This window comes from Toxotes jaculatrix, chromosome 9, assembly GCF_017976425.1.
Source record: "Toxotes jaculatrix isolate fToxJac2 chromosome 9, fToxJac2.pri, whole genome shotgun sequence".
In the NCBI taxonomy this organism is placed as follows: Eukaryota; Metazoa; Chordata; class Actinopteri; family Toxotidae; genus Toxotes; species Toxotes jaculatrix.
The window spans coordinates 28958978-29086136 of NC_054402.1; the positions used below are offsets into that span (position 1 = coordinate 28958978).

Here is a 127159-nt window from a genome sequence, read left to right on the forward strand (position 1 = left end):
GGTTATTAAACAAGTAACTAACCAAATCGCAAACAGTGTGCAGGCCCTGTTTTGAGGGGCTGAATCACTGTAACAGTGTTAGTGCTGGATTTTCATTTAATGTTTGCAGCCACAGTTTAATGATGCGGTTTCTTTGTCTTCTGTCTTCACCATGTGGGAGATACTGGGACTAGCCAAAACTATAATGACCAGTTTCTGACGTGTCTCTAGTTCTCAAGTCATCATGGACTGTGTGAGGCAAAAAAAAAATTAACATTATCAAGCAAACACAAAAAAAGAATCATGTCTAGCAGAATTTTTTTTTTCTTGTTTTCTTTTCTCACCCCATCGATCATCGCATGACCCCTCAGATTTATCTTCTGGCTCTAAGGAGGGCTCCCCCAACCCTGAGGTGGGAAACCCTTCACTAAACTAGCTAATCGTATGCAAACAGTCTTTTGTGTACAGTAATCTGTGGTGTTCGCTGCAGACAGGAGGTTTCTGTTCTCTCACTTCAGTGTTTGGGGCAGGATCTCTCACAGGAAACGTAAGTAGCCTTTTAAATCTGCGCTGAGCCTGGGGAGAGGTGCTGCCTGAAGGAGCAGCTCAGGAGACAAATGACCAGCGGACGTTTTGTAAGCTCCACAACAGCAACAACACAAAGCTAGCAAGAAGAAAGAACCTTCTGACATGGAGCTCCAGAAAAAAGTCAAGACAGAAAATGTTGGTTTTAAAATTTAGACAAGTGCCCCCTGTGTCTATTATATTATTATATACTATATTATTGAATTATTATAACTAATACATTTATGTGAAAGTAGCATTTCACTGTTGTAGTTGGTGGAGTTGGAGCTGCTTTGAGGTATTTCAGATGTAATCTGTAGCACTGGATCAGATTGGATCTTTTGTACATCCCATCAGTGAAGAAAAGAGGAACTAAAGTTGTCACATTAATACAGTGGAGTAAAAATGACATATTGCCCTCTGAAGTGTTGTGAAGCAGATGTGGATAAAGTTCGCCATATATGAAAAAAAAAATGAATTACTTCAGTGTAAATGAAAGTACTTTTCATTTATACTGAAGCATAGGACTGAAGTAAATGTCCATAGTTCCAGTCCATATTACATTACCTTCAAATTGCCTGTTTTTCAGCAGAGAAACTGGAACTGATTGGATGTGATTTTAGTGCAGCTGGAGGTTTTTTTTTGGAACCAGCGTCTAGTGGCAGTTAGAGGAAGTGCATGAACTTCACCGCTCAGTCTTAAACCCTTCTTTTGTTCTGGCCTAAACACTTTATCAGATATCCCTCCTCCCCCCTCCTCCTCCTCCTCATCTTCCTCCTCGTGTTTCACCTCCCCATCCTCCCTTTCTTGTATTCTGTCTCTGCTGCCTGAGACCTCTGGGGACTCCTGGAGGGACACGGTGGAGATAGTGTTACACTGTGAGCCCAAAACTAAAGAATAAACCACACACACACACACATACACACACACACGTAAGCCTTAAATGGATCATAGCTTTCAGAGCAGAACAAATGGGCCCGGTAGGAACAGAAGCAGAGGCGAGGGGTGGTCTGGACCGAGCTGGAGCTCTCACGCTTATAGTGTATACAGCTCTGTGGGGACACACTGTCTCTCTCACTAACACACACTCACTCACACACACACACTCACACACTCTCTCTCTCTCTCTCTCTCTCTCTCTCTCTCTCTCTCTCTCTCTCTCTCTCTTTGAGAAAAAGGCCAGGTTGATTGGATTTAGTTTCCTATCATGTGAGGTGGAGCAGGGAAACACACTGTTTTAGTGCTTGAGGATTTTCACACACACACACACACACACACATGCACGGCCACACACACCCTCAAGCTGTCCCCCTGCTTTTCTTCAGAGCCACTGAAGTAAATGGGGTGTCGGAGTCAGTCTTATGCAATTATTTCTGCTTCTCTGCAATGCGCCCACTCTGAAGTGTGTGTGTGTGTGTGAGTGTGTGAGATAAAGGGTATCTCCTTGCATCGTAGCAGCACCCACGCCTCTCTGGTGAAAAATGAATGCTTTCTGCACCACTGAAACGTGGCGAGTGTGGACCATCCTCTGCACACACACACACACACACACACACACACACACACACACACACACACATATACAGCAGCAGAGCCAGTGTTAGTTAGAGGGATCTGCACAGTGTGAATATGTATGAGTCTGAAGCAGATTCTCTCTGATTCCACACGTGTACGGATCAGAAAATTGCCTGAGTGAAGAAGGAACGCTGCTTATCCAGCTGCTAGATGACCATGAGCACATTTAGCTCTTCCTCAGGCAGCTTCAAGGTCAAAGCTGCTTTTTCTGTGTGTGTGTGTATTAATATCACACACTTAAAGTGTGTATGTGTGAGAGAGAGCGAGAGAGACACTCATCTTTCTGAAGTACTGAAAAGATAGTAGCAGGCGTCCTTGGTGCTCAAGTATCTTCTCTCATAGAGCAAAGGCTTGGAGACACAGATATGGCTGCTCATTTGGTTTTATTATCTGTGTGTGTGTGTGTGTGTGTGTGTGTGTGTGTGTGTACTTGTACTTCTGCACAGATACAGCTGCTCATTTGGTTTCATTATTTGAGTATGTGTGTGTTAATTATATGTTCTTATTTTCTAATTTAAAAGTTAGAACTCAGACATCACTGAAACACATCAGTGTTCACGATCCAACGTGATCATGTAGATTTCGATTCCTCCTGCATCTTCTTCAGATGCTCTGAGCATCACTCATTCATCTAGCATCATCTCTCTTCTGCAGCGTCTTCAGTTACGGTGCTTTTTAGAAACAGCTCTTAAGCTGAAGAAGCTCCATGAGATGGATTTTACCATCGTCTCAAGAAGCATCGTAAGAAGCTTTTTGAAACAAGGCCCAAGTCAACAGCTGACTTTTAAACTCCAGCTGCAGACTAAACTATCCAGCCCAGTGTTTTTCTAGCAGTGCTGTGCCCTCAGACATTATTATTATTATTTATGATTATTATCATTATTATTATTATGCTTTGTCTACATGCCACCTACTGAGAACAGGAAGTGATGTGTGTTATACTGTGATATATTCCTCCAGGCAGGTTGACCAGATCCTTTTCACTTTAGGTCAGAACAGCCTTAAGAGCGTGATGATGCTGTACTGTGAAGCTTGTTAAGTCTGAGGGTAAAATGACAGGGGCTCATGTCCCTTTTAGGGTCTGTCTGTGCACGTGCCTTCATTCATTCACAATATAAATATGCAACTGGTGGACACAGTAAGGCCCAGTTCAGACCTGGCATTAATCTGTGTCCCAGGTGATCCAGTCACAGGTTGGATGTACCGGAGATGTATTGTGGACACACTTGAGACCTGATCACTCAGACCATATTCAGAGGCGACCCGGGCAATCACATTCTTTAAGGAGTGTGAACACAAATGTGTCCTGCACCATTCTCCACATGTACATACTAAACAAATACAAGTCATTCAAATCCTGTGAGCTGGCTTTGTCCACCACGTCTGAAAAGCATAGCAAGCAGCTTGGGTGGTTTGCTTTGACTGGGGCACGCCAAGGAATAGACTCAGTCTGTTATCATGATTTCTTCTTCTTTTACTTTCCTGCAGACTAGGCACAGGAAGTCCATTCTTGTCTCTGGTTAAAAAGAACAAACGTAATCGATGTACATGTTTATTTGCATATAGAGCGAGAAGTGAGATCACAAGTTTCACTGGAGACGCGTGTGGAGACGCATGTCAATGCCAGGTCTGAACAACTCATTGGTTCTGTATCCAGCAGTCATGCAGAGACAGAGCCGTGTCATACGACCTGTGTTAACACCGTGGCTGCCACTCCACCCACGGGCAGAGCTGGCAGCTTTAATTCTTTTCTGTTCTGACAACAAAAGCATACACACAATGATGTTTCAGTCGTCAGAACACAGGGTGAAGGTTAGGGAAAGATGGTGGTTGAGGTTAAATCATGATAAAGTCAGTAATTACTTGAAGCACCGCATGGATTCTTTTTGATGTTTAACTGAACGTGAAGTCCCTGCTTGTGTTTAATTACCCGGCCTGACCTCCTTTCTGGATTTTAGAAAGTGTTGCCATTGAGCATAATCCAGACTGCAGTTTTATTACCTTATGTCTGCCTCTGCATCATCGACAGCTCTTTCTCCAGCTTTCTGGAAGTGTAATATTTATGTTTTGGGTCTCTTCATATCATAATTTTGCCAGTTTTGGATGCAGTTTCATTAAGGCAGGACATCACCAAGTTCATTTTTTGGGTCTAAAATTTGCTGATTATTTCCTTGGGTTTTTCTCGAAAAGAGCGATGCAGTTTGTGTGCAACTGTTCAATCCGTTCTCTAGATATGGAGAAATAAGTTTCCCATAATATTAATTAAAGAATTGATATTTTTATTATATGATTATATAAATGGAGCTTTTCTTTTCCAAAGATAAGGTGTGTATAATAATGAGAGCATGTTTATGGTACAGTGTGTTAGAACTGAGCTGGTAACCAGAGGAGGCCCCACCCATTCTCTTCCCTCCCCCCTCTGTCCTGTCCTAGTGTCGATCTGCAGGGCAGGTAAGTGATTTAGCAGACCTGCATTTGGTCTTTCCATCTCCTCCTCCCAACGCATTTGTTCTCTAATCCTCCACTGCCCAATGTCTCTCTCCTCTCACTCTTTCAGAGTTATGTACTGGGTAAACATGGGGGTTCTCATGTTCCACAGCAGCTGGATGGGGGAGGAGGGGGAGGGGTGACAGTGTGTGTGAAACACTGCTTCATTCTCTGCAGCCATTTTGTCCTTGTGGCAGCACTATTTGATTAACATTGGTTTTGTGTGTGTGTGTGTGTGTGTGTGTGTGTGTGTGTGTTTGTGGGATTCCCCACATAATGCAGTTGTGTGGTTTGTGACTCCAGGCCTCACACACACACACACACACACACACACACACACACACACACACACACACACACACACACACACACACATGCACACACACACACACACACACACACACCTCCTGTAAAGCTCCTCTCTCTGGTTGGCTTCCTGATTTGTGGTTAAACTAAACACAGCTTAAAGCAGAGACTCTCACCACATTAGCCTCAGGTATTTTTAAAAATAGAAGATGATTTTCACTTTCTTCTCGGGTTTTTTTCTGTTAGATGTTGTTGTTGTTGTTGTTGTATGTGCATGATAAATCCCTCTGTTCAACACATACATGGAAAGTAATAAGCAGGGCAGAGAAAGGTTGTCCTCTGTTTTATGTCCTAGAACATATTAGAACAGCTTGTCCTGTGGAACTTAAAGCACTTTTTCTTATTTATTAGATTCTCCATTGCACAAACACTGTGATGCATGATTATGTTGTTGCAGGAACTTGTGTTTTCCATTCCAATATTTTATTGTACTGGACAACATATCCCCCAGCACCCCCACCACTAAACATCATGTTAGGGATGCAGCTAATGATCATTTTTCTCACTGATTTATCTGACAGTGTTTTTCCAGTTCATTGAATTAGTATTTAGCCTCTAAAATATCCACAGATAGACGTCCAATACAGTTTGTTTGACTAATAGTCCAAAACCCGAAGATATAAACAGTAATTTTCTAAATTGTAGGTCATTACTCTTCATTTTTGTCCCTGTCGTCCCTCAGAGGCTGCGTTCACACCGGTGTGGATACATCTGAAAACACGTGACGAGAAGCTGCTTCTTTATTTCATTTTGTTGTGCGCTTGCAGTTTGAGCTTTTTCTATTTGACAATAAGGAGAGCGGGTTTTCTCTGTAGCTGCTCGATCGCAGATAGGACCTGTGTGGCTGTGAAGTCAAAAATACAACTTTCTGTCGTCTCTTTCTGCGTTATCACACATTTTAAACGTCAGTACAGCTGTTGTCACTAACCTGTATTTATATTTTGCATAATGACGTTGCAGTTTTAAATGAATGGTTTAATGATTAATTTAATGGCGGGGTGTCTGTCTGAGTCCTCACCAGATGGTGGCCCTGCTGCTGTACAGGTTTGTTGTTTCTTTAGCGTTTTCATTTCTGTTATTCAGGTGTTTCACTCCAGACACGTCTCCACAAAAACACTGTGGACACAAATAGTTTTTACACGAAAATGGAATTGAGGCTTACATCAAAGGAAGAACAGGTGTGTCCAGGTCATAGCTCGGTGCTAGAATCACAGCTCTCCTGTGCAGCAGCCGACAGCTGAAGTAGAACTTGCACTTGATGACAGTAGAGGAAGCAGAACCATCCTCTGGTTCGTGGGTAGTTTAGCCAGCTTTGCTAACATTCAGGACCAGAGCTGAGAGCATCAGTGTGACGAGCAGAAATAAGGATGAGGAAACAGGGCACACATCTCACTGCCCTGCCCTACTTTCCATCACCCTTCTCTGTTTCTGTTACAGCAGGTTTGCAGTTACGTCATTTTGAGATGAGACTCTAGCAGAGCTGCTTCCTAAATGTTGATCACTAGATCCTCAAACTCAAAGGTTTTACTGATTAGTCTCTGTCAACCTAACTACAATGGAAACAGAAAGCAGTGTGACACAGAGCTCTGCACTTTTTTCCTCTGCCTTTTTGATATTCACAGCATCAGGCCAAACCTGGAAAATCAGATTTGATATGGAAACATCTCAGAGGGGCATAGCTTAGAGCAAACAATGTCATCATTACTGATTGCAATGAATGCAGCACTACATTTATTAACATTTATTAATGGCTGCTGAGTCAACACAAGGTGGCTGAGGTGGATGGGCATCCATGCAAAGAGCCCGTCTGTCACACCAGAGACCAGAGTCATGTCCACAGTCCTGTCTGTGGCTTAGGAAGCTAAAGCTCTTTGGTTCAGGTTCTTGCTATAGGGGTGGGCGATATGGCAAAAATATCACATCACGATTTTTTAATGGTAAAATCACGATCACGATTTTATCACAGTTCATTTTTACAGTGAAGTTAATTTAGAACCAAACTATTCTCTATGTAAAAACTTGGCCCTAAAGATAAAAAAGTCAGCTCTTTCCACCGTTTGCTACTTCTCTCATATGCTTGCATATCAAAGGCTTGTGTTATAGTTGGTTGTTTCTGTGTAATGTCTTTAGCCGTTACCACTGGCTGATGTGTGGTTGGCCTCGCTGCTTGGCTCTCAGCTAATTGTTTCGGATGCTGCCTCTTCAGGTGGTTAAAGAGGTTCGTTGTGTTTGCGCTTTGTCGTTTGGAGAAAACCCAAACCAGTTCCATACGCAGTGTTGGGGAGTAACGGAATACATGTAACGGCGTTATGTATTCACAATACAAATCATCACGAGATTATATTTATTCTCTAAATGAAAGAAGGCAACCTGATGCATTTCCCAGAAGCCCCAGCTCCACGAAAACAAACGTAAATAAATGAGCTATTCGCCTGATCAGTCGGTCAGAATGGAGTCGGACGAGGAGCAGCAGGAGCGAGAGCTTGAGCCGCAGCCAGCAAAACAGAGCCGGGACAGGAATGTGTTGGCCAAGACAGAAACGCTGTTACGTATTCTGAATACGTAACGGCGTTACATGTATTCCGTTACTCCCCAACACTGTCCATGCGACTGAAGTGGAGTTCTTTTTGGGGACCAACTCCAAGCTTTCACTTTTGTTGTCGGCCATGGCTACCCGCTACACCTTGACTAAAATAGCAAGGTTATCGTCAACACTTTCTAATCCTTCACGATCTAATATCGTCATATCGCACACCCCTAGTTTGCTATTAGTTTGCATTAGTTCCATATGAATCTCATTCCTTCAGTTCATGTAATGTGCAGTGTGGCTGCTGTGCAGATGAACTTTGCTGCTGCAGTGAACTGGACCAGAGTTTGTCAGCTGCAGTTTCAGTTCACACAGTTGTTCTTAGAGCAGCTGGGTGGAAATGTGACCCTCCTGCTATTCAACCCTCCCATTGATTCTGTGAAGCCTCCAGCCCTCCTCAGTGGGAGTGGAGGTGAGCTGCCCCATGGTAATCAAGAACACACACACACACACACACACATACACACACACACACACACACACACACATATTCAGCAGTTCCTTAACAAGTGTTGTTGTAGTGTGTAGATGAGGAGATGAGAGAAACCTGGATGCCACACAGAGAGGAGCCAATTAAAATCATTAGTGCTCAGTATTGACTCCACAGGATGTAGAGAGGGGGAGAGAGGGAGGAAAAACAAAAGAGTGAGGGAAATGGAAAGACGACCCCTCCACTAGTTTAAATCCAGATTTGTCTGTAGAGGTGGAGAATGGGTTAATATCACCTGCTTTCAAGTTTATTACCACCCACACACACTCTCTCTCTCTCTCTCTGAGGTGGGGGGGGGGGGGGGGGGGGGGGGGGGGGGGGGGGGCTGAGGTGAGGAAAGAAAGGAGGGAGAGAGGAGAAGGACTGAGCAGAGAGGGTGAGAAAAATGCAAATAAGGGTGACAGGAGAAAGGAGGTGAAGTTAAAGTAGAGGAGAGGAATGAGACATGGTAGAAAAGAGGAGAGAAGGTGGGCAAGAGAAAAGGAGCAGAGGAATGAATAAAGGAGAGAATGGGGAGCAGGAAAGGGGAAAGAGAAAAATAGTAAGGGAGGGATAGAGAAAAAGAAAGAATAAGGACAAAAAGCAACAAAAAGATGAGATTGCTGGTGGGAAGGAAACTAATGGAATCAAACGGAGAGGACAGAAGGAAGGATGGATGCCAAGAAGGTCAGAGGGAAGGAAGGAAGAGGAAATAATTGAAGGGGGAGGGAGGGGGAAGTGGAGCGCTGTGGGAGAAGAGGAAGGAGGGAGGATAGAGGGAAGAAAAAACAGGAGAAGCAGAGAGGAGTGATGTGACACACTGAATGAAAGGAGTAGAACAAAGCTGACAATAAAAGAGAATAACACCACAGCAGTGTGTGTGTGTGTGTGTGTGTGTGTGAATGCTGAGAGAAGGAATTCTTCTTTTGTGCCTCTCACTGTACCAACACTGAGGAGCTGGCTGTCACCTTCCTATTGGCCAAGAGGACACTGAGAAAAAAGCTTTCTTGAGCGTGATTGGTCGGTGGGGTCCAGCCCTCTTCATCTCCCCAGGAGACTCCAGATCTTCTCACATCTCAAAATGGTCCACGCTGCGGTTGGATCTGTCTAACCCTCACTCGTCCGGGCTGCATGGAGCAGAATTGTTCAGTTTGGTGTCTGGTTGATATTTATCTTTCGATGCCTTTGAAAACTGGAGCAACAGCAAAAATTACACTATTCCTAGCTATTTCCCCTTATTGGCTGCACATGATTTTTCTTGTAGACCAGCTGCAGTGATTGTGGAAATCTGTGTGAATGGAGTGTTAAACAAACAAAAACAGTTTGCTGTGAGAAATGAAAGCACAGATTATTTGCTGTCAGAAAAAAACAAAAACCGAACAAAACTATTGCCACGCTTGTCTTCTCCTGTTTGCTGCAGCGTGAGCGTCAGTCAATGAGAGCAGAACATGAATTAGACTGTGGAAGTCCTGTTTTAACTTTGGTGCTGTACAGTAGCTAACATCCTGCTGCTCACTTGTGTAGTAAACAGTATTTTCACTATGTTTCGTGACACCAGTTAGTCTGAGGTGATGTGATAGTTTTCAAAGTAATTCTCTAGTTTAATGCCACATAGATATTCTGAAAGTTCAGAGTTTCCCCCTGATCTGTTCGCTTGGTTTATTGATCTCTGCCCACAAATTTCCATGTCAGTGTTTGACCTCGAGGAGCTCTGTGTGATCCATAGATAATAGAGCTGGGCAATAAGTGGGGGTCCAAGCAGCAAAGCTGGTGCAGCCCTGTTGTATTTGTTCTCATTATGGTGCCAGGTCTGGAACAGTTCCTTTTACTATCACTAAGGCTCGAGCCCTGAAGTTGGCTGCTCAATGTTGGTGTGAAACTTTTTAATTAACTAACTAAACCAGTCATATGATTACTATTAATACTCCTCTCCTTAATTGCATTTTTGAGGGGCTTAGGAGGCTTGAAAGTTCACGACAATCAGTACACATGTCAGAACTGGCAGAAATTGCCCCGCATTAACACCATGGCTTCCATTCCTACGACGAGCTGAAAGTGTTCGTGCAGCAAAAACTGAGAGAGCAAAATTCACTTAAATTGGCAGAGGGGTTGCAAATACCATTCACTTGTCTTCTGTTCTAAAAATGACAAATTAAGTGCAAGTCAAATGAACTAGAGTCCGTTTGTCCAATTCTCTTGGAATTTGGTGTACACCAGCATGCAATGCTGACAGAAAGCTATCAATAGAATTTTGATACATCAGTCTGTTTTGATTTTTGAAATTCAAAACACATATAACATATTTTTTGAAGGACATGGAGAGGGTGTCTGCCTCCCAGGTAAATGGTTCCCCAGTAGAGGAGCCTGAGAGCTGAAGGATCTGACTCCCATTCTACTTTTGGAGACTCTAGGAACCAGAAGTAAGTCTGTATTCTGGGAGGACAGTGTTCTAGTGGGGTGTTCTTTGGTGGTGAGGAGCAGGATTTTAAATTCTATTCTGGATTTTACAAGGAGCCAATGCACAGAAGCTAACACAGGAGAAATATGATCTCTGTTCCTGGTTCCTGTCAGGACTCGTCCTGCAGCATTTTGGATCAACTAGACAGTCTGTAGAGACTTGTTTGGGCAGCCTGATAATAAGGAATTACAATAATCCAACATAGAAGTCACAAAAGCATGGACGAGATTTTCTCCATCTTTTTGCGACAGGCTGTGTCTGATGTTTGTAATGTTACGTAGGTGAAATAAGGCAGTCCTTCAAGTTTGTTTTATGTGGGAATTAAAGGACAAATCCTGATCAAAGATAACTCTGAGATTCCTTACAGTGGTACCGGAGGCCAGGGTAATGCCCGTGCAGCGCTGTTCCTTTGATGCCAATTAAATGTTCCAGTCTCTGTAACAGGATGTGATGGTCAATGGTGTCAAATGCAGCACTAGCATCTAACTAACAAGTACAGAGATGAGTCCTTTATCCAATGCAGTTAGAAGGTCATGTGTAACTTTCAGCAGTGCTGTCTCTGTGCTGTGATTCACCCTGAATCCAGACTGAAAATCCCCAGATAAATTATTGTTCTGTAGAAAGTCACACAGCTGATTGGAGGCTGCTTTCTCAAGGATCTTAGAGAGAAAGGGAAGGTTCGATACAGGTCTTTAGTTGGCTAAAACACCTAGATCAAGAATCTAGTAGAGAAATGCTGACTAAAGGTAAAGTTTCCTTAAGCAGTCTGGTTGGAATCAGGTCTGAGAGACAGGTTGATGATTTAGATGAAGAAATCATTAAAGTTAGTTGGTGAATGCCAATGGGAGAAAAAACAAATCAAGTTTTACAGCTGAAATCATCAAACCACGCAAATAAAACAACTAAAAGCCATGTCCAGATCAATAACACACAAAGAAACAAACAACATGTTAACAAGAATTTTAATAGTGACCCCCCTCGGATATTCAAAGCATTAGTCCACCTTGGTGAATCAGATTTGACATTAAAAACCTCTGATTCAGGTGCTGCTCCGGAGAATCCTCATACTTACTGGTACATGTCCCAGCTACAGTAAACTCTAAATTCAGCACTGCAGCATGCAGGGTACCTGAGACCAGTAGGTGTTCTCTCCCTGTGCCTGTTTGTCTCTCAATGTCTCAGTGATTCTGCATTTTCATGTCTCTGTGTCTCCAACTGCTTTCTGTGTTTCTCCTTTCTCTGTGTCGTTCTATCCGGTACACAGCTGATGGAACTCACCATGTCCTACTGCAAACTGACACTTGGCTGACTATGAATTGATCTGTAAAACCAAACCTATTCAGTTTGTGCTCTGTAACACCAAAACATGGCTGTAGTAGTCACACTCTGAGGTGCCTGATGCATTTTTAAGCAACATCTTTTGAAATGGGAACAGAAAGACAATTGATGGATCGTGGGTAATTGAGTTTTTCTGGCCTGGTGGCTGCCTTTCTGCGGATTGATGTGTTAACCAGAGTTGACAGTCGTGATTGTAGGCGCCATTGTGCTATAGTTCTCTGTATGGATGAGATAATACACACTCCCCCTCTCTCTTCTTCGGTCTTGTCCTTCTGTCTTGTTGTGCTGTTTATTTTCTCCTCCACCTCTCACGCTCTCTATTCCCTATCATCTGCCAGTCTGTCTTTCTGCGTGTCTTCCTACACTGCATCCAGATAGAGGAGGCTGTAATTATCACAGCGGGACAGAAAACAGTCCCAGTTTTCTTGCAAAGCAGGATTTGGCAGTGAGGCCTCTTAACTAACAAAACAGCATTTTCAGATGGCGTGTGTTTTGCGTCTGGTTATGGTGGTGATGCCTAAATCACATCATGCATTGAACTCAAAAACAGCCCAGATGCAGACCTGTTCCAGCTCTGCACTGAGTGGAAATTTGCATCAGGTTTGGTGTTTGGTGGCTGTAATGACAGTGTGGGTCAGCTCTTTACGTGTGGTAATTCAGAGCGTGTTGCAGCTCATTCCTGCTGTTTAAAGCTCAAAAAGGACACACTGATTGGTCCTATGACACAATAAAAAAAGCCACCAGTCAAAATGGCATTTGCATGTTTCAGACTTGCCATGAATTGGTGATAAATCCAGTTTTCTATGTTAACAAGATCCAGGTCCCAGTCTGTGGTGCTACGCTATTGCAGTGCCAGCTTTTGTGTTTTTTTCCCAGGGAAAATACGGTATATGCAGTACTGCTGTCATGTAGACCTAAAAACAGTCTTGGTTTGAAGGTATTTTTAAACCTGTGAAGGAGGCATTTCCAAGCTCAAACAGAGTGTTCAGTTTCTCTTTAAATTTTAGCAAAGAAACCCAGTCGGTCATCTGAAACCACACAGGTGCTTCCACCACGAATTTAATCAGGGCTTGACACTATAGTAATGGACGTGTAAATATCTGATGTGGTCCATTTAAACAGTTTCACCAAAGTCGAGTATCGAAGGTCAGCATTTACAGCAGAGAGCTCGCCCTTGAGCATCACTAAGGAGGCCATCTTTACTGTTGTCTTGTTGTCCTCGCTCCTGCTCTTCTGTGTGCTGTGAGTCATGGTTTGTGTGGGTATAGAACTATTTTCGGCCCACTGCTATACATTATTTTGTTGCCTCTGTCAGCTTCTCACAAAGTGCATATGTGCGTTGCTTTGTCAGCATGTGAGCTGGTAACTAAGACAGGATGAAAGTGGCAGCCTCACCAGCTGGCCTGCCTCTCGCTGTTAGTTTATAACATATAGCTGTGTGTTAGCAGGGTCAGAGCCCGGTTGTGGCAGTGGTGCGTCTGGGGCGTGGAGGCTGCTGGCTGCTGTTTGCCACACAATTCAAGGCCAATTAGTCTGTAATGAAAAGCTAATGAGAGGCTGTTTAGAGCTGACAGTAAGTGGGGCTTCTCTGTGGAGAATGATAGTGTTTTTCTGTGTCGCTATCCCTTGTGTGTGTGTGTGTGTGTGGTGAACGTTTAGCAGACACAGGCTTGTGGGGTTTCCTTGTATAGAAACAACATAGCAATTATGTGCTTAAAAGCAGAGAAGCGGCTGAATTTAAATGTCTGTAATTTCTTCACAGGAATATCAAGTTTTAAAAAATTATTTACCTCTTTAACTCTGCCACAACCACGAGCCTGTCCATCATTCCACGCTCCTGCAGCACAGCCAAACATTGCTCGAACTGACAGAATTTTCTTTGGGATTCTTGTACACATTTTAAAAGTTTCCAACATTTCTGTCAATGTAAGTTTGACAGTATAATCCAAATTCATGCTCCAGTCAGCTGAGTTTGTGTACATCGGGCTGAATGATACATGTACTGTGGTTTTTCAGAAACTTGCAATTGACATGTACTTTAAAGGTACTTAAGCAGAATAATAAGGGAAAAACCAGGAGTCCAAGGGATAAATTCAAGGCCCTATGTGTTTGTCTTTTCTCTGCTGTACTCAGGTCTCTCTTGACCCCTAAGTAGTTTCAGTGCTCTCTGTCTTTGTTTCTTGGTGCCTCACTGATTCCACTGCACTGTCTCTCTGGTCTGGTAAACAGGACACCATGATGGACTACAGCTGTGTGGGTCAAATTTGCATTCAAAAGGTCTAATGTCCTAGAAATGATTAGTGTTTTTACATGTTTTAGCTCACGTGTTTACTGGTTTGAGTTTCTTAAAGTATAAAGAGTCAGACACAGGAATCACAGAGTGAATAAACAGTAAACAAACTCTGAATAAACAGCAGCGGGTTGAATGACGTACAGTGAGAGCAGAATCTTTACTGTGAAATATAAACCACACATACTGAACATTCCTGTTGTCTGAATGTGCTTTTTATTCCTCCAACGCAGCCACTGGTTTCTTTTCGTTTCTGTCCAGTTTACAGTCAGTGTGCAGGATAACATGCTTTTGACAAATGTAGGTAACTCACACAGTAAAGATCATGTCCTGTTTTTATTGCTGCCACAGCTGTGTTAGTGTTGCATAGTAATATAGAGCAGACTCTTCTATATGATTGTAAAAATGTATTATGGCACAAAAGTAATATTCCACTGACTTAATACAAAGCCTAACCTGAGCAGATGCGATGTTCACTTTGATGGATGTTTGTTGCTCTGTGTTTTAAGTCTCTTCTGAATAATGTGTGCAGTGAACACAATAACAAAATACGGTAAATATGATTTAAATGTGCAGATACTGGTATGGTCTGGCATCAGGGCACAAATACTATACAACAACAAAGCTACATGTATTCCCCTGTTTAGGTTCTCACCTCTGTCTGCATGCATTTGCACACACACACACGTTCACATGAACACACACATTTCAAAAACCTTGAACAGGAGAAATGTGTTTGCAGCTACAAGTCTGAGAAAACACAAGCCTAAGCACAAAAAATCTGCCGTAGGGTGTGACATGGCACCCGACACCAGCCTGCTGATGGCTTCTATCTCTGGTAGATAGTCTTGGTGAACACTGTTGTCACTGATCTCCACAGTATTATCTAAACGGGAGAAAGCAGAGCAGTGTATCAGATACATGTGCTCGACGTCAACATGCTGAACACTGCCCTGCAACCAGCCCTCAGGGCAAAACTCTACATATGGGGGACAGGAATGAGCTCTGATGGCCACAAAAGTGTGTGTGTGTGAGTGTTTGTGTGATGTCTTACATAGCAGTGAACACTTTGCCCAGATGTGTGTTTATAGTACTTCCAGATCTGGCTGCCTCTCGGGGGTTGTGGGATTATAACAACTGAGAATAGCAGCAGGCTAAATTCAAGCTCTGCAGTAGTAACAGCAGTGGTGCCGCGGGCTGCTACCGTCTAATGAGCATTTTCCACACATATGCCATGTCTCCCAGCATACACATAATAATAAACACCATTAGGAAATAAATGAACTTTGACTGACATGTCGGTTGTATTCTAAGCAGTCTGGAAGAGTCCAGTGCCTTCTTATAAGTTATGCTGAAAGTGTTGTGGTACCAAACCTCTGATGATACAAAGTCACAGTTTGGTGAAACCTCTGAGTCGAATTCCTTATGCTTACCCAAAAGACAGAGGGTGACCCAGCCTAAGAACCCAACAGACATAACTTGTGTCCTTCTTCTGGGAGTCATAAGCAAGTCAAATTAAAATACACACACATGTAGTGCTCAAATCAGCTGGATTTTCCATTGTTAAAACGCCACAGTGCAAACAGGGATTGTTAGTAGCTAGCCTTTCATAGTGCAGATCTCCATGTTTACCCTGCCTGCAACAGTAGCGCTGCTCACAGCCCTTTATTTCTTATGTATATTACTGACCTGAATCATGATGGGTAAGAATTAAAAAGGAAACTAAAAAGGATAATGGGAACTCTTTTTTCACACTGACACACATTTTTGGACAGAGGTCATCCTTTGAACACTGACACTCTCCTCTGTCCAATCACATACAGTGTTGATTTGCAGTGTGAACATTCAGGCAAATTACCCAAATAACAACTCTGGATCAAAACCATGTAAACTACAACTCACGTCAAATAATGAGTAGCCAATATGTACATACGTACATGTAGTGACTGTGCCAGATGTCAGTCAATAAAGAGAGAAAACTGAACAAAAACATCCATCCTTAATGAAGCTGACACTCAGAAGACAGTTTAAGGTCAGACAAAAACTGAAGTTGTTTTTGGCATTTCACTCGGCTACATTCTAGACTGTCTTCCCTGGATGACTGCTGAATTGTATTTAAATGCAGGCTTAGGCGTCGGTTTGCATTGTTTCAGCTGAGGTGGTTTTTGGTCACGCTCACAGAGCCAAATGTTTTTTTTTTCAGTTAGAAGTTAAGACTCCAGTTTGAAACAAAAAAGCTTGTGCTCATGTAGGAACTGTGTGCATGTGTGTAACTGTGTGTGTTTCTAGATTTGTAGATTTAGCCATGCGCTTCAGCAGTGTGTTATTATCAGTGCGCCTGGACGCAGTCTGTCGTTTCCCGCCCCATCTCTCCATCCCTTGTGGTGGAAAGTGCTGAGTCATCAAAATGCAGACCACTATGGCACTCCTATTGCCACAACATGGCTTTTACCGGATCAGGCTTTACTCCCAAAGCCCAGATTGGCACATATTTGTGGCTTCTTACTTTCAGAACACATTTTGTTTCTGAAAACGAGAGCAAAATGTGCACACAGCAGCTACTTGACTCAGTTTCACAACCATATCTTTTGCCTCTGGAGATATTACATGATTGTGAGACACAGGGCTGCAGTTGTGATGTATTTCAGGAATAAAGGGTTATGATAGGGTCATGGTGTAGCAGCCCATCATTTTCTTTAGTGTTTGTTTTGGTGTTGCTACACTCCTCTTCCTTGCTGTACAATTATTTTGTTCCTTCTCAAACCACCTTTGGTTTTTCAGAAACTTGCAATTGACTGTCAGTGTCCAGAGACCACACAAGGATGATGTCAGCCTTCATTTTGGCTGCCGGGTAACTGTGGACACCCCCTCCCCTCCCTACTTCAATCAATCTCTTTAGTCCAATGGATAATTAGTAGCCCTTCAGGCCTGGGAGTTGAAAGGTCAAGTCGAAGATATGTGGCATGCACTTTTGTTGCTGTCAATCCCTCCCGGTGGCTAACCTTTCTCTCTGTTTCTCTGACCGCCTCTCTCTGTTTCAGGATCAAGTGATGATGGGATGGATGTGAACATGGGCCAATGGGCAGGCATGCGAGCCCCTCTCCTCGGCCTGGCCCTGCTGCTGCCATTGCTGCTCTTCAAGCTACCACCCTGCTGCAGCCAGAACACCCAGGGGGCCCCTCAGGATGGACTTCGCTTCAGCTTCACTCAGGCTGTCTACCACGCCACAGTTTATGAAAACTCAGCAGCACGCACCTATGCCAACAGTAAAGTTAAAATGGGCATTCACCTGGCCCAGCGCTCCTGGGAGATCCGCTACAGAATCACCTCAGGTGATGACGAAGGGCTTTTCAAGGCAGAGGAGTATGTGCTGGGTGATTTCTGCTTCTTGCGCATAAGGACTAAGGGAGGCAATGCAGCTATCTTGAACCGAGAGATTCAGGATAATTATGTATTGACAGTGAAAGCCTCTGTCAAGGGAGAGGCCCTCCTTGAGACCTGGACTAAAGTCAGCATCCAGGTCTTGGATATGAATGACCTACGACCCTTGTTCTCACCCACCACTTACTCCGTCACCATAGCGGAGAGCACACCTCTCAGGACTAGCATAGCACAAGTTACTGCCACAGATGCAGATATTGGCTCCAATGGGGAGTTTTACTATTTTTTCAAGGACAAAATGGAGCTGTTTGCCGTACACCCCACCAGTGGAGTGGTCTCTCTCAGTGGAAAGCTTAATGTTGATGAGCAAAACCGGTACGATTTAGAAATCCTGGCAGTGGACCGTGGCATGAAGCTGTATGGAAATAATGGGGTCAGCAGCACAGCCAAGCTTTTTGTCCATGTAGAGCGCGTGAATGAGCATGCCCCAGTGATGAATGTGGTCACCCACAGCCCCTCGTGGCTTGATAAAAACCCTGTGTATGCCATGGTCACTGTAGAGGACCTAGATGAAGGCTTAAATGGAGAAATTGACTCAGTGGTGATTGTTGGTGGAGACCCCTCAGAGCAGTTTTTCATAGAGAGATCTGAGGAAGGCGAGTTTGCCATAAAGGCCTCTGAGGTAGTAAACTGGGAGACTTACCCCTATGGCTGTAACCTTACTCTGCAGGCTAAAGACAGGGGAACCCCACAGAAATTCTCTGCTGTCAAGGTTGTCCACATTATGGTCAAGAAACGGCAGACAGGGGAAGCCAAGTTTGAGCGGGAATTGTATGAAGTTAGTCTGAATGAAATTTCACCACCAGGCACAATAGTAGAGGCTGTTAAAATCAAACCAGAGCCTGATGATGCAGAATACATCCTGGCACCTTCTGCGGATTCAGCTTTTTTTCAGATGAACACCCTAACAGGCGTCATCTCCACCACCCGTTGGTTCACTACGGTGAACCAGGATGTCTTTAATCTTGAGGTATTGGAAATAGATAGTGAGCTCAGAGTTAAAGTGCGGGTGACCATTGAGGATGCCAATGACAACACACCAACATTCGCTCAGTCCTCATATGAGTTTTTTGTGAATGAAAGTGTACCAGTTGGGACCAGTGTATTAACTGTGTCTGCAGTGGATGAGGATAAAGGAGAAAATGGATACATTACTTACAGCATTTCCAGCCTTCATCCATTACCTTTCAAAATCAATCAGTTTTCTGGCATCATCAGCACCACTGAAGAGCTGGACTTTGAATCCTCACCAGAGAGCTTTGTGTTTGTTGTCAGAGCATCTGACTGGGGATCACCTTACAGACGAGAGAGTGAGGTCAATGTAACAATCCACTTGGAAAATTTAAATGATAACCAGCCATTGTTTGAGAAGGTAGCGTGCCAGGGGGTGATCTCAAGGGATTTTCCAGTGGACGAAGCGATAACCACAATGTCAGCGATTGATATAGATGAGTTAGAGCTAGTGAAATATAAGATAATTTCAGGGAACGAATGGGGGTACTTTGACCTCAACCCAGATTCAGGGGTCCTTTCACTACAACGTTCCCTTTCCACAGCCAATCCAAAGAACGGTGTTTTTAGTCTCAAAATAACTGCCACAGATGGTGAGAACTTTTCAGATCCCATATTTGTTAATATCTCAGTTGTCAATGGGAAATCTCCCCCCAGAGGTTTCAACTGCAAAGAGACAAAGGTAGCCCAAAAGTTAGCTGAAAAGTTACTCAAAAAGACCAAAGCTAGCACCAAGCCCAGAATTGAGGAGGGTTTCATTGACCTTTTCTCTGTCAATCGGCAAACGCCCCAGTTTGACAAAGCTTTTCCCACAGATATTGCTGTACGGGAAGACCTAAAGGTTGGCTCAAGTGTTTTCAAGGTGAATGCCTACGATGGTGACACAGGTTTCAATGGTCAGATTCTATACGCTATTTCTGATGGAAATACTGACAGCTGTTTTACCATTGACATGGTGACTGGCCTCATCAGTGTCTTCCTGCCCATGGACAGAGAAAAGAGGGATCGCTATCTCCTCAACTTAACTATCTATGACCTTGGCCTGCCGCAGAAATCTTCCTGGCGTTTGCTTACTATCTACATAGAAGATTCTAACGATAATGCACCCCAGTTTTTGCAAGAAGGAGGCTACAGAATTGTCATACCTGAAAACACTGCCATAGGTACAGATGTTATCCAGGTTGAGGCCACTGACAAAGATCTTGGACCCAATGGGGAGATTGTATATTCTGTTTTGACCAGCACCACCCAGTTTAGTATCAACTCTAGTAATGGAATAGTGTATGTTGCTGGCCAACTTGACAGGGAGTTTGTTTCTACTTTTAACCTGAAGATTGAGGCCAGGGACAAGTCAGAGAAAGGGAGCCAGAGGTTTTCTGTCACCACTTTGAAAATAATTTTGGAGGATGTGAATGACTGCCCCCCACTATTTATCCCCAGTGTGTACAAAGCCAGGGCTCTGGAGGATCTTCCAGTAGGGACAGTTGTGGCCTGGTTAGAAACCCAGGATCCAGATTTGGGGTTGGGTGGCCAGGTCAGGTACTCCCTTGCCAGTGATTACAACGGATGGTTTGAGGTAGACAGAACCAGTGGGGCTATTCGGCTGACAAAGGAGCTTGACTACGAGACCCAGCAGTTCTACAATCTCACTGTGAAGGCCAAAGACAAGGGAAGGCCTGTTTCTCTTCTCTCTGTTACATTTGTGGAGGTGGAGGTGGTGGATGTGAACGAAAACCTCTACGCCCCATACTTTTCCCACTTTGCCCTGACAGGATTAGTTAAAGAGAATGCCCGCATTGGAACCACCCTACTCCAAGTCACCGCAAACGATGATGATGCTGGCAGAGATGGAGAGGTCCAGTACTCTATTCGTGACGGCAGTGGGCTTGGACGGTTTGCCATAGATGAAGAGACAGGTGAGTTTTCTTTGAAAATTGTTCTGTGTGTATTGTGATATTAATCAGTGTTGCCTTATTCCTGGGATTAAAGTATATAGTGTCATATTGACCTTTTATGTCCCAAACCTTGTTCTTGTTGTCTCTTTGGCTCTGGCTTGTTGGGGGCATGGAGAGTTTTGGCCAGGACTTTCTGACATTCCACTTTTATATTTATAGTATTCTTAGATTTTCCTAATTTTGTTTCTATAGAGGTTTCTTAGTCTGAGGTCCAGTCACCACAAGAGCAGAGGTGGAATTTAAGAGGTGGAAGACATACAACAGAATAGATGTAGACAGATATAATCACTAGGACCTGGCATTTTGTGTGATATGCGGTACTTTATGCTACCCCGTGGGTTATGGGTGATTTTCCGCTCATGTTTGAAACAGGGCATTTTAAGGGAAAATTGGTGCACAGTTGAAAACACGATTTAAGGGCAGTGTACAGGGGACAGTATCTCCTATTGTCTGATGGAGACTGTGAATCATTTCAAAGCTTGTAATTGCCTTTAGATCCTTTCACCCAGAAAGCATTATTTCTTATCACTGTGGGAAACTGTTGTAGAATGAGAATAATGGTATGATAGTGTGAATCAAAGGACCTGTTTTATGGCTGGATACAGAAGCATTCAGGACATCAGCAATTTCATTGTTGTCGAGTATTCCATGTGAATATGAGCATTACATGCTATTGTTTTCTATGCACAAAGTAGATTACCAAAGTAAAAACTTAATGAAATGTTTTTCATTTTTCATCCTCAGATCATTTTTGCTCTTTCTAAGCTGCTGGTGTTACCAGATCACTTTAAGCAACACTGTGATATCAGTACTGCTCATACAGTACATAACGATTAAAAAGGCCACATCCACATGTAGTGACTGGTTATTGTCACTAGCCGGTCTCCCAGGTGAAGTTGATTAAGCTATTTTTTGCATTTGCATTTGTTTGTATTTGTCCACCGCTATTTACATACAGCACATGGGAGAGCAAAATGTTTTAAACATCTTTAAATATAATATAATCCAATACACTGCTGGTAACTACAGCTGTGCTATGAACACTTGGACCCAATGTTCACACAATCTGAGCATCAGATGCTGCACAGATTTATTTATTGCAGGCCTATTGTACTGCACTGAATTGGATTGAGCTGTGTGGAGGTAGTTCTGTGTGTGGGGGGGTTGGTTCTGCTGGCTGAGTGTACGATGCCTTTGTATGAAATCGTTCCAGAAAAGGTCAGAGGCCTAGAAGGGTCAGTTTTCATTCAGGTAGACAGGGGAATGTTTTATTATTATACTTTGACCCACTTACATCTTCTTTTCTGATTGCACACCTGTGGCTGTCATCATTATGTGAATTGTTTTGTTCTCTGTGTTTTCTGGATGATCCCACAGTTATTTGTGAATTAGAGTTCCACGGCTGTTTGTTTTGTCAGTTTGTCTATTGTGGTGGTCAGGGCCTATTTCGAATGCTCATTTGAAAGTGCTGTACAATAAAAGCATTCCACAGAGAGCTTTTTTATTTATTCAGAGGGCATGGATTTTTTTTTTTTTCTGGAAACAACCCAACCACAGTCACAATTCCACACATGGAAGCTTCCAGATATAACCATAGCCTGATCTGTGGGCCACTGAGCAGCTTAATGCTTAATAATTTCAACAGTAAGTCAGTCTGTGGTCTGTACTTACTGCAGCTATAAAAGTTAAATAAACTGGAGACCATCTTGCAGTGGAATCGCTATGTGATGATGTGATCCCATTGTCTTGGGTATGATTGGGAATGATTGAAACTGGCATACAGTGATCCACAACTTAAAACCTATGTGGGCCAGATGTGTAAATTTTTAGAGTAAATAGGTCTTAACTTACTGCCAACCCCACTGCTTACAGAAACTGTGTTTTCACTCCTTTTAACTAAATGCCTTCAGTTGCTGTAGTCTTTATTACTTACTAACTTTGTAAAGGGTTGTAAAGTGTGCATGAGAACCAAATCACCATGGTTGGAAAATATGGGTGCATGATATTGCAATGTTTTTCAGTTTGGATAAGCTAAATCATATTTCCCAAATTATACAGTTGTCCATGAATGCACCATTCCGTCAAACAGTTAATCAGTTTTCCTGATTTACTTTTTCGAGAAGGGCTGACAGAGATTCATTCATCAATCTATCTGTGTGACATAAATATATGTCAATCTAGCAAACACACTTCACACTCAAAAGGCGTTTAGCTTGACTTATTTAAGCTCTCACTTATTCAAACCAGATGAATTCAAGGCCTGATATCCAAAGCAAACACAGCACTAAGCAGATCATCACCTGGTACAAACAACAGCTGCTCACCCTCCTGCTCCATAGTCCTTAGGACTGATGGATACAGAGGTCAGGTTTTACTGGCTTTATACAGAGTCTTGGATTAGTAAATTGTGCTTGTGTTTATTGGCCAAAGAGATGCTACATACAGATTTATGTGTGATCTGTCTGTATTGCATATATCATCATGCCAAGAGCCTAGATTTTACATCCCATCACTGACATATATTTATTTATCACAATCTCACCCTAACCTTAAGTTGACTAATCCTAACCACACCTTAACTACACTGTAGTTGCCATGTGAATAAATGGCAAACATTTCAGTTTCAGACTTCACTGTTCTGATCTTTTATCTGTGGATCGACCTGGTTTGGCTGCTGGCCTGAAAAGGCTCTTTAGTTGGTGTTAAAGTGTGTATTTATTGTGTGTGTTTTTATTCTCCAAGTGTGAAATGCCTTAGTGTAGGAGTTCTTTCCTCTGATGTTTCCCAACCTAAAATAATGAGGTGTTGGGCGGTGTAACGCTGGAGAGAGGAAATCGTAGCCTGTTGTTGTGTGTTGATATAGATGTGTTGTAGTATGCCAGTGGCTGCTGTAACTGCATAGGCTTAACATTAGACACCCGCCTTTTTGCTTCCCACATGCACACCCTCATACTTACCTTGGACGCCTAACCTCTCCATGTCTTTCTCCCGCCCACTCTGTTCTGCAGAAAGCTCTTCACATGAAGACTACTCTTAATCACAGCGTCACTTCTCCCTGGGAACCGTTGTGTTCTGGGAGAGAAAGAAAGAAAGGAGGAGAGGAAGGAGAATTTGTGGCTCCCGGTTTTACAGTGATTCATTTCTAACAGTCGGGGCGGGGGTGCAGCTTTGTTTCCCAACAAAACCAGCACTGTGGGGGGGAGATCTGAATGTGCAGCCAGGAGTTAACGCAGAGGCAGGGATCTGAGGAAACACACATCCACATGCACACACTTAATAACTGCCATTAGGGGTTGACATTTACGGTAAGCTCATTAGGTAAATCCAAACATGACTAACACTGACCTGGTGATCTTCTTGCAGAATTCACTTAAACCTGTGGATTTTTTCCCTCTGCACGGTCATTATGGAGATACAATACCTGACAGAGATGTCTTAGTGTTGCTGAAAAAAATATAAATGGTTGAAGATGTCGTCTGCTGAGTCATGTTATAGGGTATAGTACATTACAGAATGTATGGCTGTAGATTGAATTGCTAACACTGGACTTTCTCAGTCCATGAATCCATGTCAGGGTTAGATGAGGGTGAAGGGTTAGATTGAAAATGGTTGTGGCTGTGCAGGCTGCACACTGGCTGGAGTCGACAAACTGAATGATGGGCTAGGTGACACTAAGCATGCTGTAGATCAGTTGGATGGTTTATCTTGGGTAGATTTGGGTGAACTGACCCTTCAAAGGTGTTTCTTCTCTAATGGATGTGTATATAGGGCACTGGTGTTTTGTCGGCCTCAGGGCATCACGTGACTTGCCTGGGACTGTGGTCTTTACAGCCTGATCCTCACTCCGTGGAGCAGCCCTCTGCTGCCTGTTTCTTTAATTAGCACACAGCAACATGTTTGACCATCGGCATCCACTAATCACACTGTCAGCACATTACACAGAGCTGCACTTCTCCTATCAGTATAATTAGTGAATTAATCACTGCATTTATCATAAATGAAGGCTGAGAAGGAGCATGAGTGTCTTGTTGAGTACTTTGCTGTGTTGAGGTGTCAGCTGGGATATAAATGGAGTGTGTGTGTGTATGTGTGTGTGTCTAGAGGTAGCGGCGGGTACTGATCATGAATTAATTATGTTTTGGGTGCTTTGTAGCTTATTGAGTAAACCCATATTTGGACAATCTTAATATTTTATGCCAGTGTTCATTCTCGTGTGAAGACAAAAAAAACCCCAAAACATAGCTATGATTGGTTTAAAAACATCTTCAGCCGAATGTTAAAGTTGTGTTGTGTTAAAACACAAACACAATTTTGTACTAAAGACTCTTTAGTGTTGCTGCAACTGAAGACGCTTGAGACACCTAAGCTTTTGGCCGTGGTGGCGGCTGCTCTATGTTAATGGGTGTAATGGGCTCGACACACAGTGGATACCAAACATCAGAAACCAATGAAGCAGTCCTGTGTGAGAGGCTTGTCTGTCTGTGAAACCATCCAGGACAGCACAGGTACAGCAGTGTGTGTGGGTTCAGTTATGATTGGTGAGCCACGGTTACTGTAGAGTCACACAACAAACACAAGCCCCCAGACAAAGGGGGGGCTATGACCAGTGGTATGGTTAGGACTATAGAAAGATAGTGGTGGTTAGATGGGATGTAAACATCCTGCAGGTCCACCCACCACCCCAAGGAATCCACCCACCACCAGAGGAAGTGATCCAGCAGTGATCCATCGAGTGTTTGAAAAAAGGTCACTGGTTTCAGATTTGACTTGATTTTACTGAAATAGCCAATATGGGCTGAAGTTGGCCTGTTTGTGGTTTGGCCCTGTGGAGAACATTAGTGGGCCCCTGGCTGCTCCCAACACACACACACACACACACACACACACACAGTGCAGAATATAGGCTAGATTTCCTGCACTGAGGAAAAAAAAACATTGTTAATGGTAGCCTGTGGTTGCCCTCACTGCAGGGGCAGCCAACACACACACACACACACACACGTACTGTGTTCTGGTAGTGTAGAATTTCAGTGGCAGAGCAGTGCAGCTTCGAAAGCAGTTAGGATTAAACCTATGTGAATAACCTACACACCTTGTGCTCATCACAAAACAAACATACAGTATAGTGCGCGCGCACACACACACACACTTGAAATACATTCAGACTGTAGCTGTCCTGCCCTACAGCACTGTGTCCTCACTTCACCTACAGGATAAATAGTCCTGTTCAGTCACAGCAGCTTAGCTTATCCAACAGACACACACGTACTGTTGTGTTCCTGCCATCAGTAACAAGCCTTCAGGTGCAGTGTTATGAATTAGTGAACTTGAGACACTGTTTTTGTCCTGGTTAGGGTATTGAGTTATTGTGTGTGTGTGTGTGTGTAGCTGGAGACAAAACAGCAGAGCAGAGATGCACGGAACTGATGGATGTCAGGAAAAAAAAAAGTCTGTCCACTTCTCCTGTTTTTATTTTCTATCACAAAATCAGTGTTAATTCAGTTAAGGTCATCTTGTAGTGATAAGTGGAAACAATGGCTGGGTAGCCCTATAGGTCTGTATCATGCAGGGGGTCCAGTATCCCTTCAGTGTCCCCTGAAGCTTCAAGACAAAAACCTTTTATTTCAAGTTTTAATCTTTTGGTTGCATGACCATTAGGGGTGCGCCCGATTCATTGATTCATTGATTAATCGTGACGCGACACTTCATGATTAAGAATTGATTGATAAATGTTAAAAAATCGATTCTTTTAATAACGTAAGGAAAGTGCAGCGGTCAGAACAAAAAAAAAGTTGCGCGTGCCCCCCGGACATATTATAGGGCCTTATGATTTCGACGATCACTGAATCGCGGAATTGGCCAACTAAAACGGAATCTATTTTTTAACATGAAATATCGCAATTTGAGTGCAGTGCTGTTTTCGTGTGGAAGAGGAACGTGTGTCAGGGGAAAACTGCACGAAGGGAAGCAAATCTGGGTGGCACAACAAGCCCCTTCCATAGACTAAGGCCCTCTCCTTCAAAGCAATGTAAACATGACGAAGCGGCTGCGTACGGCTCTGTCTTCGTCAGCAGAAAAACTGCAAAACTTGATACGAACTGCTCGGCTCTGTACTGAGGGGTTAGCGCCGAGTGTTGTATATTCTGTCAACACTCCGTTGACTGGAAACATAAGAATACGCGCAGTGACCATATAGTGTCCAAAATCCATATGAGAAACAATCTGGCTGACATGCACATACAATAAGATTTAAAAGGATTACTTTCTGGACATGTAAATCAAGATATCAGATTGTAATAGAAGTGGAAATATTGTCCATTTCCTTTCCCTATTTTTTCTTTTCTTTTTTAACAGATATATTTTTTAATTTACATGTTCATAATAAAATAATCAAATCAGAATCATGTCAGTACAGCTACACAATATATATTTTTAGTGTTATTATTGTTTTTAATCTACATCAATAAATGAAACAGACATTTAGAACTACATGTGCGAGCTAATGTTTTTTTCTTCTTTTATCAGAGGAGTTGAAAACTAATACTTTCTTGTGGATGTTGTCTTCATTGATAGATGCAACTACTCAACAGTTAATTTCTATTTAATTTGTGTACATTTTAGTCATTTGCATTAAAAACACAGTTTTTGCGTAGATTCCCAAAAACTTTAATGGAAAAAACATAATTCCCAAAAATTAAAATGGAAAAAACAGAATTTGGGAAAAAATAAAACGGAATTTATAGGGCCCTAATTTTAGGAGACGGACCTCAGTCCAAGAGATGGCGGCGTGTAATGTGTCACAGCGTGCAGTTCACATGTCAAGTTTAAAAGCGACAGTGTGGAAACATTTTGTTTAAAAGAAGTTTTATATTTTCTAAATGCTGGGAAATTGCTAAAGTTAATAATAAAGAAAATATAGAGATAAACGTGTTTTACTTCAATGAATGGATATTTAAAAATATACATTATTTTACAAGTAACTACAGAGTGAGAAAAAAAGCATTCTATGTGGAAAAAAAAAGATTAATCAAGATGCATTGATAATCTGTGAATCGTCGAATCGTAGCACTGTGAATCGTAATCGAATCGTGAGGTGAGTTAGATGGCACACCCCTAATGACCATACAAATCTATAGTGTTAGTGTATCATTAGACCACCACACTGACAAAACCAGAAAGGCATATCATACATCTGCATCAGTTTTTATACAAAATGATGTAGACACTCCATCACCATTAGTCAATAAAGGTGTCATCAAAGGTGATATTTTCACAGTGATGTTAGCATGCAAGTACAATGAATGCTGATGAGAATTTTGAGCTGCTGAAGTCAGAGGAGGTTCATCCCCTCGGGACCATGAGTATCTATATCAGATATCACACTTCATGGTAATCCATAAACGTTCATTCCAAACCAAAAAGATCAGCTTCATGGTGGCTGTAGAGGAAAAGCCTGGGGATCACCAACATGATTCAGAGAGTTTGTTTGGGGAGAATGACCGTCTGTATGAACTTTCATGGCAATCCAGTAGCTGAGGAGATATTTCAGTGTGGACCAAAGTGGTGGACACACAGATCAGAGCCACAGCTCCAGCAGTGAGTTGGCGTGGTGGTTCAGTGGTTAGTTGGCATGTCTCCCATGCCATGAAAACTGTATGTTCAAAATATAGGCATTTCCTCTGCGAGGTTTTGTTCTCGAAAGAAGAAAAGCTCTGAGTCCACGGCAGAGCCAGTCTGTTTGTGTGGAGGTGTGCAAAGTTCTTTAAGTTATTTACTTTGACATTACCATTAAAAATAAAAGAAAAGGGCCTCAGAATCAGAGAAAATTAAACCAGTCCTCGCCTTCTGTTCCCAGGTGACATCATTTCACTGATGGGGGGGGGGTCAAATGAAGGACAAAGGTTCACTGTGCTCGTACATCCCAGTTAGATGCTGTCTGTGTAGCTCTCCCTTTGTGTCACTGTTAACACTCTGCAGCCTCGTTCCTCCTTCATCTAATCCATTATCCTTCCCTACTCTTGTCTTATAACCTTTTCTTTTCCACAAATCTGTGAATTTGACTTTGTCCCAGTCACCTTGGTCTCCCTCCTGTTAGTGCCTGTGTGTCCGTGATCCTGCAGCTTTATTCAGTGTTGTGGGAAAACGCCAATTAGGAATAACAACCTGGCAACAGGGAACACTGGAGTTCATGAGCAGATGAGCAAGGTTTCTGTGTTAAAATGTAGAAAATGAGAGCAGCAGAGTGAAAATAGATAGATCTTTATTGTCACCTGCACAGAAAATGGCATGACTGTTGTACTGATGGAATTAGAGCTGCTGATATGTTTATTATGATGTTATCAAAATATCAGGTAAACATGGGGCAAGTGTTGACTTTGCATAACAGCAAATTCAAATTCCAAATGGCAGCAGATCAGAAAACAGAGAAGCTTCTCATTAAAACATGAGAAAGTGTGAGTCCCTTTAAAGGCACCAGTAACCAGGCTGTGATAGAAGCCATTCAGACAGAGTGTTTACCTTCTCTTCATGTCATGGCACACAGATCCATCAGTTAATCCGCCCCGAGGCTTCAGCTCCTCTCTAAATTTAGCACGAGGCTCATTCTACAAGGGACAAACCCAGACTGAAGCTCTACACTCTTCACAAACACACACCTGTCAGCAGGCGTGATACCCCAAATTTGTATCGTCTCCTAGCACTTCAATTACAGCACATCCTTCTTCTGGACTAACTCTGCAGGAGAAACAGAAATGTATTACACACTCTGCTCTGTTGTGTGTTTCTGCAAATCATATGTTGTATTGTTTAATGTCTGAATGAAAAACGCTGACATTTTCATTTTATTGCTCAGTCTTTTAATCACCCTTTCCTACAAATCACTGTGGCAACAGGTAATTAACATGGCAGCCATCGATCAGGCCAGTTACCCTCACAAAGTAGAAACTGAGGTCAGGTGAAGGAGAATTAAAAGTGTGTATGTGGGCATATTCCGCCTCAGGGTGGGTGTGGGTGTGTGTGTGTATGTGTGTGTGTGTGTGTGTGTGTGTGTGTGTGTATGTGTGTGTGTGTGTGTGTGTGTGTGTGTGTGTGTGTGTGTGTGTGTGTGTAAGCTTAAGAGAGACAGAGATGAAAGAAAGGGAATAACTAAAAATAAGGGCAGGATTGTGTTTCCCATTTTACTCCCTCTTCTCTTTCTTTGTCTTCCTCTTGAAAGGTTTTTCTTTCTTTTTCCTTCTTGGTTGTTCGTGGATTAAGTTAACAGCCTGAAACACAGCCCCCCCCCCATCAAAAAAAAGAAAAATGAAAACAAAATTCATAGATTGTTCAGAAATAAAGGGAAATGCTTGTTCTCAGATTGAGAGCAGTCCTGGAGATGAAGTCTGAAAAACAGCTGAGTTGGGTTAAGACATTTCTGGATCATTTAAATTTTGAACTAGCAGTCACAGGAATGCATGCACCTGATGGACCCAGTACTAAAGCAGGTAAATCCCCCCACATATGCACCACTACCCCTGTGCTTCCATTGTATTGGGGTGGAAGCAGGAAATCTTAGACACAGACATCTGAACAACCAAACAAATAAAACCAGGACTCGGCTAATCATCAGGCAAACATTATTGCAGATTAAGCCTTTTCATTACCCAGCATGCCCTTCTCCTCAGTTCCTTTTCTGAATCGATTGTGTTTTATGTATTTTTGCAGCACATCACGAGAGGTGGAAGTCCTCTGTTATTCATGTGCTAACCTTTCCTTTCACTCACCTGCTGTGTTCCTCTCCCTCATGCTGATAGAGACTGCTCCTCTTCCCACATTGTGGCACAGCACTTTATCGCCCTAATGCTAGTTGGCTAATGAGGGTTTTACCTGTGGGGTCTCAGGTGCTAATCTCTGCTCATAGCTGAAGGACTAGCTGAGGCCTCATTATAACCCTCAGAGAGGCCGGCTTAACAGGAGTCTGATAAAGGCTTCCTGCTGCTCATTTCACACTAATAGCCTCCTCACAATCTGATATGACTGACCTCCTGACCTCTCACACCTGCAGCCCCCCCCCCCCACACACACACACATATACACACTTTCCTAAATCGCCTTGGCAAACTCAGGAGAAAGATGTGGCCACTCTGCTATGCTTTAAAGCTGCTTATTGCTGGAGCAGCAGCTCTCACTTTTTCTGTTGTTCTCCTTTTTTTTCTCTCTATCTCCTCAGCTTCCTTTTCTCCTCTGGTCTTTCCTGAATGAAGAATGAGGTAGCAGACATAAAAAGCTGACTGTGGTGCAGAGAGCCGATCCCTCTACACGCAGAGTGTTTGTCCTGAATGATTTTTCTGTACCTCAGCACTACTTGTGGTCGGAGCATCCACAACACAATGCAAAGAAATATAGCATTACAGCTGAGACAGGCTGAGCTATGAACACAATGGAAGCAAAGACTATACTCTAGTCTGGTCTGTAGTCTGATGACAGCATTAGGTGCAGACAGAAATAGTGAGCTATCTACACAACCTTAAGGCTCAAAGGGAAATATCCTGGTTGTGAGTGTGCTTGTTTGATTGACAGGTGTCGCAGACTCGCACTGTCACTATGGTGGTTGGGGATTACTCTTTCAACAGATCACACTGGCAGATGGTGAAGAGCAGTAAATCCAAACTCTTTGTTTCTTTGTAATGTTGGTGTGTTGGTCAGTTGGTCAGTTCCACCACTTTGAGTCCAGACTAAATATCTCAACAACTACTGGATATGTCATGAAATTTTGTTCAGACATTCATGTTCCCAGAGAATGAATCCTACTGACTGTGGTGATCCGGTCACATCTCCTCTTATGCCACCATAAAATTGAAGTTTCTTGGCAACTTTGCGATGGATTGCCATGTTATAACAATTCACCCCCCTTTGTCTTTAGTCCTAATTTGCAATTGTTACCATGCTGACATGCAAAGCTATGATAACGAACATGGCAAATCCTGTATGTACTTGCACTCAATACATACGACACTCACATACTAACTGTCGTGAACCTCAACTGTGCAACAACACGACTGGCTTGATATGTTTCCTGGTGCAGCTGTTAGAAAGCAGACGATTGGCTTTTTGGGGGAGGGGTGGGATAGATGTCATTCATCCGCCATCTTTGGAATTGCAGACTTTTCTCTTAGGGATTCTGGTTTGTCTCCTCCTTTATATAAGATCTCTGGAACAATATGCTGTCTGTATTGCCTCAGAGAGCCACTAGCATGGCTGTAGCATGTTCCACAGCCTTTTTCGATCACCCTTAGTCTCTCACGACTTCTGCTAGCCAAGCTGAAAGCAGTTCTGTGGGTGAAACCTGTTTCTTTCATGACCACACCTTCTGTCTGAAGCTGACTGTGTGTGTCTGCGGTCGTAGGATTTTCAATGTGTACGTTCATCCTCCATTGTCATTTCCAGGTGTGTACATATGTAGGTGTGTTTGCGGTGTGATCGGTCTTGTCTCTGACTTTGTGGTGTGTTGCCCAGCTCAGTGTTTGTATGTATTTCTCATCCTCCCAGTTGCTCTGCCTGTCCATTGTAGCTTTTATCTCATGGAGTTGAAAGTTTAGACTTGAGTGAAGCCCACACAGATCACTTGCTGCACTCTTCCATACGCCACTCTCACTCCACTCTTTCATTCACTCTGTTTATTTTCTCCACTGTGGCCTTTTTGCTGACAGAATAATGTGGTGAGGTTTTTTTTTTTTTTGCAGAAGGAAAGGTGAAGTCTGACCTGGTCAGCAGAGTATAGTGAGGAAAAAAAACTCCTGTGGTGAAGGGCAGTCATCTTACAACTCAGCTGAATCTCTTAGGTTATTGAAAGGTGAAACCAAGGATGGATGACCAGCTAGACCAATAGAACCAATAACACTCAACAATGTTGAGTCAGCTAGGGCCTAACACCTGGGCACAGAGGTGGATTGTCAAATGTGAACTGTGTAGTTTAATATAACACTTGAATGTGAATGAATAAATGCTGGAATGAGCCTCTTCATTGGGCCACCAGATGCCCAGATGAAGAGGCTCATTTTTAGGCTCAGAATTCGGACGTTTATTCACGTCAGGTAACATTTAGAAAAATGATGTTTGAAGCTTTCTCGAGAGCTACTCATCCAAAAACTGTCACATTCAACACAGCACAAGTTTGAGGACCATTGGATGGAAATAGACAGAGACAGACAGACAGAGGGAGGTTCCTCCATTTATAGCTAGATATGTGTTTCTACACTTAAAAGCACAACTGATGCTTCCTTGCTTGTGGATGCAAACTTTTTTTTCAGTAGTATTGCAACACCATTGTCAGGGGATGTACTTTTTTAAAAATGTGTTACAAATGTACATTCAAAGGGAGCCAATGTGAAACTGCTAAAACATAAAACCTGCTCTGTTGCTGTGGTTGGTGTGTTTTTGTATATGTGGTGAATCAAGTCAGGCATTCATGTGACCCTCTAAGCAAAGGTCCCTTCAAGGTTAGTCCAGTCAGTGCTGTTCTCTGTTTGGACTGACTTTCAATGTACTTAAGTACTTGTAAAAAACTGTACACCCCTGTGCAATATCACTAGAACGGGAAATGATTCAAAATCTTATCATCTCACAACAGTTTAGAAGTCGAAGTGCAGGGCATTGATGCAGGGCACTCATGTATATTTGAAAATAAAGGGGTTAGATAGACTGCACTGGAAAATACAGGACCCAAAGTCCACCCTGAGTGCTGTGAGTGAGTACATCTGGGGCTTCCAGTTAAATCTAATTCAGTGAACAAGGTTGTAAAATATCCTGTGAGCACCACAGCTTCTGTTTGTATGTTTGATGTTCACCTGACACCTCATGGAGGTAATCTGTCACACTGAGGAAAGTCTGAGAAGCTCAGACAGGACACAATAAGAGAAGAGTAAAAGTCAATTTGAGACTTATGCTGCATTACTGTAGAGGATGACTGAGTTTAGACTAGACGTTAATCAGTAGAGTAGTGTTAGTCGGAGAAAAAAACCCACTGCTGCTTTTATCTGAATAATAGATGCAGACATTTTAATGTCTCAACAGACGCACATATAGTGATGTGTTGTGAATGTGTAGGCTTCATCACTACACAGTGATGTACTTTCAAGCATGCACAGCTGTGAACTTATAGTGAAGCTGTTGAGACACTTACAGTCGATATGGTCGGGTGTTATGCTCTGCATGGAGTTACTTATTTAGACTTTATTAACTTCTGCTCACCGAGATGAGTCTGGTTGAGATGGTATATACGTTCTTAAATCACACACATGCACTCACCCACACCCACACACACACACACACACACACACACACACACACACACTAGTCTGTATCTACATGAAGCGACACTGCAAATTGGATGCCTTTTCTTCTAGCTTTAGAAGGAGTGCAGACTTTGGAGTAGGCAGCAATAAAAGAGAGTGAGTGCCCGCCTAGTGAATTACAAAGGGCCTGCACTCCCTTGGATTAATGCAAATGCTAATCACTGCCTTAATTAATCTTCTCCAAATTCCCAATTAAGCCTGAGACTCACTTCGTCTGGCTCGTTGAAATGCACTTCCCCAGATACCCAGCAGCCCTCAGGCCCGTCAGGCTCAAGAGCCTCGCACCTGACTGCAGCTACAGTAGCACCAGAGACGGAGACGGCTGAGCTCTGTCAGTCAGTATTTTTACCAGTAGTGTCAGTTTGACTGGACTCCACACTGTGGATGAAGTGATGTTTCCTAATCTGTTTGTCTGTAATGTAATGTTTTGGTCAGGAACAGGCCATGATACCAGAAGATTTGCTTTGAGATGATTTCTTATTTCTGAATACACCCTGTCTTGGCATGTTTATAGTTAAACTTTTAGGCTGTACCAGAGATGGGCTTTAGAGAACACTGTTACAGTATTTACCTGAGCATGTATGAGGACTAACTTCAGGAAGTTCTTTGCACTAAATTCTTTAATTTACCAGAGAAGAGGTGTTCCATTGCTAAAAATGTTGGTTAAATGTTGCTTTCCATTCTTATCCACTCTACTGTGCATCCATGTAGATGTTAGATAAAGACACACGTGTTCGTCACTGCTGGATGAAACTGAGGCTGCTGGTGTCTGCTGGCAGCAGCACGCCATTAATAATTTGATGGCGACTGGAAATAGGCCAATAAATGATTTCTCTGATAGTGTTTATGGTGAATAGATGAGGAACGTGAAGAAGCATTAGAAGCCACTGTGTGGTGTTACGACAGAAATAGAAAACGTCAGATATGAACGTGAAGGCAGAGCTTTGTCTGCAGACACAGCCTGGTCAGACAGTGCGTGTGCGTGGATTTTGGATATGAATCACATGGTTCATAATGTACAAACTGTAATGCACTCACCACATTCCCACTCTCTGTCATTCAGCTTTCAGTCATTTTGCTGCAGCAGTGCAGCAGAGTCTGCCTTTGCTCTGTGCTGTGAGGAATCTGATTGGACGGCGATGCAGACTCTGTCTCTCCAATGTGTTTTATGTTAGTACTCCTGTGACATTTGTAGTTAATTCCACTCTCTTAATTGGAAAGCAGGCGTATAAGCAGGAGCTTAGGCTATTAAAAGCAATGTTGTAGCATGGTGCATAGCTATTAATTGTAGTGCAGCCATGGGGCCAGAAGGAGGCAGAGATGAATGAAGAGTGAGGCAGAAAGAACACAGCACAGGGCAACTCTGAATTAATTACTGCTAACCTTGAACCTTCAGTTGTCCCACAGGACAAAAACAATGACACGCTGTGTGTGTGTGTGTATGTGTCAGGAGAGAGAGAGCTTCAGTGTGTGTACTGTATTTGTATTACAGTCATTCAGCAGAAGCACCAAAACCAGTGAGACACAGCATCAAACCTGAAGAATACTGGACATCAGTATGTTATAAACTCACAGACACAGTGTTTTTTATTAAGGAGTGCATTAATAAATCCATATATGTAAAATATGAGTAGGGATGTGTGCAGATTTTTTGTCTTAATATAACCCTCACATGTGTACATTACAAAGGTTCAGCTCTGTGTTTAATCCAGAGTCCGCCAGATGGGATTATTATCAGGATCCACACCAGACTGTACAAACTCACAGATCTCAACACCATAAATATATCAGGCTCGCAATGTTAAGCAAAGTGAAAAAAATTCCTAGATTTGTCCCTTTAACTGAATCCACTCCAAAACTGAACAGGTTCTTCTGTGGCCCGTGCCTCATCCCTCCAGCTAGTTCGGTGCAGATCAGTTCAGTATTTTTTTGCATAATCCTACTTATCCTAAGTGAAAACCTCCTTGGCGTACGTAACAAACTGAAGCAAAGTTAACCTTATAGCTGGGGCTGCAACAGCAGATAATATTTCATCAGCTGATTATTCTCTCACTTAATTGTTTTGTCTATAAAATGTATTTTTCACGTAAAAAAAAAAAAATGTGAAAAACACCCATCACAGTTTTCTGAGATGTTCAGTTTACAATCTCATAAGACAAAGAAAAGAGGCCAAAATGAAGCAATGAGATATATCTTTGCATGAGCAACGAGTTTTGAATGATTGTCAGAATTGCAGATTCATTTTCATGATTCAACAATCAACAGTTGCATCTTTACATATAACTGTTAAATAGAGGGAAGAGCCCGACAACAAACTGCCTATATACAGGTTGGACTGTTACTATGCGTTACTATGTAGTGTTTGAGATATATGGCTGAAAACCTCAGGAATAGCTAAGCAGATGAACCTTAAGTCTAGAATTTTTTTCACAGTTTATAGTTTACGAGGTCAAGTCTGAATCTCTATGTTCAATATACTGTATATTAATCAAATTAATTATGTACCAAAGTCCTCCATGTCCCTCTTTTTAACACAAGCCCAGAGTAAGTGATGGAGGACAAAATCCAAAGTTCTTGTTCTTTCTAACGTCCACAATTATTCAGTTCTTTTTCTGGAAAAGGGCAAAGATCTTCCATTGTATCAAACAGTATGTAAGTGAGTGTGTATAAAATTTAAAAATGTATGAGAACTTACTCTTCAAGTGCTCTTTAAGTGCTTGGTGTTACTCTCACCACTGCTGAACACAGTGGAAATCCCTCAGTAACATTTCCACTTGGAAAAGCAAATAGAAAGTGGTTGCCACTTCACCTCTTTTAACACACACACACACACACACACACACACACACACACACACACAGAGGTGGGTTTACTCAAGACAGGAGGCAGTAAAAGTTCCTGTAATGCTCGGGTGTGTCTTCCTCCTCAGGAGTCATCCTGGAAGCTGCAGCAGCAACACTCAGTCTAAATATCTTATGAGCTTCTCTACTAAAGCATGTGATCAAATTGAGTGGCTAAGAGCTTTACACTACCATGCCAAAGATACCTCAGTCTGTGTGTGTGTGTGTGTGTGTGTGTGTGTGTGTGTGTGTGTGTGTGTGTGTGTGTGTGTGTGTGTGTGTGTGTGTGTTAGCATTAGCCAGCAGCACTCATGTGGAAGCCACGTCCACATTGGATTGAAGTGCTTTTTAAGAGAGTAATCAGCCTCTTTGACAATATGCCAAGTAAATATTACTATCGAAGTTGGCTAATAAAAACCCCTCAGCAGAGTCTCTCTCTCACACACACACCTACAGACACACACAGTAGATAAAGGGTAATGTTTCCTGCCACACACAGTGAGTTGAATCACACAATCCACAGGAGAGCAGACAAACACACACACACTGAGGTCAGAGGTCACAGGAGTTTTGACTAGACTTTCCACTGGTGAGACAGAGTTTTTACACAACTTCACAGGCCTGTCTGAACGTTGTGGTTGGGCCGACTGTGTTTGGATTAAAGAAATAAAGTGTTTCATTAGAGCATGGGGTGGGCTGTTAGGACCTGAGGTAGCTCATTGAAGCATGAGTGTGGTGTTGAGTCAGAGCAGACACAGTATATAACATTGAACCAAACTGCTGTGTTGTTTCTGATAAAAAAAAAAAAAGTGATATCCATAACCAAAATAAGTAGAGTCTTTTACAGTTTTATGGCTGCAGCAGCAAGAGGTAAAGCAACTGGTAGTCATCATTAATCATGACAAAGTGCAGGGAAACGATCGGCGAGACAAGGTGAGCAGATGTGTGACAGCAGGTATCCACTCACAGCCCAGGGAAGCTTTAGTTAAAATTACAGTGCAGCCTTCACAACAGACACATTAAGTGGACTGAATATACTGAAGCAGTTACTAGATATACTGTCAACAAGTTTCTGAGGGAAACAGATTTTTTCCCCCAAAATGTTATCCTCAGCCATCACTGCCCTGTCCAGACACATGTCCAACTGTTGGACCAAGCTTGTCTTTCTGTGGGTGGTGTCAGTAGTTATCAGCAAAGGCAAAACCAGTTTCTTAAACTTAATTTATACTTCTGAATTAAGAATCACAGTGTGTACACTGTACGTGCTGTGGCTTTGTGGGTCCCTTGCTTCTCTGTAAGCTGGATTTATATTTGATGCAAAAAGTTAAGAAGATTGCGGCTGTAGATACATACGGTGTAGGTTCTGATTTATAGTTCAGTGTCAGATTTCTCTAACTGGTGTCCTTGTGGTGGAAGCAGTTTACGCAGTTAACAATCAGATCTGCCCAGAAAGACTCTTTGAATGAGATTGCGTGGTTTTTGAGTTTACTGAGAAAAAAACCCTTAAAGAATCCTGAATAGAGATGTCCGTAACGCCAAAGTTGGCAGTTGGCATGATCTACTTTGTAACAGCCAAACGGGAAATATATCAAGGCAATCATATTTTTGCAAAAAAAAAAAAAAAAAAAAGCCGTATTTTAGGCCGTAATCACTGAACTTTTAAGTGTTTTTTTTTTATGAGATTAGACTGGTGATTGTATACATGCATATGCAGATATGGTGCTCTCCCCCATTCATTTAGATGGGGGCCTGGTGTTATTGGCCCTGAAGTAACTGCCAGGATGCACTGCCAACACATGGAAGGCTATTTCCCGGGATGTTTTTACACCTTTCAGAAAAAGCTGGGCAACAGCCAAAGCAAAAATCTTTGTGGAACAACAATCCCAATATCTAAAAAACAAACAAAAAAACAAAGTCTCTGTTCATTCCTGTGGTATTTATCTATACTGATAATTCTGGTTTTACATGTCCAGGTTTCTTTATATAATGGTCAGATGATGGTTGTAAGAAGTGAGATACTGGCAACTAGCCTGGAAACTACTTCCTGTCAATAAATAGTCCGTATGGAAGCTGTTGACTGGATGTCTGTGGGTTTTCAGAGTAACGAGGACCTACCTTCACACAAAAGCAGGCAGCTCTTGAGCATGTTAAAGTCAGTGAAAGCTGTGGATATGCTGCAGGTCATATGATGTGTTGGTGCATTGCGGTGGCAGGGTGTTTACATTGGAACATCCTCAGGCTATTTCTCTCTCCCTGATCCCTCACTATTTCACTTTGTGTTGTGTTGAGAACGTCTGACATTAGAAGGCACAATGAAATCTTTCTTTACTTTGGCTGTAAGTGGAAGTAATTTGCTGAGCCGATGCAGTAAAAAAAAAAAACTGTCCTGATGTTATTTTGTATGATTATTTTCTTGCACTAGGTGTATACAGAACAGTGCAGCCAGTTCTAGACTCACTCCAAGCCATGTCTGTATAATGAGATAAAACAGAAGCACAGATATATAAGGGATGATTGATGAGTTTGTGGCCTAAGGTAGAAGGAGCTGAGTTTTCCAGCTCTCATTACATGGATGTTCAGTTCAACTCTGAGTGATTCTGCAGAAAGTTTTGTGAAATTTCTTCTTCAGGTAACTGAAAAGTGCCAGTCAGCTCTGTCTGAGAAAATGGATGCATCGGCCTTCATGCAGTCATTAGCTACCTCTGCTCAGGGTTAGGTTGGCACCCTCAGACTACTACCTCCTCCCCAAGATGATGAGGGAGCTCAGTGGTCGCCATTTTGACAGTGATGACGATGTCATCGCTGCTGTGGACCACTTTCAGGAGGTCCAAGATGCCGACTTCTACAAAGAAGGAATCCATATGATCCATGACCACTGGACTAAGTGTATAAATTGAAGGGGAGACAATGCTGAAAATAAATGTACTAGGTTTTCTAAAACTGACTCCTCCTCTTCCGTAGGCCATGAACTTATGAACTTATCGTAGTATAAACAGAAATAATTAAGCAGAAAGCTTCCCTTTCTCTTTCTCTCTTCCTCCATCAGGGGTGATCTACACCACCGATATGTTGGACCGTGAGACCAAGGACTCATATTGGCTAACAGTGTATGCCAGCGACCATGGCGTGGTTCCCCAGTTTGCCACTATTGAGGTGTTCGTCCAGGTGGAGGATGTTAACGACAATGCCCCACTGACCTCAGAGCCGATGTATCGGCCCTCAGTGCCCGAGAACTCTCCTCGTGATGTTTCTGTGATCCAGATTCGGGCCCAGGACCCTGATGCCACGCCCCCTGTCACGGCTGATAGGCTCAGCTACCGCATCATCAGTGGGAACCCGCAGAACTTCTTCACCATCAACACTCGTACTGGTGAGTAGTGGTGTGTGTGTGTCTGTGTGAGTGAAAAAGGCACAGTTGTGCAGAATGTGTACTGGAAACAGCGATTCTTCGGGTGTGGGTTTGAATGATTCCCAGGCTCTGAATTGTTCCTTCTTTTAGTCTGAGTGTCTCCATCGTAGGAGCAGAGCGGCTAACATGACAGAGGATGGTTTTGAATGAGAATCAGGTCTCAGGGTTCTTCAGTGACTGGGACTGAGACTAGAACTTTGATTGGTGTTTTGTTCTGATCTCATGCAGGACAGTGTGACTCCAGAACAGTTTCAGTGCTTCGCATCAGAGATGATCACAGTGATTAGATCAGGGACCTGCACCACAAAATGAATACCAGCTTAGTCCATCTTTACTGAGTCTAACAATGGTGATACTAAATAACACGAAGCTTGTTACCAATTGATCTGCTGTGAGCGCGGTCATCTGACGGAGTGTTTAATGACAAACATCATCAGATCTTTGTCAAGGCTGGGTAAGTAGTGGAGTGGACACAAGCGCAGAGTCAGAGTTATGGATAGCCAGAAAACGGTTTAATCAGTCCGGGTTCGATACACGTGAAGACAGTCCAATAAAGCAGAGGTACAACAGGGGAAAGGCAAACTCGAAGTCCAAAATCCAGGCAAAGGTCAAAACGATCGATATAATAAGTACAACAAGGAACGCTGGAAAGCTTGGTAGAAACGCTAGGAACACACAAGACAATCTGGCAAGGAGTGCAGGGAGGACGGAGACTAAATACATCAGGAGGCGGGGAGACAATTACACACAGGTGAAACACATTGAGGGAGGAAGGGTAATCAGGAGGTGGGGAGCACACACGAGGAGAGGGAAGTCAAGACACCTGAAACGAGAGGAAGAACCGTGAACAATAGGAAACTCAAGCATTACCAAAATAAAACAGGAAACACTGAACAATAAGACCGCCCTGGCTCCCAGGGCGAAACCTGACAATCTTTGAATGAAACATAACTGTTATGCTATGACTGTTCTCTAAAAACAGGAGAAACATAATTAATTCCTGATGAGTTCCATCTGACTGAAATATGTGGATTATTTTTTAAATAAAAGACATCATAGGGTTTAGCTTACACCATTAAAAGCTGCTGTTATAGTCATGATGTAGTGATTTAGAGTTTGTTCGAGGGTCTATTGTAAAACCAGTGAGTGACACATTTAAAACCTGGAATAGAAAGAATATTCAACTTATCTATAAAAATATCTACTGATCTCTTGTAAACTGTTTTGTCCCTGCCAGGCACCTATAGTAATGATTACTCTGTTTTTCCAGTTTTATGATTGGTCAGGAGTCATGCTGTTGACAGGTTTTAATCTGATCCAATGAGCTAAACCTGCTCCAGGTCAGGGTAGCTCTGCAGCATAGGTTGCCATGGTGATCTACACCAGTTACCATGGTGATCTACCCTGGTTACCATGGTGACCGACCCCGGTTAAAAGTGAGCCAGTTTCGTGATATCAGAAAACCTGAGTTAAACCCAAGCATATCTGGTTAACACACCACACTAATCTGGCTTTGTGGTTCAGGCTTCAGATGTCAAACAAACTGAATCAACACCACACACTGAATGATTCAATCTGCCGAACCCGTGTCCTGTGTGGAGGGCTCTACATTCAGTTCAGTCTTTCTTTTATTTGGGTTCATTTATTCAAACAATAGCATGGATCCCAAGACAAACATTTGTTATACAGAAGTGGGAAAGTGAGGCTTTTATTTTGATGTAGTTAGATTGTGTGACATATCTCCTCCTGTCATCATTAACAGTTTCAGATGTCTGGGGTTCATAACGTTTCATCATTACTGCCATTCAGCTGGATGATGATAACACCACGGCACATAATTGGATGTAGTTGGTGCAGCCCTTGCATTGAGGGAAATGTTAGAATAATAGCATCTGTATAGTGTGGGTGTGTGTGTGTGTGTGTGTGTGCGGGCGTGCGTGCGTGTGGGATGAAACAGAGGGAATGAGGAGAAGCAGGAGAAACAACAGCAGCAGCTGCAGCATCGTCTGGGAACATGAACACACATCCCTGCATGCTACCTCACACAGTTTGTTCTGCAGATAAAGCTCGTGGTGGAGAGAGGGGGAGATATAATTGGCTGCTGCTATATTTATCTTTTCTTCAGTCTTTGCTTTGAATTTGATGATATTCCACCCATTCATCTCAAGCAACTACTCCTCCCTCACACTTTCTCGCTTTATAAAAGAAATTCTCCCACTTTGCTTTTTTTTTTGTCTTGTCATCTTTTATCTCCTCATCTTCTCATCCACGTTTATATAACATACATGTTTTCCCTCTGACTTTCTCCTTTCTTCTTTTGATCGCTGATCACCACTTGTCTGTTGAATATTTGATTTTGTTGTTCTGAAACATTGATGAGGGACTGCAGATCATCCATAAGCCCGTAGCCCTCTTCCTCTCTGATTTACACACTTTTGTTGTGTTTATTTTTTTCTGTCCGTCAGCCTGAGTGAACCTCAGAGTTAGAGTTAACCTGTGGTTGATGCCATACAAGTTCTTCCCAGTGGTTTCACACTATTCCACTGATCAACAGGAGGCAGGGATGTGCCAAGATATGCAGCGATGCTCTAACACAGAGAGGCTGAGAGACTCCGGGTTTCACATCTTTAATCCACACAATTCATTTGGTGATTAACACTGAAAATAACAAGGCTCCTTTAACAGGCTGTTGACTGCTCCTTCTTTGTGTTCTGCTGCGGGGCCAGGTCTCGTTAGCTTCAGGATTAACCTGCTTTTCTTTAATCAGCAGTTAGTGAGCAAGAAACAAGAACTTGACTTGAGTTTGGAGGAACAGTCAGTACTGATGTACTCAGGATCTGCAGCTGGAACAGTACATTCACAGATTGTCAGCCACCTGCCAGCTGTGTTCACACAGACTGTACACTGAGCTGCTCCTTTAAAGGATCTATAGCATATAACTGCATAGAACTCTACAGTGTGTTAACAGGTCTTCAGACTGTTAACACCCTTTTTTCCATGTAAGTAGCAGAATCATCTTACTCCACAACCAGACTGTGAGAGATATTGTGTATGACCTTGTTCAGCTCTGTGAATGTAAGTAAAAGGCTTACACTCTGCTATTTTATCAAATGGAACCTTTCATCAGATGTTCTGCATCACCTCAGAAACATTTTCCCACAAACTCAGCATGACGGATTTTTTGAAACTTTGAAGAGTGCTTGGTGCATGGCTTCGATTTCCAGGGACTGAAGTGCTGCCTTGGTGCTCACATGTTGCTACAGGTACTGGTGCTCCTATGAGAGGAACTTTAACTCTGGACAGTCAAATGACTTATTCATGTTAAACCAACCTGGAATGTGAATAGAGAACGAAAAGTTTTAACACAGAGGCTTTCTCTGAGGGGAACAACAGTCAAATATCAATCAGAGCTATCTTGAGCTTCATTTCACTCTGTGGAGGTTTTGCTTGCTTCTTCCCATTGATTTTATCCATTTGAGCTGTGAGCTGGTCATAAATTCCTTTGACAATTTAAGAGCTGATCTGTTTTTAGGAGAAAGATCCTTGGGCTCTGTTTCATGTCCGTGTGATCTTTTAATTGTGGGAGGTCAGGAAAGGCGACCCCCTCTGGTCCCTAAACTCTCAGAGTCCTCATTGTGTCTTCCTTAATGGTTGTCTCTGGTGCAGTGCATGGGTGTACAGGTGTCACTGCTAAAGTGCAGCACACAGTGTAACACAGTGTAGACTGTGATGTGTGTCAGGTGTACCATCACTCAGCTGTCAGCTTGCCTCTTCTTTCTATGCAGGGTTAGACTGTTAGTAAATTTGTGGGAGTCTTAAAGCTTCCATTCATTACACAGGCTTCAGTAAATGTATCTAAATGCTCATCAGGTGTTCCACTGTGTGAGACCTGAGTCTTTATAAATTCTACCAGTTAAATACCTTTAGTTATTCCTCTCATTCCCCTTCTGTTCTTCCTTCCTGTCTTCATCCTCCTCCTCTTTTCTCTTTCCTCTCTTGCTCTTGTAATGAATAATATCTCTACTTTCACTGCCAAGATTCCAGCTAAGTTTTATCCATCACATCACACAACAGCTTTTTACTCTCCCAAAAAATCAGTTTTTATAGTCATCTGATCTTACATTATAAACTGAATAATTTTGCCCACGTTACCTGCATGCACCACGTCAGCTGGTGCAGAGTCTGTGTGGATCCACTCAGACATTAGACATGTTAACACACTGAAGTATACCACATAGCCATACTGATCAAACCACACATTTTGCTGATTTTTGAAGTGAACAGTAGTAAATCCAAGCACTGCAGCAGACATTAAAATTAGGCTTTAATGAGACATTAAAGTGAGACTTTCTTTAAATGTTAATGCACTGTTACTTTTATTTTAAAAAAAAAAAGCAGCTAAACCATAATAGCGATATGTACAAACATTTGGACACCTTTCTACACTGACTTGGTTTGGACTTTTGAGGCATGATGAATTTTTATTTACTGTTGGTGTAATGAATACCAGCAGGTCTTCACTTGAACATCAAAGTGTAAAGTTTTACATTGATTAATGAAAACAATTTTATGATATACCTATCAGGCCATCTCTCTCTCTCTCTCTCTCTCTCTCTCTCTCTCTCTCTCTCTCTCTCTCACTCCCCCCCTATTTCCCTCTGTCTTCCCCCTGGCCAGTTGCAAATTAAATCCTCCTAATCCTCTAGATGACTGGCATAATTAGCTTGGGAAAAATAGCTAAGCAACATATTCTGTATTCAGGCTCTTTATTCACTTCTTATGGAGCTTTCGACCGCATCTAATGACCTTCATTAGGAAATGGAATTTGCTCAGTTGGCATCACGTGACCTAAGTATGAAGCTTTAGTCAGATGATAACAGGTGCTTGTATGTGGGAGCAGACAGTCTCTGGGAGCAGCTTTGGTCTGGTCTGGTTTTGATATTCTCGCAGGTGTCTTCCAAATACGTGTTATCATGTGACCAAAATTCCAGTCTTGAATCACATGATGGCAAATGTTGCAACTTTATGACAATATAAGTTATGATGTAGTCAAATGAAATACTTTCTTTCAAGTGTTTGTCGTCTGGACGTGTGGATTAGACACCGACACACACACATTTTCATGCACATTACTAACGAGATTTGAAAACTTTTAAGAGCATTTACTTTCACACAGAAGTGTGACTCATAACAAAGTACTTCACAATATTCTTGTGTGCTAAATACTGTGCCGCAGAGGTTGGTCTTTACTTCATCCGACTCTGTTGACATGTTCCACCATGGTGAAATAATTTGCAGCTTTAACAGACACAGTACATCTTAAGGAGTTTAACTCATAGAGAGAGGGTCAACAGTCTTTCAGCTGACGTGTACTGTCTGTCCCATGCATCCTGAATATGTCTCATCTTCACCCTGCCTGCCTGATCATTCTACTGCATTAAAAGGGAAACTCTGTAACCAGTTATAGCCAACCACATGGTTTTTTGTAGTGACTTTGCAACAGCCTGGTGCTTGTTGTGTAAGAATAAATCATCGTAACCACAGGTGAAAGCGCAGATGGAACAAATAGCTACAGCTTTCAGGTGGCTTTAAAGGTAGTTACTCAGCTGAAACCGAAGGCCTTCATGCAGCGTGCAAACTGCTGTGATGACAGATGTTTGGACCAATTATACATTGGTTTGTTCATTCAGATATTTCTGCTGGTTGAAGAATTTAAAATAAAAGTGAGACAAACTAACAAATCATGAATTAAAGGAGTTTGTGTGATTTTTTTATTTAGGTTTGTTTTCACCAATTAAACTGATCTAAATAGCACATGCAGCCTGCATCATAGGAATTCTGTCCATATTGGATGATTCCACACCCCAGGATTTACATCCAGTGCCTCTGTTCAGTGTCGTTGGTGGAAGTAGTTTCTATGTAGCAAGGTGGAGAGTATAAGGGGAGTGGAGGTGGGAGTGTTGGACATGTAGACTGTCTGACTCTTATGCAAGAGATCCTATTTTTTTGCTGTGTCACTGAACTGCTCTCCCCAGCAGCCCGGGTCTCTGGTGCTGTTTGTCATTCTGTATCATTCCCAGTCTCACAGCAGTAATTAAGCTTTTGGCTGCCAGTTAACACACAGTCAGACTCTGAGCCTAAGACATTTTCTTTGCTCTATTTGATTCATTCTTGATTCTTCTGTCTGTTCCATGAGCATTTTATTTCTTACAATTAAGTACTTTACTGGCTACAGTACAGTTACAGTATTACTTTGAGGTGATCTTGTGTCAGATTACACTGTGGAGTTAATCATATAGGAATGGTAGAGGGTAGCATATATAATGAGAGTGGATGTGGAGGAACACAGTTACTATGACTGACTTAAATTCTTTTCACAGTGATTAAAGCGCTTGGTGTCATGTATCCTCAAGCCTTCTTCCCCCATCTTGTCCTCAGTTTTTTTGGCATATGTGTCAAATCTATTACCCCGACCTACCCCCTGATTTCTTCCCTGGGCCTCTTATCCTGTTTGTCATTCCCAATCTTACAACAGCAATTAAACTCTTGGCTGACAGGGCGTTTGAGCTAATGTTGCATAATCACATTGCTAATGGGCTCCTGCTTCATTCATAAGGCTGGTACACACCAGGAGAAAAGGAGAGACCCAGTACAGAGCAGGTGTGTGTGTGTGTGTGTGTGTGTGTGTGTGTGTGTGTGTGTGTGTGTGTGTGTGTGTGTGTGTGTGTGTGTGTGTGTGTGTGTGTGTGTGTGAGAGAGAGAGAGAGAGAGAGAGAGGACAGGCTCTCTTGGTGTTAAGCAGGGTTACTTCTCCTGAAGGAAATGATCAGCATAAGCCTTGATTTCTTCATAAAAAGGTTGTTCTTCTTCAGCAACGTCCTGCTTCATAGTGATACACACTTCTTCTCTCCCCACTGAGAGCAGCCACAGACAGAGGTGGCGACAGCCATCTACAACGGGCAGGGATTTATTTTATGAATTCAATTAATCCCATTTCTTGGTTCCTGGTCCATTAGTGAATTTCATTTACAGCACGGTACGACGCACACACCTGTTAGGGTGGCCTAAGGGAAACATTTGCTGCTGTGCCCCTGTCCAACACCTGCCCCTCCACCCTCCAACACTTATTGCTCATTATTCCTCATGTGATCAGTGTTGCTAATGCACACAACACTGCGGCTGAGACTCAACTTCACTACAGCTGTTTGAAACTTGTGCACTCAGACAATGGTGCATCATGTAATAGTGTGATTTTGTTTGTATTTGTGTAAAAGGCACATCGTTGGCTCTTGTTAATTAGGTTTCCGTCAGGGTGGCATTTCACAACAGATGGTGTGATGTGTGGTGTGTGTGTGTGTGTGGTGAGAGGAAGGAGCTTGTGTCTGAATGTGGTCACATTCTGTGAGATTTTATTATATTCATTACAGAAGAACATGAATTTCTGTGTGTCTTTATGTGTATTTTTGGATTGTGGGAGTTTGTGTGCAACTGCAATAATATTCATTTGTGTCCAGTGGTCCTGTGTGTTTTAGTGTGTTAGTTTCTGGGTGTTAATCTGGGTTTTTTTGTATGTGTGTTCTCATCCGTCACTTTGACGCTATCACGCAACAGCTGGATATGCACAGAGAGACAATAGTTTCTAGACATGTGTGAATACATCCCTGACGTGTGTACAATTGTGTGTGTGTGTGTGTGTGCAGTGTAGTTGTTGAGTGCTGTCACATTCTGTTCTTTGTCAGAGCTAATCATATGGTACTAACATACCAGGAGCTGGAGTCAGCCGCTCAGGGCCTGTTAGCGTGTCAGTCAGTCTTTGCTAATAAAGCAAAATAATAAAACAGCAGTTTTGTTCTCATTAATCAATGGTAATTTTCTCTGATTGTTCAGGTTGTATTTCTAACTGGAACAATCCACAGCTAAGTGGTGAGTAGAGAGGTTGTCAGTACTGATCAGCATTAATAACACTTTGTATTCATCTGAAGTAAAAGCAGCATCAGTCCACTTTAAACTGTTTAATGTTCTGACAGAAGACAGAAAACTGACAATCGAATCGAAAAGGTTTTCTTCCTTTGGGATCAATGTGCTCACCAAATATTTACAGCAAAATAGATTTGATCCAAAATTCCCACCAGCAGTATCACATCAGTGGTGCATAATTGCTCTGGAGGTTTCCATTAGGGCTGGGTATCAAGTCAAATTTCAGGAATCGATTCGATTCCGATTCTCAAGAATCAGAATCGATTATCACAATTCGATTCGATTCGATTCTATCCGATCTAATCTTGATTCAGGTAAATGTTATTAAAACCATTTTTTGAGCTGTTACCTGAATTACATGAGTAATGTAACATGTGTAGTTATGCTAAAAACAATGATGTGGGGCAGAATTACCAGATCCAACAGATCCAGGGCAGCAAACAGAATGCCAGAGGTGTCTATAGCTGCACCAATGGACTGCTAATGGGACACTAACCTGGTGCATTATTAAAAATATGACATTAAGAATTCATGCAAAAGCTGTTACTGTTGAATACAAGTCTACTTTTATTACATGTATCAACATGAAAAACAAAGACATTCTCAGCCAGTGTAAATGTAAACAGTGCTGGTTACTTGCTCCAAAGTAACAGTCATACTGCATGTAAATAAGACTCAAGCGTACAGTACCTTAGGAAGCGTAAGTGCTCTAAGTATATGACATTCAATTGCCTTTAAAGCGCGAACATGTAAACTGGACATTTTCAACTTAACCTGTAAATAGAAAATAGAAAGGCGTCGCCTATTAAAGTGCAAACAAAAAATAAAAAGTTTTCAGTGCTCCCTCCTCTCTTGGTCTGTAGGCTTCCCCAAGGAGAGACTCCAAGGCACTGGATTGTTTGGGGTTAGGTGCAGGGGTTGGGGTTCCATCTCTTCCTCCACTCCATCAGCTTCATCATCATCATCTTGCTGTGTGAGAGAGTTGCGAGAGAATGTGTATGGTATACAGAGGTGTGTGTGTGTGACAGAGAGAGAGAGATATTTGCTTGGATTTTTTTCCTCAAGGCCTTTTATTATCACTTACATTAGATGCTTTTTCCTCCACCGCAACCACTGCTTCAGTCTGGAGTATGGAAAAGATGCTGCCTTGCTCCTCCATACATACATACATACATACATAGTGTGGCTGTTACCTCCATTAGCTGCCTGAGGCCCTCATATTCGACAACAGAATACGGGCGCATATCTTTGCAAATGAAGCCTGCAATCGCCTCTGTTATTTTGACAGAACGTGCAGAATTGGCAGGTAGTTGTAGGGTTTGCCGGAGTTTCATCTGTTGCGGCCCAGTGGACGGCTTGGTCATGAGATGTTGGTAATGTCGCAACATGTGGTTCCTGAGATTGGCCGTATTTCCACAATACTAACGTTATGCTTACTGTCCGACGACATGTTCATTGTTTGGATAGCTTCACACCACACATGCATGCGTTAATTCGATGACGCGACTAGTGGGGTTAAAGTTCACCGGGGGAAATGTATTTAAAAAAATAGATGTTTGCACGTACGAATCGATCTTTAGAAAAAAAAATGAGAACCGATTTAGAATCGGAGAATCCATTTTTTTCAACACAGGCCTAGTTCCCATCTATGCAGTCCACATTCCGTACAGATGACGGATGATGTCTACAATGCTCCAGAAAGGTATCACAAAACACTGCTAATGTGGCCACAATGCTGGGAGATCAACCTGTGTGCAAAGTTGACAGTTTTTGGTCTGAAGGTGATGCTACAGGAAGAGTGTGAGCAGTGACTGAACTGATGAGGCTGATCCTCTGGGAAATGCCGCTGTCTGTGGGCCGCAGCCTGTTTAGCTCAGTATGCATCATTCATTAGTCCTTCAATATTTAAATACAAACCCTGTTGTTACATTCTGTAGAATATGTATTCAAGAAAAAGAACCATAAAAACAGCCAGTATTATGTTGTGATTTAATGTAATCCTCCAGGTCTTTTCCACTCACACATCTGTGCATCCTCGTCATTCTATTCTTTTTGTCTCTCTGTGTCGTCTCCATCTGTCCTGTCAGGTTCTTCATGAAAGTTTTTTTTATTTTTGGCAACGTTTCAGGTTCTGACCAAATGACAAAGGAGAACTAGCAAATCTCAAAAAGGCTGTTGCAGGGCTCTTAGAAGAATGTGGAAATCCTCAAATTTACATCCCCATCTCAGAATCAGTCACCCTCTAACCACTGCCAGGATCAACTTGTCTTGTTGTGGAGTTCAGAGCCCCCTGGTGCTGCTGCTGCCCTCGCATGAACATGCACTGAGCCCACTGTTCTACGTAACCAACTATAATAAGTGTGTTCGGGAAATCAATTAAATATTAAAGGTACAGTGTGCGGCAGAAAACTTGTTCTGATGCAGAGACCAAAAGTGCTTTACAGCAAAGAAATTAGAGTGCTTCACATAAAAACACACATTAAATTAACATAAAATGAACAGTTGTGTACACCGCCGTCACCTTGTGGCAAGAAATGATATAGCAGGGATTGCTGGCTTAATTCACAATGTGAATATTAATCAGCTGGTAAAACCGTATACTGAGGAAAAATGCGGGGAAGGTTTAACAATATCAGAAATCAGAAGCAGTCCAAACTTAATCTCACTGATTTTAATTTGAGAAGTGATGTGTCCTCTTCAATGGCTCCATAACTCAAAATCAGCCATTTTAAATCATTTAGTGTAAGCTAGGGCTGGGCGATATATCGATATAAAAGATATATCGATATATATTTTTAAATGGGATATGAAATTAGACCATATCGTATATATCGATATAGTTAAAACTTGCACTGTGATCCTTGATCCAAGCAAGCTGCTAACCCGGAGCTCTCAGCACCGCTTCCAGAGCTGAATGGGTGGCTGAGGATGCAGTGCTTCGGTCACATATTACACTTGGCTATTGGTGAGTGCAGTGTTGTAAGCAGTATTCAGATATTTTACTTTAAACAAAAACTTATTAAAATGTTAGTTTTTCTTTATTTTCTTTTGTCTGTCTCCAACTTTATGCTGCTATTTCGGCCTCGTCTCTGTTGAAAAACTGATTGTTAAATAGAGGTTAAATAAATTAATCGTGACATGTGACATGTCATATTTGGCTTTGACTTTGACTGAACATTTGCTCTCACTTTGTGATAAAAATATCGGGATATATATCGTAAATCGATATTCAGCCTGAAGATATCGGGATATGACTTTTGGTCCATATCGCCCAGCCCTAGTGTAAGCATGTGTGCACTTAACAAAGATGATATATACCATTTATTTCATCTGCAGGATTCTACGACTGATGTTTTATATAATTTGTGGGAGTGAAACAGGCTGGATGGGTAGAGTTTTATTGTTTTTATTTTTTATTTTTTCAACAGTTCGGTTATTAGATATCATGATGACTGCTCCAATAACTGAAAACAACGCGCAGTTAAATGCAGAGCATAACATTACTTAAAACTACTTCTTCATTGTTTGTTCGTCTTTATTTCTGCTGTTTGGTTGTAGAGGCAAACTCACCAACTGAACTCTGAACGGCCTGCAGCTCACTGTCAGCCAATCAGAAGGCTGTGAGATTGTCTCCATGCAGAGTGTAATCTCTATGTCACTCTCTGTCTCAGTGGATAACCTTCAGCATCATTCTAGAAAAGAACCAGCTTCCACCACAAGTAACTCCACAACGTACAGTTTACCAACTGAGACCAGTGGCTTTCCAACTACAACTTCCTTTAGAAATGTGAAGAGGACGTGAGGCTATATCAGCACATCTGAATATGTTTTATGGCTCTGCTGTATGTATGTTTTGTCTTAGGTCTTAATGCCTATTTCCTTTTTTTAAACTTCTCTCCATCTGTAAAACCATGAGAAAGCATGTTTCCAAGGCCAGATATCATGACCAACCAACCTTGCTGACTGAGTACTTGTGATTCATGAGCATGTGAACCCCCCCCCCCCAACCCCCTCACCACCGTGCCCTGCCCCTCTGATTCAAGCAGGAGCGTAGGGCTATCTACCACCCTCCCATCCAACAGCCACTGAGGGCAGTAAAGAAGATAACAGGGTGTAGTGACATCAGAAGTACTAACTAAGCTCTATGAATTAATAAACAAAGAGCTGCATCTGTTTCTCTGTCTCTTTCTCTTTTCATGTAAATTAGAACAAGTCAGTCATCGTGTCTGACATCCACAACTAATTACCATGTCACTTTGCTCATTTGGCTTAGTGGCACCGCAGTCTGTGTGTGTGTGTGTGTGTATTTAGTCTCTTTTCTAATTGTTTTCTCTGCTGTTTTCTGTCTCAGGTCTGATCACTACAACCTCCAGGAAACTGGACCGTGAACAACAAACAGAGCATGTTTTAGAGGTGAGGACACCGTGTGTGACCGTGTGTGTGTGTGTGTGTGTGCAAACTAATGGGCTTGACACACAGTAGGTGATAGAGGACAACTAAAAACCTCAGAGTGCTGGGGGCAGCAGGGGGTAGAACATGGACCCAGCTCTGAAGGCTGTTACCTCCACGGTCATATACTGCTGAAGCTGGACATGGAAACTGCACATGCTTTGGATTCTGCTTGATTCTCAGAGACTGTTAAAATGAACTCGTCTTCCATATTTTTGTCTTTCAGCAATGACTCAACAGTAAGTTCATATCCCTCTAGCCTGTGGATGGTTCAGTTCAGTATATATAGAACTACTGTCACATCATAACAATTGGTTGTATACAGGGCTACAAAGGGTAGATGATGAGAATCCCACACAGACTTAAGACCATGATCAACACTGCAAAATCAGCTGGGATCACACGCAGAAACACCCCAGTGATTAGTGATTAGGCCAGTGTTGATTCTGTTCATAGAAACTATGACCAAAAATATTTGACAACAAGCTGTTTTTTTTTCATGACGAAAACAAGATTACAACTAAATAAAAAATTTCCCTTTGAAACCGAGAACAAGGACGAAATGTGTGACAAGACGGAGAAATGGTTTAATGTGAAATCTTAATTAAACAACCTGTGTCTGTGGAATCACACACTGGAGCTCCTCATTAGTAAAACAGGATGATTTAGCTGCTTGACCTGTTGCACTGCTTTTAATTAGAAACAGCTTACAAAGTTATGTGTCTGTCTGTAAAACTATCTGATGTTAGCTGTTTTCAGACGAAACTCATCTCCAATGCACTGAGAATTAACTGCAAATAATGAGGACAGTAAGAAAAGATGGTACATGAACCTTGAGGAAAGATTATTTTCCCAAACATTTGAGCATCTTGCCTTATTTTGTTAAATATAATGGAGAGATATGTTTATGTTTCTTAAAGCAAGGATTAGAAGTGTTCACAGCGACATAAGTATTGGGACGGTGCACTGATGTTCTTTCCTTTGACACAATACCCGATGTGTGTGCTACCCCTGAGTTTGTTCTCCAATCCAGAGAATAAATCACCACTCACGTCTTCTCCACTCCTCCACACAGACACACACAGACACACACACTCACACACACAGTGACGTTTGCATTAGCTCAGTAATAGAGCTAGTCTGACGAGTGTGTGTGTGCATTGGTCTCTATTAGACAATAATGGGAACCTGTCTCTCCTCTGCTCTACCCTGATTAGAGGTAAATTGTGCCACTGGTTCTCTCATGACTCACGCGGTGTTGTGTGTGAAGACTGCTTGTTTTGTGCACATTGTGTGTCTATACTGTTTCACATTGTTTGTTTGGTTCTGGACCTAAATGCAGACACAAAAGACAGGTTGGTGCTGTGAAGAAAACAGTTTCAGTCAAATACACAGAGTGAGACCACCAAGTGAGACCAGTCTGAGGACATCTCATAGATAGCAAGAGGAGGAACATGGCCTAGGAACAGTGAACTGAGGCAGGAGACAGGGCCTGAGGGGAACAGAGGGACAGATCATGGGACACAAACAAAACTTGTCTCAGTTTGAGCTCTAGAGGACAGAGGGTGAGTAGCCGTGTAAAGAAACTAACACAGGACGACATTTAAGAATAAATTTAATGGCTTTTTGTCTGTCTTCAGTTAGAGGATAGTCCACAGATATTGGCTCTGGGCTTTCACGGCCTCTGTTTTAACATTTATACAGCACCACAGCAGCGCAGACACACACAGACTTACACACAGACATGTAGACAAATACATGTTTCTTTCTTATTTTCTATGATTATGTTCTCTCCTCCTCGTGTTTGCCACAGTCACCTTGTTAGCCTGCCAGTTTACGGATGGCTCTTTCTACACAAACACTGCAGCTCCTCATGTCAGACGTTTTCTAAAATGACAGATGGTTTTCTTAAATGAAGCCAACCATGAGTAAAGGGGAGATGGACGACTGCTGCAGCTTAACTTCGTGACAAGGTGGAGAGTGATTGCACTTCCAGCAAAATAAATAGAAATTTAGGACAATACAGAAGAGTGTGCTTTGTCGCTCTCACTGGCTGGCTCCACCTCTCAGTCATCACCATATGTATGACTGCAGATGTACAGAGGCTTAATGAATTAACTGTCAGACAGAGGAAAGGCATTCTTTTACTTTTCATCACATTAGTCAGAGACTGACAGGATAGAATCAACACAGACAGCTGTTGCATCTGTTTTACATAGTAACAGCTTACTCATTTATTTAGTCAGTGATTTATTTGTCCAGTAATTTATAAAATCTCAGAGTGATGCATATTTTTAGTCCTGAAAGTAACAGCTTTTTTCATTGTAGATTATATATGCTCAAATAACAGCTTTAAGGTGATGTTCTCAGATGTCTTATCCAACACCCAAAGATATTCAGTTTACAGTGATATAAAACTGAGAAAGGTAGCAGAGCATCACATTTGAGAAGCTGCAGCCAAAGAATGGTTGACATCCAGCTTAAAAGACACTTTAGTAATTGTTGCCATTGTCCTTTCTGTCAGTCCACGATTTGATTAATTTACTACTTGTTTTAGGTCTCCATGGCTTGTCCTATTTTGAGGTGTATGAGTAAAAGCATTTTATGAGCTTTCAATTGTCTGTGTGAAATGTCTTAAAGTAAAAGATGTTTCTGCTGGCTCTGAAAGGCCACAGTGGAAGGCAGGGTGAAAAGCCTACCATCATAGCATCCTCCGGGCTACATCCAACTTCAGCCACTAGACTGCCCACTGTTAATTAGATACCAGTGTTTCTTCAGGTGATCCTCATCAACTTGCATCAGCAAATATCATGTTACCATGTCAGACTTATGGTCATCAGTCAAACGTAATTTGTTACCCTACAAGTTAAAGAGGAGCCACAGGTTCAGCCCAGCCCTCAGGTCCTCCAGGGACACACCTTCAGAATGTTCCACTCCTTGAACTGGACCCTTGTTTTTGTGTATGTGTTTGTACTGAATCTCTCACGTTCTGCACGTGCAGGTGTTGGTGTCAGATGGTGGCCCTAGTCCCAGACAGAGTACGGTGTGGGTGATGGTTCAGGTACTGGATGAAAACGACAACAAGCCCACATTTCCCGAGAAGGTCTACCAGGTCAAACTTCCAGAGAGAGAGCGGAAGAAGAAGGGCGAGCCCATCTATCGGGTGTTTGCCTACGACCACGACGAGGGGCCCAACAGCGACCTCTCCTACAGCATCGTGGATGGCAATGAGGACGGGAAGTTCTTCATAGACCCCAAGACAGCAGTGGTGTCATCACGCAAGGCCTTCACTGCAGGGAGCTACGACATCCTGACTGTGGGCAAATTTTCATCAATTATGTAGCATGTCTGCTAGCATGCTCCAGGCCATTTTTAGCCGAATCTATTAGTTTAGTTGATTGCAAACATTTGAAAAATCAGTGGCATTGGATGTACTCCACGGTTTTACTTAATCCCCTGATACTGTAGTACTTTGGGTTGTGGCTGCTAAGTTTCACTTCACATTACGTGTAAACAAGAATTTCAGTTCTCAGAAATATCCATGCATGTTTGTTCTTTGCTTTACGTTATTTCTGTGTGACTGGTTCTTTTGTGAGTCTTTTCCTTACTTTACAATCTTACGTGTGTGCTTTACTCGTCAGATCAAAGCAACAGACAATGGGCGTCCTCAGAAGTCCTCCACGGCTCGCCTGCACATCGAGTGGATCCGTCGACCACCTCCCTCGTCTCTCCCACTGGTCTTCGATGAGCCGTTCTACAATTTCACAGTCATGGAAAATGACAAGGTGGCTGAGATCGTGGGTGTGGTATCCCTGCAGCAGAGCTCTGCCCCTTTGTGGTTTGACGTCACAGGTAAAATCCCCCTGTGGGTGAGGACAATCGTCTGTCCCTCAACCAGTGAAGGGCTTTGTGTAGTGTGAGCGAGCGTGTGCCCAGGCTCGGTGCATGGTGTGCGTTATGGTGTGAGTTGGTGTATATGAGGTGCAGCTCAGGTACTGTGGCCTTGCTGCATGGTCTGTTATGCTCTGCCCATCCCTGTCACCATGACGACAGCTTCTCCAGCTGCCAGGTCGACAAAGCTATCGAGAACGTGGACTATGGCATGAATTCAAGATAAAACTTAAACAAAAATATCTCTGTGCTTGTTATCCTTAGACTCCTTTTTAAAGGGACTATCCCTTTAAGAGATTTAGTATTATACATGTCTTATTAATTTCCTTTTAAAAAGTTTGTGCTTAGAGGAGGTGCTAGCTCGCTCTCCATAAAGAACATTCTGACAGATTTTAAAGCCAGTGTGACATTCCCCTATAAGTGGGAAATGCCCAACATGGCACACTTAAATCCCTCTGATCTGTCAAAGTTCACTTTCACCCACTTGAAAGGCTTAACCAGATTATGTCATGCCCAGCACACTAAGCTCAATTTATACGCATTATGTATGGTGACGATTCTAGTGTGGTAAAAGTGATTTCTTAATTCTTATAATCAGTACTTCTGATTCTAAATTCTATTAGTTTTTTTAAGGCCATTCAGTTGTACATGTACACTGACAGTTCTCCAGCCGTGATGCATGCACTGTGGACTCCAAGCCATCCAAACTAGATGGACAACGACGACCAGGAAGGAACGCGGTTCCCACAATGCACCATCCATCTTTCCTTTTGTTGTCACTGAGCAGTGACAGTCAGTGTGTATCCAGCTGGAGATACCTTCTGGCCCGTGCTTCTGGCTCTCCATAGCACTGTCCATTTCTTTCTTTCTCTCTTTCTTTCTTTCTCTTTATGTCTGTGTCCATCTCTCACTCTTTCTGTGGATGATCTTCATTTACTTTACTCTTCATACTCTTCATTTAGGATTTTTTTAAAATAGTAAACAACAACAGCAACAACAACAGCAATAACAACAACAATAATAATAATAAACTTAATTGATCCTGGGAGGATAATTTTGCACTACATTAGTACAAGAAACAGCAGAGAGGTCAGTATGCACAGGACAGACTATGCACTGTGTGCAATGTGCACACATACCATGGGATTATGAGAAACATTTCTATTTTCAAATGTTAGAGTCACCAAGCAGCTTATGAAATCAAGATATCACATTTAATTTTATACCAATGTTATCTGATGGTTTAAACACTGAACACTGTCCTGAAATGGTTAAACGTCCTCAAAATTTGTGTCAGCAGCTTTAATCCACAAATATCAGCATCAGTGTGGCATCAGTGTGGTAAAACCCAGGTGTTTTAGGCGACTAAAAAGTTTTCTCTCACAGAATACCTGATATAACAAAATTCCTACTACTACAGTTATTTTTCAGCTGACTTCATCAGGTTTACGAATAATTTAATCGAGGTTCAACTCACTGGAAGCAGCCACTGTCTCTGTGCCTGCCCTGTCTCCTCAGTCTGTCTCCTTATCTCCTTTGCTCATCGCGTCATCCTCCTGTCGTCCTCCTTGAGCCTGTCTGTCCCTCTTGTCTCACCTTCTCTCTCCTCTCTCTCCTTAATGCTTCATGCCTGGAAGGTCCCAGGTCTTTCCGTGAGATGTTCTATATTCTGCAGAGCGCTTGTGGCAGGAACTGTTCCTCAGAAGGTATCTCGCTTCAAACTTTCACTACCCCTCTTTTGCTGTCTTCTCTCCACTTCCTTTCCTTTATTTTCCTTTTTCTTTCCTTTTCCTTGTTCTCTTTTGTTGGCGCTCATCATACACCACTGTGCTTCTCATCGGTGCTGCTGATGTATTCCTGTGATTAGTTGTTTGAATTAAACTAGACACAAGCTCAGCCTGAGCAGATGTGTGTGTGTTTGTATCAGTGTTTATCCTGCGTGCGTGTGTGTGTGTGTGTTTGTATCAGTGTTTATCCTGCGTGCGTGTGTGTGTGTGTGTGTTTGTATCAGTGTTTATCCTGCGTGCGTGTGTGTGTGTGTGTGTGTGTGTGTGCGTGTTTGTATCAGTGTTTATCCTGCGTGCGTGTGTGTGTGTGTGCGCGTGTGTGTGTGTTTCACATTAATGGACTACATTGCAGCCAAGGTTAATTGAAGTGATGCAGGCTTGGTAAAAAGGTATCACAACCTTTTTACTCTGCTCCCATGGTAACAACCCCCAGGTTACCTGGGTGACGGCTCTGTCTAATGACCTGCTGTTAGCAGCACCTGTACACACATTCCTTATGGAATTAATGCATGCCTTCAAGCAGCACTTTTCAAAGGCAGGTTCACACACGCACAGGAGTCTTCCACTATCTGCTGACCCATTAGTTAAACTAATGAAAGCACTTGACTGTTGGGCAGCAGGTTTGGGAGTGAAGAAGCACAACATAGCTTCTACCACCCCACATCCAGCAGTATCACCAAACACAGAGCACCCAGCAACCGTTGTCTAAAGCCCAGCACCCAGTAATGCACACCCAGCACTGATCATCCAGCACAGCAATACCACAGCTCACAGCCAGCAAGAGGGAAGTGAAAATATGAACTGTGCGAATTTGGAAAAGATGACTTGAAGCAGATGTGGGGATGGAGACAAAGGGGGAGAAAAAAGAAACAGAAAATAAATGTAATGAGGGGTTTACAGAAGACACGGGAAACAATGAAATGTAAGAAAAATTAATCAGACATTAGATGAAAACTAGGAGAATGCCTTATGTTGTAGAGTGAAGAAACAAAGAGAGGCTGGAGTGAGTCCTAAATTCACACTAGACGAGGGCTGTTGTGACTGCAACATTGCTATGGTTGTGTTTTTTCTTCAGGGACAAAAGTCCATAAATTAAAAATAAAAAAAGATTCTTATAACTTGACCAAACACAAGTGGAGGCAAAAATATCAAGTAAACCCTGGGGTCACTCTTCATTTTTTACAGTTTGATTTGATCCTTCTCACCTGAACCAGCTGGATATCAGCAGCTGGGCTGATCTTGAGTATTTTTTGTGTGTGTTTCTGTATTGTTTTCCATTTGTGTACAACTGCTGCCCCCATGAACAATCCGGCATTTCAACAAAAGATGCTACACATGAAAATCTGCAGATTTTTGCAGTAGCATTTCCTGGAATTGCACTGAGACAGCTACTATAGATTCAATAACAATACATACCATATTCACCAACTCTGAGCACATTTCAAGTTAGGAGAAAGATGCTCCAGTGAAACACACTGCTACACAAAGCTGGAGGTTCCTGGCTGGAGTAATTCCCAGAACAGGCTGACTTTTCCAGTGTCGGGACAGCTGATGAGGGTCAGAACATCACACACACACAATGTGTGACACACAGCAAACAGCTTCATAATGCCTGTCATGTACACTGTGTAGTCTTTGTTTCATGGATGGGGCTGGATGCTACACCACCGTAGAGCAACAAAGTAATCATACAGTTGAATCAGCTCCTCTTTGAAACAGTTTCAACAACTGAACATTAAGTGAACATTATAACCCTCATGAAGCTGGAAGTAATTGCAGGACTGTTGAATTAGACACCATCAGTTTCAGTTAATTAACCGGCAGCTGATTACATACATGAATAAGATGTTTAAGTGACTCATGGCATGTCTGTTGAAAAAGCTGTGAGCGAGTTTGTAGGGTCATTGGCAGCATCAAGCCTTTGTGAAGCTAACATTAAAGAGCTGCACTCAAATGGATCCTCCTCCTCCTCCTCCAGGTTCACACGAGGCCTCTCTGATGGTCTCTTTATTGGAGTGGATGTCACAAAGGGCAGAGGAGCTGCTTAGGGAACAGCAGACAGTGCCAACACACTCCTGGCAGGACAGTGCAGTCTGAACACCTGTAACAGACTTTTATTTTTATGAAACCTGTATGCAGGCAGGCAGTGTAGCAATGGCAACAGTCACAAACAGTGCAGAGACGCTAACAAATAATTTATTCAGTCACTTACTGAAGAAGAAACTGATGACACAGAACATTTGACTTAGAGCGTAACTCAGGTCACTGTGCAAAAACTGACATTAACCTAGTGAGTTTCAGTTTAATACAATGCAAGATAATATGATCACAACAGGAGAGGCCCAGGGCTGTAGACAGAATTCATACTCTGGACCTGCAGCAGTACTGTCACCAATGCTATTATTACAGTAACACAAGTGACAAAGTGTGTCTGTGGATCAGAATGGTTGTGTTGTCCTTAACAGGTGTATAGTTATTAGCATAGTGTGTCTATCAAGTAAATTTACATAACATTACAGCAAATCCTGCTCTACAAAAACTGGTCACAGAATTAAAATAAAAGTCATTAATATAATAATTAACTGGAACTTTGATCAGTTATGAATATTAATATATTAGACTGTATACGAGATTTAAACAGACTCTGATTCTATAAGCAGGTTTAGTTCAGTGTTCAGCTCTAATAAAATCCTTCTGAAATCCTATTGAACCCCAAACTGTGAAGTTCATCTCACTCATTGAGGTACATCAACAACACACACACACACACACACAGACATGTAGACATTTAGCATGTAGACCTCAGATCGCGGCTGCAGATTCTTATAACACCCTATCTACTAACACCCAGCAGACCCAGTCCAGCTGAGACTAAATGAAGCTTTTAACTGAATGTGGGTGGTGAAATGAGAATTAAGGCCTGGTGTCTGAATGGTAACATCACAGCTCCACCTACAGAACAGCTTTACCTCATCCTCCATAGCACTGATACTGTGGTAGGAGAAATACAACAAGGCAGTAAGACCACAGTACTTCATCAGACTTCCCTGCCCTGCCCTCAGTGAAATCAACATTATCAACAGAGAACTTTTGTCTCTATAAACTAAGTGATGCAGTGAGTGGAGCCATGTGCTTTCATTGCACAAAGAAATTAAATCCAGCACAGCTGGTTGTCTATACTGCACTGGTTTCCACTTCAGTATATCATTGGATTGTTGGGTGCTGTAGGGTGCTGATGTTGTAATGAATGCCTAGTCTGCATACACACAAACACATGCTGAACCTGTACACGCCATATGTTTTTAATTAAATGACCACATTTGCAGTGCAGACAGTAATAGGAACACACACACACAGATGGTTTGTGTTGTTGGTGTGCTTGCATGGCCAGTGCTCATGCTTCTTGTGCTTTTGACTGTTTATTTGCAGGTGTGTGGAGCCGTTGTGTCTATTTGTGTGTGTGTGGGGGGAGGGGGCTTAACCCTGTCAGCAGCCATGCGTCCTCTTCTCTACTCCATCACACATTCTAAGACAAATCAGTGAAGAGTGTGTGTGCAGCAGTGGTCTCCAGTCATGTGCTGTTCAGTCTGTGATCACTGTAGCTACTGACTTCACTCAGTGAGCTCGTACAGTTACTACTCTACACAGCATATATTTAAATGAATATCAGACATTTCAACATGTGGTCGCACATGACTGAAAACCACTGATATATAAATAAAACTCTGTTTGTGTGTGTGTATATTCACATATTCATCATAACTGGTATGCGTTCAGAGTATGTCTGTATGATTGACACTGTGTGTGACACTCTGCCTCTCCCTCCTCCTGTCTGACCTTCCTTCTGTGGAGCAGGTGGGAACAGCGACAGTGTGTTTGACGTAGAGAAGGCCGTGGGCACCATTATCATCGCCAAGCCTCTGGATGCTGAGCAGCGCTCCTTCTACAACCTGACGGTGCAGGCCACAGATGGCACTAACACTGCATACACACAGGTAACCTTTAATTACCAACCTTTCATTGTTTTGTAAGTTACGTGAGATGCCACAGAGGTAGCACGTGTGACTGGTACTTATCCATGAGGTCGAAAGGGGCTGGATCGCAGCTGACCTCAGGTGAGAGGTGGGGTACACTCACCTTCACACCTGCAGCCAATTTAGTTAGAGTCACCAGTTAACCTGCATGTCTTTGAGCTGTGGGAGGAAACTGGAGTAGTCGGAGGAAACCCACAGGCACAGGGAGAACATGCCGACACCACACAGAAAGGCCCCAGTTTTCTGACCAAATCATTATCTTCATTACGTTATCAGGAATTTTTAATTTACATATTACAGGGATGGCAGATTCAAAGAGGGCGAGCAGTACAGGAAACCATTTTTATTTTAAAGTTTGCTTTATGTGCTGAGCAGGAATTTTTTTTTCTTACTGTATATCCTGTATGTTCTTCTTTTTAGGAATATCTGACATTTATTGAACACCTTAACTATCAAAAGGAGAATCTGGTTTATCATTTCTATTATTTATGATCACATTGTTCTTAGAAACCACAATATATTCACTGTCAGATTTATCCTTTAATTCAAAGTCATCTGTGGGTCCTAAAAATGGATGATTGTAGTAACATCTTAACACTATTCTGAGTGATATTATAATTCATGCCTACAAAGTAGATCATACTGTTGTGACTGATAGCCAAATAGATAGGCGCCACAGGTGACAGTAGGCTCTGTTCTAACACTGGTATGAGACATGGCGTGGTCTCTGTTGATATCATACACACAATCCTCTGTGAAAGCAGGTCCAATAACAACACTTAGATTTGTCCTATTTCAGTCAGCTGTCCCAATGTGGAGCCTGCATGGGAGAAAGGAGAAAAGTATACAATGCTTCAATAAGGAAACCAGGAAAATGTCATTTGACCAAGAAACACACCGACACGCACACATACACATAAATGAGTAATGAGTGAACCACCTTTAATTCTTCCTGACACAAACACACACATGCACACACACTCACACTATTCATCTTGTCATTTTCAGGGACAGCTAGGTTCGTAAACTGAGTATCAAGACAGTGAAAAGAGACATATTCATACGTTCTGTTTGTATCCAGTGACACAGTCACATGGATTCATCTTATCCTACACTGCTCTTGTATCCTCACACGTCTGTCTGTCATGGTGGCCCCTACTCTGCTGTCTAACGTGCTGTCACACAGGGGCCATCCCTGAAGTAATTTCCAGGTTTCTCTGGAGAATGTTTTTGTGTTGTGTACACATACAAAAACATATACACTGCCTTTTTCTTTTATGGACCTCAGCCCTTTAACCCTCTCCTGTGTACGCCTGAAAGGAGATCCTCTTTTTCCGTGTTCCTACATATTAGGAGTTTGTGATGACCCTGACACGTTGGCCTCATATAAAGTTATTCTTTATACTGCAAGTTTGAAATGTTATTAGTAGTTTGAGAGTTTTCATCATCTACTTCCTGTTAGTTCCACTTAATTTAACTTGACTCAGCTTCTGCTCCATTTCATTTCATCAGCAACATCAGGCTTAATATCTACATTACTATTATCAGCTCAGTTAGATACAGTTTGTTTCACAGCTTTATAGGTCTGCATTCAGGAAATATAAGGTATGCTATAGCTTCCCTGCTGGTTTTGACACTTCATGAATTGTGTGGCTGACAAATCATCACGTGTCAAGATGTGATTTACAATGAAATACATGTTCCTGCAGCTATGCCACGAACTTGTTAGAACACATGCAGGGTGGCTGTGGCTCAGGAGGTAGAACAGAAAAACATTGTAAACACAATGATAAAGAGGTGTAAGTGCAGCCCGTTCACACACACGCACAACAAAAAAAACCATCACCTTTGCACATTAAATAATTTATAATAATTTGAACCGAGGCCAGTGATAGCGCGGTGGTGCAGTGGTTAGCACTGTTTGCATGTTCTGCCCGTGCCTGCGTGGGTTCCCTCTTGGTTCTCCAGCTTCCTCTCACAGTCCAGAGACATGCAGATTAGGTTCATTGGTGACTCTAAATCATCCACAGGTGTGAATGTGTGTGAATGGTTGTCTCTATATGTCGGTCCTGTTATAGACTGGAGACCTGTACTGGCTCCAGCCCCCTCTATGACCCTTAAGAGGGTAAGTGGTGTAGAAAATGGATGGATGAACCCAGGTCAGTCGTATCTTAATAATATCAACCAACAAACCAGATGTCTGCTTTGGCTAAAGATTCTGGAGGAGTGACTAACAGTAATAATATATAATTAAGGGTTTCATCACAGAAAGATGTCAACCAAAAACATGCATATTAATAATGCTATTCACTATTTGTATGTGCATTGCACTTCAGTTCGTTAAGTGTTCAATAAATCCTCTCAGACAAAGCCTGTAATGTTCATGTGATGCTGTGTCAGAGCAGTGTTGATGTAACTCTTTAGTGACTGTGTAGGCCATAGTCTTTGGTATTCTTAAACTGTAATGCCGCTGGAATGTTTTTAATGGTTTTTATTTTTGTTTTTTTTTCCATTTTGTCATTCACACACTCCCTATTCACACACACATACAGACACACACACACACCTGTAAGCTGGGCGGAAGGCTCCCAGATGGAGAGTCAGCATGGCGTCATGCCACCAGGGAATGTCTCCACAGTTGAACAACAGAAGGCCGACTGCTGCAGCAGAGTTTAAATTTAGACTCACCGCCTGGCAGCACTCAACTCCTGTCTCCGTTTCCCTTCACTACTCTTTGTGTTTTCTCTGGATAGGAATCAGTACAAATCTCAGGCTCCTTTTTCTGGATGTGTGTATAGTGCACATTGTCACTTTCTTCCCCCACTAAGTCCGAATCCCGCTCCTGCTGCTATTTTGTACTTTGTAATCCTTGCAGAGTTCAGTTGGTGTGTTTTGGCAGGGGTATAGTCAGCACAGTGGCTCAGTGGTTAGCACTGTCACCTCACAGCGAGAAGGTCGTGGGCTTGAATCTAGCCTTGATCTTTTGTTTCCTCTAAGGGGCTGGAACTTTCCTCCTATATTCCTGTGGGTTTTCTCCCACACTGAAGGACTGTACGGTATATATCTAGCTGAAATTGTACTTTCTGCATCCACGTAGCTGCAAGGATCCATGTGAGTAAATTTTGTCTGGGCTCATCAAGACATCTTGCCAGACGGCTGTGTGCTGCCCAAAATCTAGGACCACAGGGACTATACTGCAGACCATATGTGCCAAATGTACATGTGTGAACACACCCTCTTATGCAAACACTTAGTGTAGTGTAAACAGAACTACATGTGTCCACTGTCTGCCCTGCTTACTCAGTTGGTCTGGATTATATCACACTCTTTAAGTGTTCAGTGTTAGGTCATAGCAATTCAGTCATACAATGTGCTTTCCAGCTATGTCTAAAGGCCTGAGTGTTTCCACCTATTCCAAATGGCCACACTCGAACAAAGTGCAAAAACCTTGCCATTATAGATGGTGACAGATCAGTGAGGCAGCCTCCTCTTGGCTGCATCACGAGGAGGCTGCCTCACTGATCTCTCGCCAAGAACTCTGTGCATCTTTGTAGTGTTGGCGCAATGAACTGAAGAAATGATTGAGCATGATTGTTGGTTTGAGTGTTTGTGAAACTGCTGATCTCCTGGGATTTAAAGAACAGCCTCTAGAGTTTAACTCAGAATGGAGCCAGAAACAAAAACCATCCAGTGAAGCAACAGCTCTGAAAGGATGGAAACACCTTGTTGATGAGAGAGGTCAGAGGAGAATGGTCAGACTGGTTAGATCTGACAGACAGGCTACGGTAACTCAGATAACCACTCTGTAATGAACAACACGTCCAACTTTGAGGCACTTGGGCCTCAGGTCCACGTCAGGTTCCGGTCCTGTCAGCCAAGAGGAGAGATCTGAGGCTGCAGTGGACACAGACTCACCAAAACTGGAACAACATAGCCTGGTCTGATGGATCTGGATTTCTGCTGAGGCTGCAGATGGTAGGCTCAGAATGTGGCATCAGCAGCATGAATCCATGGACCCAGCCTGCCTTGTGTCAACAGTCCAGGCTGGTGGTGGTGGTGGTGTGATGGTGTGGGGGAGGTTATCTTGGTTCACGTCTTAATACCAATCAGTCATGGTCTGAATGTGTCTGAGTATTGTTGCTGACCATGTTCATCCCTTTATGGCCACAGTTTACCATCGTCTAATGGCTACTTCCAGCAGCATAATGCTCCATATCACAAGGCTAAAGTCGTATTAGAGTGGTTTCATGAATATGACAGTAAGTACATTGAACTTAAGTGGAGAGAGGGCAGATGAGTTAAGTGGTTGTGGTAGAGATATGGCGCCTATGCATAACAACTGTAGCTACACTGTAGCTATGTGACAGCCAATACCAGGAGACTGCAGGGACTGTGAATAGTCAGTTTGAGCTGCTTGTGTTTTGTCCTGTAGGTTTCTGATGCTCCTAGAGGTTTTTACTAGTGAAGATAATTAGACATTAAGCAAGTTGCAAAAGGTCTTCTTAAACATAATACATCCCTAACCGACACATTCCCACTACAAACTGTCTGCTCGCCATGATCACTGCTGTCTATCACAGCGAAGGAAGCAGTGCTGATTGCACAGTGGTCTCCCATTCTGTAACGAAGCAAAGCTAAATTATTTACCTGACTGTAACTCCAGTTCTATGCCTTAGCCTGTTGTAACTCTGTATCACAAAGAAAAAGATGTTAAAGACACAGCTGCATCTCTTTAGTGTTGTGGTGGTGATATCATTAGGTGAAGTCTGACGCTGATCAAAACCTGCACCATGGATATCTGGGACAGAACTGCCTATAGCCCCACTAAAGACATTGTATGTTGGAGTTTCCTTTCATTTGTCACCCCTCTCTACCTCCCTTCCTTGCAACAGTCTGCCTATCTTTCTTCCCAGATCTTTCCTCCTCTTCTTCTTGACATGCCAATTTCTGTCACCAGCCAGACCTCACCAGATCTGACTTTTTTCCCCTCTGCTTAGCGCCTCACTACAGCAGCAGCAGCTTGTATCTCGATGCCCCTGGATTCCAGCCTTGGCCCCTTACTTGAACCAGGGCTGACACCCTGCCACCCTTGCCCTGAAAATCTACAGACAGTTTTTTATTACATTAAGTAGATATACTGCTACTGTTCATCTTGGCCAAGTACTTTTGAATCCATGTAATTGATGTCCTTGATTGGCCTTTCATTCCCTGTTGATATATTTTGGTCTTAAAATGAGACAAGTAAAGCCTCACTAAATGCTTCATATATTTCAATAATTAAGAACTAAATTTGTGCGTTCATACACACATCATTTACCTTCCTCCGATCTATTTTCTCTGTGTTGCAACATATTGCTACATCCCAGTTTCCTCAAATGTTTTGATAAGACTAAATCTACTTTTTCATTTCCTATCTGTCTCTTCTGTCTGCCTCAGTACCTGTCTGTCTCTGCCTCTCCTCTGTGTTTTCCTGAGTCATGCTGGGCTTCTTCAGCAGTTGTCTGTGACTCAGGAACCTTCCATGAGTCATGACACACACACACACAACACCAACACCCTGCATGACTTCTCTGCAGTGTGCACAATGACACACATTCAGTGGAGTTCATTATCGTCCAGAATACGGTCTGCTGCATAATTCCAATGACACTACAGTGATATAAATGGTAAAGCTGAACTCCACATTATCACATCATACAAATACACCAATTGCTGTCATTTTATTGAAACAAATTGATATATATTTTTCAAAGAGAGAAAATTAGTTAGTGTACAACTAAGCTTCGTGTCCCTGTGGAGATGAAACTCTGTTATAACAGCAGTGACAGAGCTGACGGCTTCATCCTATTGTTTCCTGCTACTGTACATTGTTGTGCTGTACAGCCACTGTTTCTGGGTTGATAATGCCTAAGAGATTCATGCACTAGAAACTAGAATAGTAATGAGGACAGAAAAGGACAACTGGATCCCTAACCCTGTCTCTTACACATTACATTCATACACAACTAATCTGCATTAGCAAATAGGTTTTGTAGAACATTGTAATGATGCCAAAATTAAATCTTGTTATCAACATGAGTAGGAAATGTTCATATTCAACATATCTGCTAAATGTTCACAGCCACGGTAAAATGCTCAAATCGAAAATATCTGCAGATGTCTGCTTGACGAACTACTCTGCACATCAAGACCTGGATAACAGAACTCAGTCAATGATATCTTTATTCATTCCTCTCCTCCTTGTCTTTGTCAATGCCTCTCATGTTCTAGGTTCACATCACTGTTATGGACAACAATGACAACGCACCCGTCTTCTCCCAATCAACCTATGATGTCACCATTTCTGAAGATACACCACCTGACACTGAGGTCGTCCAGGTTCTGGCATCAGACCGTGATGAGCATCACCGGCTGACCTACTCTATACAGAGCTCCATAGACCCCAGCAGCATGCGTCTGTTCCGCATCCACCCTACCCTGGGCACCATTTATACTGCTCAGAGGCTGGACCACGAAGCCTGTGCCCAGCACATCCTCACCATCATTGTAAGACACACTTTGGTCTAAGATGAGCTGCTAGTTGCCTAAAATTTAGGTCACTGTGTCTGCCAGTGACTTATATTGGTGTATATCCAGGATAATCAGCTGTCAAATGATGGGTATCTGTACAAGTGGATGGAGCACTCATCCAGGAGTACCTGAGGGACTATGGGTGATTTTTTTGGCATTGATAGTCCTACTAGCACCTCAGGCTGTGGTATGGGTGATAATATAACAAGCTCTGATGGCAGTAACTGAGTCACTAAAGGTATCAAGGCCTTGTTAATATCATCAGCATCAGCGGTGTTGATATTTCATGCTAGAGGAGGACAAGGTTGCCGACAGTAAAATGGCCCCGTGAGACTAGGAGTTAATTAATCTAAGTGGCCAATCAAAGTCAGAATTAGCCAATCAGAGTCCGCTTCTGCTCATATACTGCTGGGGCACTGGTTGCTATGTTGACTGGGCCCCCTGAACCAGAATGTGAATACACTGGCAAACCACTCTGTATTCCCTGAAGACAACAGCGTATAAGCCAAAACTTGTCATCAAAATGTCCCCATAGCTTGAAGAGTACACGTCCTGTCCTTGTGTTGCTCAGCATGAGCAACACAAGACTTCATTGAAGACTCTGAAGTATTATATGTCCCTAGTGTTTACAGTATAGGGGCTGTCACAGTTTAAAAACTCCCATTATCTCTGGTCTTGACCTAAGAACATGGCAGTCTATGGGAGTTTTGGGTCAGCACTCTGTGTGCTTGGAGGGGATTTATTTAAAAAACTTAACTCACATCACAATGAGAGAAATAGTAGTTTCAACTACGTTTCTACATGAAACTATGACGAAGCAATATGGTTCCAAAAAGGAGTGGATTTGATCATTTTCTCAATGATTTAACATTATTTTGACCATATTGTATAAACAGTGGCGTGTCAGCAACAGAAAAGCAAACCACTTTGTCAGTATTGTTTTATAGTTTCTCCAAAACACTACCCCTTATATCCCTAGGGATGGACAACTGTACAGCTATGAAATTTATCGGGTAGACCTGCATGTTTTGCATGTGCTAAGATCTAGACCTTACTGTATCAAGCTAATTTGACAGTAATTATTCGCTTCACATCAACTACTGAACTAAAGTAGTTGATGTGAAGTATACTTTTATTATACAAAATATGTAGTTTACACTTAACCTTTCAACCCTAGTTTAAATCAAGAAAAAGTACTGTTTTATCACCAATTACACACTTTAGTTTACTACAGAAGCACCAGAGCACTCCTGATCAGACCTGATACTCAGTGATCAATGTGATCAATCACCAGTAGGGTGTGCTCCTTCATCTGGACAGTATATCACGTAATACACAAGCTGCCACAATACCTAGTTTTCATTGGTTTCAGGTTTTCAGTATATTGAATTTCCTAAAAGAAAGAAACAATCCAACAGTACCTTTGCCACAGTAAGGTTTGCTTGAAAAACTCTTTGTTACCCAGGCAGGGAATGTTATGGTTAAACTGTGAAAGTCTGTCATAAAATCAAAAAACTTCAATAACAAAGGAAACAGGTCAGATATCAGTGGTTGTTATACTCTTATTGGTTATTGACATTGAGTGGTGAGAACAAGAGCCCTTTGAGAATAGAAATTTATCAGGAGGAAATCATTTCCAAGTGTTGTACTCCTGTGTCTCATGTGTAGAGCAGCAGGAGAGCCAGAGGCAATCTTCAGCTGTTAAGGTAATTACAAAGTGCAGCAAACCAGTATCTACACCTCATCACAGGAAAGAGGACAGTTTTGCACTGATTTTTGCATCCACTACTGAACTATTCTTATTACAAATATGAGACTTGAGGAAATACAACTGGCAAAGGAAAATGATAAAGTGAACGTTCTGGTCGGAGGCATTTTGCATTTTATTTTTGTGTTTGTTATATTTTACAAAATGATGTCACTTATCAGATTGGAGATTTTGTAGTTGCTTGATAGTTAAATTACACTGATTTCACAGTGTCCATGAAGAATAGCTTTTTTGTCGTCTTTTTTGGTTTCTCCACAGGTGAAGGACCAAGAGTTCCCATACAGAAAGAATCTGGCTCGTGTGCTAATAGAGGTGGAAGATATAAATGACCATGTACCGATCTTTACCAGTGCTCTGTATGAAGGCCAAGTCTATGAGTCAGCAGCAGTGGGTTCAGCTGTGGTCCAGGTCACTGCCCTGGACAAAGACAAAGGGGAGAATGCAGAGCTGCACTACTCCATTGAAGCTGGTAGGCACCGCTGACAGCTAAATATTTGCTTTTGTATCTTATAAGTGCCTTTTAAAATGTCCACCATATTTTGAAAATTTGTTTATTGATTTTCCAACAGGTAACACTGGAAATGCATTCCATATTGAGCCAGTATTGGGTATCATCACTGTTGCACGTGACTTGGACTTGTCCAGCATAGGCCATTATGTTCTCACTGTCAGAGTAACCGACAATGGCTCCCCTCCCCTGTCCACCACCACTATAGTGCGTATTGCTGTCACCCTGTCTGATAATGCTGGTCCAAAGTTCCCTCAGCCTGAGTACCAAGCTGAGATCACAGAGAATGCGGTGGTTGGGACCTCTGTCACCACAGTCAGCGCAGTCAGCCAGTCTACTCTAAATTATGACATCAAGCAGGGTAACACCGACCGTGTTTTTCAGATAAATCAATACAGTGGAGTGATTACCACTCAAAAGCCTCTAGACTTTGAGACTACAACATCTTACACCCTGATAGTCCAGGCTACCAACATGGCTGGCATGGCCTCCAATGCTACTCTGTTAATCCAGGTAGTGGATGAGAATGACAACCCACCAGTGTTCCAGCTGCTTCACTATCATGGCAGTATCAGCGAGGCAGCACCAGTCAACAGTGTGGTCTTGAACTCAGATGACTCACCTCTAGTAATCAAGGCCACCGATGCTGACCGGAACCAAAACGCTCTGCTAGTCTACCAGATTGTTGAGGACACTGCAAAAATGTTCTTCACGGTGGACTCAGGAACTGGCTCCATTAGAACCATAGCTAATCTAGATCATGAGACATTTGCCACCTTCCACTTCCATGTTCATGTGAGGGACAATGGTAGGCCACAGTTGACAGCAGAAAGTCCAACTGAGGTCACAATACAAGTGATTGACACAAATGATTCCCCACCTCGTTTTACCCAGAATGTCTATGAAACAATCCTTCTACTCCCCACTTATGTGGGAGTAGAAGCTTTGCAGGTTTCAGCCATAGACCCTGACAAAGATGTTCCTACAGAACTCACCTACTCTCTGACTGATGGAGTACTAGAGCATTTTGCCATTAAGCCTTCCAGTGGAGTCATCATAGTAAAAAACAACAACTTCTCCAAAGAACGTTTCCGCTTCAGTGTCAAAGTTTCAGATGGGAAATTCTCCAGCATGGCTTTGGTGACCATTCTTGTCCGAGAAGCTCTGGATTCTGGTCTCAGCTTCACCCAAAGCCTTTACTCTTCATATATTCAAGAGAATGTATCAAATATCACCAAAGTGGCTGTGGTCAATGCTGTCGGAAACCGTCTCAATGAGCCCCTGAAGTACACCTTGTTGAATGCTGGTACACGCTTCAGAATCCGTCCTACTTCTGGTGTGATCCAAACCACAGGCATACCCTTCGATCGTGAAGAGCAAGAGTTCTATGAACTGATTGTCGAGGCAAGAAGGGAGCATGACCGTCTGCATGTGGCCAGAGTTATGGTTAGAGTTCAAGTTGAGGACATAAATGATAATGCCCCTGTGTTTGTTGGACTTCCTTATTATGCAGCTGTTCAAGTAGAAGCTGTGCCAGGATCACCCATTTTCAGGGTCATGGCAATAGATGGTGACAAAGGGATTAATGGAGAGGTATCTTACTATCTCAAGGATGACCATGGTCACTTTGAGATCAACTGGCAGACAGGTGGTCTCAGCCTCAAGAGGGCTTTTGAGTCTGACCTGTCCAATGTGGAATACCAGATGGTGATATATGCCAGAGATGGTGGTTATCCACCTCTCTCAACTACCATAGAGTTCCCCATCACTGTAGTCAACAAAGCCATGCCTGTGTTTGACAAATCATTTTATTCTGTTTCTGTGAATGAAGATGTGGCTGTGCACACCCCTATCCTCGGCATCAATGCCACTAGTCCTGAAGGTCAAAACATCATCTACACTGTTGTTGATGGAGATCCATCTCTTCAGTTTGACATTGGTTTTGATACTGGAGTCATAAGTGTCATCCACTCTTTGGACTATGAAGCAGCATCATCTTACCACCTGACCATCAGAGCCACAGACTACCTGACTGGTGCCCGTGCTGAGGTTGATGTTGATGTGGAGGTCCAGGATGTAAATGATAACCCACCTATCTTCCAGAAAATGTCCTATAGGGTAGTTTTGTCTGAAACAGCCATGATTGGAACTCCAGCACTTCAAGTTATTGCCACTGACAAAGACTCAGAGAAGAACAATGTTGTTCGCTACCAGATCTTTTCAGATACACATAACAGCACAGACTACTTTCACATTGATAGTAGCAGTGGATTAATCCTGACAGCCCGTATGCTAGACCATGAACTAGTCCAGAAGTATGACTTCATTGTCCGGGCCACTGATAATGGCTTCCCACCACTGAGTAGTGAAGTTTCAGTCATAGTCATGGTGAATGACATGAATGACAATCCTCCAGTTTTCAACCAGCTGCTCTATGAAGCATATGTGAATGAGTTAGCACCTAGAGGTCACTTTGTAACCTGTGTCCAGGCCTCAGATGCCGACAGCTCGGATTTTGACAAGTTGGAGTACAGCATTTTGTCAGGAAATGAAAGAATGAACTTTTTGATGGACAAAAACACAGGAATCATCACATTGTCTGGCCACCGGAAGCAAAGAATGGAGCCTGCCTACAACCTCAATGTTTCAGTGTCTGATGGGGTGTTCACCAGCACTGCACAGGTTCATGTTAAGGTGTTGGGAGCCAACCTGTATAGTCCAGTGTTTGGGCAAAATGTGTATGAGGCAGAGTTAAGAGAGAATGCTGCTGTGGGAACCAAAGTGATACAGGTAAGTGTTGCTGAAATTTGTTTAATTTGTTTTTCCTTCTTATAACTTCTCAGATGAAACACTGATAGTATGGTACTGTAATCATAAAATGCTCATGTCTCTATTGACTAACACATTTTTTTTAACTCCAGGTGAGGGCAATAGATGTGGACCCTGGACTATTTGGACACATCACTTATTCTTTTGTTAATGATGTGGGAAAGGACCAGTTCAGCATTGATGCAAATGGTCAGATCACCACTGTTGAAAAGCTTGATCGTGAGGACCCAGCCAATAAGAACATCATTCTGACAGTGGCAGCCCAGGACTCAGGTGGGCGTGACTCTTACTGTACAGTACAAGTTTCTCTGTTGGATGAAAATGATAATGTACCCCGCTTCCATGCCACAGAGTACAGAGCTTCAGTCAAATCTGATGTGGCTAAAGGCTTTTTGGTGACACAGATTCAGGCTTATGATCCTGATGATGGCACTAATGCCAAAGTGACATATTCCCTTTACAGTGAGGCACATGTCCCTGTGGTAGACATTTTGGAGATAGACCCCGATAATGGTTGGATGGTGACTAAAGGCAGCTTCAGCCACTTAAGGAACTCAGTATTATCTTTTTTTGTAAAAGCTGTGGATGGAGGAAATCCAGTACGGCACACTCTAGTGTCTGTTTACATCCACGTTCTTTCTCCAGATGCCTTCATTCCTTCCTTCAGCCAACATCAGTATTTATTTAGCATGCCAGAGGATACCCCCATAGGTTCAGCCATAGGGACGGTGCGCCTCAACATTCCTCCTGGACATGCCTTTCTCTCTGCTACTTTTTCCCTGGTCAGTGGAGAGACCGGAGAAAACAACCAAGATGGAGTTTTTGTGGTGGAAAAGGATACAGGTGTGATCAAGCTTGATAAGCCCTTAGACCATGAAGTAATCAAAGCATACCACTTCAAAGTCACTACCACTGTGCAACAGGCTAAGCTGGATTCTGTGACTTCGGTTGATGTTGAAGTCAAAGTGTTGGATCTAAATGACAACAAACCAGCTTTTGAGACCAACTCCTATGAGGCCACAGTTATGGAAGGAATGTCAGTTGGAACCAGAGTTATTCAAGTCCAAGCACTAGACCCAGACTCAGGGGCCAATGGCCAGGTAACATACAGTCTTGGGTCATTAATCCAGTCAGAAGGGGACTCAGACGCACTGGTTGGCACCTTTAGCATTGACAGCAACACAGGCTGGGTCTCCACACGCAAGGACCTGGACCATGAAACCAATCCATCCTACGCTTTCACAGTTGTGGCCTCAGACCTGGGGGAGACTCTGTCTCTTTCCAGTACCACCACTGTGACAGTGGCAGTGGCAGACATCAATGACAACCCACCCAGGTTCTTGGAGCAGCACTACTTTGGTTCAGTTAAGGAGAGTGACCCACCAGGCGAAGTGGTAGCTGTGCTCAACACCAGAGATGATGACAGTTCTGCTGTTAACCGACAAGTCAGCTATCACATCACTGGTGAGTACCACTTTAAGCGTCTGTCCCTTCATTGCTACTGTATTGCCAGAAAAGAACGTTGACATAGGACAGTTCTATAAAATCCTGGAATTTGTCCAATGACAAAAGCTTATTTTTACATCCAGTGCCAGTGTTTTTAAAGTTCTTGCTTTCATGGCACCTGTGGTATAAATAAGGTTATGGAAACATTGTTGTTAAGACAAGTAATCAATGGTTAAGGTATCGTTGGGGTGAGCAACAAAATCACTTGGTTGATGTTGTGGAAAGACCATGGTCACAGTTAATCAGATGAATGCTTATTGTAGGTCTTTCTCTACAGGATGCAAACACTGCATTAGCACTGAATTTGGTGTTTGGTGTTCAATATAAATTGTCCAGACAAAAATCTCAAAGTCCTGCCCTGTGTATTGTGGTCCATTGTGTGTCTCTCTGACTTGGTCCAGTAATTTAATCAAGATACAGGAGTCATCAGACGTGTTACTGCTTTGCATCTCTTAACCACTACTACAGCCATGAATAAACATGGTGAAAAAAAGTACACTAAATGTAAACTAGTGTAAATGTACACTAAGTGAAAGGCAGCATTCCAAGTCTGACTGAGAAACAGACGTTGAAATGTGATAATTTCATGGTAGAATAGCATTCAACAGCCCATTACATTTATTCAGTTACAGTTCTCTAATGGACAAAAGAAGTAGTAACTAGATTAAGAGTAGGCAATTTAAAGACTGCAGCACATCTGATGGAAGCTGCTGTGAATATGTTGAATTTGATCTTTTACTTGAATAGAATAGATGTTAAAATTCACAGAGTTGTATTTATACTGGTCTAAAAAGCTACTGCATGTTTTATCCAAGGAAGTCAGTGGGAGGTCAGAGGCATAGCCTTTTCCAAAAGAGCAGGAGATAAACTATTTGAGTTGTTGTGCAGAGTTTTCTGTGACATGACAAAGGCTTAAGGCACAAAAAAATTATATACTTTGTCTGTCAAAGGCAAAGCAGGGAAACAAAGGAACAAAAAGAGGAATGTAAGGAAAGCGAATGCTGAAGCTGCATTAATAACAATGACAGTGATCAAAGGACTGACTTTCCTGATTTGCTGTCTGCTCATTGATATGCCAGAAGGTAATAATGAAGTTAGAACTCCCCAGGAGACCAAGACAGAGGACTGCCATGCCGACGGGAGATGCAGAGCTAATGAAGGACTTTTAATAGGAAGTAAATCCTTCCTCTAATGATACTGTAATGAGTATCAGCCAGACAGCTGGAGTGAATGGCAGACATCTGAGTATAATGTGACCTTATACTTGACAGCTAAAGAGAAAAAAGAGGAGGAGGAGGGAGCTGTTGCCACAGTGCAGGAAGAGAAGGACTAAAGGATATAGATAACAGAAGTATATATATATGCATAAAACAAATGAGCTGTCAAACACACTGACAAATGTGACCTTTCTCGCTTCAAAGGGATGACACTACTTCATGTAAAGGTGCAGTGGCAAATCAGGACAGAACACAGAAAAACATAACTTCTTGCTTTTTCAATTTCAGAGATACTGATATGACCTGGAAGATTCAGCTGCTTACTTTTCTCAGCATTATATGTTGTCTGGGTTTATTGTGGACTCTGCAGTGTCTTTTTTGTGTTTTTGGTGATACCTATCCAGGCACTAACATTCTGAATCTCCTGAAGACTTGTCTATGATTTGTTTGAGTTTCTCTGCATGTGGAATTTCATGGCCATGGTTGACTTGAATGTTTGATCAGCTGTATACCAAAGTACATAAAAGAGCAAAATCATTTATTATTATTATAAAATACCTTGCCATATTGCAGGTGATTAGATAAATACTAATTCCATAAAGCGTAGAAGTGCATTTGAGGTCTCTTTCACCCCTGCTGGGATCTTGGATTTCATATTTCTTAGTTCTGAATTCTGTTTTCCTGCCTCGTCTTGAAAATATCCGTTTTCATTTGATATTATTACTGGAAAAGCCATTCTTATCCATCATTAATTACTGCAGACTTATCCCAGTAGCCCATTTAATGTTGACTCACTGGACTGAGTCAGAACCATCACCATTCTCTCATGCCACAGAATGTCTGTCACTGAAATTGGTAGATAAGCTGCTAACAGGACAGAAGTTCTCAAGTCCTTTAGCAAACACACTCTCAAACACTGCACTTGTTTTTTTGTGCACTAATTTGTCAGTGCAAACAGATAAAATGCACAAAGTGACTCCTTCTATGTGATAAATGTGCATGCTCCTCCATCAGTGTGAAGAGTCATTAGACAGCCAGAACGTCCAGTCCCTGTGGGTATACAGACATCTGCCTGCATCACTGTGTTCAATAACAGTTCCACAGCAGCCTGAGAGCAGTTTAAATATGTAGATATAGTTTGATTCCATTTATTTACACATGGAGCATGGTTCTATCTGGCTCTGCTAACAGGTCTTTCTCTAACCTATCCTGTCTAATCAGCTTAAATCACGTCACAATAAATATCACATCATATTTTTTTTATGAATGATTCTGAGTCATACATTCTTTCTATAAATTTAAAGACACAGAAACCATTCAACATTAATACAAATATTATCACGTTATCTACAATATGCATAGTACATCGTTGTGTACCTTGGTGTAGTGCCTTTATTGGTTCTAGTTTGTACATACAAACAAGGAATTTGACTCCGTTTTTTTTGCTCTCATGCAGTACAACAACAACACACAACCAACGGAACAACAACTTTTTTTTTTTTAGTTACTAATGGTGCAATGGGTCAGTCTGAATGTGGGTAGTGCAAAAAAAGATAACTATATAACTATTTACATATATATATATATAAATATATATTCAGACTATTATAAATATTTGTGCTTGATCCCTTCGGCTGTGTCTTCAGCAGTCAAACTTGTGTGTCTGTGCTGGAGACCACGGAGAAGGGTCTGTTTTTAAAAGTCTTTCTCCTCTATTCAGCTCTCAACATTTTTGTAGCTTCTGCCTGAATCTCAGTGGAGATTAGTTTTGTTAATATTTGGTGAACTCATGCAAAGCTTTTATTGTGATGAAATTATTGGAAATTATTCGCAGAACTTCACTAAGAATGATACTCCTAAATAAAAACAGGTGTAGGCAATTAGACATGGACATTGACTGTTTGGCACTATTTGATCAGTGGATGAGTTTTAACTGTTACAAGGAGAAGTTGTAAACACAACACACTGGAGTACTTGTGTTTAAGTGGCAAATTTATATTGAAGCCTAATTTTCAGAGAAATTTAAACTTTATAAATAATGTTTTGCTTTTAATGTTATTGTACAAATGTGTGTTGTTTATATGATCACATTTTAAAGTGGTTTTCAGATTCTGGGTCTTATCCCTGAAGTTCTGTTACCTTCTCCTGCTGCAGTTCCCCTGCAGCGATCAGCAGCAGCAGCATCATCTCATCTCATATTAAATATGTTGCGTTTGATCTGTTGAAGCTCAACTTCTTTCATGACTCAGCCTGTCTAAACTGAACTTCCTTCATGAGACAGGCACCTGGAACTCTGATTTAGATCATTTTGTACTGAGACTGGTAAACTTTGCAAGACTGTTTCTGCTTTGATCAAATTTTTGCTCTTGCAAATAATCTCCACGTTGCATTTTATAAAGAAACTCTGAGGCCATAGAGTCATTTAGACCCATTCCCATTTTCCCAAATCAAACATATCCCTGGCCAAAGGAAGCAAGCCTCATTTGAGGGACTACAACAAATTGCAAGGCAAGGGTCACATGACCAACGGAGGCAGGAGATGGCTACTTTTCATTATGCTTGCTAACCAGGCTTACTATCACTAGTGTTAGCTCTGTTATGCCTATCAGCCATGTGACCCTGGTTGCACTCCTGGAGAGTGTCCTGTAGTGATGCTGCTGTATTGGCTTTTTCCCCTTTTGTTATTCATTTTAACAAGATGGTCAATCAAAAACTAACACTGAGAAAATGACACCAGACACCACACCTTTTTCAGTTTTTTATGTCTCCATCCGCACTTCAGGCTGATGCTTTTAATTAGGGGCTGCTCTACTGTAGTAGACCTCTGCTGAGGATGCTGCTGTGTGTCTTCGCTCAGGCCTGCTGTGAGAAGTCTTGCTCACTCCTCTGTGCAGAAATAATGGAGATCTTAATGATACTGGTGTAACATACACAACACCCAGTACTCAAAAAATTCTCCACATAGGTCTCGACCTGGTATACATGAGTGAATACTGTAGCGCTTATACAGATTTTGGAATCCAAACAGGAGCCTGACTGACCAGTGAGGTAATTGATTACTTTAAAATTGTGTCAGGTTTTCTACAACCTTCATACAACTACACCACAGTACAATGACGTTAACTGCCCACCACCACAGTATGGGGATCAGAAGTATAAATATAACCCTATTACCCAGTTGAACTTGTGTATGTGACCAATGTAACCATAGTTACACAAAGTGGTTAAAGACCTGCAATTGCATTAAGCTTTTCAACCATGTACATATTACATCCCTCAGAGGCTTCATGTAGGGAAGCTGTGGCTCAGGAGGTAGAGTGTTGTCCACTAATGGTGGTTCGATCTTTAGCTCCTCCAGTCCGCATGTTGAAGTGTCCCATCAGTGTGTGAATGTGTTTGTGTTAGTTAAAGCACTATATGAATGGGTAAATGTGACATGTATAACCCACCAACAAAACCAATTAACCTGTCAACACAAAGACAAATGAAGTTGCCAATTGTGCCATTCAGAGGGTAAAGTTTTGTGTATATCAGCTTTATTTATTTGAAACAGATCAAATCTTATCTTATGGAACAGACACAGAAGACAGAAACCATTAGTTATTTTAATGTGCTAATGCCTGTTCATTAAATAATTATATATGATTGATTAAGATATATCTTAACTATACATATTTTAACACACACATATTCTGTATGTGCAAGTGTATGTGTAACCCATGGTCTGACTGTAGACAGAAGAATGAAGACAGTTTTACTACTGTTCAGCTTCCTAAGATAATTTTATTGCCTTTGTGACTAATGATTTCTTTCTGTTGTGAACTGATATTATTTTATACACAAAGGTTTGATTTTCAGACTAGTCTGGCATAGGACTGTCAGTTTGTGTCCTTTTGTAAATGTGATGTATTTTCTGAGAAGTCCTTTTATCCACTTTCTTGTGGTATATTGTCAGGCCCTGTATACACTGTAGGCGGTTTCTCCTTTCCCCCATCATTCTGTGAGAGGGCTGCCTGGAAATGGATGGGTGGAGAACTATGCTTCTTTCACTTGACAGTCCAGTTAAATGGGTCAGCAGCTGTGCAGCGCCCTGATAAATCCCCAGTATGATGGTCCAACCTTTATCCACTACTGCAACATTAAATTCTCCACACTGCTTAAATAAAACAAATAAAACAGCTTATTATAATTGTTGTAATAATACTTTTTTTTTTTAATCAGTTACTTCCATTGGTGCAGTGGGTCAAGAAATTGTCTTTATAGTAAATTTAAGTGCATTAATATTCTCTGTGAAGCCATTTACCGTAGTTGGCCTAGTTGTCAGAACAGAAGAACACACAATACAACAAGTCTTTGGACTGGGGTGACATGATGTGGACTTTACAATATCTATCTAATTATCTATCTATCTATCTATCTATCTGAGCATTAGAACGACAGGCAAGTTAAGCAGTAATGTGGGTGTTGTAGTGGCCCATTGTAGCGACAAGAGAGCTAAGCTGGAAGATGAAGCTTTTGATTTAACAGTCGATCGATGTCCCTACTCTCACCTGTGGTCATGAGCTGGAGGACAGTGATCGAAAGATTGAGATCACAAATACAAGCAGGTAAAATGAGTTTCCTCTGCAGGGTGGCTAGACTCCCTCTTATAGACAGGGTAACGAGTTCAGACATCCAGGGGAGCTGGGAGTAGAGCTCTTTTGAGTCAGAAGCAGCCTGTTAAAGTGGTGTAGACATTTGATCAGGACCTTCCATCGGAGGCTGACGGAGCTGACAAGAGGGACATCTGGACTACCTTGCTTACCCTGCTGCCATTGTGACCTGACTCCAGATAAGCGGAAGAAAATGGATGGATGGATAACACTGACCTTGTCCCACCTCTGCAAATAAATGGAATACTTGTTGTCTGATCTCTGACATAACACTTTACTGTAGCTTACAGTTTTGCTTGTGTAAAATACTTTTGCTTAAAGCCTTATTTTGTTGAGACTCTGTGGCTTGTAATGTGAGGAGGAGCCTATTGGTCTGATTTAAGAGTTTTCAGTCAGTGTGACATTGAAACTGTTGTCTTTTATAAATTCAAAGTGCTGTACATGTAACGTTACATGATGTTCTACTTCCTGTTTGAATGTGTGTCAATCTGAAGTTATGTGGATATCAGTGCAGTTCAGTATAGTGATGAGCAATTTGTGGGGAAATCACCTACAAACTGCATGTGGGCTGACATATCTTAAATCTTCTTTATTGATCTGGATGTCTGTTCTTGTGTCGTCTAGGTGGGAACTATCGTGGTGTGTTTGCGCTGGGCCTTGTTCAAGGAGAATGGAAGATGTATGTGAAGGGGCTGCTGGACAGGGAGGAACGCAACCTCTACATCATAAATGTCACTGCCAGTGATGGACTCTTTGTTTCCCAGGCAACAGTGGAAATTACAGTGATAGACACCAATGACAACAGCCCCAACTGTGACCAGGTAAGGAAAAAGGCAACCACAGCGATGGTCAAAAACAATAGAAAATGGCTGAAAACTTTAGATTAACTGTAAATGTGCCCATCGTCAATGTTTCAGCAATTTTTCATTGTGTCGTTTCATTCCACTGACTGCGTCTCTTCAACTCTTTGCTGTGGGTGTGTATATCTGCAGGCTGTGTACACTTCGTCCATTCCAGAGGACCTTCCAGTCAACAGTGTGCTGCTGAGGGTTGGAGCTACAGATGCAGATGTGGGCCTCAGTGCCTGGATCCAGTACTCCTTACACGGTCCTGGATCTCAGGACTTCAGCATGGACCCAGACACCGGTATGGATGTAGAGTGGCTTTGAAAACACACTAATGCATTCTATTTCTCTTGGTACAACACATAGTACACAACTTACTGAACTTGCATAGTTTGTTAGTCGAATCAATCCGGTATGGAGTGAAATGCTTGAGGGAAACAGGGCCAGATCACCAGCTTATCTCATGGCTTACACAGTTAAACACACCTTTATTCATGTCGATACTTTAGAACTTGTGTGACACACTGTCATCTCTTTTGCTCCATCTCTTAAAGTTTGACATGATGTTTCTAATCTGACCAGGTGACATCAAATCATCTGTGATTCTGGACCATGAGCTCACACCCAACTACCGCCTTGTTACCCAGGCAACTGACGGTGGTGGGAGGTGGTGCCGTTCTGAGGTGCAGCTAACAGTGACTGATGTGAATGACAACCCCCCCCTCTTCACCCTGACACAGTACTCTGCCAGCGTCTACGAAGACACTGCCACCAAAGCCCTGCTTACCCGCATCCAGGCCATAGATCCTGATGAAGGTGATATTACTACTACTAGTATTACTGCTACTGTTCGTGGTGTTACCATTACCACAAGAGGTGCTTCAAATGCTACCACACTATGTTTTATTTATGAGAAACCCTTGGTACAGTATCCCAATCACTGTATGTTTGGGTGTGATTGTCAAATTTTCTGTTTCACAAAATCAGAAAACGTGTCAGAAGCAGCTATCATTAGGAGACAGAGTTCAACAATATGGCAAGCTTTTTGTTTCGAGCATACTAAGGCCTTTAAACCTCTGGTGAGTACCTCACACTCTTCTTTTGGCTCTGCAGCAGGTCCAGGCCGTATGGTGGTGTACTCCTTGGCTGATTCGGCAGGAGGTTTCTTCTCTATCGATAAATCCTCAGGCATCGTGGTCCTGGAACGCATTCTCGACCGTGAGATCCAGCCGGCTTATCAAATAACAGTCCGTGCTTCTGACCAGGGTTTACCGCTGCCTCTCTCCTCATTGGTCAACGTCACGATCACTGTGCTGGACATCAATGACAACCCACCTGTGTTTGAGCGCCGTGACCAGTTGGCGACAGTCCCGGAGGATGTGGGGGTGGGCACTGAGGTTCTAAGGGTTTATGCTGCCAGCAAGGATATCGGAACCAATGCTGAGATCACGTACAGTATCCGATCAGGCAACGAGCACGGAAAGTTCCACATCCACCAACTGACCGGTGAGGGTTCTCACCACATTTCTGCACAAGTCATCATTTTATTCACAGCTCTTGTATATTGTAACACATTCCTTTCCACCATTCCTGTTGCACACACGAACAGTGCAAGCTGTCCAGTCGGGAAAGAAGTGTGTTACTTCACTGACAAATGAGCTCCATTCACATGGCTGTGGAATGTGAAAGGTGCTGCTCATAGTGACAAACCCACAGATAATTATCATCAACTATGTTATTCCCCTCAGATCTACAGGGTATCAGCTTCTTTTACAGCACTGGCAGTTGATTTGAATTCAAAAACTGAAAGCTAAAAGAAACATTAACCAGCCCAAGCTTCACAAGAAAGAGAGAGGATAGATAAAAGATTTGTTAGCGCTGGAGTTAAGATAATCTGGGTGTTTTGCCATCCTCTGTGTCAAAGATAGCGTCACTCTCACCAATTTGCCCAAGTTTTACTTGGATATGCGGTGATATGCTGCACTGTGGAGCCTGGTTCTCATAAAGCAAAGGAGCACTGCTCTATTAGTAGGCTGATTTGGACAGTAGACTACAGTAAAGAAAGGATCGGATTATGACAGGCTTTCTCTTAGCCAATATCAATCCAATAAAATATATATATTAATATACCTATACCACTGTACATATCCATGCAGTTCAATGATGGTTTTCATTTAGGTAAAAAATAATATGCAATGACAGTCACTAAACCAATACCAGTACTTCAGGTACAAAAGTTATCATTCGTCCATCAAGGTTCATTCACCTGCAGCACACTAGTGATGTCTTTAAGCCTAAGAACACAAAATAAGATATATCAGGCTTTGATACACACACAATACTTGTAAGCAGGAGACAGTCATTGTTAGTTTGGCTCTTCTCATGGGATTGCATGACAGTAATAAAAATATAGATGATCACCAGACCTTTCACTCCTTCAAGCAGCCCTAAACAGGAAATGGATGAGATTTATCTTTGGCAGTAGACCTTCAGAAGATTTTCTTTGCTTTAAATTCTATTCTTACCGTTTATTTATTACTCTCTCCTCATCTTCCTCAGGTGCCATTTTAGTTGCCCAGCCTCTGGACTATGAGACCTGCAGGGACTACTTCCTGACAGTGGAGGCTCGTGATGGTGGCATGCCACCACTGAGTGCAATTACTACAGTGAACATAAACCTGACAGATGTCAACGACAATGCACCCATGTTTAGCCGTGACCTCTACAGTGCAGTGGTTTCAGAGGATGCCACCATTGGAGAGTCTGTAGTCCAGGTAAGTTCAAAGATGTTCATGGCCTAAATAGAATGATTTCTTAATGTTTTTGGTGAACCCCTGACTTTCTGTTGCACCATTATCCATAAAACTTCCTCTTTACAAGCACTTTTCTATTGTCTGGAACTTGCTCTGAATATTCATGATCCCCAGAGGATAGATCATCATGATTCGGGGGATTGTCTGGCCTTTTCTTTAACACCACCAATGTTTCCACCTTTACAGAAGAAATATCTAATGTGCAGTTTTCCATGACACGTTCTGAACAAAATCCTGGTCCTCAGAGGATGAATGTTTCCATTTTTGACACTCCATTAACTTCCTTTAGTATCTCAGGCCAACAAAAATCCTTAAGAAGGCTCTAGCAAAATGGTGGTTATATTGTTTGTTCCACTTAAAGAATGTTGGATCTTTATGCCTTGTTATCCAGCACATTCTCTATTTATTTGTTACACTGTGTTTTCTTTGAGCAGAAAGGTGAGACTAACAATTTGTCTTCACTAAAAGGGCTCTGTTCAGTAGTAGCCTTGAAATTTGTGGCTTTAAATGGAATGTGTTGGTGTACATACACATGCTTTCTCAGTCGATGGTGGTATACAGTGTATCAGTGCGCTTTGAGATCGCCCCCCACTGAGAGTGAAATAATGGCTTTGTGCGATGCTATCATCAGCTTAACCTAGATGTTGGCAATTACTGAGTTTCCAAAGTTAAATAATCTTCCGGGGTTTGATAGGCTTTACTGGTTTAAGTTTCACAGACAGAACAGCAGATCTGAGCCAGTTTAGACCTGCTCAATTGTTAACAGTCACATTTTTACACATTTGTTAATCTATGCATTTACTTTCTGTATCTTTCTGCAATAACATTGTTTTATGTTACGAAATGACATAACATATAAATATAAATGGGTTATTTTAAGACATTAAGTTCATGGGCACTTGGGTTTAAACACATAGATGTGTCGTGTCACAAAGCAGCATAAACAAGTAGTGAAATGTACTTAAATATCTGTGAAATATGTTTAGTTGTAAATTAGTGGAAGATCACAGATAAAAAATATTTTATACAGTCTGAATTAAAAAGCGTGTTTTTAGAACAGGGCAGACACATAGGGTTGAAGTTTGTGTGACTGTTCCATGACAATTGAGACATTAACTTACCCAACTTGTGTTGGTGTGTTTGCAGCTGGTAGCAGAGGATGTGGACAGTCAACTGAATGGAGCCATCCTCTACTCTATCATCAGTGGAGACCGAGACAACCAGTTCTTCATTGACCCGCTCAGTGGGGTCATCAAGGTCAACAAGCAATTGGACCGGGAGACAGTGAGGACATACACGCACACACTTACACCCAACCACACACTTGCACCCAACCACACACACCAAACCACCCACCCACCCCCACACACACACACAGTTTAGTCTAAAAATAACTATAGATAAGTTTTAAAAAGCATCACTACCTCACTGTCACACTCTATCAGTACTGTATGAAAGGTTTCATGAGAATTTGAATGCTTTAACCTTGATCTAGGTTAATAGATATAAACAAAAAATTAGATGAGCAGCAGAACATATGTAATGTCAATGTTTAACATAATTAAATATGTATATTAAATTAAAAAAGCAACTGCAGCTATATTTTGAACACTGGAGTTCCTGACTGAGAACATTTAAGTTGAGCTTTGATTATTTATTATGAAAAGTTTACCTGCGAGGCTGAAACTCCTGAAACTGACATGATGCAATCAGCTGGTGGCTGAAGCAGTGAAGACTCATTTTGCTTAAACGCTTGTGAGTACTTGATTGTGTAATGTAGTCATCCTCACTGGCATGAATACACATACTCTCTAACAAATGATCCAGCACATAGACGCTGGCTTTATAGAGGGCACATAACGAGAAGTCATCTGTTAGGCCTTTAGCTTAGTGAGTATGTATATTTTATCAGCGTGGAACTCGAACCATCAGAACCTAACTCTAAATAGACATGGAAATAATAAGCTTTTCTAACCAGCGTCATGTTTCCAATATTGTCTATTGGTATAGTTTTCATATGCATAACATCCAGAATATGAAATAAGCTGTGCTATTGTTTGCACAAAGCATCAACCCCCCACCCAAAACCTGGCCCCCCTCCTCCTAAGCTGTTTTCACACCCTTCTTCCTTGTCATCTTCTTGTTCCTCTTCTCCTTCTCCTCTGCAGTGCTTGAAAACTTCAAGAAATGTTCATATTCCTATCATAAAGTATTCATGAGTGCGGTCGATGAGCTGTCGGAGCGTGCTCAGAAAGAGAGTGCAGGGGCGTGTGGGGGATCAAAGCTTTTGGCTGATGAAAGTGTGTTTGGGGTTATCACACAGAGCAGTCAGTGTGTGAGTGTGTGTGTGTGGGTGTGCGCGCACGCGTGTGTGTGCGTGTACACAATGCTGATGGACCCATCTATGTGCATATCTATGTGCAATACTTAGATATGTGTTTATTTGTTTGTTTACATATGTCTCCTCCACTCATTTCCATACAGACTCTTCTATTTCCTCTGTCCCTCTCTCACTGCTAAGCAGGTCATAGTTGTTTACTACTGAGGTTTATTTTTTCATACATCTCAGGCAGCGGAATATTGTTTTGTTGCTGCTGTTATATTTCTCCTCAGTGAGCTTCATTAGCTCTTTATTACAAAGCAATGTGGAGGAAAAGAAAAATATCCTACAGCTGGTTTTGGGAAGAATGAGCAGCATGCCAGAGGAACAAGAAGTGTGTGTGTGTGTGTGTGTGTGTGTGTGTCTATGTTCAATATGATGAAAGTGTTGATCTAGTGAGTCTCTATCATCCTCAGACACATCAACCAATCAAAAAGCTTTTTATCTGCCACTCAGAGCTCTTTAGTTTTAGTTTAAGTTTATCCTGTAGCCTAGAAAGGCAAAGGAAAATCATACTTGATTACCATCTGTTACTGCTGCTTAATATGTGGTTAAATCAATGTACATTTAATGTATCCTGTTATGTCAGCTAAATGGTGATCACATATTCCACCCTTTTTAAGTTTATATGTGGAGCGGTCTGTTCCAGCTATATTAGCACTGTTTTGGCCTCTTGGAAGCAGTGGGAACAAACTGTGAACACAACACATATTTCTGACATGGTTTGAGGTTGAAATATCTAAGCTGATGAGCAAACAGTTGCTTTATTTCCACATCTGGCAGCCACAGTCATATGAGAATTCGTTTAGAGTGGTATTTATGTCCACTTGATGAATTTAAGTCCAGTATTCCCTCTGTTTTAGCTCTGTTTTTGGTCTCTACCAACTTCTGAGAAAAACATTGGGCCCTTTAGCTGATACATGCTCCGCTGGTCTCTAACAGTGTCTGTCTGCTCTTTGATGATGAGCAGGTAGCGGACAGTGGTTTTTACAGCTTCTTCTCTGAAACCAGCTGAGGCCACAAACCATGCTGTGAGAGTTGTGGTCCAGACAAACAATAAGCTGAAAGTCACTACACTGCAGTTATCATGTCCATTTCTTCAATCGTTTTCTTCATCAGCTCATGTAGTTCATTCAGTTCATGTCGTTCATTGTGGATACACTGTGAAAATCTGTAACCATGTCAATGCTGGGTGCCAGTGAGTGACAGCTGGAAGCTAACCCTCGCCTCCTTAAAATCGATGAATAGACTCCCCTGATGGTTTGGGGAGTCTGCGTGACACCTGCATATGAAACCATCACCATTGGTGTACTTTAACAAGAAACAGAAGAGATGGCTGCTGAGCTGAGTTCAAGTGAGAAGAACCAGGATGAGGAAGAGGAGCATGGAAAGGCATCATGGTATCTTAGCACTTGCCTCCCGTGATGTTAAGTTATCTTATAAAGTTTACGTATAGTAGCACTTTGTTTTCCATTGTAAGTAAAGTTAAGAAAAAGAAATCATGTGATACTGTTGATGCTGCCGACACCTTATGGTGAAATCCTGGGAGAGAACCCTGAATGAGAGCCTGAGAAAAGAACAAAAATTTAATACATTTTACATTACAGAAATATAAATATTCATGAACACTGTCAACAGTTAAAAACTATTTAACTCTTTATGATAAGTAGAATAACTATGAAATATATATATATATATGTATATTTCTTTTTTTTGAGCACAGGTTCAGATTTCTCCTCAGACATATGCACATATAAACAACAACGTGCTGATCCTCTGCGCATTCTCCTCTGAGGCTGACCTGAAACTAGCCTTCAGACTCTCCAGGGACACCATCAACATACTGGTCCAGATGTTGCTTCATAAAAAGCCACATGGATGGAGTCATGACATTGAGGTGGCTGTCTGTCTCTGTGGGCTTGCATGTAGCACCTCATACAGAGTGACAGCAGACATCTTCTCCCTGCCAAGAGCCACAGTTTGCAGAACAGGCCACAGTTTAGTGGAAGAGATGATGGCCATCGTACGCAAAATTAGTAATTTCACCAAGCCAGAGGAGATAGAGGAGGTGGGAGCAGTGAGGCATTCCACTGTGCGGCTGCACTGCAGTAGATGGTCCCCACATCCAAATACTTCTACCTGCTGAACCACAAAAGAAGTGCTACAAAAAAGGTCACAAGGATGGTTAAGAACATTGGGTGAAAGTCCCTGATGATGATGATGATGATCAGGAGCTCTCAGGAAATAATCTCCATGCCAGACTTGCTACACAGCTGTCTGCCCTGAGGAGCTGGCTGCATGTCTGAGGGAGCATGATTACAACTAAGTGGTAAACCCCAAGGTTACACATCCAGCCTAGTGAAAGCTGTCAAATGAAAATGTTATTATTCAAATCATTTTAAAATTAAAATTATATTAGTTGAATTGTTACCTGTGACGTAACATTGTTATCAATATTTTGTTGATGAATAATTAAATATGATTGTGTAGATGGTAGATAGAAAAAAACTGTTTTTTTTTTTAATGAACACCTCATAGAATGACAATAACAATGGACAGAACATTTCTATTAATCAACTTTTAATTAGAAAGAAGTGTGTGAATGTGATGGCTGTCTACAAGTAAAGTCCAAAAAGTGTTCTAGCTATGTAGCAGTTGTCATTTGGAGAAGAAGCCACTGTCCTGACTTTATTTATAAGCTTTGGTGTCTCACCTTAAGTGTGAGCTTACCTGCCTTACCTGCATTTTACCACTCTATCCACCATACAGACTGACACTCAGTCTGTCGAATGTGTGTTGCTGCAGCAGCTGCTTAAACTTGCCTCATGTCAAGTTATTATACAGCAGGTATTTTAAGATGTCTTACAATAAAGAGGGAAGCTGAAATAATGATGCCAAAAATATTGTTATACTAATATTCGTTATCAGCTTGACTTTTTTGAGCTGATGAATTCCACAGTTAAGAAATGACTAATGTTATGTAGTTTATAATTTTAGCACACTAAGTGTTTGAGAAGGTATTTGTCCTGAAATCAGTCTCTGGTATGCCCTACAGATAAAGTGTTAGGTTTCTTCATATTTTTCCTTCAAATTGTTGTGTTTTTTCATGTTTGGCTGTGATAGTTAGGCCAGGCCTGTTCACAGAGACACAGGTTTGTCTGACTCAGGTCAGACAAACTTATTCCGATGACAAAATAAAAGGTGAACAAAGTGGTCTTAATAAACATACATCACAGCTGCTTGAACTTTGACCTGCTGTACTTATTGCAGTTGTGTGCACAAGTTTTTCTGTACAACAAGGGATTGTTAGCAACATTTATCGTGTGCTCGGCTTCAGTTTAACCTCTTGTCTGTCTTGTATGACTGTTCGTTTGTTGGCTCATTGGAATTTTTAGTGATGTCAATTTTTAGAGTCTTCCCAGATCTCAGCTGCTATGTTGGCCAGTACAGTGTTAATATAAATGATGGAAATGATGGGCAGAATTGCACAAAGAAGACCCAAGCTGTAATAAACATGAAATATCCTGTGAAAGGAACAGAGCCACAGTTTGAACGAAATTCTATTTTGCACAGAATTTCAAAGGGAGACTTGGCAGTAATAAGGCCTTTGCTAAGGCAAGTCCATGGATCAGGATTCACAGTCAAACAAACAAAACAATCAGCCCATTTTTACTCAGGATAAATTGAAGATGTCATTAACACATTCATACTCCTTCTGGATTAATTGCTTTATAATTTCGTATCCCATTACCTATCTTCTACTGCCCCCCACTGGACAAAGTTTACATTCTCACCACAAGGAAAATGCTCTTAGAAGAGACAAATCATCACTCTGCTGTTTTGAAAATGCATCTTTTGAAATGTGGACTGTAATGAACATGATAGCCTCTACAGCCTTAGTCTTTTTTCTTTTTTTCATGGTTTATGTATCTTCCACTGTGTCTGTCCTTCCAGGTTCCCAGCTACTCATTGGCCATCAGAGCTCTGGATAGTGGAATCCCACCTATGTCTTCCACAGTGATGGTCAACATAGACATCTCTGATATCAATGACAACCCTCCCACCTTCTCCCCGGCCAACCTCACCACTGTCATACAGGTAAACCTGATGATTAACATGATGCTCACTTACAGCAGAAAGACAAGAATGGGACATGAAATTGTGCCTAAACTTGCCATTAAAGACTCATTTGACGTAATATGTAATAACTTTTAGTAAAAAATATATATGAAACAAGGCACTGAGTTGTGTCCTCGACCCTAAAGGTTCAGTTTAGGCAGAAGATTAGAAATGTTTTATTGTTAGGGCATTTGTGGGGACATGTTTTAGGTACTAGTGTGGCAATTAAATATGATGCAAGAAGCTGGACTCCCATTGGAGGAACAGATGGACAATATTTTCTAATCAGTCTTAATATAATAGTCGGGTGCCCAGCGGTGTGTTGATTTTGGCTTGCTGTAGTTTATATCCTCATCTTGCTGAAACAAACATTTGGATGTGAACACATATAATGAACCCAAGCAGGCAGATCTCTCTCATGGTGTATATCCTCCCCCAGGAAAACAAGCCAATCGGCACCAGCATCCTGCAGCTGTCTGTCATTGATCAGGACTCCTCCCATAACGGCCCGCCCTTTGACTTCTGCATCCTATCAGGAAATGAAGGCAGAGAGTTTGTGCTAGAGAAGGATGGAACACTGGTGGCCAACCAAGTGTTCAGGAGGGACCTGGCCACTGAATATGTTATTCAGATACAGGTAGAGTCAAACTGCTGGTTATCATCACTCCTACAGAGCTGCTGCTCAGTCTGTAGTGTCTATGAGTTAATGAATGCTTCTAAAACACAAATAACAGGAAGTGTGAAAAAGCAATTCACAATGACAGCCATTACCAAAAAAAAGGAAGAGCTTGTTCACTGTGGACAAATGGATACACATCATGTCTAGGTAGGTCTGTTTTTGTCAGTACACAAACATCTTTTAGAATTAGTCATTTGTGTCCTTCTGTGTCTCTGTGGACAGTATTTCCTTGCGGAGCTCCATTCCACATGAAATAGTTTCAGTGTCTTAATATGCTGGCTGTTTGGAGCTTTTGAAATATCTTTTTCATTGGAGGAATAAAAAGTTTTTTTTTTTTTAAAAGTTCAAGATTGCACATGAAGTGAGAAGAGACACAATGTAATTTTTAAAAGAGGAAATAACAATCATCTTCTCACTAATAAAAAGTTTAATTCATCAGCAAAAACAGTGCACCATTGCTCAACTCAAAACCTTGAGGGGTTTTGCAGCTACAGCTCTAATTGGTCTGGTACAAGCAGTAGGTCAGAGTGGCTAATGTTAGCTAGTGTCAGCAAACCCTACTTGCTGTGTAACTTGCTGAGTCAGTTTCCTGACTTGTGACTACTGTTATAATATGTTTTAGCATTTAGCTTTATCCCATAAGAATCACCTGTGGCTTCAATGGCTGCTGTTCAGCAAAAGTCTGAAGTTAAAGCACTGACACAAATTGAAACATTTACTGAAAGAAGTTGTGCTGTAATGGCTGTAAAAATGTTAGAGCTGAAAAGATTTAAAGTCTAAGTGCTGAATGAAGTTCAGCTATCAGTGCACTGAAAGCAGTGTAAAGTGTCATTAAAGCAGGAAACACCGAAGCAGCTGAAGCATCAGCTGAAGAGTTGTAGATAAAAGCAGGATTGAAGGAGATTTGATGAAAGGAGCTGGAATTTCAGAAACATGACAAAACTACCCTTTACTTATTTTGTTCACACAAAAGTTTAAATGGTTGAAGAAGGTGTTACATAACAACAAATTTTAATAGTGTTATAACATGTAATTAGAGCTATATAGATTTAAGTTTTAAGTAAAGATCTCAGGAAACCAGATGATGAACCAGATCCTGTAATAAAAAAGAGAAGAGAAATGTCACCAAACAGAGAAATTAACAAGTCATCTGTCTTTTCTTTTGATCTCCTTTCCTCTCCCTGTTCTGTTTCCTCCTCCCAGGTGACAGACTCAGGGAAGCCTCGCCTGTCTTCCTCCTCTACGCTGACTGTCAGGGTGATCGAGGAGAGCCTTCACCGGCCAGTGGCATTACCATTGGAGGTTCATATCGTCACTATGGAGGACGAATTTCCTGGTGGAGTGATTGGCCAGCTGCACGCAACTGACGCTGACCCTTACGATGCTCTAACCTTCGGCCATGCTCCCCCAGCCCAGCGCAGTCTCTTTAAGATCAGTCCTCGTGATGGGAAGATCATCGCCCTGGGTGGGTTGGATGCAGGCAGGTACTCCCTCAACGCCAGTGTTAGTGACGGACGCTTTGCTGTGCCTGTGCCCGTGAGTGTACATGTGGAACAGGCGACACCTGAGATGCTGCGTGAGGCGGTGACAGTGCGCTTTGAGAGTGTGGCACCACAAGACTTTGTGGCGTTGCACTTGAAGAGTGTGCTGAAGGTGCTTCAGCAGGCCGCTGCATCGCAGCAGCAGGACACCCTGCACCTGCTCAGTCTGCAGCCAGTAGGTGGGACGCAACAACTGGATATGCTCCTCACTGTGGAAACAGCGGGAGGCGGCTACTACAAAGCAGCTTACCTCACCCAGAAACTCAGCACATCGCGGCGGCAGCTGGAGGAGGTCCTGAGAGTGTCAGCTATCCTGGATAAGAACTGCTCGGGGCTAGAGTGTCGCGGGGCACAATGTGAACAAAGCATCATCCTAGACTCTCACAATCTGGCTACATACAGCACTCCACGGGTCAGCTTTGTCTCACCACGCTTCCACCGGACCTCACGCTGCACATGCAATGGTGAGTGACAGAATCTCGTATGTGTGGCTAAGTGCTAGAAGTCTGAAGTCTTACCCAGTATTCATATATTTAGTGTGTTCCAGACTTTTTTTTTAATTCTCTGAGTTTATCTTTCCCAGACAAACATATGTCCAGTTGCCTTCGATTCAATTTTCAAAGAGAGAACTATGACCTGGATGAATGAGAACATTCACAGACATATCTCTGAGTTTAGCCCACTAGAACACTGTGCTCCCAGAATACAGGTTTACTTGTGGTTTCTAGAGTCTCCAAATGTAGAATGGAGGCAGATCCTTCAGCTCTCAGGCTCCTCTACTGTGGAACCATCTACCAGTTTGGGTCTGGGAGGCAGACCCCCTCTCCATGTTTAAGAGGAGGCGGAAAACTTTCCTTATAGTTAGAACTGGCTCAGACTTTGCTTGAGTTATGCTGTCATAGGCCTTCCCATGGCCTGCTATAGGACTTCCCATGATTCATCACACTCCTCTCTTCTCCTCTTTCCCAGTGCTACAATTATTATGTATGTATTTTTACTTAGGCTGTCTCGCTGTCTTTATTTGTTTATCCTAATGATATTATTATTAAGTGGGTTTTCTTTCTTTCCGTGTGTGTGTGTATACAGATGCCAGCTGTGCTGTTCTATCGGAGCAGTGTGAGGACCAGCCATGTCCAGCAGACATGCAGTGTGTTTCAGTGGAGGCCACCAGAGGGCGATATGCATGCCAATGTCCACCAGGCAAACTGGGAGAGTGTGCAGGTGTGTGTGTCAGAGAGAAAAAGAAATAAACACAAAGTCTATACGAAGATTTTTAATGTATGAGAACAATGCATGCAATAACAACATATATATAGAAAAATGTATTTTTAATGTTTTTACTGTGTACCTGTGCTTTGTTCTGGGTGCAGGCCATTCGTCTCTGAGTTTCTCAGGTAACAGCTACATCAAGTACAGACTATCTGACCGGCTGCAGACCGAGCTGAAACTCAGCCTGAGGATCAGAACACTGCAGAGCAGAGGAATCATCATGTACACACACACTGAGCCCTGCACTGTTCTCAAGGTACACACACACACACACACACACAGGTGCAGGGCTAGACTCTTAGATTTTTAAGAGTTAATCTGTGCTCAATCACAAAGAGCATAAAACTGCTGCTCTGCCTTCTGCTTTCATTCTTCAAAGAACAAACAAATGAAAAACAAATGAATACATTTTTGTAAATTCAGGTTCAGTACAACTTGTCAGCCCCCTCAGTGCTGAGGTCATGAGAGACTCAAAGTGTAGGCATAAGCCTGACTCAGCTGAGAAACCATGAAATAGAACAAGGTAATTAAACACATTCAAACTTGCACATTGCAAACATTTTCTGCTTATACATGTGCCAGTTTTATGATGAAAACATGGGGCCAAGGCAGTGTGTAGTTGTTAGGCATAGCCATAGCTATTAATTAAGGGAAAGAAAACACTGAATACACTCTTTCCATGAAAATGATCCTAACAAGGGAACTGAACTGTTTGGTATGGGAGCGTGATAGCAGACACAGTACAAAAGATGATTTTTATTTAATACATTTCCTAATTTGTGTGTGTGTGTGTGTGTATGTGAGAACAGTTGGAGGATGGGAAGCTGTGGTTTCAGTTGGCCTGTGGCCTTGGCAGTGGTGGAGGCGGAGACAGTCCCAACATGTTAGGCATCTCTGGCCGTCGTATCAGTGATGGCAGCTGGCACACTGTGGCACTGGAGCTGAACCGCAACTTCAGCAGCCTGGCCCTGGATGACAGCTATGTTGAGCAACGGCGTGGACCACCACTCATACAACCACTAGCCCCAGACAGATCCATCTACTTTGGCGCACTGGTCAGTCCATGAGTTGCTGTTGCTTTCTAACTTTTGCATTGTCTGGAGTATAAAAACTGTTTGAAATAAATTGTCATCATGACAGTACACAGATGATACATGCAAATTTTCATGCAGATCACAGTTACAGCCTAAGAGTAATTTCATGTTTTTGCAACAAAAGCACCACCTAGTGGCTGAGTGGTGCCAAAATTGATACAGAGCCGAGGTGGAGCATGGAAAACTACTGAGCCAAGTTTCGTGGGAGTGATTGTTGGGAAGATACGTGACTGAAAAACAGTCTGAGTACATTTCGTTCAGTTTTCATATCTCGAGGGTGTCTTTGTTAGTTCACCTATGAATCGCTAACCTCTCTTTCTACAGGTGCAGCACCCCAACTCTCGTAGCCTCATGGACTCCCAGAAGGACCCAAGGGTGCTTGAAGGTTTCCAGGGCTGCCTGGACTCTGTCATGCTGAACAATAATGAACTGCCACTGCAGAACAAACGCTCACGGTATGCAGAGGTGGTTGGACTGACGGAGCTGAAGCTGGGCTGCATTCTCTACCCCGACGCCTGCCTGCAGCAGCCTTGCCGAAATGGAGCCACTTGCTCCAGCCTGCCCTCTGGTGGTGAGTAGCACAGCAGCCTTTTACTGGAACTGGGCAGTAGTAAATCGAAACCTGAGGTCCATTCCTGCTGCCCAAAACTTAAAATGTTTAATATTGGCACACATGTCAGAACTGGCCAAGCCTAAAAACACAGATTAAAGAAAAACAGATTTGCAAACGTTTTATGTCCTCAAATGAATAAGTTAGATAATCGTTTAAGCATAACCTGAGACAGTTCATGTTGGTTTGGGTCTTTTTGTAGGACTTGATACTGTATGCTGGACTTACTTTTAAAGGCCTAACTGTTCTAACAACAGCTCTAGAAGAATTTGAAGCAACTTTAAAGGACTGAAAATTCCAGATTCATCATCGTCACCAACGAACAATCCCAGCTAACTTTTATTTACTTCCTGAGCAAGACCAGGTAAATAAGAAGTTACTGAGGTAGACTGTGATCAGCTGGCAGATGGTTGGAATCCCTACAGTGAGGGGGTAAAGTGAATTCACCAGCTACAGTGCTAGCATGCAGAGTTCCCAGCAGAGGTGTGTGTTTGTTGTAAGGCTACAGGACCAACAGGCCTGACTGAACACTGTTGTGAGACTTCCCACGTGCAACATGTTCCTCATTTACACTGTGCATTAGTGTGCCTTTGTGTATTTGTGTGTGTCTTCATTATGCTGTGTGGGTGTGTTTATGTGATTTCCCAGATGTGTGTGTGTGTGTTTTGGCCAAGCAGTATTGTAAACGGTGCACTAACCGCTCTGAATTTTGAATGAAGTCAATGTCCTTGCCCCCCCCCCCCCTCCCTTTCTGTCTGCCAGGGTTCTCATGTAGCTGTAACCCCCAGTACACCGGGGGGCGCTGTGAGATGGAGATAACAGCATGTGTTCCCAACCCATGTCAGAACGGTGGAGTGTGTAAGCCCATCGGCAACGCCTTCCTCTGCAGCTGCAGGAGAGGCTTCAAGGGCCTGATGTAAGTTCCAGTCCAAACATACTAATCTGAACTGAAAGTCTCTAAAGAAAATTCACCCACTTTCTGAGAAAATACATGTTGTTACCCACCTCTAGTATCTCTCCGTGCAGATAGTCTTGGTTTTACTTGTCCAGGTTTGGAGATTCAGTATTTGTCTCACAGATTTCTGCCTCCACCCAGATACAGATGTGATGGAGTATAAACTGAACTGCTCTCTGGAAGACCATATTTAGGAAATTCAGTAGCAGTGTGTTTTTCCAAGAGTGGAACTACTTTCTGAGTAAGAAACAATGCCTTTGAAAACTGCTGACAGTGTGTTCTGTGGATTATTCAGGGTATCAGGGAGACTGATTCTGGGACAAAATGTTGCAGTTATTGATTTGAGTGAAAATCCATTGATATCTACTGTTTATGGATGGTGGCAAAATATCAGATAATTCTGATTTTAGTAAGAAGAAAGTAAACTGTCTGCATAACTGGATACCAAATAGGTGGGGCAGTTTTAGTGAACTGGCCCTGTAAAGCCTGTTAAGGCTGTCAGAAGGCTGCTGAAGCCTTAAACTGCCCCTCAACTAGGTTTAATATTAGGAAAGATCATTTTTCCTCACTCTGACAGTATGATACATATATTTCCTGTAATCTGATGTATGGAAACATGTTAAACCCAAATTCAGGCATCATTACACATTTCCCCAAAATTCAACCCCTTATGTCTTTGGATATCTGGAGATCTCCAATTAAATGAAAGTTTTTTTTTCCTGAATACTGCTTGCAGAGAAAGCTTTTCTCTTGATAAAAGTTTTGATCTGGTTTCAGTCACTCCAGAGCTCAGAACATTTATATCATTTTACTTTAAAAAACTTTGTTCTCTATGAAGTTGTGATCTCACATTTTGAACATAATCTTTTATTGCAAACACTGTTCATGGCCACAGGGAGGCAGTAAATAATAACAGTTCAACATCTTATTCTCTTGCTTCCTCCAACACAACACTTAATCCCGTCACATTTCCCAGATGCCATTAAAATTCCTGTGCTGTCAAAGTAAATGCAGTGTGACAGCTGACAGCATAGAAGAACAAACTGATGAATTGAATCATGCTCTGTGTCACACACACACGCGCACATACTGTATACGCACTACAATTACACACAAGCTGATTAACTTACTTCATCAAAGCCTGATTCTTTGTGAATTGAGATCTGAAGAAGTTTTATAAGTGAATCCTAATCCTCTTCTTCCATCTGAAGAATTGAGGGGAATAAACCAGGAGGAGGCGACTCAGATCTGTAAATGTCCCACAGCATAAAATGCATCATGTCTCTGGTCTTCCACCTACGGTGCACCCTGGAAACATACTCACTTTGTAGCCTCTTAATGCAGCAGCAGCCTGTATCGCTCTGCTAACACAATCATACCAACAATATGACGCTCTGTCTGTCTGCTGACCCATGATGCAAAATCCTGTCTTTCCAAACTTTTTAAAACGTCCATCTCTGACCATCATGATCAGATTAACTATTTAAGGGAAACTGAGGAAATAATTTGCTGTTGGTCTCAGACTGACACCAACCTCACCCCCACCCCCACCATACAGCCCTCTGTTCGGTTTGTGTGTCAAGTGTAGAGCTTGAGTCAGGAAAGCTGAAACTAGCTTAGCATACAGACTGGGAGTAGAAGAAACAGCTGACCCGTTTCTGTTCAAATGCGGTAGTTGTGTTATTTACATGATATTGGTCTTTAACCGGTACATAGACAGAAATGTAAAAATATTAGTTTGTAGTTTTAAGGACACATACTAAAAATATTTCTTGCGTGAACAACAGTGTATCCATCCACTCAGTATTTCTGTGCAGAATTCCAAGTATAGCACAGGTTTCCAGGGAGAGCAGGTTCTGGTTTTGGTCTTTGCACAGGCACAATAGTACCAGACCTGACTGTGACAACAAGACTCCAGGAGGCTGCATACAGTCACTGTTTTTCACTAAGAAGTAGTACACTAGTAGTTTGTTAGTGTTCAGAGAAAACAATTAAGATACAACAAGATCATTAGTGAGTATTTGTGTACTGGGTATTTTCTGCTGAGCTGGGGTAACCATCAGCTCATCTCGCAAAGAAAGCCAATAAACACATTTCCCAAAATCAAAATCCAGCACAGCAAATTTGGTATTTTTGGGAACTCTGGGATCTCTGCTCAATTTGAAATATAATTTTGTTTCTTCGTGGAGCTTGTGTAATGACTGACCCACTGATGTGATCCACCTGGGAGCAGGTTTTTGACCAGTCCAAAGCTCTTGATATTCTGTCATCTCAAACTTTTCTTTTCCCCTCTTTCTGCCATCCCTCCATCTTGCAGCTGTGAGGAGGATGTGAACGAATGCGACCGCAGCAATCCAGAGGGTGAGTGTGAGAACGGTGGTGTCTGTGTCAACACCCACGGTTCCTTCTACTGTAACTGCACGGCAGGCTTCGTGGGCCAGCGCTGCAGCCTGCGGCCTGTCGTCGTCCCCAACATGCAGGCGGGTCACGCTGTGGTTGGCAAAGAGGAGCTGATCGGCATCGCTGTGGTGCTTTTTGTCATCATCACACTCATCATCCTCTTCATTGCTTTCCGCAAGAAGGTTTTCCAGAAGAACTACTCGCGGAACAACTTGTCTATGGTCCAAGACCCAGCCACTGCGGCACTCCTCAACAAGGCCAATGGTGTTCAGTTTAAGACCCTACACTGCACACCAGGAGACCCTCTCAACCTATACGCAGACCCGGGACTGGGGCCCACTGTGGTGGGAGGGAGTGTGATGATGGGACCTCCACAGGTCCCTGTGAGGCCCATGGCATACACGCCCTGTTTCCAAGGAGACCCACGCTCCACACTGGAGAAGATGGTAGATGGGCGAAGTGTGGAGCATACAGAGATGAGCACCTTTCACCCAGAGTCGCCACGGATCCTGTCAGGAACCACCAGGAGGGGGGTTGTAGTGTGCAGTGTGGCCCCCAACCTGCCACCTGTGTCACCCTGTCGCTCAGACTGTGACTCCATACGCAAGAGCCCATGGGACAGTGATGAGGGTGAGTGTGTGACCAAAAGATACACAGAATGTTAATGAAGTAATATGATGTGGAGATACATAATGTTTATGTGAATACCATAGAGGTTCAGTACATGTATTATGGAGGTATTCGGAACCAATATCAAACTGCACACAAACGTACCCTACAATCCAAATCCAAAGAAAACATGGTCCCAGCACATTTCAGGAACAGTTTTTTTTTTTATCTGTAATTTGTGGTATGTGTAATGTCAATATTTTGAGCATGGAAGTTCAGTTCTGGCAAGGGGTGTCATGATCAAGTGTTTTTTTGGCCCAGATCCTGATCCAAGTCCTTTAAGATCAGGTGTCTGTTGAGTCGCATCCAATGTTTTTTTTAAATGACACAGCTGGCCAGTGCACGCTCAACTACAACCTGAAAATGAGATGAAATATAAGAGAATTCATCCCAAATAGATTTATTCTGAGTCAAAGAGGCTCAGTAAATGAAGAAAGAATAGTTATTACATTATCATCTGTAGGGGGCAGACAAACCTGACAGCACACAACTTTGATTTTAGCCTGTTATCAAGTTATTCACAGAATTAACGTTAGATACTGACAGCTGATATGATCTGCTGCCGGAGGTGTTTGTCATTGTAACCAGTGAAAGCTGCAGTCAGTAAAGGCTAAAAATGACAAGCTGCTAACTGAGAGAGGAGAAATAAAAGATTAGATAATAAATTTGTCACTGCACAGTGAATCTGTGTGAGTTCAGAGTCACTCACAGTGACGCACTCTTAATTTGATGCACTTTAGAGAGCAACTGTCAGAATGAAGAACAGTTTTGCAGCCTCTGTACAACCTTGTCAGGCTGCCTTCATTTTTTTACTGATACTTTTTTGAGTTCTGTCCTGTTTGTACTGGGTCTGTGCTGATATGGATTGCTTCCAGGAAATAGCCACAGCCTCACTGACATAATCTGTCATTTGAACTGTAATGAGCTGTTTCAAAACTATAAGCACATTTGAAGTAGTTCATTGTGTGGTCCAGCAGAGGGTGTCCTTAAACTTCACTACCAGCTTGACCTATTGCTGCTGTGCAATCAGTAAACCAAGCTAATCAGTAAAAAACAGTGGAGGATAGTAGCAAACAAACAAAGATGACTGTGACTGTTTGCTGACTGTGAAAAGCGGTGGCTTAAATCTGAGGACTCATCCGCTAGCTTGTCAATTGAGGCATCGGAGGCACCAGAAACAAGTAGAGCAGGCTGCCCATACAGTTTCCCACACTTATCCTCTGGACTTCTGCCAAAAGCTGAAAAAACACAGATAAGTACAGATACAGTAGTATAGATTGCGTTTACTGTCGTCTGAACTTGATTGTTTTGGGGAAAAAAAAACAAAACCAGCACTACTGCAAACATGTACACTTGACTCAACTCAGTGTCAGTATTACAAACTCCTGTACATACACACCGGCCTTTGCTGATGTTTTGCGTCATAGATTAAAAACTTTAACCAGATAGATTCTTATTTCTGCGACTAGTATAGAACACAGAGCATGCATAATTGCAATTTTTCATATTGTATACATCGTCATCGCTTCAGCTCCTCAATAGGCAGCTTTTCTATATTTGCTATCCGGCCCCCTTCACCCTCTGATCTCTCCCCGCAGGCAAAATGGTTGATATGGCAGAGGAAGTTACATGTTTCTCAGGGAGCAACAAAGGCAGTAACTCAGAGGTCCAATCACTGAGCTCCTTCCAGTCTGACTCCTGTGATGACAATGGTAAGACACATTACAAGGTTCAGGCTTCTCAGAATGTTTGTTTGTTTGTTTGTTTTTAATGTGTTTATTTTAAAATGCTTTTTTGCTTATTTATTATTTGGTTACTTAGAGTGTCTCTGTCTAACATTTTAAAACTTTGCTCATCAGGGTCCATGTAAAACCAATGCTATCCTTCACACTTGGGTTTCATAGATTTGTGAGAAAAAGTTTGGGTAATTATTTACAAGTGGCTTAGATTGTTTACTTCAAAAATGCTGCATTAGCTGACAGCAGAATAAAGATATTGCTTGAACACTACCCTTTAAATCTCTTGAACTTCAATAGAGAGGCAAATACAGTCCTCTACTTCAAACAAGAAAAAGGAAAAAATAAGACATTTTCATATGCCTACTGCTTAACAAACAGAAGTCCAATAGAAGAACAGGCGGAATCACTTAGTTAGGCTCAGTAGCAGTGGTCAGATGGCCATGTTTACCTGGGTCTCTGCAGGAGTGTAAGAAAGGGAGAGCACAAAAAGAGCTAACAGCCCATCACCTAGACATCACCTAATCACCTAAACCGTCCACAGGAGCAACTGAGCACTCCATGATATATGGATATGAAGCCCTGTACACCATGTTTGTACTCCCCAGAACACAAGTAAAATTCAATCGTCCAAATTCACAGCAATGGGAGGATGCATAAAGACAGTTGGGACAGTTGGCCTACATCACTAGCTCAACTGGTCTGATAACCTTTAGTCTGTGCCTTCAGCCAAACCAATATGGCAGCAACAAATATCAGATTTAGACTGTGAGACAGACCAAAGATCTTTCAAAAAGAATGAAATCATATGTCTAAAACCAGTGACATTAATGTCACTGGTGGATTAGCAGAGGTCTACTGAGACAAGACTATTGTGTCCTGGGATGGACACCAATGGTCCAGTCATTTCAGGAAATGGCTCCTGAGAAGATCTGCCGGTTTTGCGTTTTTGACTTATTCAAAAACTAAACATTTAATTTCTTGCCTAAGGAAGTCAAAACTAAATTTGGTGGGTGTGCTGCCCTTTGCCATCACCACTAACCAGTACAAAATCAGAAAAAAATCGGCAGAGCAGCAAACCCTCTGGCATTTGGACTATACTTAGCTAAGTACAGACTCAGAATTGTGACAGCATTTGAGCTGTGATGAGGAACCACATGAAGTCCAGAAAGGAATGCAGTTTGAGACCAATAGTATGTTGACTCAAACTCAAGTAATGACTCGAGTCACAAAGACTATACTGTAGATATAACTTGTTCACCGAGGATGAGCACTGTTGTATCCTCTATCACCGACATTAGGTCAAAGGTTCCAGTGGACAGACTTCACTGAATTTTGTTGAGCAAATTCATGTTTAGGAGGCTGTAAACTGCTGCTTTTAATAAAGCCGTCGTCAGTCCTGGAAGTTCAGGACTGACCATGCAACCCACAGTCATGCATGTGGCTGCAGTATCCTCACTTCCATTCTAGCTAAGGACCTTTGCTGTGAGTCATACACCAGCCCTCTCTCTCTCATGGTTTCCTGACTGTAGGAATGAATTTCCGAGTTTCACAAACTTTTTCTCTCAACGTGATACAATATGATTTCTCAACAGCACCATTGTAAGCATTCTCGAAGAGGCTAAGGGATTTTGACAGCTTCACAGTGTGGTGTTAGTGGTTGTGGCCTTTGTGCTGGAGTTGTGTATTTGGTTTTGTGTTTCATTTTCATTGCATTGTGCTGTTCTCACTAGATTTTATTTGCAATCCATCAGATTCAGTTTTACTTTTCAGAATGATCATAATTCAAAAATGGCAGCTTTTTTTTTGCCCCTAACCATCACTTGATTAAATATGTGAACTTTTGCGTCAGCCATATTAACACTGCTGCCATTGCCATTCCTGTGCTTGCTGAAGTCTGACTGTCGTCATCAGATGAGAAAGTGTCTGCACTTAAATGACAGAAAGCAGCAGAAATGTTTTAGTGTTACTGGCCTTTTGCTTTTATGTTGTTTTGTTCTCATGTGGCTTTATGGCATTTTTGAATTTCATTTTCTGTGTTTAGTAGTGTAAACTATCTCCATAAACAGTGGGGTCCAAAGCTCTGAGACCACTTTCCACTTGAATGGAAAGATGGTCTCAGACTTAACAGTGTTGTGTTTAAATTGCCCCCAAACATCAAAATCAGCAAGAAGTCTTGATCGTGTGTGAGGCAGACCAGGCAATCCTATCTGCAGCTGTAAGCAATGCCACAGGTGTGATAGGAGACCCCTGACCAGCACCATGATGAGCATTTTTCACTTTGAATGACTGTATTTCAAATCTTACCTCCTCCTTTTTTCCTTCCACAAGCCTCCATAGTGACTGTCATTCGACTGGTCAATGATGCAGTCGACACAATCGAAAGTGAAGGTACCATGTCTCATCCACTTTGTGTCTCTCCTCTCACTCTTTTCTCTTATCTCGGTTTTCACATTGGAGTACCTCTACTGAACGAGGTGTCTTCATTTATATACTTAAGCTAAACACGCTCATACTGTGTGTGAAATACAGTCTCTTTAAGTAAGTGAACCCCTTTGGACACCATACATAGATTTGCTGCCAACACATGCAGGCTTATGTTTCCAGATTATTTCTTTTCTCCTTACTCACACGTTCTCACAGTCAGTGATTAATCAGTCCAGGCTGGTGTCTGTTCCATTAGAACAGTGATGGCTAACAGTGATCCACTGAGAGCCGACAGTCTGCAGGTTTTCATTCTAACTGATCACCTCAGTAGGTGATTTCACTGATGAGTCCTCACTTCTACTCAGTGAGTCTTTGGTTGGGATGAAAACCTGCAGGTGATTGACTCTTCTGAGCACAAGATTTTTGATGAGGTGCTTTTTCACACTGTCACTTCTGAGTAAGTATCAATAAAATTAAATTGGTATAGTTACAAATACACTGAAGAGAGCCCACAGCACCGCCAACTTAAATGTTCTTCTATCCTGTAAGACTACATTAGAAATGTAGACACGCTCACAATCCAGTGCTAAAGGCCTCAGTGTTATGTTGTTCTTCCATCTGACAGTGTCAGTCATGGACCAAGGTCAAACCAACAACAGAGGTGATTACCAGCCCCTCCTATTCGACCCCACCCCTTCCTATCCATCTATCCCTCTACCCATCTAATCATCTGCAGTGAGTAGACAAAATAAGCATTTTTCAACTTGGAGCCATGCTGAAGCTCACATTGTTGCTGATTTCCGGACATATTTTCTAACTGACAAATGATGCTAATTATCATTATCAGATTGATCAAATCAGTTCTGAGCAGAGACAGTTACGTCAGGAAGACTCTCCCCTACTTCTTCAGTCAATACCTGTGCAAACCTGCAAATGTCCACCAAAGACACCAAAAGGGTAAAAACAGATCAGCTTTGTGCAGATAGTGGAGAGGAGACAAAACAATCTGGCTTCCCATTCGATAGAGTGTTATTGTCCCTTGCAACTGCAGTACAACCAGAAAATGAGCTGGTCATTCAATAACATTTAAAACAGCGACATTTTGGAGAGAAATCAGTCAATTTAAATGGAATAACTGCAACCTAGAGCAAAATAAATCAGAGATACTCTTGTGCAAATAGAATTTGGTGACTTGGCATGCATAAACAAACAATGCAGGTTTTTGTTAATGTTTTATGAGACAGGAATTCAACACATCTTTAGAATTCAAAGGATACACACAATGAGCTTTGGTGACTTACACTGAATGTAAACCTAACTTAACTTTGCCAGGACATTTGATTTTGCTCTGTCTAGAGAATTATACATCACAACACACACAGAGTCTCTCAGTTCAGCAGAACAGCTCACCATTGCCTTATAACAACAGGCAGCAGCTTCATTCATCTTCAAAACTTTCCATCATTGTTGTTTCTGCTGACGTGTCTACCCTGTCTGCTCCTACACTGCCCCTGCTGTTCATGTGCAAATTGCATCTCGAGGACATGTTGCGTTAATTTCTGATGACGTGAACAACCCACACTCCAAGCGGACGTTACGTTAGATAAAAGAGCCAGTCATCACACACATAAACGCATAGTTAAACGCCAGTATATTTCCAGCCTTACGCCTAAAGCTACCACTCCTCTCATCTTTCTAATCTCATCTTTTACTCTGAGCTCCTAAACCTGAAGCCAGTGTCCAGCCTCTTACCTTGCTCCACCATCAGCAACATCAAAACTCCATCTACAACAAGATGGCCATAAGAGTTCATTTTCCAAATATTTGTCAGGCCCATAGTCTTGTATTGACACCAGATAGAGTCAAATCAAATCTTCAAGAAACCCTTTTCATCTTCAAGCTGGATGGTCCTTACTAAAATTATTTTGTCTACCCCCTGTATCTTTCTACCACTCCATACTTCACTCATCCTCCTTCCTGGTCAGAGCTTTTTGTGTGTGTGTGTGTGTGTGTGTGTGCAGTTTGATTTGATGCCCTCCTTGTGCCCCAGCCACTCTTAATGTTTAGCTGACTTAGCAGCCCAGGGCACTCAGCTACAACCCGCCCCTTTTTGCCTGCCACCTCTCACCCTGCTGCATCCTGCCATACCACTTTGTTTGGATTTTTATCTCCAGCCCAGTGATGGTATTGTTCCAGTTGTTGCTTGATGAAGTATTCACGGCCTCAGCCTTCCGATGGTTTGTGTTCTGCTTCGATGCATGGATGTCTTTTGTTTGATTTGTCATTGCTGTTCTTTTAACTTCACTCTCCTCAATGAAATATACCTTCAGTTCAGTTAATCTGCAGAATTCTTGGTAGATTGTCTTTTTGGTCAGCTAGACCTTTGTGATCAGAATCATCATTCATGCTGTCAGTAGATTGTTGGCTCCATAGCTCAATGTGAACACCACAGCATAGCTGAAACGGGTGTTTCATTTTAAGACAGAACACGATCTAATGGCTGAAGAAGTTTCTCCCTTTCCAAAAGCTCTGCCACATGTGACGTGTGAAATGCAGGCTTGTTTTGCATGAATTTGAAGAAGACAAACAATGTATTGTAATGTAGGACTGCACAAAATTCATTGATTGTCTACCACTTCCTCTTCATCACTGAGACACCAGAAAATCATTATACTTCAGACCGGATGTGAACTGCAGTCATCTGTGTCAGGTCACAGTCAGAAGCCCAGCCCTTTCCCACAGCATCTTTGCTACTTATGCCTTCCACAATACGTCACTTCTCAGGAAAATGTAAAATGTAAAAATAGGGTGACTGACTACTCCTGTCAGGAGAGTCTTGCTGTGGTTGCAGAAATGGGACAGCTACTTAGCTGATTGATTACAGGCTTAATCATTGTATTCATACTGCATATTTAAGTATTTGCATGTGGAGCCAGCAACCCACAGACGACACGTAGATGTTTTTTATCACTTGGCTACGATGACCAACAGCCAAATCTTCCAGCTATTTAGTGTATCCCTCTAACATCCAGAATCAAATGTTGCTGTGTTTTGAGGCCTTTAACGTGACTTGAGTGCTGCAGTTTTTCATGATGATCTCAGCATGCTGTGACACCTGTGACCCCAACCCTCAAAGGCTCCTATTGTGCATGTTACATACCCTCCAAAGACCTAACGTTTTCTGTACAGGTTGTGCCATGTCATGTACTTTACCTTCAACACTTCTGTGCATTGTTGATGTTAATGAGTTCAGTGTGCCTGGTGCATACTCAAAGCATGTCTGCTGTGCAGCTCTACATTGTGGAGGCCAGTTTGTTGGCTTAGCCAAATAGGGGGCTGTTGATTTTCACTGTGCTGATTGTTATTAACCATCTCCCCTTCTGCTGTCCAGCATATCACTGGGACACTTCAGACTGGATGCCGAGCACCAGGCTGTCAGACATTGAAGAGGTGCCAGCTTATGAGGCAGGACCTGGCAGTGAAGTAGCAGGCTCAGCTCCCCATCTTGAAGGAGGCACCCGTGAACTGGAGTCAGACTACTACCTGGGGGGATACGACATCGACAACGACTACCCCCCTCCGCATGAAGAAGAGTTCTTGAACCAAGACCAGCTGCCACCTCCGCTACCCACAGGCGAGGACTACCCCGAGCCCTACACGCTGCTGCCTGCCAACCCACCGGTCTCCAAGGAAAGCACCCTGAGCTCTGGCAGCACCGGGCATCATCATGCCAGGCCACACTTTCACCCCAGCCAATACCTGCCTCCCCACCAACTGCCCCTAGGGGAGGCGCCCCATGGGGACTTCAGTACTTGTGGGGTAACCCCAGGAAATGGAGATACTGATGACTCTGTGTCACTAAACATTCGACTGTCTGTTGGCGCATCATCAGCCTCAGACATGTCGGCTCCCTGTGGGCTGGATGACTCTGAACATGGCAGCGACTTTGACAGTATGGATGAGCTTCGTCGAGGGGTGACCATCACCACTGACTCACAGCAGCAGACTGAGGTGTGATTGATTGACCAGTACAGCGATGCTGTGCGGTCTACAATGGGCCAGAAGGAGCATAAGATTAGAGCAGATGTTAGGAGATGCACAAGCGGCTGTTATCACAGGGGAAGAAATGTTTTGTCAGGAATTCTAGGTACTGCTACAACCATATATCAGAATGACCTTAAAACCACAAATTTAAAACAGCATTTCACTTGTTGAAGTATTATACTCCCATGCAGCTCCTTCCAGAAATAGGAGTATTAAGTTTTACAGTAACATGAACAACAGACGTGTTGTCAGTCCTGTCCTCACAGTGCAGAACTGGCCTGTACAGGTTGTCATTTGTGATGTGAAAAGAATGAGATAGAGAATGTGAATGAGAAAGACTAATCAAAAAGAGACTGAAATTTACAGGTGTGGTAGAGAAAATTTTAATAAGAGAAGGAACAGTCATGAAAGTGGAAGGGTTGTTTGGTTCCCTGCTCCTTCACACAAGCCCATCAGACCACTTCTTTCTAAAAAAAAAAAAGACACAAATCCCCATTTTCCCTTTTTTTCTCCTTGGATTTGTAAATTTTGTAGTGCTCTGAGCTTGTACAGACTTTGTAAAATAGTATGACCTTACAGGTGAATAAGTATGAAACAATGTTCTGGCCACATTTCAAAAAGCCATTTATTTGTTTTGATGTGGAATGTGCTTGCTCCTTTCCCCGAAATATCAAGCCCCCCATCAAGCCATGACATTTCAGCAGTCCACCCTCATTAGCCCAAAATGTCCAACGTGTCATTGATCTTTCATCTTTCTTTTTGTTGTGTGGAAGCTAAAAACTGCTGTAGTTGCTAATGTATTTTAAGACCTGTTATCTCAAGATCACAAATCATCTTATCAAAGTTATCTCCAGATAAGACACAGTATTTATATATAGTCTTTACGGACTATTATCCTAGGATAGTATATAAGATCCGAATCACACCCAAAACTGACTAACAGTCAGAGAAAATGTGGGCATCACTAAAACATAGTGTGTTATGTTGCAAAAATTATATAATTAAGACGTAATCAGGGGCAAATAGTTTATCTTCAGATACGAAGATAGTCCATCATTAGTAATGTTAAGACCACAAATGTTAGCAACCACAGCTACTCTTAGCTTCAGTCATTTTGTTTTGTGGAATTGCTTTGTCTATGTTGCACTAGTGATTTGGTTTTGGCTTGTCATAATGTTTTTGATGAAATTTTGTACTTGTATTGGATACTATGTAATTTCCGAGAAGAAAACCTTGCCTAGCAAAAATAACCGAAACACCAGCTGCATTATTAGCCTGAGCCAATACCCAGCTCCTATTTGTTTTTCCTCCATTTGTTTGATGAGTTTAATGTTGTCACACATTATTTCCAAAAAGTCAAGTTGGGCAGACACATTTTTAGTGATATTGCATTCCAGTGTTTTGCGTTTACTTTGTAGCATCGTCACCACGTCTGCAGACAGAAGTCAAGCCCTTATCCAGGTCACTAATGGCTTAGTTTCCATCTGATCCCCAGGACAGACAGCATATCCCACTGCTTCAGATCGTCACTGTATTGTACAATAATCTGCCTGATTCACTCGGGCATGCAGCTCCTTTTTTCATTGTAAAAGATGTATGTTTGTGTTTAAATCTCTGTACAGTTGTATATAGCTAGATTGTTAAAATGCAGATTTTGTAGATATGGAATTGCAATCCTGAACTGCCTTTGAGGGTTTTTTTTTTGTTGTTGTTTTTTTTTGACTGTTTGATGTGAATGTGGACAATAAGAGACTGTGGAATATTAATTGTTTTCACGTCATTCCTCCTCTGCCACTGACTCTTGGCCCAGTTGTTTTTACTCTTTTAGCTTTGCTTTTTACACATGAATGCCGTTTCAATACTATAGGTGAATTTTTGCACAGTATTAAATCCAGGCATTTACATCCCAGCAGATGTTTTGTATTTTGTTTTGCTAAAACATTTTTATGGTAATGAGGGAAGTTTTTTGTAGATTTCTTTCATCTGGAATGTTTTGTTTTTAATGTTCTCTTCAGGTCTGTTTGTTTTCTAAGACATTAGGCAGTGTCAAAAATATGTCCCCCTATCTGGAGAAACTGAGTGTACAATGTGAGTGCTTTTATTTTTTACTTTTTTTTTAAATTCAGTGCAAAAAATAAAAACGTTCTTGCTCACCATGTCAAATGCTCTCAATTCTGAGATAAATCCCCTGACAGATCATCACAGCTGTTTTCACTGGCTGCCATCTAAAATTCTTCTTGATAATACTTTGTATTGCACAGTCTGGCATATCTGACATGCTTTTGTACTTAATATGAATCAAACCTGGCTCAAACAGTATCATGTGGTTGTTATAAATATGAGCTGCAGGAGACTGATACAAGTAAAACTCAGTCGAGTCAGAGTATTCATTACTTCTGTTCAGATGGTTAGTCCGTGTATAATATGACCATAAAGCGTATTTTAATTCATTTGACAAAGTGAAACAGAAATATTAAATTGTGCACATGCCTCCTCAGTGTCAGTACTGACCATCCAACCTTTCCTGTAACTTACAGTACACACTGTGATTGCTATCTTGAGTAATGATTTGCATTTAACTGTGGTAAAGTGGTTTAATGTCGAGGCAACAGCATGAGTATACAGGATATCTCCATAATCCAGTGCAGATGGAACAGATGTATTTGCACATCCACCTACATTAGATGCGGGTCGAGAATATTCTCTGGACAAAGGTCCAGAGGGACTGAAACGTTAGTATGATTAATAAATGGTGATGCTGAGCAGGAGCAATGTGCGGGACCTTTCTTTTTTCTCTACAACTATTGGATTGAATGAAATCTGGTTCAGACATTCATGTTCTCTATGATATAAACTGTAATAACTCTGGTGATCAACAGATTTTTCATCTAGCTCCACCTCTGAGTCTAAATTAAATTCTGTCTAGTACTCAGGTTTATGATTAGCTACATGCAGAACAAATGACATTTCAGTCAGCTTCAGTTGTACTTTGTGTTTACTGCTAATTACTGCTAAATTGTTATCATGCTAACAGTGTCAAGGTGTAGGATAAGGTGTGTGCTCTTGTGAAATGCATTCATTTGTCTTTTTGGAGTTTAGATCAAGGTCTAAATTAATAAAAGACGTCTGGAGATCATCAAAAGTAGAGCTTAACCTGAAGACCAGGGGCCAGATGCATGAAATTCTCCATTAAAACTCTGTGTATGTATAAAGACAGAAAAAGCCGTTGGGTTCACCCATTTCTGGTTTATAAATCTTTATCACTGTGGAATTGTGCACATGTACCATCCTTGCTGAAAGTCCCTGCGCATCCTGCTGCTCTCGGCCTGGACATCTCCACCTTCCTGACCTCCTTCCTGACTGAAGCTGCATTAGGATTATTCCTTTGAACTGACAGTAAACATATCAAATGTGTAATATAAAGGAAAAATATCTGAACCAAATCACTTCTATGGTAGTCTTCAAATAATTTACCATTAGCTGACAGTGACACACTCCAGTGACAGAATGCCTTAACATGCCTCACCCCTAACTCCTGGTCATCATGCTGATCAGTATGATTAGTGAGACCACTCAAACTGATTTAAGATGATAAAGTACAGTGACATTTGTTCATTTACTTGCTATCTCTTAACACTTAGGAAGAGACCGTTGAAATAATTTTCTGATGTATAAGTACAGTTTCCACATGCAACTGCACATGTGTGTAATAATGCTTGAGATATAATTGATATCAGGACAGTGGAAGCTGAGTCAAGGGCAGCTTGGCAAGCACACCTCTCTGTAGGATTATCCACAATGAACATAAGCAAACGTCCAAAAAAATGTTTTAACCCCCCCTCTGCTTGACATGTCCCAGTCTTTGTCAAAGGGACACAGCCCACAGCGGCTGGTTGTCAACCTTGCATCCAGAGATAATAACCTACTGTGGCCACAAGAGGGCAATGACAGAATGACAGGGCAATGAGCACAGAACGCTGCGCTGAGACGTAAGGAGAGATCTCACTTCCACATCTGTATCATTCTAATTGATGCCTATTCTTATCTTTATCTGGATAAGCACTGCTTGCCTTGCTTTCACAGCTACTTCTTACCAGGTGCTGGCTGGAGTGCAGTTTTAATGTTTCCCAACTGGAAAGGGAACAAAGGGATTCTGTCATTTTTGTGCTGTTCAGGCGTTTCACATTCTCTACCAAAACTACCAAGAAACAGTAGAGTAAACACAAGCAAGTTTTCACATTAAAATGGTGTTTTGAAATTTAGATGGCCTACTGTAGATGTATATCATATGGCAGAGCAGCAATGCAACACAATGTTCTCTGCAGACCATTCTCTGCGTCTCGTAAACTTGTAGTTCATGAAATTAAGTGCTGACATTTTGACTTGAGGGCCCCTCCCTAGAAACATTTGGACTTGCCTCAATATGGTAAAGTGTTGACTGTCTGCAGGTGACTGAAATTGTACATGACGTGACCTCACTTCAGACATTCAGCACTTTGCAGTAATTGGATTATTTTGCGAGAAAGAGAGCCGAGGCTACCAAGATTGCTGCGTTCCGTCATTTGCCGAGCTGAATGAGTTTGCTGTCTCAGACTGAGCTGGAAGTGGCTGCTTGTTGCATAATGTCACTCCATAGGATGTAAAAACAGATTTTTGTACCATGGCATTAGATTTACACACTAAACAGACTTGTGGAGGCACCAGATCAAAATGATGCGGTTGGCTTTGTCAACAAGCTGCTGATTGCATAACGATGCAACACCATACTCCAAAGCTCTGTGTTGTTGTGTTACCACCTTTTTGCACTCAGACACCCCAGAGATCTTTTCTGTCTCTCTCTTATTACCTTAATCCCCCCCGAGCTCCTTCTATCTCTCTAAACTCTATGACCCTCATCCTGTGTTATGGCTGGTGTGATGCATGCCTGCTTCTGTAGAACTAATTCTACCTTTAGGTTATCGAGGAAAAGGATTTTAGCCTCTACTGTGTTTTGAGCATTAGTGGTGCAAAATCGCAAAGTCATAAACCAGAAATCAATTTAGCATGGAGAAACAGCACGTTGGGGAATAAATGTGTTTTCATACTTGCAAATTCTGAGTGTGTATGCCACTCGTTTTACTACATAAGACACACATTTGTTGCTACCCTTGATGTGGATTACTGCTCTATAATGTGTTAGCCTGATTAACCGATCCAGTACTCGTACACTGGAATACTACCTGGCCTCGCATTTGTTAGGTTGCAGTTAGTTTGTGGTTATTTGATGACACAGTTTTACTTGGAAAAATGCCCTGTTGTGCTTTTAACTTTAACAAGTCACAACATTAAATAGACACAGACAGAAATGCAAGCACAGCACGCTCACACATCAAGCCCTTTTGTGGCATTTGCATATAATGTGGTATTCTTCACAACAGGTGTCAGTAAGAGACCATCCCATCACAATATATAGCATACTATTCCCAATATAATGAACATAGTGCACCAAAAAGACAATGAAATCTACTGAAACAATAAGTCTATTAACACAGGTGGGTACAACAAAAAGATTACACCTTGGCCAACCAAAATTTATTGCCACTTATGTTTCACTGGCATCATTAACAGTCCATTGTTGTGATAAAGCACAATACAAATAAACAAATGTCCTTCTTTTAAGTAACTGGGGCAGACTGCTCAGATCCTGACATTACACTGGGGACTATTCAAACCCATTCTTCTGGGTATGTCACAGACTACAAATTTAAACAATTAGCAGGCTGGCATTCTTCAGGAGGGTGTCAATGGGTGCCACTGTCATCAGGCAGATCCACACTGGCAGAAACAGGAATAGAGCCCAGTGTGGGAACTGGTGACAGTTTGGTCTTTTAAACAGCTGGAGAAGTTGTGGGAGACAAATGTGTCTTCATGGCACACAGTGTGTCCTGGGTGAGTGTGGGCTATACTGAGCTGTCCTGCTTGAATGGCTCATAACACACGGGACTCAAATGCACAACTCAGGGACACAGATGAAGAGTTCAAACAGTTCATCTTTATTTAAAAATAATGAAGGCAAGTGCAGGTAAGAGCTTAGGCGAGGCACAAAGTCAGTTGGCAGGAAAACAGGAGCAAGCAAAAGGCAAAGTGCAAAAATATGCAAGAGGTCAAAAACAGGCTGGAAAGCTGTAGCTGGGATGACACAGTATAGACAATATGCAAACTGTAAGCGAAGGTGGAGCGGTATACTTATACACCAATCACCCACAATATTAGACGGGCAACTGGTTTTAACACAGACACAGCCACAAGTCAGCGTTTTGGAAAAATCACTCAATAATCTTTACCACATGGGTATTATTGTAATTGTGACATTGAAGGTCCCCTAACCTTAACAAAGCCATTATTTACCATACCACAACACTTCCTTCGTCCAACTGAAATTCAGTGTCATTTTTTTTGCGTGCTGCAGCATACACCGAGCGGCTTTGGAAAGTATTCAGGCTCCTTCACTTTTTGTAAACTATTTTGTTGTAGATTTAATTATAAATGGATAAAATGATCGTTTTTTGCCTATCAATCTGCACTCAGTTTGGGAAAGCTTGGGAAAGTCTCTACAATCTTTGCACCATTCTTCATGGCAGATCCTCTCAAGATCTGTCAGATTGGATGTGAAGTGTCTGTGATGTGAACTGCCATCCCAGGTCTCTCCACGGGTGTTCTATGGGATTTAAGTTCAGGCTTTGGTTGGGCCACACACACAGTCAGAGACTTCTTCCAAGCTACACTAGCACTAAAAGTTAGCTTCCATAATTAGAGGTACATTTCATAGCTAAGTGTTAAAGTGATCTTAAAAAACCACATGACCGCATTAGCAAATATCACTGTGTGAGCAATAACCTTGTAATGTTACAGTAGCTGAAGTTACACGTTACACTGTGGATGCTTTAAGCTAACTGTGTGTCATCACCCAGAGATACAGGTAAAGGCTGGTGCCAGTCAATCCAGGGACCCACAGGTCTGTGACGTGTTATGGCTCCATATGTTCATTGTTTAAGTGCAAGCTTTGTACATAACCCTGACATTACAAGCTTTGACTACTGCATTATTTAAGTTCTCAGCTGTTAAAGTTAATATCAGTGTTCTCTCCCCAGAGAGAGGTCCTTGGTTCTGGGGCAAATTTATATTCAGATAATCTGCCAGTTTCCCTTTTTGTCCCTTTCACAGGGACCCAAGTAAACCAAGAAACTGTTAACATGAATAGACTTCAGAGCAGCTTCTCGCCCCAAGCTGTGAGCCTGCTGCAGATAAACTGTCTCACACACAAGGATTCATGATGAACAATGCCTCCTGGACTTTTTGCACCTTGCCTCCATTACTTATGAACCTCTGCAATAGCTTTTTCAACCATGCATTACAGCCAACATACAGACTGCTGCACTATGCTCGTGTTAATTGTAAAGGCGTCTTTTGTTCCTTTACACAGGCTTTGGACCTTACTCAAAGTGCACAGACTGCTGCACCAAGTACTGGAAGCTATATGTTCAGTGTTATTTTTGTGTTGTTTTTCTACTGTAATTTATCATAAACTATAAATAAATGAGCCACCTGGTTAGCTCAGTTGGTAGAGCAAGAGACTCACTCTCTCAGGGTCATGTGTTTGAGCCCCACTCCGGGCGGCACCTCCTCCTATGGGCTCCCACCCGTGGGAGGTGCCATAGGACTTCGGTGCATTGTGGACTGGGCGTCAGTCGCCCATGTGACCTGGGCCTGGACCCAGATAAGCGGCAGATGATGACATGACATGACAAATGATGTTGCACTGGACATTCAATCACCTCTTTATGCAATCTGCTTTTCTGACAGTTAAGCTCACCACCTTGATCCACAGCTGTATTTTTTTTAGTAGTCATTTAATTCATTAGTTTGTTGCATTCTTTTATACACCTTCTGGGTGTTAATGATGGATAATAGAAAATGTGGAAGCTAAGTTACATATGTGTGTGGATGGTTTTATGGTGCATTTCTGGTAGGAATTTTAATAATAGCAACCTGCACATTATTGCATTCATACAAGAAAACACTGATAGGGGTTTTATTGGAATTTGAGATTAGTTATGAGGCCATTTCTACTTCAGCTTTACCCAACAACATAAATAAAAGAAATGTTTGTTAAATGCTGCTGTTTTTGAACAACAAAGGATCAGAAGACAGATGTTAGAATTTGACCCTGAAAACATTCATCCACCAAAGTGTCCTGTTAGGATCATTATGAGGTTTATGATAAAACCTGGTGAGTGTTCTGTAGTTAATGGAAAATGCACTCATGACATTAACTTACAGTAAGTTTATTTAAAATTCAATACAACAGGAAAGTGTGATCAAATTACAAAGGCTCATTAAGCACACTTTCAATTACAATAACTGTAGTTCTAAATAAAACTAATGTACATGAGCTGTTCTGCACTGACATTTACACATACACTGAGACACAGGATAAGATAACACTTTATTAATCCCACAATGGGGAAATTCACTTGTTAGGCAGCTTACAAGCGAAACAGGAGAAAAGGATAAAGTGCAGAAAAACAAGAAGTGTGCATGCAATTCAAGTACAAGAAACTGTGCAAAAAATAGCATATTTATACAAAAACAGTTAAAACTGTTTTTACAAATCTCCATCAAATGAAAGCTATTCAAGGACATGAAATTTCAACTACTTGGCCTAACTGCTCGGAACTCTGTCAGATCTTCAGTACACAGAGTCTGTCTGCCTAAAGCATACTTCTACAGTGGTTACAGCGGCACACATCTATTACAGGAGTCACATTTAGCTCCTGGGCTCTCTTCTTCTGATCAGTCAGTTCCAGATGTCAAATGGGGAAAGACGTTCACCTGCGAAGGTGGTGACTGTGCTAGGAGTTGATCTGTCACTTCATTCCAGTTTATCCATCCATTCATCCATTTTCTATACTGCTTCATGGACCATGAACCCGCTGGTAGACACTGGTGGTGTCTACCAGCCAGTTCATAGGCCTATGAACTGGCAAGCAGGGGTGAGTGTGTAAAAATAGGGACTGGAAGATCTGTGCATATTACCAGGGTCACACTGCTTAGCCTCCTGGGGACAGCTTATGTCCGGGTACTGGAAGTGAGGCTTTTACCAGTTTTTGAACCTCAGATTTAGGAGAAGCAATGTTGATTCTGTTCTGGCAGTGCAACAGTGAACAATGGACCAACTCTTTGCCTTTGAAAGGCTGCTTAAGGGGTTATGGGAGTTTGTCCATCTATTCTACACATGCTCTGTGGATTGGAGAAGGCTTTCTTCAGGAAATCATTGTTGGGGAGAGGGTCCTTTGGGCCGCCTTGCTTGACCTGCTGCCACCTCGACCTGCCACCGGACAAGTGGCAGAAAATTAATGGATGGATGGGAGTCTCTTGATCCCTTGAAGCACTCAACAACATTAAAATATAAGTTAGAGATTTAAAATATAGTGTATGAAATTCTTCTTAGTTACCATTACAGTCATTTCTCTCTGTAAAAGTGAGAAAGCTGATAGACCTCTGGATATATAGTTTGTACTGTCTGGGGGTCAGCTCCCGGAAGACCTGTGGAAATGATACTGCTAACTCAGCACTTGCTCTTGGAAGTGTTGTGGTAAATGTTTATCTCTGTAAGACCTTTTTTATTGATCCGTGCTCAGAGAATCTCTGCAGTGCATCTGTGGATAACTCTTTCTTTTGTGGTCAATGAAAACAAGATGAACAAAAACAAAAACACTTCACAACTTTCATGCATTGCACTTGAAACACTACCTTTATTATTCATGTAACAGAGCCACCAGGGTGGGCAGACAAAGTGCGCCACAGTCACACCAGAGACCATGGTTTGCATCTGTCATGGTCAGTTTCAGCTCTGTGGAATGAACTGGTGATTTATTTGGACTTTTTGAAGCTTGGAAAGAGAGAAGCCCGGAAATGTTTGACTGTTTAGTAATATGCCACGCCCACTTTAATCAAATTTTATACATTGACTGAGTCACCACCCTAGATCACACAAAAATTTTGTATGAATCCATGCATATGAGATGTAAACTATCTACATTTGCTCTAGTGGCGAAACACAACACGTTTTACTAGATAAGCTCAGAGGGAACTCGAAACATTTGTTTCAAATTCCAGGTTGATCTCGATTCATGACTTATTTCAAGTTTTTGAAAATTGTGTTGTTTTTTTTGTAATTGATTGGCTTGCAAAATCGAAAGTGACTGATGTATATTCTTTTGACAACTTTTTATCTTGTGTGTCATTTGCAAAGTTTTATGAGGATTGGACACACCCTAGGAGGAGTTCAAAAAAGTAGGTTTTGCATATTTTGCAATTTTGCAATTAAAAGTTATTGGTGAAATGGGTGTGGTGTATATTATGACATTCAGCTACATTAAGGGAACACGTGCATGTGAGTTTTTGGAATGAGTGATGTACAATGTGGGAGTCACTGGCCAACATGCCCTTACCTTGATTAAGGTGCCACCTGCTGGTGAACTTATGTCACTTTTGATGTCTAACACGTGCACCATTCTTTACCTCCCCTGACAATTTCACTCACAACACTTTTACGGTGTATGCTGAAGTACCATTTTTTACGAACAGAAGAATTAAAAAAAAAAAAAAATTAAAATCTTAGGGTTCCCAGCAGACCCCTAATAATAATCTCTACAAAAAGGCTATTTATTGCATGGCTATACCGCTAATGGATACTGACATTTCTATGAAAGACTTTTAATGGTTAAAATGTTGTTTCAAATGCAACCCATTCATGAGTAGAGAACGTGATTTGCCCACTGTGAGCCATGCTGGTCACCTGAACACTCTCTTGGCTGGAACCCCAAAGTAGTCAGTGTTGAAGTCTTTAACCTTTACACAGTGAACTCCTGGCTGATCCTCCCTGAGGCATCATAGGTTCTTTTAGCTATTGAGCTTTCAAAGTACCGAAAAAGTACCTTTTTCAATGTACCTAACTGTCACTAGACAACTTAAGAAGGGATTGTGTGGGCCAGACAACACAAAAACCTTCAAAAGCTTTCAAAGTGAATGAGTGGTAATAGTTAAAAGTTATGAAAATATTCAGAGGCACTTCTGCTCTCATGATTTAGTCAGTAATAACTAGCCTTGTGAAATGAAAGAAAGAAATCTTGCCTGTATTGATAATGGAAAACTTAATAGGCACGTGGGGAAAGAAAAAATAAAAGCAGAACAGCACCACAGAAAGGAAAAGAAGTTCTAAACGGCAAATATGGCACAATGCAACGCACCAAAAGAAAAAATTCTGACTGTTTTACTCCTGAGGATGCAGGACGTGCAACCTGGAGTGGTGCCAGTCTTCTCTGTTTGTTTTAAATGGATAAAATGATTAAATAAAATGATTTAATGACAGAAATCATTTAAAACCACAAACATATAAAACATAATACAAGTTGTTAATTGACTAAACAAAAGATTAGATGAATGGAGATCAGACCACAGTGATTAATTGATTAATAACAATAAAGACACCACTGTGAATGTTTAATGTCTGCCAGCTTGTATAAAGGATGCTGGCATCCTTTATACACATGGTTGATTTTACTTTTCAAAATTAGGCCCTTCTCAATGATATAGTTCTTGCTATTGAACTAATTTACATAAAAACGTGTTGAGTATTTGGGTTACTAGTTGAACAGCTATTTCATGCTCATTTAGATATGTGCTTGAAAAGGAAAAATCTCCAGTTACATTGCTTCAGGAATGTTATTTATGAGCCAATTATCTAAAGAGGTAGAGAGAGAGAGGGGAAGGGTAGTATCTGTGTGTGTGTGTCTTTTTGTTCTGTGTTGAGTAAAATTCTTCTGGGGAAGTAGCCGTCAAATATCAATCAGTTCTTACTGTTACAGAACAAAACGTCTTTTCATTCTGTGAAAATGTTGATAATTTTCTCCCATTTACATTTTGTCCATTCAGGTCAAGTAATACCACCATTTATCTGTTGTAACTCTCTCTGAAGTGTTAAAAGCTGGTCTGATACTGAGAGGAGATCCTTTTGTCTCTGTTTCATAGGCCAAGGCTTTGGTCCATAAGCAATGAATGTGCTTACCCTGACTTCCAGAATGTCTGATCACTGACATCTACAAGCCTCTACACTAATGGCTATGTTCATTTCTATTGGTAGCTCAACATTCACATAATTAAAATGAACCTAAAACAACTCAATCACAATAAACTGTAAAGATTTTTTTTTTTAAAGAAAAGAAAAATAGTGAGGCAATATTGATTAAATCCTTGTTTTTGGTCATTCCTCTCTAACTCCTCTCTTCTCCTCCTCTCGTCTCTCACTGGAAAGAACAAGATGTTCCTGAAAACTCATCTTTTTAAGACAACTTTTAGTGTTTCATTTAACATTTTGTTCTACTTGGGGCTTGTACTCTGTTTCAGTTTTCAAGGTTCTGTTGTTCAGTTTATCATGTAAACCATCATTGGATGTCTTGAAAGGTCTGTATGTGCGCTGTATGAGAAATGTATTAATATTCCAATATGTAGTATAAAACTGTAAATTTCTTTCCTTAAAAACCCACAAATGGTCAGTTCCTTCACTTCACTGTGGAGTGTTTTGCTTTTAAAATGTGCCTTAATCTTGTTTAAAAATTATATGTAAAAAATTATATGTAAATATAAAGAGTACATATGAAGAGTACAGTCAAGACCTGCTCTATATGAAGCTCCCTGAGATAACTTCTATTATGATTTGGCGCTATATAAATAAAACGGACTTGCTACATTGACTTAAATTTAGGGGAAGTAAAGGAGAAGATCAAACTGCTCCTGTGATCTTGGTGTGTTGTTAATGTAGTTCTACCATCAGCTGAGGCAAGTTGTGGGCACAAGTACACACAACCAGTCCACACTACAATCATTTGTCCTTTGCTGGAGCCCATCATTTGAATCATACATATGCAAATGCACCTCAGAGGCTCTGACAGTTTTGAATCCTCAGTCACCTAAATCACAGATGGTCATGATGCATCATTGCTCGATCCACTCAGGAGCACAAATACGTTCAAGGGTAAATGCACTTAATCTCAGTGAGAACAAGTGAGCTTGCTTATGAATATATATTGCTTTGCTCTAATGATAATGCTAAATTATTCATTGTGTCATCTCAATAAATCACTCTAATTACACCACTAGCAGTGCATGTTGTATTTAATGCCAGGGTGAATTGAAATGTGCATGTGTTTAACCTTGGGAACATCCTGCATGTGTGTATATGTATGTTAATTGTGTGTCTGTATGTTACAGAAAATCCTGGGCAGGGGGTGGAAGAGCTTTAGCCTCTGAAGGAAGGGAAAACACAAACCATTAACCTCTGAATGTCACCAGTGTGCTCCCAAGTTAAACTTGGGGACAGGTGTCTTGGCACCAGAGAGACATGACATAATATGGAGATTGAAGATTATGGCATTTGGCATTTGTGGGGGCAACCTTTGGACAGCTCAACACAGTGAACATCACTGGTGATTTTTACCACATTTGGCTTAGCTAGTAGTATTGTTGTTGAATAGCTTGATGCATACTGAATTTACATGTAACTGCTGCTTTTCTCACAAAGCTTCTACTAAACTGGACCAGTGGGGCTGGTAATAACTATTGTTGTGATATGGATATATGTCAACGTGTCCTATGAGTCTACTGCACTACAGTTAGAGCTGAATAGGAAGAAGTCAAATAAGGTCTGAGCCCAAAGAACCACAATCAGTAATGTGCATTGCACTGATCACACAATAAGATCTAATTCAATACTTTGCTTATGTATGTGAGCAACAAATGAAGTGCTCTAAGCGCATAACAATGTAATGTATAGTAGTACAGTACATACAGACAGTTAAGAGCAGACAAGATGCCTGTAGCTCTACTAGTTCCGCTGGCACATATAGACATTCACTAGGGCTACAACTAACAATTATCTTTACTGTCATTTAATCTGTCAATTATTTTCTCAATTCATATATTAGTTGTTTGGTCTGTAAAATGTCAGAAAATAGTGAAAAATGTAGATCTGTGTTTCCCAAAGCCCAAGATGTTGTCGTCAAGACAGAATGACTCAAACTGATTGATCAATTGGCAATTAATTTAAAAGTTGACAAATAATCAATTAATCGTTGCTCCTCTAGTATACACCTCCTCTATCTGAAGCAAAATCCAGCCATAATGTACGTTTTGATCATCTCTGAAATGAACCATTCTCAGTTTTTATGACTGGAACTGAAATGCCTCATCTGAACTGAAATGGTCATCTCCAATTGTTATACAGGTGTCACAATGGCAATCCTATCTGGCCCTGACCAGCTCATAAAACACCTTCTTAAAAGGTTCTAGAAGTACTACAAACTCAAGAAGAGTAGTGAACCTCTGCATTGCACTTTTTCCTTTCCTCTCCTCTTTTACAGCTCATGTGCCAAGTGATCAACATTTGATTCAAAATCTCAGCAAAGGAAAAAAGAGCCTTCCCGTAAAAAGGTACTGCAGATGCGGTGGTTAGATTCCCTTCATGATTTTACAGTTTGGTTTAGAGAAATGCTTTTGCAGTTCACCAGTCATTGAGTTGAGCACTGGATAGGATACACGTCTTTGAAAGCTTTCCCTGTCATCTCTGTCAGCTGTATGCTCACCAGTTGATGTAATGATTATGTAATGACACAGCCTCCTAGTCATCTTTACTTGCCTCTTCTCAGTCCTTTCTAAACTGACTAAACATTTTACAACCATGTCCTCCACCTCTTTCCACACAAAATTAAAAAACCTCACTCTTGTATTTCTGCAATGTGTCAAGCTGCTGGGTCCAGTGAGGGAAGGGGTGATCGATAAGTTTGTGGCCTAAGGTAGAAGGGTATTAGTTATAACAGCTCTTGTTGCAAGTCAACACTGTCTGAGAAAATAGATAACATCGGCCTCTATGTTGTCATCCACTACCTCTGTCTCAAGGGCTTACCATCCAAGGAGGTCCACGAAGACATGGTGATAACATGGTGGCAGGCAACTCAAGCAACAAGTGAGCTATTGAATTCAGATGTGGCAGAGAGAATCTGGAAAATGACCCCTTTCCTGGAAGGCCGGTCATCATCACTACATGGGAGACCAATGACAAGATCCATGACATGATTTGGCACCCTCAGACTACTACCTCCTCCCCAAGATGAAGATGGAGCTCAGAGGCTGCCATTTTGACATTAATGATGATGTCATCATTGCTGTGGACCACTTTCTGGAGGTCCTAGACAGCGAGTTCTACAAAGAATTAAACAAAGATAGAGAGCCCGGATTCAGATTACAGAACAGTTAGTGGATACTGTGTGCTCAGCAGATTACAGTTATGATAGTAAACAGAACAGAGGCTAAAAACTGTCAGAATTGGTAATTATTTACATTATAGTTGGCATAGAATAATAAATACAAAATATGCCTTAAGCAAAGTGGAAAATTAAGCATAGTAATGCATTAGAAATGGACAATTGTAGACAATAAACAGCAGCAGGTTGGTGGAGACAAAACCACAGACACAGAACATGCAGCTCTGGAGCCAGAGATACCTGCAGAAAGGTACAGAGAAAGAGAGACCAGAGAGAAACAAGAACAGAGTTAATGGCATGTAATAAAGGTTAGAGCATGGGTCTGAGGAGAGAAAGAGAGAGGAGAAGAGGTGTGCAGAGGATCATGGGAGGTCCTCCAGCAGCCTAGGCCTATAGCAGCATAACTAAGGGATGGCCGTTGCCTGAGCCAGTCCTACTATGGGCTTTATTTTTAACTGTAACAGAGTCTATAGAAATAATTGTGACTAACTATAGGTTTAGCTGATAGCTAAAGGCTCGAACTCCCATTCTACTTTCAGAGATTCTTATATGTTTATTAAAATCAATTCTGAAGAAGGGATCTGTATGCTCCACGATCACTGGTTTAAGCGTGTAAATGTAGGACAAGACTATGCTGACTATAAATGTGCAAAAATGTGTAAAATGGAATCTATTGTACATGAATACAGTTGTATTTTACCAAACTCCTCCTCTCTTGCTGAATAAGAGTCCAGGCGTGAACACACCTATATGTCAATATTGAGTCATCGTCACACTGCCTCTTACAAACAGCAGGAAGTCAGCCTCATGTGACAAACCTCACCCAGTTTATATGAAATGAACAGAGTGTTGTCTACAGGTGATTTTCCTCCATGTGACATATAATTAGAGGATTTTCTCTTGCACCACATTGTGGACACAGGAAATGACAGTGAATTCCTTCATGCAGTTTCCAAAAGACAGGAAAATTCAGAACCATATCCCCAGAACCTCTTGTGATGAAGCCAGGAACATAAGGAAAAGGAAACAAATGCAGACACACTTGAAGGCAGGTAAATGGGGTGAAGATACTTTAATAGTAGAATCAAACTTACTACAGGCTGGTGAACTAGATGTCAGAAAGAAATCAAAGTTGGTTGTACACAAACCAATCTGACTTCAGCTAACATTCACCTGAGAACTCTTCATCATCATCTGGGTTTCTGGGTAAGATCATGTACCAATGGCAATTATTTTAAAATCACCTCATCTTCTTCATTTGAAACTGCAAATCTACATGGATCTAAGCATGGTGTTAATAAAGTTGGGAGTTTCTAAAGGTAAATTTTGCTGTTATGAATATTGTGTTACTTTTTCATAGTAAAGTTAAAAAGAAGGTATCAGTTTGATATTGAGCCTTTTGTACGTGATCTTAAATTCTTGAGTGCACAGGAAAAGATGGTTGTTTTCTGATGAGCCAGTACATGGAACACTTGCACAAGTTACTGGGGACAATGTGGGACTGGACACACTACTTGAATATGTTGAATCTGTCAGCATTAATTTTTCTCTCGCTCCTGTGTAGTAAAGGGACCTGTCTTAGGCTTTTTACTGATGATGAGCCATATTTAACTTTGCCAAGCCAAGCACTCCATGTTCAGCTTTGTGTTGACAAACTAGGTTCTACACTGCCAGAGGGAGATGCACACTGGACACTGTTGCTGCTCCTGCTTCAAATGATAGCAGTATTTTCATCAGTGAGTGCAGAGGGCATGACCATGTGTCTGAAGCAGCTCATTATTGATCATCATTGCAACGTGTTCCTTGAAGACCATTTCAAGATTCATTACCCCAGAGCAATTTGGAATGTCAGCCCTATTCTTCACTTTTTGTCCAAACCTTTAACACAACCATATCTTTAGCCCTGAAACATCAGATGGATACAGCAGACCATTAGGAATATTTGCCTTTGAAAAGCTTTATTTGTAGACCAGCAGATACATATTTTCATAACTTAAAGAAATTAAAGCAGACAATCTGCTTGACATGTGCCCTCTTGGATCAAATATTATGGGACAGAGTAAGGCCCTGGTCTCCTTGTTTGTTCCAAGACCAAAGATGGATGCAGGCACTTAGTCAGATGAGGAACATTGTTGTGTTTCTTGTGATGGAGGGAGATAGGTATGATGCTACTCTGCAACTTGACCTGCAGACAGCTCATGGTTTGTAGTGGAGAAAAACATGGGAGATGGGAAACAACTATATTCTTAGTGGGTGCGCTAGAAAATGAACCTATGTCAAGTGGGGATTTCCACCTGAGGAAAAAGGTACAGCTAGGAAATCATGCATCCATCCATTTTCTATACTGGTTGCTCTATCAGGGTTGCGGGGGAAGCTGGAGCGTATCCCAAATGACGGACAGACGAGAGGCAGGGTACACCCTGGACTGGCACCCAGTCAATCGCAGGACCAACACACAAAGACAGACAACCACACATTCACACAATGTAATGCAATGTAGAGTAGCCAATTAACCTAATGTGCATGTTTTTGGGATTGCGGAAGGAAGCCAGAGTACCCGGAGGAAACCCACGCAGGCACAGGGAGAACATGCAAACTCCACACAGAAAAGCCTAGACCAGGGTTCAAACCTGGGACCCTCTTGTGAGGCAACAGTGTTAAACACTGCACCACTGTGCTGCCCAGCTAGGGAATCAATACAGCCAAATACCAATGACTTGAACGCCACAGCTGAACAGGGCATGGAGACTTGTTCACTGAAGGGCCACAGATGTGTTTCATAATAAAAGTATTTTTATTAAATTAATCAAGTGGAAGAAAGAAAAAGAAGACTGTTTGTGATGTGATTACTGAGCATGTGGTCCAGTAGGAGGATGAACAGTGTGTTTTTTGTTTTTTTGTTTTTTTGGAAATGACTGGGACAGCTGATGT

At 41.9% G+C, this 127159-nt stretch overlaps 1 protein-coding gene across 4 annotated transcripts; it reads left to right on the forward strand.

The window, feature by feature from the left end:
- Window positions 1-17171: 17171 nt before the first annotated feature.
- On the forward strand, window positions 17172-109384 carry fat3a (FAT atypical cadherin 3a). 4 transcript variants are annotated; one of them, XM_041046149.1, is made up of 30 exons: window positions 17172-20481; window positions 39738-40061; window positions 52429-52490; window positions 55528-55842; window positions 56168-56378; window positions 58055-58123; window positions 62057-62199; window positions 68509-68784; window positions 70835-71045; window positions 71146-73874; window positions 74006-75377; window positions 81913-82109; window positions 82281-82434; window positions 82716-82949; window positions 83247-83639; window positions 84693-84907; window positions 86093-86230; window positions 91281-91424; window positions 91885-92082; window positions 93328-94129; window positions 94752-94886; window positions 95036-95190; window positions 95744-95989; window positions 96353-96599; window positions 97401-97554; window positions 99911-100623; window positions 102261-102374; window positions 104730-104789; window positions 105451-105486; window positions 108217-109384. In XM_041046149.1, the coding sequence occupies exons 1-30, from the start codon at window positions 17172-17174 to the stop codon at window positions 108840-108842; spliced, it is 13983 nt and encodes a 4660-aa protein (XP_040902083.1). In that variant the 3' UTR covers window positions 108843-109384. The 4 variants fall into 4 exon arrangements, with proteins under 4 accessions (XP_040902083.1, XP_040902084.1, XP_040902085.1 ...); XM_041046150.1 differs by having other exon boundaries at window positions 62060-62199; XM_041046151.1 differs by having other exon boundaries at window positions 62060-62199; window positions 83250-83639.
- Window positions 109385-127159: the final 17775 nt, after the last annotated feature.

Excerpts from the sequence above, each read along its gene's own strand:
- fat3a (XM_041046149.1), top strand. The coding sequence starts at position 17,172 with ATGGATGTGAACATGGGCCAATGGGCAGGCATGCGAGCCCCTCTCCTC. Across the intron at positions 82,110-82,280 it reads ACAGCCCCAACTGTGACCAG|GCTGTGTACACTTCGTCCAT; the intron begins GTAAGGAAAAAG and ends GTATATCTGCAG. Across the intron at positions 84,908-86,092 it reads TTGGAGAGTCTGTAGTCCAG|CTGGTAGCAGAGGATGTGGA; the intron begins GTAAGTTCAAAG and ends GTGTGTTTGCAG.